Source organism: Pteropus medius, unplaced genomic scaffold, assembly GCF_902729225.1.
Source record: "Pteropus medius unplaced genomic scaffold, Ma_sr-lr_union100, whole genome shotgun sequence".
Classification (NCBI taxonomy): domain Eukaryota; kingdom Metazoa; phylum Chordata; class Mammalia; order Chiroptera; family Pteropodidae; genus Pteropus; species Pteropus medius.
This window is the reverse complement of record NW_024342473.1, coordinates 8,177,128-8,321,306: the sequence shown is the minus strand read 5'-3', so window position 1 is coordinate 8,321,306 and position 144,179 is coordinate 8,177,128. Positions and strand designations below refer to the sequence as shown.

The window sequence follows — 144,179 nt, the reverse complement described above, 5'->3', positions numbered from 1 at the left end:
CTATTTTCATAGAAGCATTATTCACAATAGCTAAAGCATGGAAGCAGCCCATGTGTCCATCAACAGATGAATAGATAATCAAAATGTGGTATATACATACAATGAAATATTATTTGGCCTTAAATAGGAAGAGAATTCTGACACATGCTACAATATGGATGAATCTTGAGGACATTATGGTAAGGGAACTAAGCCAATCATGAAAAGACAAATACTGTCTACGGCCATAACACCCTGAACACGCCCAGTCTCATCTGATCTCAGAAGCTAAGCAGGGTCAGGCTTGGTTAGTACTTGGATGGCAGACTACCTAGGAATATCAGGTGCTATAGGCATTAAGAATAAAAAAAAAAGCAAAAAGACAAATACTGTATGACTTTACTTCTATGAGGTACCTAGAATAGCCAAATTATAGAAATAGAAAATGGAATGATGGTTTCCGGGGCTGAGGGAAGAAAAGAATGGGAGTTCCTGTTTATTGTTTATGGACCTTCAGTTCTGTAAGATGAAAAGAGTTCTGTGTGTGTGTGTGTGTGTATGTGTGTGTGTGTAATGCATTGTCCAAATGTCTCAAGCTTAGAAGATAAGCTAACTTTTCCTATTTACCATAGCTACTTTTTAGGAAAATACATACTTCTTTGGAACATGGGTCTAGGACTCTACAGTTCTAATGGTCTTCAGAAAGGGGATTTCATCATTGCTTTTATGGGGAAGCAGCTAGACATGTAAAAGAGGGAAATGCGTGAAGTAATTTTCAAAATTATTTCATTGCATATAAAACAAGAATATTCAGGAACATTTAAGAAGATGTATCTTCCTAAAACTTGGAGCACAAATCAAAGTCCTATGTTTATTTGTTTCTCTTAAGTCCATTTAGATTTCAAATGTGTTCTTTCTCCAGCATTTCTAGACTTGCATGCTGGCCCATTCCTCTTTTTCTATATCAACCCTCACTCCTTCATTTACTTTTTATGCCTGCACAGAGATCTCTTTCTATGTAGGGAGAATAAAGGCCCCCAAAGATATCCATGTCCTCATTCCTGGAACCTGTGACTATGTTATGTAACATGGAAAAGGTGAATTAAGGTTGCAGATGGAATTTAAGGTCACTAATCAGTTGACCTAAAGATTGGGAGATTGTTCTGGGTTACCTGTGTAGTTACAGGGGTCCTTATAAGTTGAAGAAGGGGGCAGAGGAGAATCAAAGGAAGATGTGACAATAGAAGAGGTCAGAGTGATATGATGTGATAAGGACTCAACTCACCTTTGCTGGCTTTGAAGATGAGGGAAAAGGCCAAGAGCCAAGGAATGCTGGGAGCCCCTAGAAGCTAGAAAAGGAAAGGAAACAGTTTCTCCCTTAGAACATCCAGAAGGAATGCAGCCCTGCTGACGCTTAGAATTTAGCCCAGTGAGACCTACTTCAGACTCCTGATCTCTATAAATGTAGGATAATATTGTTTAAGTATTGTTTAAGCTATAAATTTATAGTAATGTTACAGCAGCAATAGAAAATTCATACTCTTTTTATCTCTGTCTCCTCAGGACACCCACAGCTTTCCCAGGGAACATAAACAGGCATTAGAACATAAACTTTCCTAGATACTTGAGTGATATATTGGATCATTTAATCAGTTAATGGCAGGTCTGTCAGCCAACGGCAGAGGAAACCCTCAATAATGGTGATAGTGCTTATTTCTCTTCACATAGATGGTAGCCAGTTCACCGGTGGCGTGGTGGCTCTACAGTGTCAATAAGAACCTGGATCCTTCCTGCTCACCTCTGAAGTATAGCCTAGAGCTCTGTGGTCAACATGACTACCTTCTAGGCCAGTTACAGGAGGAAGAAGAGGCAAAGGGCATACCCCTTCCCTTCAAGGATACTTCTGCTTATATCTCATTGGTCAAAACTTAGTCATATGACTATACCTAGCTGCAAGGGAAGCTAGAGAATATATCTTCCAGCAAAATATGCCCAGCTAATATTCAGGTTTCTTGAAATCTCTGGTAAAAAGGAAAAAAAAATGTTATTACTAATGAAGAAAAGAAGGGATAATTGGAGGCAAGCTGTGGTCTCTGTGATTTGATTTAGATTTAGAGGCTAGCCAGACTCTCAAAGCTCCCTCCGACCCAGTGAGGATTTGGTAATTCTGTGATAGTCTATATTCTAGTGTGATAAATTCTAGTTTAGAAGAAATATTAACTTCATCAAACAGTGTCCAGGGCTTATAGATCATGGCTGCCTTTCAACTTTGGATGAATGGAAGAATTAGGCTACCCTAATTGATAAGTCACTACTCCATCTCTGCCTTATGAAGTTTTGTGAGGCAGTTCAATGTTTGTCTAACTTGGGGGCATATAATTTCCCTGTAGAGCTGAGATGATTGGGTCCTTAACCATGTTGATGAAATCATAGTTAGTAAAGGCTTTTTTTAAATATTATTTTGTTTGTTTTTTATATGTTCCCTTGATGTTCAAACATATGAAAGTAGAATTCAGAGATCTTTATGGCTTTAAAATCCCTTCAGTCTTCCTTCCCATTTTATTGTGTCCAACTCCTTTGAAAATAAGTTGAGGGAACGGTTAATTTATCTTCCAATTTATGCTGTAAATGTTATCGAAGCAACTTATTTTGCAGTATTCTTTATAAAATAGCACTCTATAAAGGGACTTCTTTGTTTATAGAGAGTTATACATAATTCTTTTGTCGCGAAGAACTAGATATCAAGAAATAAGAACCAAAGAAGATAATTTATAGACTTTTGCTTCTTTGATAATTAAAAATCGCTTTTTGATTCTAATAAAAATCTATGTATTGAACTTATTTTGGGTCATTCTTCCTTCCCCAGGTTTTCTATTTGTCCTCTTTCCTTTTTTAGATGGTAGCCTGATCCTACTTTATCCCTAGATAAAAATATTCCCTAAAGGTAGCAGAAGTCACGGTTTTTAATAAAATGTCTTCAGAACAAGATTCAACTAGTGTTGACTGAAGCAGTGTTTTAATGCTTCTCATTTATTGGGTCATGCACTCTAGTTAAATTGCATCTCTCAGACATTGCTTTATTATTGGATGTCAGTGACCTCCAGGGGCACCTTTACACAGACAGCCCCAAAATAGCATATGGCACCTTGACATGAAGGAAGACCTGAACAAAATGTAGGGAAAATGGACACTGAAAATAAAATAGGACACTTTTCGAGACGAGCAACGAGAATAAAGTGAGATGGTGGGTCAAGAAAGAATTAGAAGAGAAATGAAATTGTGACAGTCACTGGAAGGGAGTCGGGTCAAGGATGGAGAGGAAGTGTGGCAGAGCCAGGGGCAGAGAAACCTCTCACAGTCTGCATAGGTACAGAACAATTCCACTCTCCAAGCATTTATGTTCCATTTCCATGTTTTAAAAATTAGTAAGTCTGTTGTACTGTACTTAGAATACCACTGGTGAGCTCATTGATGTAATTAACAATTTAGACATGGCAATCCCTTCCCCTTGACGATATAGACGTATTTCTGAAGAACTGTGAGTAGAGTGGATTGTCGTGAATAAAGCTATATTTCACATAGAGTAAAGAGAAATGACTGTTTTAAACAGTGCTGGATAAATGACACTGCAAAGCTATACCTCCTCTTGCAGTCTCTCTGCCACTTAATAGGCCCAAGTGGTTATAGTTAACCAGAAAGTTGATATCTGAGCCCATCAAGGGAACATTGTAAACTTGGTGTCTTTAGTCCTGTAGGATTATATGATTTACTACTTCTGTCTTTTTTTGCCTTTACTGCTCATCCTCTTAAGGCACTTAAAGCGTTATCTGACAATGGTAGTACCCAATAAATAACAACAGTGATGATGCATTCTGTCACCCTTACTGTTTTTAATTTATTTCATAAATTAATTTTAATAACTTGCTTTATTAATTTGGCAGCACATCTTATTCTAACTGACTTATTCTAACATTCTTCATTTTTTCCCCCCTAAAAAAGCATAGAAGGGCAGAAGGTGATGGGAGTTGGAAAAACAAACCCCATGTTTTGGTCTGCCTGACAGTCAGAAGCGTGCTGGATTGGGGGTACAGAGGGCTGAATTAGCCAGGCCTGTATATACTCACACTTTTGAGATTCCCCCAGTTATGGTGAACCTGTACATTTGGCAGCTCTTGAATTCTCTGATGCATTCTTCCTCGTTTTCTTTCCTAGTGTGTCTGAAAAACCCACTGAGCACTCCAATGGCCAGCAACAACACTGCCAGCATAGCACAGGCCAGGAAGCTGGTAGAACAGCTGAAGATGGAAGCCAACATAGACAGGATAAAGGTAAGGACAACAGAACCCACACAGCTCATCTAGCATTGATTATAAGGGGCATGATTTGCAGCCATCTATCATTTACTACTCCTTCCACAGAGAGCGATGAAACCAGTGATGATGGAAGCGAAACGTAAGAATTAGGCAAAAGTTTATTTCTCTAATGTCTTTGCTTTCTCTGGATTTTTCCAGCATAAATGATAGTATAAATGAAAATTGGTTCTCCATGTAGAATTAAAAACAAAACAAAATGAACAGAAAACACACATAGGCTCATGACTGAATTCTAGCCAAGGAACTTGAGAACATAAAACAAAGCGAGCAGTCCACCAGTCAGCCCCCCGACCTTGTAAGCACCCTCTTCTCATTTGAGTTTTAATTTTTCTCTGTCCTGATTTAGATTCTAAGTTTAGGTGTCATATCTTTCATGTCTAATCCTTCTAATTTACCATTTCTGGTTATTTTTTTCTCTTCTTTATACCTTATTGGATTTTTTTCTCCAGAATATAAAAATCACAAAGAGCATCGAGGTTCAATGGAAATTAATGGTGTACTTTTTCTTTCCCTCCCTCCTCAGATCCAGCCTGACAGCTTTGCCTTAAGTGGGGCCTATCTCATACTGAACCAAGACTTTAAATCCAAACTCCTTGTCAGCAGATTTTAAATGTAAAGTTGACCCACACAGTATTATTATTAACAGACAGCTACTGCAGGGTTGGTAAAATGAACGTTTGTCAACTACCAAGACTTTACTTCTCCAGGAGACCCAAGCATTTTATGAAATGGAACTTAGAAACATATCTTATTTTACTAACATAAGATTAGAACATTCTTCCAAATGCCTTTTTTTAACCTAGAATATTTTTCCTATTCCCTCCATATCTAACTTAGGAACTTGGACAATCCAGCCTCCTAGGAGTGTGCTCCTACAGTAAGGATCAGTAAATTATGGTTCATGAGCCAGATCCAGCCCACTGACTGTTTTCGTATTAAAGTTTTATTAGAACACATTTGCAGTCATTCATTTTCATATCGTCTATGGCTACTTTCGCACAACAGTAGAGTAGTTACAACAGAAATCACATGGCCCAGAAAGCATAAAATAGTTCCTCTCTGGGTTTTTACAGAAAATTTTGCTGTCCCCTGGTCTAGAGCAATGGTTCTCAGCCCGTCTGCACATTCAGATCAACCAGAGAATTCTATAAGCAGACGAATTCCAAGACTATATCCTAGACCAATTAAATTAGAATCTCTTGGGGTATAATTCAGGTATGAGTGTATATTTTTAGTTATTTGTTAATGTCAATGTATAACCAAGGTTGAGAACCACACTCCTAGAGGAAGGGGTTAGCTCCTTTTAACTCGCATCAGATATGTGCTAGAGAGTGATCTTTCTCCATAAATAAGCTGAGAGAATATCCATGGACACTCTATCCTAAATCTCCTTTGTAAACTTTGAGTCCTAGTAATGGGCCACGAAATGTAAACAGCTTCTATTCTTGCAACAGCTTTCTTTCTTCTTCTTTATTGACAAATGAGATAAATAAAGGGTCCTCACCATCTGGCTTGCTCCTTTACCACCTTTCTCTTCTCTTGTCCCCTTGCCTCTTCTTTTTCACTCCCTTGCTGAAAATGAACAATGTGGCAGAGGGGCACAGTAACTGCTAAGAGAAGCGAGGTGGCCCAATGATTGTGGTATCAGAAGGAGTCATTCCACTCTTTTTTGGGGAGAGGGGAGGTTCTGCTCGTGGACCTTCTGGAAAAACCACTTTGCCTTTTGGTGTAGCCCAGCTAAGAAAAAAGTGTTTGTGAAGCACTATTGTGGTTGACATTTTCTGTTACTACTCAGAATCCTCAGGCCTGGCTCCTGAAGGAGGATGTAATGGTGTTGGTGATGATGACAAGCTGACTGTGGGAGGCAGATGATAGATAGAAACTTTTTCAACTGTAGGTCAGACCTTATTCATCTCTCAACTGTTAACTGCAAGGAGCTCTTAGCTCTCTGAAATCTCATCTCAATTACCCGCCATGTTGCTGCCAAAGAATAACTCCTATAAGAAAATCTCATTATGTTCCTCACTTATTGAAAATCTTTTTGTGACTGCCATTACCAGTAAAATAAAATTCAAACTCTTTTTTTTAACTTCAACTACAGTTGATATGCAATATTATATTTGTTTCGGTGTACAGCATAGTGGTTAGACATTTATATAACTTACAAAGTGATCCTCCTGATAAGTCTGGTACCCGACACCATACATAGTTACTACAGTATTATTGACTGTGTTTCCTATGCTGTACTTTATATCCCTGTGACTATTTTTATAACTGACAATTTGTACTTCTTAATCCCTTTCACCTTTTTTCACCCATCTCCCCCACTCCCCTTTCGTCTAATTTGTTCTCTGTATCTTGAGTTTGTTTTGCTTGTTCATTTATTTTGTTTTTTAGATTGCACATGTAAGTAAAATCATATGGTATTTGTCTTTTTCTGTCTGACTTATTTTACTTTGCATAACATGTTTTGCATAATATGCATCTATGTTCATCCATTCATTTTTTATGGCCGAGCATATTCCATTGTATGTATGTACTACCTCTTCTTTATCCATTTGTCTGTCGATGGACACTTAGGTTGCTTCCATATTTTAGAACTGCTGGGTCATATGGTAGTTCTATTTTTAATTTTTCGAGGAACCTCTATACTATTTTCCATAGTGGCTGCACCAATTTATAGTCCCACCAGCCATGCACCAGGGTTCCCTTTTCTTCACCTCCTCACCAACACTTGTTTGTTCATTTATTGATAATAGCCATTCTGACAGGTGTGAGGAGATATATCATCGTGGTTTTAATTTGCATTTCCCTGAAGATTAGTGGTGTTGAGAATCTTTTCATATGTCTGTTGGTACATGTATGTCCTCTTTGGAGAAGGATCTATTCAGGTCCTCTGCCCATTTTTTAATCGCATTGTTTGTGTTTTTGGTGTTAAGTTGCATGAGTTCCTTATATTTTTTGGTTGTTAACCCCTTATCAGATGCGTCTTTGGTGAATATCTTACACCATCTGACGCCATACATAGTTATTACAGTATTATTGATTATATTCCCTGTACTTTATATCCCTGTGACTAGTTTTATAACTGGCAATTTGTATTTCTTAATCCCTTTCACCTTTTGTCAATGTCTTTTAGTTTTCTGAGTACAAATCTTTTACCTCCTTGGGTAAAATTATCCCTAAGTATTTTTTTTTTTTACACAATTGCAAGTGGGATTGTTTTCTTAATTTCTCTTTCTAAAAGTTCATTATTGGTGTATGAAAATTCAACTGATTTCAAAATTTAATTTTGTATCCTGCTACTTTACTGAATTTATTTATTCTAATATGTTTTTGGTAAAATCTGTAGGGTTCTCTGTATATCATATCATGTCATCTGCAAATAATGACAGTTTTACTTCTTCCTCTCCAATTAGAGTGCCTTTTATTTTTTTTTCTTGTCTGACTGCTATGGTCAGGACTTCCGATACTATGTTGAATAAAAGTGGTAAAAGTGAATATTGTTGTCTTGTTCCTGATCTTAAGTTAAAAGCTTTCTGCTTTTCACTATTGAGTATGATGTCAGCTGTGTATTTGTCATATATGGTTTTTATTATATTGAGGTATGTTTCCTCTATTCCCATTTTGCTGAGAGTTTTTATCGTAAATAGATGTTAGATTTTGTCAAATGCATTTTCTACAGCTACTGATGTGCTCATGATTTTCACCCTTCATTTTGTTTATGTGATGTATCACATTATAAAATTCAAACTCTTTAGCAGAATATGCAAGGTACTTCTGGCCCCTGCCCATTTTTCAGCTTCATCCCCTCCCTTTTGCCCACATGCCATACCGAACCACTTCTAATTCCTTTGATGAGAATTTCAAATACCTGGAACATCCACTCTCCTCCTCTCTATTGCTTTACCAACTCCAATGAGTTTACAGTTTCTTAAAGACTTAGATCAATCATCACATCCTTTAAGAAGCTTCCCCAGACCCTCCCCCTAAGGTTGGATTTTTGCTGTTTTTTCAGTTGTTCATTTATTCATTTACCTAATAAATTTTTTATTGAGAGCTTTCTAAATTGCCAGGGCTCTTTTGGTCTCAGAGAGATAGAGATGGATAAAGATAAAGACATGATTCTTGCCCTCAAGGATCGCCTATTCTAATAAGGGATTACGAAAAAATATATATAATGAGACCTATCGGTGATACCAAAAAGATATCCGAGAAGCATAAGTACCAAATATCATTAGAAGTTAGCACTTGCCCCAATATCCTTTGTATACTACTCGTAAAGAGACCACGTACATCACTATGAAAAGAGAGACAAAGCATTGTCTAATCAACTGAGCACTGAGGAGCTGCCTTCCTAGGTGATTTTCACATTCAAATCTCTGAATCCCTCTTGACGTCATTAGAACATCAAATGTTGAACATACAGCAGCAGCCTGTATTTTAACATTTGTTCTGCACATCAGAGCCAGGCAGGCATGCTGTGGCGAAGTGTCAGATTATTTTTAGTTTAGCTGTTGGATAAAACTGTGACTGTGTTGACACAGTTGTCAGCTAGCTGGTTTAGGGCTTGGTTATCTGCCTTTAGGAGTCCCTTCAAGGCTTCTGAGCATTCAGGTTTCTCCACCTCTCTCTATGCGCTATCCTGTTAGCAGGAAGAGTCTCCTCTCTGAAGATCCCAGGCTGTGATTTTCTAGGGAGAGTAGTAACCTCTTCGAGCCATTGTTTCTGGCAGCAGTGGTTTTATGTACATCTGGCAGAGCCTACTGTGGTTGAGGCCACAAGGAACAGGGGAAAAAGGGACACAGCTGTCACTGGAGCTGTCAAGGGTCCCGTAAGTAGAGGGGAGCCTTATCCCTTATGTGGCCTCCAGAATAATTGGGGTTGCATAGAGTAGCCCCACCATAAAAGGATCTGAATAGTGTATTCATTTTTAAACCTTCTTGTTTCCTAACCCTTTGCATCACAGATCCTGGGAGATTTGGGCTAATGAACCCATTATCTATCTGTTCATAAGCCTCAGGCATGTATAAATTATAGTCCCAGCCTTTCTGTGTTTCTTTGTTAACATTTCATTGAGGGACAGAAAGTAAAGAGAAATCCAAGGAATCTAGGGGGAGGGGCAGAAGGGATTGTGGAGACTGTAACACTTAGATATATCAAACAGCAGTATACTCACACTAAGGGGAATGAAAGAAAGCTTGTGCTGACAGCACAAGTTGAGAGCACATGCATAAAAGTAAAGGACAGCAGGACTTCAGTATATCTATTTATTCATCACTCTATTAGGAGTCTTTGGGTTTCTAATAATAGAAACCTAACCCAAGCTAGCTTAAGCAGAAAAAGGGAATTGATTGTAAAAGATACAGGGTGTCTCAGACCCCAAGAACAAAAATGTAGCTGGGTAAACAGTGAAAGTCAGAATGAGAAGGCCATAAGGAACTGCGAGTGCTCTGTTACATGCCTCTGCTTCTCTTTGTGTATCTGCCTCTTTGTTTTACGGGAAAGGATATATTTCTCAGCTGCCTGTCCATGTGGCAGACATCAGATGGCTCCCAGGATCACATGTCATAGTTCCAGGTCCATGAAGAAAGAGATAGATTAATTCCATCCCTTTTAGTCTCAGTTCCATATTCCTAGAGTGGCATCTCTGTTCTAACAAGAATGAGCCATCCACAGCCAAAATCAACTTACTTTAGAATTGGACCACATTGTACAAACATAGCTTCTAGGAGTCAACACATCCATATGGATGGGAAGGGGAGAGGTATTTAAGGACGGGAGGAATCATTGTAATCTGAGAAGCTGCTGTTTGACAGAGGGTGTTGTTAACATCATGAAGAGCAAAAGGAAGCCAAGGCCAGAAGCATGGGTGAAATTATTGCTTCTTTACTAATTAGATGCTTCATAAATTGACCCCACATAAAAATGTCAAAGTTATTTCTCATTTATTCCAAATGTACCCAATAGAACTTTCCAACTGGCTTTCCTTACCATCCCAAGGACATGCTGTGCAAATTCCCACCTCTCTTGTTATTCTGGGTCCCTCACTGAGAACACCCTTCCCCCTACTTATTCTTCTCCTAATTATATAATGAATGTTTGTGCACCCCCCCAAGAAAAATTTTTTTATGCTGAAATCCTAACCCCAACATGATGGTGTTTGGAGGTATGGCCTTTGAGAGGTGATTCAATCATGAGAACGATTAGTGCTTTTATAAAAGAGATCCCAAGAAGATGCCTTGCCCTTTCTCTCATGTAAGGACACAGTGATAAGATGGCAATATAAGAACCATGAAGCAGGCCCTCTGCCAGGACCTTAATCTTCAACTTTCTCACTTCTGGAGCTGTGAGAAATGAATGCTGTTGTTTATAAGCCATCCAGTCCATGGTATCTTGTTATAACAGCCTGAGTAGACTAAGACACTGTCCAAATCTTACTCCTCTATTAGTGGTCAGCTAAAACCCCCACTTGTCCCAAGAATCTTTTCTTTTCCATGCTGACCATATACACTAATCAATTTACTAATTAATTGTACCCTCATTAGATAATTTTTTTCAGCTAAACTATATAATCCTCAGAGACAAAGACCACGTCCTCCACTTCTTTGCATCCTTCATGGTGCTAAGGTGTATGGGCCTTCAGAAAATACTTCTTTTTACTGGATAACTTCAAGTTCATGTACTAAGAGTATCATGTTATAGGACATAAGGAACTGTATTCTACATGACATTTCCAAATATATTTATGGTTTGGGAAATTCTAAGAAGGTGATTGGCCAAATTTAATTGGAAATAGGAGAAAAATTAACGAAATGTACAAAAAAAGGCAAAATTAATCATTTTAAGGATAAGTAAAATGTATCATGTCATGCAAATAGCCAGCGTTTATAGTATATTTTCTTTTTAAAACAGTTCAACATAAAAGAGCAGACTGATTTTCATAACTGACAAATATGTATAAATTATCAAAGCAAATATGAACATTTTAATGATTAAATCATCTTTCTGACAATTGACTCATGATAGATTGAAATTGAACTTCACAGACAACTGTACTGAAAAATGGGCCGGTTAGACGTCATACTTGGTACTAGAGAAGGGACATACATCCTAGGTTTGGGACTTTTCAAGGATTTTCCCAGCATTTAATTGAAAGTTTTAATATTCCTTCTCTGTAAATTCTTGTGTCCAATTTATTAAACGGAATGAGATGCAAACCTTCTTACAGGCCAACTGAGAATAAAATTGGCATAGTGTATCAAAGGACTTATAGGGGAAAGGGCTATGTTTAAAGATGGCCAGTTCTAATTTATTTGATTTGCTGAAAATGAAGCAAAACATTTAAAATTTAATTCAGGTGTACATTAATAATTGAGCATAAAACTTCATTTTCATGAGTCGATATAATTTTTAAAAACTTGGTAGATATTTGTTAAGCACCAAGTACGTGCTTAGCCTTATGCATTGTACCTCAGAACTAGAGAAGTAGTACTGTAAAGCCTTGATAATTTGAAATCTCTGGGAAATGAATTTTTCTGAATAGCCTCATTTTCAGGCCAGACAATGTCTCCCTTCTTAAAACTTTAACTATTTTGGATGACAATTCTCAATGTCTTTCTTCTTTTATTAAACAGAGTAGATTAAATATAAGGTACTTTTCTTGATGGTTGTTTTGAAAATTAATTAATTATTCTATTTCCTTTTTAGAAATATCCTATCAATATATACCATCAGTTTAATATCACCTTGGAGGAGAGGGAAAGGAAAGCCTACTTTGAATATTAGCACATTATTTTATAAATAAAAATAGTAGATATTTATCTATACATTTACAGTTTCTCTAGTATCACAATCAGTGTTTGATCCTGGGTGCTTTTCACAATCACAGTGGAAAGATCCGTTAGACTCACCTTTGGCCAGCAGCAGTGATGTGGGGCCACATGGTGACTTACTGCTCTCCATTCCCTACATTAGTAACATTGCACCCCATAGCACCTCTGGTATTTTCATATAATTCCAAGGCATAACAAAGAAAATTGAGGTTTTTCCTGTATTTTCTAAGTGCTTAAGCTCGATGTTTAAGTTTTCCCATATTTAAATGACATTAATGATTCAAAGAAAAATAAAGCTTTAAAGTAGCCAGCAGCTTTTTACCTGAGTAAAAGATCTTTCTAAACAAATGTCAGACCAATCTCTCCTAGTTTGAAAATTCTATGACCTCTTCCCAGAGGTTTAGCAGTTTCTTTTGCCTTTAACTATACTGCCAGGCCTGTGACAGGCAATGTTCAGTGTTCACTAAAACGCACTGCTTCAAGCCTCCATCCCAGTGTAATCTTTGATATCTTTCTAAGCAAGAAATTAAAGTTGTCAACCTGGATGGCTCCATTCAATGCCAGCAACTCATCTGAAGGAGTGATTGAATGGCTGATACCTTAACGCACAGGCAGCTTCCCACATGCATAGGCAATGACAACCTGTCAGTGCTTGCTTCTTTGCCTGATGGGTTGCAAATATTGTGCGACATCAATTATAGGATATGTCTCAAAAAGTAGAGTTGGGTGGAATTAGATAATTTGAGGTATCTTAAAAAAAGATATGTCTCAATTTCAGAACGTAATGAAGATGGAGCTATGTCCTTGTATACTGTTTAAATTCTTGGGTCTGTTTTATCCTTACAGACAACTGCTTCTTCACAGAGCTGTCAGGGTGCCTTCCTAGAGCAGATTCCTTTTTGTCAGAGCCTGAAATCACAGTCTGGTGGTCTTTACTGGAACCATTTAGAGTCCCCCTCCCCTTACTGCCTGGTTCTCAGTCCCACTCTGGTTTGGCGAGGCCGCTGGATAGCTGGATTTCAGCAGTCGTCAATCTTGGGAGAGTCTTGCTCTGATCAGAAGTGAACTCCTTCACTTGCACATCAGTTTCACCTCCTTAACCAAGGACATGCTCCAGCAGTTCACCACCACCACCTGCCCGTCCTGAAGCACCAGTTTTTGTTGTCTGTTTTGCCATTTCCATCAATATACAAATATGGTGTTATTTTTCCATCTTAAATAAAATGTTCATTTTTACTCTTGAATCACCTGCTTTCTCTTCCAGCAACTGACTCATTTCTGCTTTGCAGCATAACTTCTTGAAAAAGTGGTCTGTATTCATTGTCTCTAATTTCTCTTTTCCCTTTCTTTTGATACATTATTTTTACTCTGGATATAATCTCAAAGGTATAGAAGAGTTGCAGGTACAGTGCAAAGAATTTTGTTTTGCCCTGAACCGTTTGAGCATGAGTTGTCAACAAATGCCTTATCACCTCCAAATACTTTAGTGTGTATTTCCTACAAGTAGAAATATTCTATAATCATAATAACAATAATCAGAATTAAGTAATTAACATTGATACACTGCTACCTTCTAATCCTCAGACCCCATTTAAGTACTACAAATCACCCTAATAGTGTTCCTTTTAACAAAAGGAGCCAGTTCAGAAGCATGTGTTGCATGTAATTATCTTTTCAGGCACAGTTCCTTAGACTTCCTTGACTTTTATGACCTTGACACTTTTGAAGATTATATATCATTTATTTTGTAGATTGTTACCTAATTTGGATTTATCCGATATTTATTTATGATTAAATTCAAGTAACAAAACTATGGCATTATTATAGAACTGATGGGATATTTGTCTCATTGCATTCTATCGATGGCATATGATTTCAAATTGTCACTCACTGGTGATGTTAACTTTGATTACTTGATTAAGCTGGTATCTTCCAGGTTTCTTCATGTAAAGTTATTCTTTTTTCCTTTGTAGTTAATAAATATTTGGAATTTGGGGGAGGTACCTTGAGATTATTATCCCGTTCCTCATCAAACATTTTATTTTTAAAAACTGTATTTTGTTATATTGATATGGACCCATGGTTTCCTCTTTTATTCAACAGTTTATAATCTGCTACTATCGTCATTTATTTTTTATGTTTAAATTGGCACAGACTAAAAGCTGGCTACTGTGTCCTTTTGACATGCCTCCATCATTCTTTGAGTACTTCCTTAATTTTTGGCTCAAAAAGATGTTCTAGGATTCTCTTGCTATTCCCCTGCTCCAGTCCTAGAATCATCCTCTTCTCCAAAGAACATTAGATAACTTCGAGAATGGCATTTAGAAATCAAGACGTGGGTGTTAGGTGCACTCATTGCTGAAGTGTTGCTGCTCCTACTTCTTCTGAGTAGACAAAACTAGAGAACACACACACACACACTCTCACACTTTTACATCTACGTTTATTACTTTGTATATATGTGTCTATATAATGATGAGTTCAAACAGGTCCTGTCCTACACCACAGGGTTCTATCCAACTTTCTACTTTCTCTATTTATAACTCCCTTTACTGAACGAGAACCTGGATCCCCTTATCCTTATTTCATCAACTCCCCCGTAGGGAACCAAGCTCCCACTTCTCAACCTTCCCTCCGCACATCGATGCCTTCACATCCCATCTGAGTGCTCACGCTCGTCACTGGGCTGCCTCCTGCACAGATCCTCTCCTCCCCCTGCCCAAGCTCTGACACCCCACTGTGGGCCCCTGACCTAGTGTAGAAAGCTGCCTTGCTTGGTCTCACACAATGCCTTGAAGATTGAATTCTTCAGGAAGAAGGAGGAGGAGGCTTCATTTCTTCCTAAACCCATTCTAGCAAGGCTTTTATTCCAATTCCCCTGAAGCTTCTCTCATCAAGAGCATCAGTGATTCTAGATTGTTAAATCTAATGGTCAATTCTCAGTTTTTGTCTTATTTGACCTACTGGCAGCATTTGACATGGATGATGTCTCTTTATTCTTTAAAGCACTTTCTTCATGTGGCTGTCAATACTCTCCACTCTCGCGAGCTACTCCTTCTACATTTCTTTTGCTGGTTTCTCTTAGGTTCCCCAACATCTTCCATTGAAGTGTTCCAGAGCTCAGCCCTTGTTCTTCTCTTTTTTATCTAAATTTACTCTCTTGATGATCTTCATTCCCAAGGCTTTATGTACCATCTATCTATATGGCCTCAATTCCCTACTTCACAGCTCTAGTCTTGATCTCTCTCCCAAACTGCAGCATTGTATATCTCACTGATAGATATTTCAGTTTCAACCTAAAACTGAATTCCTGAAGCCTTAATCAACTGAAATGATGCCAAATTTATCTTTCCATTTGCTCAGTCCAAAAACTTAGAATTACTCTTAATTTTTCTTTTTTATTCACACTCTACCTCTAATCCATCAGAAAATCTTGGAGACTATATTCCAATGCTGTTTACCTAGAATTATATGACTTTGTACCACCTCTGCTGCTATTATGCTCTGAACCACTGTTAACTCTCATTTAGATCAGCAATATTCTCCCGAGTAGTCTCTGCTTCTACCCTTGACTCTCATAGATTCCTGTTCTCAACACAGCATTAAGAGTGCTCTTTTATAATATGTCAGTGACTCCCCATTTCCTACTGTAACCTTCATTCTTTAAGCTTTTACCCAAAGATTGATTGCCTTCTCAACTAAGCCTAACTACTGTAACCTGTTCTTCATCACCATCCCCCCAATACACACATTCTTAATCCCTTTTACTCTGCTTTACTTTTCATTTTCTTATAAAACTTACTACCTTCTAACATTATCTATAAAATTTATTATATTTTATTTTCTGTTCTCTTTATTCTCCCACTCAAATACTATAGAAGCAATTTGATTATGCCATGCCTTGGAGTAGTTCGATTCATTTTTCTTCATTTGTGAATTGTTGAATTACTTGAAACTATGGGTTTGTAGTTTTCATCAAATTTGGAAAATTTTCCACCATTATGTCTTCAAATATTTTTTGCTCTCTTCCTCTTTACCATCTCTCTCCTCTCCTTTAGAGACTTCAATTATACATATATCAGGTCACTTAAAGTTGTCTTCTAACTCATTGTGCTCTGCTCATTTGTCTATTCTCTCTCTGCTTCATTTTGGAGAGATCCTTTTGCTATCTTCAAGTATATTAATCTTTTCTTCTGCAATATCTAATCTTCTAATTCCATATAGTGTATTTTTCATCTCCAGAGATTTGATTTGGGTCTTTTTAATATCTTCCATGTCTTTTTCTTATCATATTTGTTTTCCTCTATTATATTTCCTTTTTATTATATGGACAATATTTACAATAGCTATTTTAACATTATCCTTATCTACTAATTTTATCATGTATGTCAACTCTGGGTCTTTTTCTTTGGATTAATTTTTCTCATTATGGGGAGATATTTTTTTTTTCTATTTATTTCATGCCTGGTTTTTAAAAAAAAAAATCGTAGACGTGAATTTTATCTTTTGGCATGCTGGAATTTTCCTGTATTCCTTTAAATATTGTAGTCTATTAAATATTTTAATTTTGTTCTGGGATGAAATTAAGTTACTTGGAAACATTTTGATCTATTCAAGGCTTGCTTTTTTAAACTTGACAGGTGAGTCCACAGCAGCCTTTAAGCTAGGCCTATTCGGCACCTCTACAGAAGCAGTGCCTTTCTCAGGACTCTGCTCAGACCTCAGTTATGAGGTTTTTCTACTCTGGCCAATAGAGACACAAATTATTCTGGCCTTGTGTGCTCATCAGGGATTGTTTCACTTGGTCCTTTCTGAAATTCTTTGCACAGTCTCAGGCAGTCAGTCTTCTGCCACACATGTTTTTCTCAGTTTTCAGCTCAAGTCTTGAAGGCATCCTCGGGAGGCTTCATGAGCACGTACATGTGCTCTCACTCTCCCTGCCTCTCTCTCTCTCTCTCTGTTTCTCTGTCTGTCTGTCTGTCTGTCTGTCTCTCTTCTTCTCTCTCTCTTTTAACCTCAATTCAGGGACATTCCTGAACTCTGTTTACTATTCACTACCTGTTCTTTGGCCCAGAAACCATTTTCATGCAGTGAGCTAGAGCAGTCATTAGGCTTGTCTCCATTCTCTCGGGGATCACTGTCCTATGCTGCATGTTGTGTAACATTTTAAAAACATTTGTTCGTATATTTTGTCCAATTTTTAAGTTACAGCAAGAAGGTTTAATTGATCCCTGTGACTCCATCATAGTCAGAATTGGAAGTCTACAATACTATATAAGTTCCACAGGGACAGCAATCTTTGTGACTTTTGTTCCCTAATTATTCCAAACCCCCAGAACTGTGCCTAGCATATTAGGTACTCAGTAAATATTATTTTAATGGACTATTTGTTGAATAAGATTATGTTTGAAAACTCCTTCAGCAATTATTTGAGTATTTACTCTGTGCTGGGCACTGATTACACAGTGGTGGATACAGCAGATATGGTTCCTGCTTTCATAGAGTACTTAGAGGGAAAGACAGATATCAAACAGCAAATAAACAAACAATGGTCATAATTATGAATTGTGAAAAATATTTTTCTGTGAAGAAGAGAAGGTGGTGCTCTGAAAGAGAATGATGAGGAAAGTCATTATTGGATGAAGTAGTCAGTAAAAACTTGACAAAGAGGCAGTACTTCATCTGACTCCTAAAGGGAGAGAAAGAGCTGGGCTGTCGAGGCAATGGGGATATGTTCCAGGGAATTTTATATGTGAAGCTCTGAGGCTTGGAGATGTCGCAAAATTAGAGGACCTCCTGTGTGGGGAGGGAAGAGTGCCACAACATGAAATTGGAGAAATAGGCAGGCCTGAAGCAGGCAGAACCACAGGCTGTTTTAGGATGTTTCGGTTTTCTACAAAGTACAATGGGAAGCTATTGAAAGTTTTAAATAAGGGAGTGATACGAACCAATTTATATTTTAAAAATATTTTTCTAACTGTACTGCGTAATTTGTTTCCTTTTAAATTACAAAGGAAACAAATTATATTGAAATACAGTTCATCATAATAATTTTTAGAAAAATATTCGTGATATTGTTATATGTGTACTCCTTTATTAACTTCTTATATAAAAAGCTGCTAATGCTACTATACTGTGTTGATGTGTTGTCTATATCTATAATGGAAAGAAATTCTCATTTGAGGTTAGTGAAAATAAAGATGTAATTTTTTTACAATTGAACTTCACAGACCACTCCTTGAATTCTACCCATGGGCCTTGTCTCAGTCTGTTTAAGCTGCCATCACAGAGTGCCAAGGACTATGTGGCTTATAGATAATAGAAATTTATTTCTCAGTTCTGGAAGCTGCGTCCAAGGTGCCGCCAGATTTGGTATCTGATGAGGGTCTGCTCCCTGGTTATAGAAGGCTATGTTTTCATTCCTCGCATGGTGGAAGGGACAAGGGAGCTCTTTGGGGACTCTTTTATTAGGGCACTAATCCAATTTATGGGGGCTCTGCCTTCATGACCCAATCATGTCCCAAAGGCTCTACCTCCAAATACCATCACACTGGTGATTAGGATTTCAACATATGATTTGAGGGAGACACAAACAATCAGTCTATAACCGATCCCTTGCGAATTTTAACTTAAGAAGTTATTTCAGTAATAATGAAGAAAGATGGTAGAGGTTCGAACTGACGTAGTAGTAATAGAGATGACAATAGAGGACAAATTTGAGATATCTTTAGAAGAAGAATCGACAGGACAGAAATGGGAGAGATTACCTAGAGTTATTGGGGAAATCTTTAGAAAAGAATTAGGCCTGGCAATATAAAATGTAAAAGAAGCTGTGTACAGGATGTGAGCAGGAATAATCAGAAAGCAAGATTTGCCAGGTACACTATTGCTGTGACTAATTGTAAGGAAAGGTACGGGGATGACAGCTATGGATTAGAATGGAAGAGCATTCATAAAGATTAAGTCGGGCACACTGGGACACATGACTTGGCCAATCAGGAGCTGTGAGACCTAGGATAAACACCTAATAAAGCCTCAACTTCACATATTAAAGATAAGGATAATAATAGCTTGTGACCCATGATGTTGTTGTAAGGATTAGATAAGATACTGTGTGTAAAGTGGCTATCACAGTTCTGACACATAGAAAGGGCAGATAAATATTAGCAATTATTCTAACTACTGCTAGGATTCTGACATTATTTTGGACTATTGCCCACAGGAGATTGCAATCTAATTGAGGAAGCAAGATAAAACACATAACATATTTTGAGAAGGAAATCATTCAGAATCAAGTGTTCAAATATAAGATATGACCAATTCTAAGCTATTAATTTTTCCCAGGATAGCGCTTTCTGTTTTATAAAAAGATTTTGAAAATTTCTGCCACATGTTTGTGAACATTGCAAATGAAAAACAGTGGTGTTGGATTTCTTCTTAATAAGTGAGTTTTAGATATTATTGCTGCTTACAGCTAAGTTCCTATTTGATATAATAATGATTATGACTCAAACTAGTAAAAGGCACCAAAAAAAGTAATCAACATTCTCAAAGTCTGTCCTTGGCTTTCATGTAGAGAAGCTAAGACAAGAACAGGCTGTTTCCTTTCATTCTGTCATAGTAGCATTTTATAAAGATGCACAAAGAATTTTAATCAACCTTTGGAACTAACCCTGCATTTGAGTAATTTGTATGTAGATGGCTGTGGCTTAATGGCAAAACATTGGGGTTCGAGTTCTTTTTCTGCTGCGTGCTTTGCTATATGACATTGAACAATTTGTACAATGTACTGAGCTTTAATTTTTATCTATAAAAGGAGAATAACAGTTTCTACATCAAGATTATTGTATAGATCAAAAGAGAAAACTTAAGTCAATGCCTGAAACAAAATAGGAATACAATAAAAATATTTTTATAAGCAGCGTAATGCCTATTAAAGAGTGAGACTTTATGCCAAAAACTATAACAAGAGACAAAGAAAGGTCATTTCATAATGATAAAATGGTCAATTCTTCAAGAGGGCATAACAATCATAAATATCTATGCACCCAATATCAGAGCACCTAAATGTATTAAGCAAATATTAACAGACCTGAAAGGAGAAATACATAACAATACAATAATAGTAGGGAACTTCAATACTCCACTTTCAACTATAGGTAGATCATCCAGGCAGAAAAATCAATGAGGAAACATTGAACTTAACCATACTTTAAATCAAATGAACCTAACAAACACATACAGAACATTTAATCCAACAGCAGCAAAATACACATTCTTCTCAAGTACACACGGAACACTTTCCAGGATATGTGACATGATAGGTCACAAAACAAGTCTTAGCAAATTTCAGAAGTCTGAAATCATACCAAGAATCTTTTCCAATCACAGTGGTATGAAACTAGAAATCAATAACAGGAGGAAAACTTGAAAATTCACAAGTATATGGAAATTAAACAACATACTCCTGAATAACCAGCCAGTGGATCAAGAAGAAATAAAAAGGGAAATCAAAAAATATCTTGAAACAAACCAAAAAAAAAAAGGAAATACAACGTACTGAAATTTCTGCGATGCAGCAAAAGTAGTGATAAATGCCTACATTAAGAAAAAAAAAAATCTAAAATAACCTAACTTTATACCTTAAGAAACTTTATAAAAGGACAGACTAAGTACAAAATTAGCAAAAGGAAGAAAAAAAACAAAGATCAGAGTAGAAATAAATGGAAGAGAGACCAGAAAAATAGTAGAAAAGATCAGTGAAACTAAGAGCTATTTTTTTAAAAGATAAAATTAACAAACTTTTAGCTAGATTAATAAAAAAGAAGACTCAAATAAGTAAAATTAAAAATGAAAGGAGACATTGCAACTGATACCACACAAAAAGGATCATGAGAGAATACTATGAATAATTATATGCCAGTTAATTGGATAACCCACTCTCAGGGCTGTACAGATGCAGAGTTGAAACTTACGTGACCCTGACTGTGAGCATCTCTTTCAGTTTTGTGCCCTAAGTGCCTTACTCCCTTAACCCTAGTCCTGGACCCACTTGCAACAATCCTGTGATGTCACGATCTTTGCAGATGAGGAAACAGAGGCTTATGGAGGTTGAGTATCTTGCTTCACTTTAACTCGAGCTAGTAAATGGTGGAGTTAGGATTTGAACCTGAAATCTTGAGGGCAGTTGGACACCACAGCCTGAGCTTTAATTGACTGTGCCTGAATTCATGTGTCGTCTAAAGTTTCAGTGGTTATTGTCTTTTTTTTCCAGGTATCCAAGGCAGCTGCGGACTTGATGGCCTACTGTGAAGCTCACGCCAAGGAAGATCCCCTGCTGACCCCTGTTCCGGCTTCAGAGAACCCATTTAGAGAGAAGAAGTTTTTCTGTGCCATCCTTTAAGTCTTCACGAGGAGCCTGAAGAGCCTCGGGGCTCCTGGGACACTGATGTAGAGTTTTTAGCAAAGTGGGCGTCTTTCTAGTCCACAGCATTTAAAGAGAGGGAGGAGAACCATCCTGGAAACTCCAGGCTATGCATGTTTAAAGAACTGGTCCCCTTTATGAGAATGAAAGCCGATTCACAGCCTGAGTTAAGAAATCTGATATCTGCAGAACTGCCTGGAGGAGGGGACTATGTAAAGATAAAATCGGTGTCATTTCTTTTCTGCTCTCCCTCCCCAAACTTTGTTTCTGCTTCGTATTTAAAAAATAAAATTCAATCAGCTGTACTGAGCTAAGATATGTATGAACTTCTCGGAATGACTATCGCCTTTAGAAATACCCTTTGATCAGCTGAGTTGTCCAATGTAACCTCGGTTCGGTTTAATGGCATTGATGTCTAGTCTTTGTGCCTTTGTTTTCTTTTTTATTTCTCTCTTACCCTCCTCCTACCCCTCCCTATTAGAGTAGTACAGAGATAAGGCTGGACTTGTCTGTGAGACTGAACTCCAAGGATGAGCACTCAAAATGTTTAGAGAGATGTCCCCCGTGGTTTATCCTCATGGTAATAACAAGCAAACAAAAATGCCGTTTGTCTGTGTTCTCTTATCACTATTCCTAATATTTGTACATGATAGCTTTGATTCTGCAAGTAAAAGTAAATCATGTGTTGTGACTGGTGCTTTCATATATTTGTGACAATTTTTGAGTAATATTGCATGAAAATGTCCCTATGTTACATCCATTCAGAAGTTTTATTGTTCTACTATATAAAGTTTCGGAAAAGAATGAGAGAGAAAAAAGAAGCAGGGAAGGAAAAAACTCAGTATCTTGAAAATTGAGATTACTTCAGAGCCTTAGCCAAGCCTAAAATACCTCCTAGTTATCAGTGGTATTAAAAACCTCTTCAACATGTTTTCCAGAATCCGAAGCATTTGGGTTTTATCCAGGATCCAGGGCAGCACAGGTACCACCAAGCAGGAGTGGTAAGGATTCACCATGAGCTGGGAGGTGCTTTAGTCATAGAGTTAGAACAAATTCCTTTTTTCTCTAAATCACAGAAATTCTAAATTGAAAGAATGCTTTCTGTGCTCTTCTTAAAACATGGCCCTCATTTGTTCAAGTATCAGGGAAAAGAAAACCCATAATGCCAGAGAAGACCCATTCTCAGAATCCCAGCTATTTGCCGGCCAGGAGAAGAGAGCAGGTGGGGTCCTGGCTCTTTTCAACTGAGATGGTCTTTATGTGTCATCCGTTTTTTTCAATAGAATCTTTTCTTTGTTTCTGTTCTCCATCTTGTTTGTTAGAATCTCTCAGTCTTAATTTACAGCTTTCTTGCAGCTGGAGCCCTCTCTTCCCAAGAGATGATATTGGAAGTGATTTTTTATTGCAGCTCTAGCCTCTATCAGTAATGAGAGGCCCTGGAAGCCTTTATCATTTTTTTTCTGTGCCATGCTTAGGCAAAAGAGGGCCTCTCTTAGATCTTGTTTACTTTGAAATCCCAAGACCATTTCCAAATTAATTTTATTCTCCTATCTTTCTTTCCTCCTGCTTTTTTTTTTTAAGAAAGGATGAAGAAAGAGGAAAAGATGATAAAAAGTCTTAATATCCCAAGGACAGATTTTGAAACACATTTGGTAAATACTTTCCTTATCTCTTATGGGCATGCTGGTAAAAGAATAAATGAATCCAATTAAAGCTCACACCTGGGGCAGAGGGAAGAGAATACTGAAATATTTGTGAAATCTATGAATTCACTTCTATAACCAGATACTTCTGTTCTATTTAAACCTGGGGATTTCGTTACAGTCAGTGGGACAATAATCAGGATTTACAGAGGGAAAGCTCTAGGAGAGTATTTATTAAACTACATATTATACCATTAGCTTAGTAATACTGTGGAATGAGCTAAAAACCCTGTTCATTTTTTAAATGAGCCAAAATATGAATTGAATATGTGGTCACATAAAAATAACTGTGCATAAGCAGTCTTTGGTGGTAATTAAGGTGTCTTTATAAGACCCAGATGATTCTCATAATTCACGCCATTTGTTTTTCTCAGAAGAACTCTATATTTTAACGTAAATCTAGATCTTAGGAGCAATGAAAATGGAATTAAAATTTTAAGAAGCACCATAAAACAGCTCTGGTAATTAAAAGCTAAGGAAGTTCCAAACTTAATGTAACCTTGTTTATAAAAGGAGAGAGAAGGCAGTAAATACAGAGCCCTTCTGAAATTAAAGAAAATGTTTTTTGGCTTTTGCATAATTTTTTGTCCTATAGTATGGAATTACAATACCAGAGTCTTTACATGAGTTTTGGTTTATTGATATTTTTACTTATTAAGGGGGGGAAAAAAACTTTTTTGATTACTTATGCTTCTCAAGAGCTTTAATTCTTTTAGAAATTCAACAATCATTTTCACCAGCATAATTTTATCTTAAGGGGCAACTTAATAGGAAACTTAGTTTAGTTATTCAAGGCCCTAATTTCTGTGTATAATATACTGGATAGTAATGAAATCACCATAGAATTAAACAGTAACAATAACCATTATATTTAGAAAAAAATCTCGCCTCATTTTCAATATTAACTGTTTTCTTTTTTTTTTTTCAATTTAAACCAAATACTATTTTTTTTAAATCAGAGGTTGCAAATAAGTACTTTGATCTGAGGCAAATTTTGCTAATAATATTTGAAAGAGATTGCTTACCAAGAAAAAATTTTAAACCATTTCTTCATACACTCACAAATGGAATTTTGAGAAATTGAGCGTGCTGTCTTAGAAAATTTTTGTACTTTTTTTTCCTTGCTTCTAGCTGCTCTTGGCAATGGTGAATTGTTACATATACATTAATGTTTTCCCAGCCCCAAAATTGTTGATGTTTTTCCTATATAAGATCTATGGAGTGTGTCTTTCAAAGAGAGGGAAGTACAGAAATGTTAAAGCAGAAAACCTGAATGCGATGTGCACATTTTCATCCCACATGGACCATGTATTTGTTTTAATAAATGGAATTTTCAGACTCATTTCATATGCAGTCAATTTCATTGTGAAGGCCTGTGGCCCACCTCGCCAGTGGGTTAATTTGAGAAGGGTGATAACACATAACAAGATGGATGCAGAACTAGAAATCCATTGACTTTCTCTAAGGCTTTGTTAATAGTGGTGCTCCAAGAAAGGAAAAATTCATATAAGGCTCTTTAAAAGCCTTTTTACATCTCAGGTACAGAGCTTGGGCACAGAAGAAGATGATGGGATAGAGTCCAGGGCTTTGGCAGGCTGGACCATGAAGACAGATGAGCTGCATCTACACTCTAACATGCCATGGGTATGCCACACAGTGATTTTTCCCCAAAATAAATAAATAGAACACAGAAAGTGCTGTTCCACATAACGTTTTCATGATTTAAAAGGGATACTAGAGAAGATAAATACTTAGAACTCTAGATTCAGAAGCTCCTCGGAGATATTCTTAGTCATGAAAAGCTTCTGTATGTCCTTCAGATTATGCCAGTGAGGAATAAACCCTGTTAATGAAAATGCTGCATCTCCTCGGACCTGTGCCGGTGCCCATAGCATCTTTAAACCACTGATGAAAGGGCCACTGGAGTTCATACATTTGTCCATTTACATCACTATTTCTTAGACTGTGGTCCCTGGACCACCTGCTTCAGAATCACCTGGGATACATATTGAAAAGGCAGACGCCAGGCCCTGCACTAACCCAGAATTTCTGGCAGTGGCACTCACTGCATGCTATAGTCTGAGTACTCATTTAAGAACAATTAACCCTTGAACAATGAAGGGGTTAGTGGTGCCAAACCCCTCCCATGCAGGCAAAAATCGGTATATAACTTTTGACTCCCCAAAAACTTAACTACTAATAGCTTACTGTTAATTGGAAGCCTTACGGATAATATGAACAGTCAATTAACATATTTTTTAGGTTATATGTATTATATACTGTATTCTTACAATAAAGTAAGCTAAAGAAAAAATGTTATTAAAATCATTAGGAAGAGAAAATACATTTACAGTACTATATGTATTTTTTTAAACCCACATATAAGTTGGACCTGCTCAGTTCAAACTCGTGTTTTTCAAGGGCCAACTGTACCTGAGAGGTAGATTTTCATGATGCCTATGGAAAGCCACAAAGCAATCGTAAATATGCTTGTTCTAATTCCTACTGCACAGGAAGTGGCTGCCTGCGCGTGAACATGTAAACCGTGGCTGAGAATCTAGGCAGGTCCTGGACATGAGACACCGAGGAGGAAGCTGGTGGGTTTTAGCTCTGCTCCTGTTCTGTTGAGCCCCGTGAGAGGATTGCCTCCAGCTCTGGTTCTTTAATAAGCTGGTCACATTTTAGCGCTCACAATGACATGGGAATTGGAGCTGGGTCAGCTCCAATCCACAAATTGCAAATAATTTGCCAAGGGAAATCCCTGTCCCTCCGGTTCTGCCCCAAATTTATATTTTCTTCTATTTAGAACCAGGAGACTCAGGCAGAATTTATTTTTAATGAAGGGGGTCATGGGCTCCCAGGCCTTTCCTCAGTAAGAACTCCTACTGTTTCTCATGCCCATAATAAGAAAAGCCTGGGAGTGGGGGTGCATCTCTACTCTAAGGTGACAGAAAGACTGTGCCTGGTAACTTCAGTCCATACTAGATGCAAGCAAGCAAGAGCCCATGTAGCATGAATCGGAACCATCTAGAGAATCAGAACCAAGCCCTAGAGTTCCCATGTGACCTTGGGCAAGTCTTTTAACCTCTCTGTGCTATAAAATGGGGATGAGAACACCTGATTCACTTGCCTCATTAAATTGTCAAAACCAAATGAAAGAGAGCAAGTCAAGGGGCATCCTGAAGGAAGAGGTGATAAAGAATCAATAGACACTGCTGTACAACTTTGAAAAAGAAGGGAAGACTAGATAGTTCCTGCTCACCTCTTGACTCACTTCCTTTCCACTTTACCTCCATAGCCCCTGGTTCAGACGCTCGATGCCTCATATCTGGTGTGGCCACTCTGACTCTCATCCCCTCTCACTCTAAGCCATTCCTCTTATCCCTTTGTATTCATTAATCAGGACTCATTTGGTTGCCAAGTGGCAGGAACCTAACCGAAAGTGGTTAATTACTGAAATAAGTGCTGTTTCAGGCTCAGCTGGATCCAGGTTCTCAGATAATGTCATCAGGCACCTGCTCTCTCTCTCTCTCTCTCTCTCTCTCTCCGCCCCCTCTTGGTCTTGGCTCTGCTTTCCTCTGTGCTGGTTTGATTCTCAGACAGACTCTTCCCCTGTAGCATCAGGATAGTGTCAGTGGCTCCAGATTTACATCTCACTAACTTAGCAATCAGAGAAGAAAGATAACGGCTCCAGCAAAAGTCTCTGGCTGTATCTGTGAAACACTTCCTAAGGCTCTTATTGGCTGGATCTGGTTCACATGCCCATCCATCCCTGAACTTGGGCATGGAGGTAAGCTCCTTGTGCCACGTGGGCAGAACTATGGTGCTAAGGAAACTGAAGTAAACTTGTCTCTCCCTAGAGGTGGAGAGACTGAAAGTTAAAGGCAAAAACAACTGGTGCCAACCACATCTTGCCAGAGTCACTGATGTAACCTCATGTTTCACACTCAGAAACCCAGAGTGCTCTGGCCCGTGGTGCTCTTATCAACCTATCAGATCCACACTCTGCTGCCTGGCTGTCAAAGTGCACCCTACTAGTCCTACCTTGTTTTCTAAATTCTCCTCTGATTCATTTTGCCTCTTGTGAATATAACATTTACAATCCTACTTCCACGTCTTTGCTTATGATGTAAACGCTCTGGAATGCCATTACTCAACTCCTCAAGTAAATAAATCTTGCTCATTTTCCAAGGCCTACTCTGAATTCCATGTTGTCTATGAGTGACTTTAGGGAATACTTATCTCTTTCTTTTCTCAACTCCTGTTGCTTTTGTCATTGGCCACAAACAGTTTGGTATTTGACTGAGTTTGGAATCCCTGCCTTCTTAGAGCTTGTGCTTAAATAGAGTAAAGAGACAGGTAAATTGTCAATTACTAGTTAGAGTGAGAAGCTCGAGGACACAGAAAGCTGAGGGGAGGAGGGCAGAGGTAGATTACCAACCGGAGAAGGTGATGTTGAAATTAATGGCTCATTTACATGAGAATGTTGTCTCTCACTATCAACTTCTAGGGAGTAGAGGTCACCAGTTGGACAGGCCTCTCTAAGTCTTCCTCGATCCCTAGCACAGCACTTATGATCACAGTAAGTACTTGGCAGAGATGGTTGGTGGATCAACGCCTACAGAAAAATGGGACAAGGCAGAGGCATAACTAGTAATAGCTGGTTTTGCGAGCTTGCCAAAAGAAGCTAAGAATGAAGCTGTCCCCCGCACAATGGTCAGCAGTCGACTGCACAGAAAGATGGACCATGCTACAGGGAGCTTGTGGCCTCCCCTCCCCTGGCCAGTGCCAGCTTTGTATCCTACAACCTCATTCTCTTTAGCCAGCAGCTCCTTGGCCTCAGAAATAGCATTACTCTCCAGCATGGAAGTGAGATTTGGTGGGCCCCTATGGGCCAGGGTCTGGATGAAACACACCACTGGCCACATGGCCTTAATGTTAGCCCCAGGGGAGAGTCCTTTCCACTATCCACTGAGAACACTATCTCTAATTGTCCACCACTGTGTCTCTGTGTGGTGTGGCTCTTTAACGTTAAATATAAATTAAGTAGAGTTGAATAAAATGAAAAACAGTTGCTCAGCCACACTAGCCATACTTCAAATGCCCATTAGCCACATAGAACTAGTGGCCACTGTATTGGACAGAGATAGAGACCATTCCCATCTCTGCAGGAAGTTCTATCGGATAGTCCTGCACCAGGGCATTGATTAGCAACCTTTTTCCCACCCCATACAACTGACAAAATATGCCTTCTCCTTGTGCCCAAATTTCAACGACAACAACATGTACACACACAGAGAAAATAAAAGTACTATAATAATCCATAATAATCACAATCGGCCAGAGATCATGGTAAATCATATAGGGTATGGCATAGAAGAGGCGGTCTGCGGGTTATTTATCATTCCACAGATCTACCCCTGTCTCTCACTCAAGATAATAATCATGATGATAATAATAACAGCAGCAGCAACAGTAAAGTGAACACTTATTAAGTACTTAACTGTGTGCCAGGCGCGGTACTGAACATTTTATAGATATTATTTCGGTTAACTCTCACAATAACTCTATAACATGGACAGTTCTTATCTCCTGCAGCAGGTGCTTTCTGTGCCTCGGGTCACATCTGGTGATCTACTTCTGATTTCAGCCACAGCTGCAGTGGAGTCTTCTGTCCAAGCTCACTCTTTTTCAGGGAAAATTAGTGCCCCTGGGGCAATCCTCAGCCCATGAGGGACAAATGTCTCAGGGGCCCACCCTTCACTAGGTAATTCTGGAGTGTATTTTATATGATTTCTCAGAGGGTCTCTGGCAGGTTTGGGGCTCAGTTGTCCAGAATAAGGAGCCCTGTAACACATAGTATTAATCTTTCCTCTTTCCTTGTCTTTCCCAATAAACTATCTGCATCCAAGTCCTTGACTCAGGTTCTGCTTTGTGGGAGACTAAAGCTAACTGAACCCCATTTTACAGATAAAGGATTTGATATTTAAATAGCTTGACATTTTCCCAAGTTCCCATTGCTATTAAGTAGGAGATCAAGGATATGAATCTAGATCTGTCTTGATTCCAAAGATTTAACTCTTTAGTATCTTATAGCATAAACTGGAAGGCAAGTACATAAGAAGGAGGTTAAAAGAAAATTTCTAAAGCTGTTCTTATTTATAGAACAAGCAGATTGTAACCTTCAAACGTCTGCATTGCTTCTGTGGAATGAAGAAATCAGTGAGCTCTTTCTGGTCAATACTTGCCTTTTCTTCACTGTGATCATTTAGTAACTAGAATGCTCACCTTGCACAGAAAACATCTCCTGGTATCAGGGAGCCTGTACAAGGAAAACCAAGATGGGTGATTTTAATAGAGAAGGTCTAAAATGTTATTTTCCTTCAGAATTTTTAAAGCTACTGCTCTAACAACTGCTTCCCCGTAATCTCAGAGCCCAGGGACCCTCCAAGAGTCAGAAGCAGGGTCTGAGTGGCCGTGGAGGTTTCCAGGGACTTTATTTGAGAAACGGATCAGGAAGAATCTCAGGACAAAGGCCCTTGCCAATGCAGCTTCGAGGTCTCACCCTGAGCTTCTTTGGGAAAAGATAAGAATGGTGCTCACTTCCTTCCCCCACCCGCATTCCATTTCCTGTCCCTACTCCAGTAATGTGTAGGATCTTACTCAAGCTTGTAACACAGAATCCCAGCACAGATCAACAGATGCTGCTGCACTTGCATACACACACTTATGAGGAAAAGCTTACTGTTCCAGAATGCTTACAAAAACAGTCGCTCTAAGAAAGGGGTCGGCCCGACATCCCATCATTAAAAATCACTACTCCCACCTGTAGTTTATCTTATTTTACTTTGTAACAGCAGTTCTCAAAGAGCGTTTCGGAAACTCTTAAGGGTTCCTGAGATCCTTTAGGAAGGTCTGCTAGGTCAACTACTTTCATAATACTACTAGGATGTTATTTGCCTTTCATTCTCTTACAAGTGTACAGTGGAGCTTTTAGAGGCTACATAATATGGATGTCACAACAAATTGAATGCAAATGAGCATATGAGAGTTCAGTAGTCTTCTATTAAGCCAATCATTAAAAAGATTTGCCAAAATCTAAAACAATGCCTCTCTTCCTAGTATATATTTTTTATTTTGGAAAATATAGTTAAATTTCATAAAAACGTGTTATTTATGTTAACATGTAATGGGTTTGTTATCGTTATCTTCAATGTATTTTAAAATTTATATTTTTTAAAATTAGTTTTAATTTCTAATACGGTAAACAGCAATAGATATGACCCACATAAACCAAAACCTTCATAATTTGAAGAGGTTCTCAATAATTTTAAAAGTGAAAAAGGGTCCTTAGACCATAAGGTTTGATAACTCCTGCCTTATGAACAGTTTTCTAGTTCAACCCCCTCTTTTGCAAATAAAATGTTAAGTATCATTCAAAATCTTTTAGCTGTTTAGTGACACAGTCATGAGTAGAATATAAGATGAGAGAAGATGATTCAAAAAGCCAAAACAGAAATGTTTTAGGTTGCTTGCTAAGATGCTGTTCAAATGTTTTCTAGGAAAGCATCCTGAATTCAATTTCACAGTTAAACAGTGTGTTAAAAAAATTTATTTCCACACGCAAAAAAAGATAAAATCATGACTCTCATACAGGTATAAAATAAACACATGTCAAAGATTTTATTTAACTGACTATTAATAAGGAAACCAAGCAGAGGTTACAATTGGTTCTAAGAAAAAGTAAAAATGCAAAGACATTTATAAATCAGGAATACTGGAATGAATTTGCAAATGGATGCAAAACTGGCTTCTTTCAGAAAGGAGGAGAGAAGTCAGCGGAACCTCCACTGGACAGAACGTAGTTACGTGACGAAAGCAAGAACTGTTTCACGCTACCAGTTATCTACAACTCACAGAGTTATAAAATAGCTCAGAGGCAAGGAGAGGCACAGAGCCCCTACGGAATCAGAATCAAGTATCTTGCAAGAGTGTGCTCTGCACAATGCATAGTTTTCCCTTGAAACACTGGTTTTTCCCTACAGTTGAGACCCTGTTAGGTGCCAGGCACCAAGCTAAGCAAGCAAGTCAGAAAAACAGGAACATGGTGTGTACCCTGCTCTCAAGGATCTTACAATCCGTTCCTACTACTATATGCCATAGACAGAACGTTTGTGTCCCCGCAAGTCATAGGTTTAAATCCTAATGACCAATGTGATGGTATTTAGAGGTGGAGCCTTTGGAGTTAATTAGGTCATGAGGGTGACACCTTCCTGAATAGGATGAGTGCCCTTATAGAAGAGAGCCCCGAAAAATCCTTTATCCCTTCCACCATATGAGGACACAGTGAAAAGACAGCCATTTATAGAAGCGGCCCCTCATCAGACGAGAAATCTGCTGACAACTTGATCTTAGACTTCTCGGTCTCCAGAACCATGAGAAACAAATTTCTGCTGTTTATAATTCCCCCAGTCTATGCTATTCTGTTACAGCAACCCAAGTAGACTAAGATACCACATGACTCATCAGTAAAGTTGGTGTTTACCGTTGTTCTCATACATAGATGGGGCATTTCTTAGGGTTCATCTCCATTTTCTGGGCAATAAAAGCTACCCTCTATTTAGTGCCTACTATGTTTCAGTTTCTTGACATCCTTCTTAAAGCCCCATCAAATCGATAATATTATCTCTTCATTTTACAGATGAGGAAAGAGAAGCTGGAGAAGTTAAGTCACAGACATGTCCAAGATCTCAATCAGTAAGGCTCTGTTTGCGTTCAAACCCTGATGTATCTGGTTCTACTTTCTCTCTCTCCCCTAGTTCGGTTCTGACCCAGCAGAGTCTCTCTGGCAAAATATGTATTTTGCAGTCAGTATTCACACCAGAAAGAGTATTAGTTATGTTGACCCTTGAGAATCATGTGTTTTTACTAACTCCTAAACTCAGTCTGGAATTTTCAACAGCTCTCTCTGTTCAGTGAGAGACACAGTAGGACCTCAAAAAGATGTTTCGGTTTCTTCACCTTTCTCGAGCAGGAGTTGCAAACCATAGGCTGTGGGTCGAATCCAACTGGTTTTGTATAGCCTATGAGTAAAAAATTATTTTTACATTTTTATGATTTAAAAAATCAAAAGAAGAACGACATTTTGTGACCTGTGAAGATTTTATGAAATTCAAATGTCAGGGTCCATAAATGAAGTTTCATTAGAACACAGCCACGCACACTAGTTTTGTATTTTCTGATTGATTTCAAGCTAAAAGGGCAGTGAAAAGTTGTAACAGAAACTGTATGGCCTGCAAAAGTGAATATATCTATTATTACCAGAGAATAATTATCAACTCCTGTCGTAGGGTGACTTTCTGCGTGACTGTTGAGAGTAATTTCTCAAAAACCCCAGAGTAACTAGTTTTGAAGGATTTCATCATGGCATGACCTAAATGTGGCAGGTTTCAGAATTACTTGAGGGAAATTCTGTCATTGCAGGAGTACTGGTAAGAAGGTAAAATCCCACTAGAGGCTTTAAATCCTCCTCTGAACACCTCCTTGGGAAGGTTCTCCTCTGGGTTTCCCACCGTTGGCATCTCTGTCACTCCGTGGCTGTTCTGGTTTGTATCCTGTGGAAGCTCCCCTTGCGTTTACGATTAATTACAATAATTAAACTTAAGTGGTGCCTACTGCGTGGGAAATTTTCAGTCCCTGATAGGATGGCACTTTTAAATAATTCTTTCTCAAGAGCACCCTCTGCTGGTCAGTTTTCAGAAGGGACCGTGTCGGCATGTTTATATCTCCAGGGGGGCTTTGCTGCCAGAAAGACGCCAAAGGCCGATTTTGATCTAGAGACAAGTATCATTTCTATGCCTGGTCAAGTTTGTCATAGTACATGAGCATCAACATCTGAAGATATAGAACTTCTTTGTCGAACCCGGTGAGAAAACCAAACTCCCTTTGAATGCAAACTAACAATCCCCTAATTAGGTAGGAGAGGTCTGGAGAACACAAAGCCTGGTCCGGTGCTGGCTCCCCAAACAACCTGCTGATAAAGCAAAGCTGAGTTTATTGCCTACCACCATAAGAAAGTCTGAGCGTGTCTCCACCAGGGAAGGGCAAAGTCTGATTTACCAAGACTTCGATGTTGAGAGAAGGATAAGGATTATGGTATAATCAGATAGGATTGGTGGACAGAAGTAAAATGAGGCTAGGGATGTAAACCGTAAACTGATAAATTGATGAGACTTTTCAGAAATCGTTACAATGAAACAAAGATTTGCAGCTTTGCTTTTCCAGGGTATGAGTCTCTGAACTAGTAAAGTTATGCTTTGAAGGTGAGGGTATACCATGAATATGTTAACATAGACAGTAGACTGAGGTTTGGAGATAGATGGTATTTGTTTTCAGCTTCTTAAAATGGTTATTGTGGTCTAAGGAGCCCAGTGTGGATGAGACGTGGGCATACCAGTACCCTGGTGACTCGAGACAAAATGTTGGGTCTGCTTCAGGTTTCCAGATTTGTTAGGGGTGAATGATACTGTGTTTACAACTTTCATGTTTGGATGTAGGGACTCTGTGGCTATAAGGTAGCCTGTGAAGGAAAGGAAATTATGTCACCCCAAATGTTGATGCCTCTTTAATATAAAAATTATTTTAAGCTGAGGCAATTAAAAAACGATAAATGCAGAAAACCCTCCACTTTTCTGCCTACCGTTTACTAGACAGACTCTTATCAGCCCAGAGAGTACACCAGAGGATCCTGCAAACAGACTTTGTTAAACTAACCCTTATCTTCCTACTTAGGGGAAATGAGGATTGCCTAGCCTGAGTTGGACCACTCTAACCCAGACTCCTTTGTCTTGTCAATTTTTCATAAATTTATTGTTTTTTTGTCTAAAAAGTATATAGGCAAAATGTTTCGGAAAAGATCCAAAATCAGACTGGCAAGAAACCAAGCAGCATTCGGAGAGGTGGAGAACTCAGGTTTATTACCCAGGCGGACCCAGAGGAGCTAGTGCTCTGAAGATCTGGGCCCAGAGCTCAGTAGCGACATTCCTTACGTAGACCTTTTTGGCACTGCCTGATTGGGTAATTTGAACTCAGGCCGCTACAAAGCCTTGGGGGCGTTGCTATGGTTGCAGGTAGTTACATTGAGTTATATGGGCTGGAGTTGCTATGGGTTACCCCCATTACAAAGTGCTACAAAGCCTGGGAGTTGCTAGGGGGTACAAACAGTTACATTTGTTGCTTAGACAGAACAAGCAGAGGGAAGGTGAGTCTTTAGTCAATTTCGAGTACAGCCCATGCAGTGAGCATTTTTACAGAAGCAGAACAGAGCTGATTAGCCTTTTGAATGAAAATTCCTCTTCAATACCTCGTTTTATTGTACCTTACTTTATTGAGTTTCACAAGTGTTGCATTTTTTAAAAATTGAAAGCAAGATCTTCCACCAGCAAAGATTACGATTCACTTTATTGTGACACTCACTTTACTGCAGTGGTCAGGAACTGACCCACAACATCTTCGAGGTATGCCTGCAAAAGCTTCCTGCTCTGGTCACTTATTCCAGTCTTTCTTCTCTTGTGAAGATGCCCAAGTACATGTAAAAATTCTATAAAATTTGTATGCTTTTCTCCTCTTAATCTGTCTTTGTCAGACTCAGCCAGGGATCCTAAGAGGATCAAGGAAAACTTTTTCCTCTCCTACTCCTGCCAGGAAAAGGATTGATCTCCATAGGCTGCTACAGTGCTGGCTTGACATGAGTATTTACGTTGGGACGGGAGCAAGGTGAATGAGAAACCACCCCCATCCATTCCTGCAGGAGGAGCCCTGCAGGGCCCTTATTGAAGAGCTACCAAAGGTGCACAGAGGCCGGAGCCCAGGCTTGACCGGGTGTGGGGAGAAGCTGGGGAAAGTTGCACAGAGTTGACATTAGAGCTGGGATTCAGGAGATGATGGAGACTCACCAAACTGGGAAATGAGGGGGCAGCCAGGAGGCCTCCCAGGCCTAGAGACCGGAAAGCTCCCAGCACGGTCTGGGGATGGCAAGTGGTTCTGTATGGCTGGAGTCCAGTGTGCTTTGGGAAAGCAAGTTTGGGGCCAGATGTTCGAGGGATTTGTTTGCAAAGGTGTTAAATTTTATCTTGGAGGTGATAGGGAGGCCCTGAAAAGTTTTAGCATCAAAGTGCTAAATGTGCTAATGATTTGACTTGTTATTTAGAATTCCCGCTCCAGCTGCAGAGTGGTGTGTGAATGGGTGCAAAAAAAGGGCTAACTAGCCAGGAAGCTATTGTTTCAATAGTAGACTGAGGACTTCCACTAAGAAAATGGTTTTGAGGGTGGAGTGGGGAAAAGATTCTCAATGAAATGGCGAATCACTGTGCCTTGGTGACTCACTGAAAGTGGGGATGAGGAAGAGAGGTGTTCTGGCTTGGATGATACAGTAGACATTGGTGTAATTAGCTGAGATGGGAAATGCAAGAGAAGTATGCCACCCCAAAATATGCCCCTTCTGCATAAGCTTTATTTTGAGAAACAGCAGACATAGGAGAAACTCTGAAAACAGAAGTTGCCCTTTTGTAAGGGAAATTTACATTTATAAATCTCCACTGTAAGAGTGTCCTCTCTGTACCAAGAAGAGAAGGATGACTAAATCACCAGACTCTTAATTTAAAGCACGAACTTAAATTTGCACGACAGACCTCTGACTGACCTTATTTTCCCTGGTCATCTTGCCAAGACTGGCCTTCCTTACACCATTTTTTGTTTGTTTGTTTGTTTGTTTGTTTGTTTTTGGCTGGAGATGGTATTTTAGCCTAAATTGTAAAAACTCTCCTCCTGGAGAGTTGCTGATTTTTCCCTGAGTGTCTCACGTGTATGTATGCATGACTTACATATGTTAGTAAGCTTCTATTTGTTTTTCACTTGTTAATCTGTCTTTTGAAATAGGGGCCCCAGCTGAGAATTTAGAAGAGTAGAGGAAAAAATTATTGTTCCTCTCAGCAAAGGTGATGTGTTCAGCTTTGGACAATTTGGCTGTGAGGTATAGAGAATGCAACCAGCCCAGGAAATGCAGAATTAGAGCTTTTCAGAGAGGTGAGGCGTGAGCAGACAGTTTAGGCTTCACTGGCAGCCATGAAATACAGGCGTACCTTGGAGATATTGTGGGTTCGGTTCCAGACCACTGTAATAAAGTGAGTCATCTTTTTTTCTGGTGGAGGGTCTTGCCTTCAATTGGTAAAAACTCAACACCTGTGAAGTGCAATAAAGCGAAGTGCAAGAAAAGGAGGGCACCTGTAGCTGAGATCAGCGAGCGAGAGTGGAAACAAAGATGCAGAAACTCCCTGAAGCGATACTTATGCTGCAGGATCAGAGGCTGAGCCAAGGGGGATGCCTTACAAATTCCTATGCTTCCCTTTCCAGGGACAGAGATTCTTGTCAGAGGACCAAAGAGCATCTTAGAGCATCTGTGGACATTTGGGGAACTCATGCCACCTGCTCAGTGGAGAGGGCCAAGGACAACAGAGAGGACCATGCTCAGAAAAAAAGAAGGAAAAGATTCCTCCACCTCACAGGACAGAATAGAGAGGACAGAGAAAACAATTCGTTTTCACAGCAGAGCGGATTTGACCTATTTCTTCCTCTGAATTCAATCAACTTAATACCTGAAAGAATGGGAAACAAAAGGAGCCTGAAGGAAATTGTTCCAAGAGAAGGCTGCCTCTACGAGGATCCAGCTGTGCGAGCTGCAGAAGTAGGTGTGTGCCTGTCCTGTCCCTCAAGTCTTGGTGGCTGAACAAGAACAAGTAAATGATGGTGAAGGGAGGCAGGGCTGAGCCAAGGCTCAGGAAAGGGTCTGAGCTGAATGAGAAGTCAGCTCATGGAAACCCCAAGGTTCTCTAACAGCTGTTATCAATCTTGAGCACATCACCTGGATGACTTGCTATAGATACAGACTCCTGGCCCCACCCTCAGAACCTTAGATTCAATAAGTCTGGAGTGGAGATGGAGAATGTCCATTTCTACATGTTCCCAGGTGATGCTGATGCTGCTGGTCCAGGGATCATGCTTTGAGAACCACTGGTCTATGAGAGCCCCAAAGGGTGGTGTGCATATCATCCCCCAGGGTGGTTGTAGAAAGCACACAGATGAATGTTATACATTGTGACAGTTATGTATATATTTACATGTGTATTCGAAACTACCACTTGAACATCAAATTCATGATTTTGAAAATATTCTTGTTTAGAACAAGGCTAAAGTGGGTATAAGTAAAAAGTGAATCATTTAAATAAAAATACTGAGCAAAAAAGTAATGTAGGTAAAATGTGAATATAAGAAAATCAGAAAGTGTTATGTAAGTGACTAATATTTAGTAAATATGAGCAAAAAAAAGGGATGCAGCCTTACATTTATACTTACTATGTAGTTAGGGGTCAGGATAGAAGGTCCGAATTAACAACCAGAAAAGCATGGACACTGCCCAGTCAAAACAGACACAGCCAAAAGCAGTCAGTTCTGCCGTAGAGGTGAGTAGAGCCTAATAGCATCCTATTTAGGGCAGTTAATTGGGTTCTGTTTCATAGATGAGGAAACAAAAGTTAAGAGATCAAGAGCATAGTCAAATTAGGAGCAAAGCTATAACTAGAACCTATAGAATTATAGAAACAAGAATAGCAAAATGTGCCCAGGAAACTCACATGGAAAGCTGGATATGTTCCTCTAACCTGTTAATCCTGTCCCTTTCTACTACCCTTCCAAGAAATAGAGGGGTCATTTCTGTAGATGACCCAGGCCCTCCATAGGGGTCATTGTACCGTACTTATTGGTTCAATGCATTTACATATCATAATATGAGTAGCTAATACCTGGATCATGTCACATAATAATATCATTTTTTGTGTGGTAAAAACAATATCTAGTCTCCTAGCAACTTTGAAGTTTATAACACAGTGTCATTGACTATAATCACAACATTCTGCATTAGATTTTCAAAACTGATTTACTAGTTGCAAGTTTGTACCCTTACATAACATCTCCCCAGTTCCCCTACCCACTAGCCCTGGTAACCACAATCCTACTCTTTGTTTTTATGAGTTTGGCTTTTTTAGATTCCACATATAAGTGATATCATACAGTATTTGTCTTTCTCTGTCTGACTTACCTCGCTTTTAGGGCTAAATTTGTAAAAATTCACAAGAATGAAACTAAGAACCCAAAGCCTAAAATTTTGTTCCCACCTCTGCTACTAACACTCTGTGACCAACCCAGTGGCACCCTTGCTTTTTTTTTTTTTGGTTGAAGTACTGTGTGTAGATAGCTTACTACACATATAAGGCTCTCTGTTGGTACCATGGGAAAGAAAGTCTGAGCTCAGTAGGTTTAGTAGCAGATGGGCACATGATGACGCAAGTACACAGTGATCATAACGCAATGCCAAGAGGATGATAGTCAATCTGTGCTCATGGGGGGCTCATACAACATGAAAGATACCTCCTAGCAAAGGTGGCACTTGAAAGGGCCTTGATGGATCAGGAGGTCTTTTGAGGATGAGCATGATGCAGGGAAAGGAAGAAAGGGAGGGTGGGTAGCAGTGGCACAGTATTTTTGGTAGAGGGAACAGCATAAGCAAAGGCACATAGGTAAAGAAGTCTGGGAATTGTTTTGGGTCATGCTTATAATTGTTATCGATCCACAATGAGTAAAGTACAGAAACTAAGAAAAAACATTTAAAAACATATAGAAATTTGATGGAGTAATTTTATTTCTATTCAAACTAAGAATAATAATAAATTGATCTTGTATTTGTATGTATCTTTTTTTATTTCTTTTTTTAGCGTTACATTTTTTATTGTATTTTACAGAAGCATTCATCTGTGATAGATTGGAAATTTTAAAATTCGTCCTTGATCACAAATAGTTTGAGAAGCATTAGGATGTAGGGACTGTCAAGTCTTTAGCTCCATACAGTGTAGGATATGCAGCAAAACTGAAAAAAATAAACTTGAAGTGATAGATTCAGACATATTGTAGGAAATGTGGTTTGTTGTTTTTTTTTTTTTTAAGGTGATATAAGCCTACTCGTGGGCTCAGAGAAAGCAAAGAGACAGAGAAAAGCTGGGAGGAGAATCTGAAATAAATGAAATCTTCTGATTTATGTGTTGGCTCTAATTTTTAATTTTTAACTAATTATTATAGAGCAAACAAAGCACATCTGAGAACCACATGTTGGCCACCACTTTGTAATCTTTGATGTAGGCAGATGGGGCTGAGTTACTCAGTTTCACAGGCTGTGGCAGAGGATCAATGTTGTTGTTTCATGGGTCCCAGAGGCCATGGAAATGGAGCTGCTATCACGTGGACAATGCTGGAGCAGTGAGATGTTCCTGAACAACTGAGGGCGGCATAGAACCGAGAACCTGGAGACCTGGCAGCGGGCACAAGGCAGGCACAGTAGTGACTTGTGTACCAACAACCAAAGACTGAACAGAATTAAGAATGTCCCAGGGGATGCCAGTGGGGGTCCATGAGGACACCGAGCTGATCTGCCACCTGCCACCCACGCTTTGGCATTTCAGAAGTTCCCCCAAATTTAGGTACAAGCCCTAGAAAAATAGATCAAAACTGGCTCATCATATCAAAAATCGACTGTGATTTAGTTCTACCATGTGTAGAAGGGAGATTCGAATCAGAAATTAGGTTCACATTTGTGGACCGTTATATATCACTTTCACCAGCAATGCTTGGAACAAACAGGCTGGGACCAACTTTATTTCCCAGGGGTGCTATCAAAGAGGCCCATTATCAAAAGCAGATCTGTACTTTTTTTAGAAAACCAAATTCCAAATATTTCTGGGCTGTGAGGGAAGGGTGTGCAAATGGCAGCAGCTTTAGAGACACACGCTTCACTGAGCTCTGAAGGCTAAAGCTGCCAGAAAGTCAGGCTCATTGGGGAAATAACTCAGACCCTCATTTCCAATCTAAATTGTTTATTCCTACATTGTGTCAGTGGGACCAATGAGGTCAGGTTTCAGTTTCCAGCAATGCCATCTGGGAGATGGCTGGATTACAGCTGGAAAGGTAAGGATAGGAGAGGTTGCTTCTCTTGGGCATTTGCTAACGCTGGTGTTCAGTGTTGAATATGTTGAATATTAGGTACCGGGCACTAAACCCCCAGGAGACTGCTTCTGCTCTCATTTTCCAGAGCTAAAGTAGGAATGACCAGCAAACACACAAAGAAAGAGAAACAAAGTTTCAAGCATTAATGAGTATAAAGAGCAAAATTGTTCTTCTTTCTTATTAAACCCCAAGGCATAGCACATTTACAGAATTTTCCAGGGAGGTTTGTAAAAGAGAAGGCTTATAGGGAAACTATTGTGCTTTTCCTGAGCCTAGGAGAGGAATTGGGGCCAATACCTCAACAGAAAATAGGAGAATCTATTTGAATTAAGAGTCACAATGGGAGAGCTGGGAAATGTGGGCCCTGACTGATAGCAGCTATATTTCTCTTTCTAATGGGCTCTTTCTCTAAGCCTTGGAATTTATTTTTCTATAATTGAAAAATCATCCAAATGGCTATCCAGCTCTTTCAGCAATGCCAAGTGAAAAATGGGAAGTAGGAAAGTGAATAGTGCATAGGGACTCTCAATCACCTACAGTGGTGGCTGAAAAGAGACAGGTAATTTGCAACAGCGAATCCCACTTGTATACATTGTAATATTCTAGATAGTGTGCATAGCTCTGACATTCACCATTGCTGCTCACCTAATCACTGCAGCAGCCTCCCAAGTGTCCTCCCAGCTTCTTACTCTTTACCAGTTACATTCTGTTCTGTATAAAGTAGCCAAAGGATCTTAAAACCTGAGTCACAGCTTGCCACCCCCTGTTTAAAACCTCCAGTGCCTTTCTGTTGCACCTAGAATAAAACCCAGACTTCTTGCTGTGACCTTTAAGGTCCTGTTGACCTTTTTCAAAGATAAACAAAGCTGGACAGTAAAGTGGTAAGAATGGATTTTAATCAGTAATAACTATTGCAATAGGAAAAAAAGAGTCCATTGTGAGCTGAACTAACCTGGATTTGTAGAGGTTAATGGACGTTTTTAAGGGTAAATGAAGGAGTAGGAGGGGGATAGACTAGGGCTTAGTACAGTCAGAGAAGTGAAAAGTTACAAAAGGCCAGTCAGTATAAATGTGATTACGCCAGCTGGACTGGTAGCTATCAAAGTTAGGATTCTGTCCTCTCACAGAGAATAGAGACAGGCCCTAACCTCAGATTATAATTAGAACAAACAGTAAATTTTTCTGACAGCCTTGAGTTTTCTCAAGCAGGCACTTTCAAGGGGGCTAGAGTTATCTTAGGGATGGTGCCTTGAAACTCTGTGTTTGTTCAAGTCTTTATAGACCAAAATTGAGACCTAGTTGAGAAGAGGGCTCAGAGGAGCCTGGTTAGAGTTTGGCCACAGCGAGAATCTTTGTCACCTGCTCTTCCCCTACCATCGCTTCCTCTTCACTTAACACGTACCCACCCCCACACCTTGCTCCCTGCCCTCCCACCACTCTGGTCTGCCTTCTGTTCCACCGTATCACGCTCTTCCTCCCAAAAGGCTTCTTTTTGCTCATGCTTGTTTCTGTGCCCTTTCTCTCATCTGGACATCCAGTAACAGCTTGTATTTTATGACCCACTCTAAATGTCACCTCTTCTAAGAGGCCTCCTCTGACCACCCTATCTAAAGTAGGTCCTTTTCTGTGAAGAAAGTGAAGGAATCAAGAAGTACAATTGGCAGTTACAAAATAGTCATGAGAATGTAACATAGGAAACGTAGTCAATAATATTGCAATAATATTGCAATAATGTATGGTGCTGGATGGGTACTAGACTTATCAGGGGGATCACCTCATAAGTTATATAAATGTCTAACCACTATGCTGTACACTTGAAACTAATATAATATTGACTGTCAACTGGAACTGAAAATTTTTAAAAAATAATAAAGTACGACACTTTCTGTTCTTCTCTGTCTCCTTTGCCTCGTTGCTATTGCTTTCTGTCTTCCTATTTGACTACAAACTTCATGAAGATAAAGATCAGGTCTATCTTCATCATCATTATATCTCAAGTACCTAGCATGGTACATAACAGATGATCAATAAATATCTGATGACTGTTCTCCACCCTCACCCCGGTCTGACTTCCTCCCCAACTGACCCACTGTGAATTACCTGGGACTTTGCATGTCATATGAGCACAAAATAGTTCTCTGAGACTTAGAAGCAGAATCTGTGTTCCTGTATCAAAATAGAATTTTACTTAAAATGTCCTCATATCAGAGAGCCAGGATGAGATCAGGGCGAATCTGGAGGAGTTTACGGTCACCTCCTTCTTTCCAGTTTGCAGGCTAAGCTCCAGTGCTTTGGTTTGCAGAGAGGAGAACTGGTCCTAAAGTCAAGCTTACATTTGGAGCCCACCTATGGCAGGACAATGCCTCTTATAAGATGATCAAAGGTTCCTTGAGAAACCTGACTTCCCAGCACTACGAGGATTCCTGCAGTAGCAGCCACTGCCCAATTCCCAGTATCCTGGAGAAAAACCAGTTACCAGAAATTTGAAAAAAGAGAAATGGTCAAGCCTCTGTGGATGTCTCAGCAAGTTAGCAAATCTGCCTGAGGGCTCACTGGGGTTAACAGGGAGAGGGAAGAAGAATAGGAACATCCACAGCAGATCTGTAAAGCAGATTATCCAAATTTGAATGTATGTTGGTTAATCTACAAGGTCATAATCTCTGTCTTATCGCCTGCTTTCAAGCATTCAGTGGTTGCTTTTCTACAATTTTTAAGGGAAACCTCCACAGAATTGTCACCCAAATACTGATCTCTGTTGTTCCACACCCAACTCTGCCTCTCTAAACCCTCTCCTCTCTGCTTTTTAGGACACACATATTCCTTGTACTCTTTATCCTTCCAACCACTTTTCTCGTGTAAATCACTTTTCTATGACTCTTCTTTTTACTCTCACTTGAAAATGAATACTGGCAGTTTTCCTAAGATGCAGTCATCAGCTCTCTTTTCTTTCCATGGTTTCTCGGAGAGCTTATTCTACATGTAGGTTTCAACTACAACGTTAGGCTGATGACTCCCCAGTTGACATCTCTAGTCTGGCCAATCGCTCAAGTTCATTCCTGAATCTCAAGAATGTTTACAGGTATAGAAGAGGAAATATAATTTTCCCTCTACTCTTCTGAGTTCTTGGCCGAGACTCCTGAAAGAAAAAGACAGATTAACAAGAGAAAACAGTTTATTAATGCATGCAGAGCACATCACATGGGAGAAACAAAATAGAGGCTTAGAATTCCAGGTTATATAGCATCGTCAACAAAGAATAATGCATTTGTAGAGAAATGACAGGGCAAAGCAGGTTTTTAAAAATTTCTTATTGTGGTAAAATATATATAACAAAATTTAACATCTTAACCATTTTTAAAGTGTACAGTTCAGTAGTATTAAGTATATTTACATTGTTATGCAACCATCACTAATATCCATCTCCAGAACTCTTTTCATCTTGCAAAACAAAAGTTCTATACCCATTAAACACTAACTCCCCATTCCTCTCTCCTCCTAGAGCCTGGTAACCATCATTCTACTTTCTGTTTCTATGAGTTTGATGACTAGGTTCCTCATAGAAGTGGCATCATATAGGACAAAGCAGTTTTAGTCTTCCAAGGGCCACAAATTGTGGAAAGGTAAATATATGGGAGGAAACTTAACAAAGTAAGATTTGTTTGCAGATTACACTATTAAATCTCTGGGCTAGTAAGAGGCTCTCTCCAGGAGTTATGTTCTGCCTTTAAGCAAAAAGGGGTAGTGTTTTCTGGGTTCGCCGCTTTATGCCTTCAGCTCAAAATAAGTTGACATATTCTGGTTTCCATCATAGGCTACACTTCTCATAACCTCAAACTCAGCAGGGTCCTGAACTTGATTCTTCAGCTTCCCCAGCTGGTTCATTTCTACTAGTACTCGTTTCTATGCCTATATCCGCTGTTCTTCAAATCTCTGATGTGTAACATTCCTGAGGTCACCTTTAAGCCATCATCTCCTTCTCATGTCATGTTGAGTCCCATCAACTCTGGATCATTTCCTTTAACCTTCTCCAGAATCTTCCCTCATGTTAGAACTATTGTAATTTTAAGTGACAAACCCCCAACCCAAACTAGATCGAGCACTAAAAGGAGTTTATTGGCTCACATATCTGAATAGCTGTATTTAGGCTCTCTCATAAGAGATTTTTAGGAATTGCCTTTCTTTTCCTCTTGGCTCTATTTTCTCTGTTGTTGTTTTCATTGTCAGGCAAGCTTTTCCCCTACAGTATCAGGTATGGAAAGTGACGCTTCATGCTCCGGGTATGACTAAGAAAATTCCTATTCCATTTCTACTGTTAAAATTGAGCTCTACTGATCCACTTTTTACTTTTAATGTTAAATCATGAAAATTCCAGAGCCTGACCTAAAAGAAGGCAAGAAAGGAAGGAAGGAAGGAAGGAAGGAAGGAAGGAAGGAAGGAAGGGAAGGAAGGAAGGAAGGAAGGAAGGAAAGAGAAGGAAAGAAAGTTTTCATCATTAACAAAAAGAGTCTCAGAAAGAGAGGAATGAGATGTTCTCTCTCCAGGAGGCTCCAAGGAAGAAAGAAGCCTTGAAGCTTCTCTTTGCATTTACAACTTGTTAAAAAAGATCTGATTTAGTGGAGCGTTAAATTGATAACATTCATTAGAACATGAAGCTTGCTTTTCTATGTGATATAGAGACTTTTGTTTCTATTCCTGTTACCAACTTGTTCTGTTCACTGTCCTTGGAAGAATAAGTTAAACAAAGTTATCTAATAAAATGCCGGGACTTAAAAAAATGTTGCCAATGTGAAAGTAATCTTCAAAGAGCAACTTCTGCCTCTGATTTGTTATCTTGCTTGATAAGCCAGCCTGGTAATAATGTTGAAATTGCCACCTCTGCCTTTCTGAAACCATATAGACTCTTGCAAATATTTTAGCCTTTGTGGGCCATATGGTCTCTTTTGCAGCTATTCAACTCTGTCTTTGTAGCACCAAAGGGGCCAGTAAGCAAATGGGCATGGCTGCGTTCCAATACCGCTTTATTTATGGACACTGGAATTAGAATTTCACATAATTTCCGTGTGTCATGAAATATTATTCTTTTGATTGTTCAACTATTTAAAAATATATAAACCATTCTTATCTTATTATAGAACGGAAAGAGTTCATCCACTCTGCACTAGCAGAGCCAAACACAAAACACTGAGAATTGCGGTGGAGAAAAGATGGCTATGTTGTTGATGAATGGCTGCATCCGGGAGAATGGGGAGCTAATGCTTAAAAGTCTGAACTCCCTGATGGTGTGTAGGGTATAGATTATATATGGCAAAGTCATAAGACACCGTGAGTTTGAGGTCTGGGGTCGTGCTGAGAGCTGACTGGTCAGAGGTGAGATAAGGGTAATAAATCATTTCTTCAGATCTTGAGGACAGTTCTGAGGTCTGTTCCAGCTTCCAAGGTCCAGTCTAATAGGAAAGTAGCTGGGGGGCGGCGGGGAGGGGGGCGTTCGTTGCACCTTAGGGCTCAGGAGCTGAAACATAACTGAGGTCAAGATGTTATCTTCGTCTAGCCAGAGGTCCGGACAGTGTGACAATTAGTCAGGTCTGGGCTACTTTCTTCTGCTGCCTCGGGTTTGCTGATTATCAGCAAAAGACTAGGTATGAGAGAGAGAGAGGAATATAATTTCTAGATCTATGATTTAAAACTAAATTTAATCAAATTCATAAGGACCCTCAGTTTCAATCTCCTGTTTATACTGAGTACTCTATCTAGAACTATCTTCTTCCATTTATTCATGTGGCTAACTACCTTACTTCCTTCAAATTTCAGAATTTCACCTTCTCAAGGAGACCTAACCTGACAAACTTGTTTAAAACTACAACCTGCAACATTTTCCACTGTCCCCACTCCTTATTCCCCTTACCTTGTTATAATTTTCCTGTAGGACTTATCACCTTCTAAAATACTAAATAACTTATTTACTTATATTGTTTGTCTTCCCTTGCCAGATGGCAATCTGTCTGAGGGCATGAGGTTTTGTTCACAGATGTATCAAAGTGCCTAGAAGACTGCCTAGCATGCAGATGACACTTAACTGTGTTAAATAATTAAACAAATGGATTAATGACCTATCAAACCCCTGATCAACCATTAGATTGGAACTCAGGACATTTGTTAATAAAACTTAGTTTCCCTTCTGAAAGTGCATAGAGGGCTCAGTCCTTAGAAACAAAATTGTCTGAGATTCACTTCCTGTTGGACACTTTAATCGAGATATGCCAAAGGACTCCTTAAATGTTCCAAAAAAAAAAAAAAAAAGAAAGAAAGAAAAGAAAGAAAAAAGATTTTTATATAAAAAAGAGGTTGAATGTTTAAACCTGCTATACCTTTTTTCTAAAATTAGTTTATCCCTTTCTCAAGTCTGGGGGGTCCCTTCAGCATTCTTTGTGTCTGAACTCTCTTCTAACCCTCCCCCACAATTAGGGATAGCGAGGGCTGATGACCAGAGATGGTTTCAAGTGGCTGACAACTTAGGATACTGAACTAGAAAGATGAGGTCAGGAGCAAACAGCTTAGTTTTGTTTGTTTGTTTTGCATTAAAGTGTCAATTCCAGAAAACAAATTTTAAGAGTTGCTTTTCTCCCCTTAAAAAAAAAGTATTATCTGCAATTGCATGTAAGCTTTCTTTTATTATTTTCTTTTCCTGACAGGCTCATTTTTCTTCCTATTTTTTGGCTAGTATTTCATTAATTACACAACTAGTATACACCACAATATATGAGTATACCTGCAGCTTTTATTAAATTTTGTTTGCAGCAAGACATTCTTGAAGCCTGTTTTCTTGATTCACTCTGTAAGGATCTTAATTGGAAAATATAAATTGTCTCACAGTGCCTCCCTCCTTAAAGCTGTATTCTGACCTGACAGCATGTCTTATGCTTCTCATAATTTATCACTTTCTAACTCTAGATTATATTTATTTACATATCCATTATTGCAATTATAGTTAAACTTCCTGAAAATAACTTACTCATTTGTATGCCCCACAAATTCTGAAAGTGTTTATAATCTGTTGAAATAAAATGAAACATATATAGCTGGCTTACCCTCAAGAACTTCAATAGCTCCCCATACTATGGCATGAAAGGCTCTTCTCCATCAGTCCCCTGCCTTTGTCTACAGACTCATTAGCTGTCATTCTCTCCTACCTTCTAGGCCCCATAAGCTCTAGCCCCTCTGGGCCATGCTACTGCTCACTCCTTGTCTTTGTACATCCTCTTCCCTCAAAATAAGTTATCCTTTTTAATTGCATGATGAACTCACCATCTTCAAACCATAGTTCATACTCGTTTATCTGTTTATTGTGTGTGTCCCTCACTGGCCTTTTAAATTTCACGAGAGTAGTGGCCTGGTCTGTCATGCTCACTGCTGTCTCTCCAGTGTGTGAAAGCCGATAGGGACTAGATCAAGAAGGATCTAAAATACAATAAAAAGTTTTGATATTTTCTAGAAAGCATTAAGAAGTTATGGACAGGTTTTCATTTTAGAAAATCACTATTGTTGCTGTGTGGGGGAATGAACTGGAGAAGGCAGACTGGCCCTAAGAAATCAGATAATTAGAGTAAGCAAAAGTGATGAGGGCTTGATTTGAGGTAGCATCAGTGGAGTTGGGCCAAAGTGTGGGATTTGAGAGAGGCATGAGATACAGAACAGCAGAAATCAATTATCTACTGAATGCTATGATTGAATGTGAGAGGGAGTAAAAGACGACGCCCATTTTCAGGCTTCAGAGACGCTTGTGGCTGGTGGTGACATCTGTGAGTATCATATAGTATTATAGTTGTATGTTTACCCGTACATCACTCCAACTAGTGTGAAACAGACCTTGCTAAAAGTCTTTGTATGAGCAGTGTTAGAAGAGTTAGAACTATTATATAGAAGACTTACAATAAATGAATAAAAGAGTGAATGAATGCACTGAAATACTAAAGAGTAATTCTACGATCCAGTGAGGGGTAGAACCGAGAGTAAAAATTCTACATATACTATTCCCTAAATGCTGTATCAAGAAGGCGAGGAAAACAGGAGAACGCTGCCTTCTCAGCTGCTTTCTGCCCATTGTACAAGCAGGAAGCTGACAATAAAGTTTATTTGAGCGTCGACGTGCCCCGACGTGGCCCCTCCTCCCCAGCCAAAGCCGCGATTGGTGAGAATTCGAGGGCGGCCGTCTTTCCTAGGCCACTATTGGTGGAGGCTGCCGTCATTTCGGAGCGCCCAGGCGCCTGGCCGCCCTCTCGCCGCGTCGCCGGTCCCTGAGCCGCCCGCACCTCCTCGCCTCTCCTCTCCCGGCCGAAGCCCGGGGGACCGGAGCGAGAAGCGGGGACTATGTTCCGACGCAAGCTGACGGCCCTCGACTACCACAACCCTGCCGGCTTCAACTATAAAGGTGAGGCGGGAGCCCCGAGCCAGCCGCGCGCCAGGCACCCCGCTGGCGGCCACTCTTAGCGCTCCAACTCGGGCTCACTATCCCGACCCTCCGCGGCCTTGTGTACCCCAGGGGTCCCCGGACCGCTCTCCGCTCGGCCGCCTAGCACCTCTGCTTTCCGCCGCCCCTCTCTTCCCCGGCCACTCCGGGCCGTCGGAGCCCCTCACCCAAGCCTGCCTCGGCATCGCCACTTTCTGCACTTGTGAACTCCAGACGTCCACTCTCCACCCCACCCCCAGCATATTAGAGGGAAAATACTCGCTTTTTAACTTAGCCCTTCAATTCCATGGTTTCCCGAGTAATTGGGCACTACCTTGGACACCTGCTCTGAGCTAGCTCAGAGCTGGAATCCGGGGAATATGCTGAGTAATATGAAGACCAGTTTACTGGGTGAGGGTAGGGGTAGTGGGGGGCGGTCAGAACCCATCCAGCAGTTTCAGATCAAGACCATACGTAATGAAGCTCCGGACCAACATTGTTGGAGTAAGCGATATAGTAACGGGTATAAATTATGTTGGGTGGGTCGTACAAAAGAGTTGATAGTAGATGAGCGGGGTAGTTGAACTGTAAATAGGAAGCTATTTGGAATTTTACAGCATTGAAGTTTTTAAAAGTATTAACATTGCTACCCACTGTTACTTAACTACTGTATAATTACTGCTTATTTTCTTCCAAAGTTCTTAGCGTGTGGTAGAGTAAATAAGTTTGAAAGTGATCAGGTACAGCTTGGGATACTCAGATCATTGTATATGGTTCCCAAGACTTCATAATGGTAGCTTGAATTTGAAATTCAAGCTTAAATTTTGAAACAAAATAATTTCTAAGCAGGATAAGTGTTATTATTTACCCCCATTTTGTAACACAAGAATCAAGCACAGAAAATTTATACAACTACTAGGTGTCTGGAACCAGAATTAGAATTTAGGCCAGGATATGAACAGAACATTTTAAATCTTTTTAATCCAAAGTCTGTACTTTCAAATCCTACTTCCAACAGCTCAATTAATTTATTATTTTGGAGTTTAAAAAAATTTCATAAGACTATTTGTGGCGAAAGAAGTGTTTTATCTAGTGCTTCTGATGATTTATGTGGTATTTTTGTTGCAGATGAAACAGAATTTAGAAACTTTATTGTTTGGCTTGAAGACCAGAAAATCAGACACTACAAGATTGAAGACAGAGGTAATTTAAGAAACATCCACAGCAGTGACTGGCCCAAGTTCTTTGAAAAGGTAACGAATTAGAAAGTAAATTTAAAGTACAGAGAGCTTTTCTAAAAATTATACAAAGACAAACAAGCTTACAATTACTTTTTTCTTTCAAAATAAAATAATGATCAGTATTAGAAGAGCTAGATTTCAGGATTTAACTTCCTTTTGTTTTTTAGAGTAAATTATATTCTCTCTTCCTATCAAGCTTTCAGTGTTACATAGAAATAATTTTGTCCGGGAGCACTGTGAGGTTTCATAAGTAGTGACATGTATTTTTTAAATGGCAAATGGCCCAAACAAGAAATTTTACATTAGACTAAAAACGTATCAATAATGCACTTATATTAAGATATTATTGATATGCTTGAAAACTAAGATTATGTCTTATTTATGCTTATATTGAACATATATGTGTTTCTTGTATACAATAGAAATAATCCTAAAAAGCCTTTTATGTGTATCTTAATTTTTTGGCTAGCATAATTTTTACATTGGCTTAGTTGAATTTTAATACTACTTGTGCAGAGAAAGAATTTTTTTTCTAATTAGAATAAAAAATCACATTTTACAGTAGCATTACTTAAACATTTTTATTGGTTATATTTGATAAGTAAGATATTTTCTTTTAAAAATATGAAAAAGACTAAATATTTCATTTGCTTGAGGAAAGTGATTAGTACCTTTCTCTTAAGAAGCAGAATTTTATGAATTAGGGGATTGTGTAAGTTACACACTAGCTCTATGACTATGGGAAAATTTATGAACCTTTCTATGTCTCAATGTTCTCATCAATAAATAGGGATAACAGTGATACCAGTCTCATAGGGATGGTGTGTGTTGCTAATCAGTGATATACCTATGTTATCTACCTGTTCACAAAAGAGGCGCCTGGCCCACAGCAAATGCTATATGCTTTTTTACTTCCACTTCCTCTACTGCTATTATTGCTGCTACTGGATTATTTTCCTTTGCTCTTAAAAGGTATTTTTTAAAATTTTGATAGGCTTTTTAAAATTTTGAAATATATTATTAGGATTTTATATCTGTCCATATCACATCTTATGGCCCATTCATATGTACAAAATTACCCAAAGTTCTACATGGTATTTGAAGAATATAGTAGTTCCATCTTATCTGCAGTTTTACTTTTTGAGGTTTCAGTTACCCACATTGTCAACAACTGTCCAAAAATATTAAATGGAAAATTCCAGAAACAATTCATTAGTTTTAAATTGCTCACTGTTATAAGTATCATAGTGAAATCTCATGATGTCCAGCTGCGTCCTGCCCCAGAGGTGAATCATCTCTGTCCAGCATATCTATACTGTATACACCACCTACCTGTGTATACAGTCACTTATTAGCCATCTCTGTTATCAGATCAACTGTCATAGTATCACAGTGCTTCAAGTAACCCTTACTGACAGAAGGTCAGTGGTAGCCTAAGTTTTATCACACAATGGCCACATCATTCATCTCACTTCATCTCACATCATCACAATAAGGGTGAGTATAGTATAAAATTTTGAGAAAGACCACATTCACATAACCTTTATTACAGTAGTATGTTAGTATAATTGTCCTATTAGTTGTTAATCTTACTGTACTTAATTGATAAATTTAACTCCATCATAGGTACATATAGGGAAAAAGATGTAGTGTACGTAGGGTTTGGTACTACCTGAGGTTTCAGGCACCCACTGAGGGTCTTGGAATGTATCCTCCATGGATAATGGAGTACTATATAAATATTTTTCTGATGAAGAACACCCAGAAGTGACAGTAAAGTAGGATAACGAAGATAAGTATTGCTTATAGCATATTTAGAACTTCTTATAGCTTATATTGCTTATAGCATATTTAGAACTTCTTTCAGAATTACTTTTAGATCACGAGACATCTTTTGAATATCCTCAATATTGACAATTTTTTATATTTTGAAGTTGGATTTACTTTTTAGATCATGACCAAATCTTTTGAATAAGGTTTGTTTTTTTTGTTTTTTTGTTTTTTTTAAAGCAGGGCGATAATTTTTTTGGTTAGAAAATGGATTATGGTTAAAAAGTGCCAATTAATTATCCTCAAAAGGATTTCCAAAAGAGAGTTCCAAAAGTTGTGAGTAATAGCATTGTTGCTGGGATTGAAGTATAGTACTAATTTTAGATATACAGCTTCTTACATTAAAAATGCTTGGTTACATTGTATATGTATACATTACATGGCTTACTCTCTTCAGTGGCATTTCCATATGAAAGCTAAGGTTTAGATAATAATTGGTTTATTTTTATATCCTCCTCTTTAGAGTCTTTTTAAAATTTATTTGGCCTGTGTGTATTGAGACCCGGAATCAGAAAGTTTAGATTCAGGTCCCAGTTTTAAGTTGTATAACCGTTGGCAAGTGTTAACCTCTCTAGGCCTGAATTTTCTCATCTATAAAATGGGGAAGTTGTTCTAGATCAGTGATGCCCTGCCTATAATCTGGAAATGAAAAATTTCAAAAAGCATGATAGAAATACTTAAGATGATACACTTAAATATTGCCTTCCTTTGGGTTATATAATTACATTCAAATTTTAGTAATATAAATATTATAAGAAATTCTTTGAGATCCAAGCTAGGGTATCTTTCAGCTCTACCATTTTTTGATTCTGTGACTTTTTTTTTTCCCTCACAGTATCTCAGAGATGTTAATTGTCCTTTCAAGATTCAAGATCGACAAGAAGCAATTGACTGGCTTCTTGGTTTAGCTGTTAGACTTGAATATGGAGATAATGGTATGTTTTGTGGGGAATGTGTGTTTTAAAGAGAGAAGAAAGGTGGGAAAGAAGGAGTGTTAGAATGTAGGGAACTTACCAGTTTGTGTTTCTTTGTCTTATGTTGTTTTTTACTTTTGGTTCATTTCAAGTTTTATATATCCTCATGTCCCTTTTCAGCATCTATTTAAAATCTTAACTTTTTTCATGACCATTCTCCTGTGTCTAGCACTCACCCTCCAACTCCCAAATTGTCTGGGAAAGAATTTTCTAAAACTGGAGTCTCTTTATTATCATAAGAAGTTAAAAGCACTGTCTTTCATTGGTATTTTTATTTATTTTTTTAGAATTTGGAAATGATATCTTCTGGAGAAGGCTAATTGAATGGCTTCTCACAAAGTAATGTTACTTTGGTCAGTTTGCCATCTTTCTAACTCTGCACCTTAGCCTTTCAAGTTAAATTGTTGTTAGTATCCCTGGATTGATGGTATTTCAGAATGTTGGTTGCAGTAGGTAACTTCACAGGAGACTGATAAATATGTCTAATGCCAATATACACTATAAGGTAAAAGTTTTGCAATAAACTCATGTTTCCTCTCATTAGACTATTTCTTTTGGAAAGGCCTACCAACATCTAAATGCTAGATATTATCTTAACCTGCATTCTCTGTGTTTTATGGTGTTCTCTTTTATGGGATGGTCAGTTCCAGTTCTCTTAATCATTTGCTTATGACATCTTTGACATCTTTGACTTCTCCCTTTTTCTCCCATCCTGTCCCCATCCTATCTTTTTCCTTGTCTATCATATCTTTTCTTTCCCAATTTCACTACTAACGCCCTGATTCAGTCCCTTGTCACTTTCTGCTTAGAGTATTGTAATATCTTTCATACTAGTCTCTTATTAGCATCACTCTCTATTCTCATCTGCATGGCCCATCAAGCTAACTTTTTGAAACATAAAGGTGTTTTAGAATGCTATGTGCTTTACAGTGCTATACTTTGTTTCCAGAAAATACCTCCATATCTCCAGACTCCTTAGCCTAGTATTCAAGGCCTTTGATAACTGATGTCCAACCAGTATTCACATCCTTGATATCCCAGCCAAACTAGAATAACGCTGGTTCCTATTTACATCTCTTCTTTTTTCTTCCCTCAGTTTCTTGGCTTGCGTTTTTCCTTTTGCTAATATGCCGTTTCAGTCTATCTCTACACATGTAAACCCTGCCTGTCCTTGTAAGATCCAGCACAAACGCCACCTAGCAGTAGTTTTTCCTTCTGAACTTTTATAGCTTTTACCTCTACAACTTTTGAGTCACATTACTTTCCATTTTGCTTATATGTGTTATTTTCACCACTAAATTATAAGCTTATACTCAGTTTTGTTTCCTTCATGGTACCTCTGTTAGTTTCTTATTGCTGCTGTAACAAATTACTACAAACTTAGTGATTTAAAACAACTTATCGTATAGTTTTGGAAGTCTGTCTTACTGGACTTAAAAGCCAAGTTGTTGGCAAGGCTGGTTCTTTTTGGAAGTTCTAGGTGAAGATCAATCTCTTTGTCTTGTCTACCTTCTGGAGGTTGCCTGCATTCCTTGATTCTGGCCCCTTTATCTTCAAATCTAATAGTATTGTATCTTCCAGTCTCTGTGTGACTGTTTCTGTTGTCACCTCTTTGACTATGATCCCCCTGCCACCCTCTTGCAAGGATGTTGTGATTACTTTGGGCCCACCTGGATAATGCAGGATAATCCTCCCCATTTCAAGGTCTTTAATCAACATCTACAAAGTCTCTTTTGCCATGCAAGGTAATATTCATAGGTTACAGGGATTGGGAATATGGACATCTTTTGCGGGGAAGGGTCATGATTCTGTCTGCATAGTACCTCACATACTTCCTTGCATATAATAGGCAAGCTTATCAGCTTTAATAAACATTTGGCAAATGCAGAATGAGAATGTTCACATATTCTGATATGGAGCATCAGTCAGCTTCAGACTCAAATTTCGGAAGCCTTATGGCAGAAACCTTAAGCTCTCAGACTTTTTTTTTAAACTTTGAATTTTAATTTTAAAAGAAAATACTTGGGATTTTCTTCCTTTAGAAAATAAATGTAATCATACGCCTTTGTAGCATTAGTTGATTTTTAGAACTTTTAGCAAAGTCTTTATCTATTCTGGTTTGAATTGGTAACCTCTGTTAGTTAATTTGCAACAACGTGTTCTCTAGCTTTTTGAAAGTGTTTTTCAGCTATTCCCAAATAAAATTGTAATCACATCTCAATTTACTTTCGTTTTACCTTTATTTATTCCATTTGTCCCATTTGTATAATACTTCAGCTTAGGTTCCCTAGGTACCAAGAACGGTGGGTATCTATGATCACATATCCCTACAGTTGAGTATAACTCTTAGGTACAATTATATCTCAGTAATAGCTGATATTTTTTAAAGTAATTTTTTTGATATTGAAAATTATAGTTGAATATTTGAAATTTTAACTGAATTATAGTTGAAAGGTAAATAATATCAAAAGTATATTAAAAGTTTAAATTAGAAAACAAGTTTTTATGTAATCTTAAAATTCAGAATTGCAAGAAAGGACTTTTTGGGAAAAGGGCTAAAGTAGTAATACTACCCCTATCAGTAGAAGGTGCTGTTCTTTTGTAGTTCTACATTGAAACGTTGCATTCTTACTGACTTAAGTTATTTAAAATTTTTATTATTTGATGAAACCATTGTGAATTTATATTGTGCTTTAATTTTTAAAGCCTTTTGTAGCTTGTCAGTTAAGGTGATTAAAATCTGACTTAAATTTTTTTCCTTTAACTTTAATGACATAATTTCAGATTTCCAGAAAAGTTGCAGGAATAGTACAAAGAATTTTTACATAGCCAGATTCTGCAAATATTAACATTTTAATTCATATGCCTTATCTTTCTCTATGTAAATAACAATATAATATTTTTCTAAACCATTTGATATTAACTTGTAGTTGATTCTCTTTTATCCTTAAGTACTTTAATGCACATTTCCTAAGTGTACGGGACCACAATATTATCAGAATCAGTTAACTGTGATTCAACTCTTATCTGTAATTTGTATTTTACCAATGATGTTCTTTGTAGCACACACACACAAAAGTCCTTGATCATGTGTTGCATTCAGTTTTTATGTCTCTTGAGTATCCTATAAACTGGGAAATTTTCTCAGTCTTCTTTATTTGTGCTTCATGGTACTGACATTTATTTTGTAGAATATTCCTCAATTTGGGTTTCTCTAGTGTTTCCTCATGATTAGATTCAGAGTTTGTATTTCTGTTAAGAATAACACGGAAATGATGTGTGTTAAGTGCATCATACCAGGAGGCATGTATTGTTAGCAATATTTCCGTTTACTGGTAATGTTACTTTGATCACTTGCTTAAGATTTCTCTACTCTAAAGTTACAATTTCCCCTTCTGATAAAATATGTATACTGTTAGGAGATACTTTGAAATGATGTCAGTATGCTTTTGCTCCTCAAACTTTCCCCCTAGCTTTGCATCCATTTGATGATTCTCCGATGAGTCAGTTATGATGTCGATGATGTTTACTAAAAGGTGTTTTTCTAATTCTGTCATTCTTTCTGATTTATTTGTTGGCTTTCTATCTTAAAGAGGAGCTTTCCCGTTTTTCAGATTTGTTTATTTAAATCAGTGTGGATATGTAGATTCTTATTTTACTCAATGGGTCATAATCTTTTTTTGTTGTTGTGTATTTTGATGTTTTCACTATAATAGATTTTGCCAGTGGGAGCTCCATTAGGATAACTCCTGTCAGACATAATAAATTTTAAATTTTATTTTTCCTCTTATTTTATAAGCAAATCATATAAATACTGTAGCTAAAGATGGCATTTTGGGCAATGAGTTCGGTGAATTATTAAAGTATTTTTATTTGTACAGTCTTTAAGTATTAAATATTTTTCAAGTAAAAGTTATAAATCTATCTTTGGAATCTTGAATTTCAAGTCTCCATGAAATAAGTTTAGGTTGTGATGGTATATTATTTGAAGTACTGATTTTTTTTTTTTTTTAGAAAGCAAGGTTTTGGATTCTGTATATGGCAGTCAAAAGATTTGGGAAGAGACTTTTTAGTGGGCTTGCATTTAATCTGTGTAATTTATACTTACACTCCTTCCTTTCTTCTACTCCTACCAAATTTCAGAGGAAGTTGTAAAAGCACTCTCTCCTAACGTTTAGATTGTTTGAAATGTGTTACTTTTAAAATGTTGATGTAAAAATATTTGTGTCAGGTATTCAGTAATCATTTTAGCTTAAAAAGCTATAATCACATTGTCTTTTGTGAGTTTTTTTAATAGCAAAAAATAATTTTGATCGGATGAGTTGTCTTATGCTTATAACCGGTTTGGCTCATTAAGTTTGGTAAATAAACAATATTTGTTTTACCTTAAGTTGCAGTTCTATAAATTTTATTTTTGCCTATTTTTACAGCTGAAAAATATAAGGACTTGGTACCTGATAATACTAAAAATGCTGACAAAGCAGCTAAAAATGCAGAGCCATTGATCAATTTGGATGGTAAGTACAGTGGACCCCCTTCTTCACAGTTTTGCTTTCTGTGCTTTAAGTTACCTGTGGTCAACTGCTGTCTGAAAATAGTGAATGGAAAATTCCAGAAATAATTCATTTTAAATTGCACACCATTCTCAGTAGCATGATGATGTTTTGTGCCATCCTACCTGGGCTATGAATTATCCCTTTGTTCAGCATATCCGTGTTGTCCAGGTTAGTTGCAGTATCGCAGTGCTTGTATTCAGCTAACCCTTATTTTACCTAATGGTCCCAAAATACAAGAGTGGGATGCTAGCAATTCAGATATGCCAAAGAGAGAAGGCGTAAAGTGCTTCTTTTAATTGAAAAGGTATGTGTGTATAGGGAAAAACATAGTATACAAATGATTTGGTACTGTCCCTGTTTTAGGCATCCCCTGGGGGTCTTAGGATGTGTCCCTTTTGGGACAAAGGGGATGACTATGTAAATGCATTAAAATGATTGACATTATTGGTATCTTATTTTTTATTTTATTTTTTATTTCCTAGAATGAGGTCTGGGTTTATTTGGTTTTAGTTAATTAAGAATGCTTCATGCAGTCAGCTTTTGTGTGGGTATTTTATTCTTTATGATGTTTTTTTATTGTGTTGCATTGTGCTTTCTCCTTCCTCTTGTAGTTGAATATATAAATGTTAAAATGCTGTTCTTCGAGCTTCTCATAGTAATGTAGAGATTTCCATTTGTATTTAACCATAGTTGGTGCTTGTTTGCCTTCCTGAGTATATAACATTTTTTCTAATCTAATGTGACACTCTGAGAAAGTAAAATTTTTCATTATTTTATGTCCCAGATGTCTTTTAGGAATTCTCCTTTTAAAATTATGAAAATTCTAATTACTGAGATTATAATATGTTAAATATGATATATTGTGACCTATAATTTATGAGTTATGAATTAATAAGCTGCTTGGACACTCGAGAGCTGTTACTTAGAGCTGTTCATCGAAGAGATCTATGTATTAATAGCTTTGGAAAGAAATGTTAATTAAAAGTGCTACATAAATGGACCTTGCAGAAAGTTATAGGACAAACCTAATGTGCATTTATTTAGTCATTTATTGGATTGTTCAGTTAGGCCGATTAATCAGAAAACCATTGACACCATCAGTTTACGTAGTTTGCTTTTGTCAACAGTTTAAAAAATTTGTTGTTACTGGACAATTCAAATGTTTTTTGTAAGTTTATATGTTTACATATATATCTAATTGTATGTTTGCAGAGCTGTAAGTTTCCATTTTTTATCTTTTACAGTAAATAATCCTGATTTTAAGGCTGGTGTCATGGCTTTGGCTAACCTTCTTCAGATTCAGCGTCATGATGATTACCTGGTGATGCTTAAGGTCAGCTTCATATTCTTGATTCTTGACTGAATATATTTTTTAAAAGTTCATTTTCAAAAAATTGATATTTAAATTTATGGTTGAGTGTCTAAAATGTGGAGGAACATGGGACATAAAGGAGATTTCATGATTTCATCTATTTTAGATTATCTAATAACTAATATCAAAGAGTGTTTACTGTGTGCCGACCATTGTGCTTTAAATCATTTTGCAAAGATGGTTTCATTAAATCCAACAATCCTAGAGGTAGGTGCTAATATCGTTCTTTTTAATATATATATGAAGAAATTGAGACTAAAATAATGTCCAAGATAACACGGAAGATGATAGAGCCAGGATTTTAATCTACGTACTCTTACCTTGTGGTCCATTCTTTTTCCTATATCATTAAGGTAGTGGAAAATGCCAAATCAGTAATGGTGAATTTAGTCAAAAATACATACTCCACAATCTCTTTAAGGAATGAATATTCTGTCTTCCAAGTCACCTGTCCTAGGTAGGCCACTCAGTTCAGGGAACCCAGTGGTCTGAAAGAGATCTCTTATCTTTGAGGAAAAATATACTCATACTTCATAAGATTTATGCCAAATAATTATGATAGTACAGTAGGGCTGGGGGGAGGAAAGTTGTGCTTAAGATACCAGACTTGGAAATTATTTTAGAAATAATTATTGATTTTATGAAAAATTAAAAAGCTTTGGACTATGCCTTGTGCATGTAAATTACTTTTAAACTACTTAGTAGTAAATTGATAATTTTCACTCTACCCACAAGAGATTAAGCCAGAATTTTTTCTACTTTTTGGAAGTGTATGTATTAAATGTCAGTTGTAGTAAGGAAAAGACTGTTCTGTTCCTAGATTATTATAATTCTGTATGCTGATTCTGAATGTTAACTTGGATGTTCTCAACTCAGATTGGCTGCCAGGAGACAAAAAGTTATTTTTAGTGAAATTTAGCTCTTTCAAAGGCTTGTTCCTTACTCAGGCAATTATGTAAATTACTTTGGAACATTTCTACAGTATTCATGAGAGCTTTAATCATAAACTGAGGAGAGAGACAATGTTAGCATTTGGGGGGTACTTTTCATTAGACTTTAAAGACCCAATGGGAAAAAGTAAAAGTCAGCTATAACGAAAAGCTTTATAAAATTCTAATCCTAGCTGCAGGATTATTCTTTGAGTTATTTCAAGAAGCATTCAAATAATATGTAACCATATGGAAAACATCTTCATAGGTTTGTCAAGCACAAGAATCAGTATATTAACTGGCAACCAAACTTTACATTTGCAATCACCGTTAAAGATTGGTTTAATCATCTTTTTCAATTGTAGCATTTAGATTTTTATTATTAAAAATATTTTTATAAGTTTTCGCTTATTTTTGAGTTGTAATTGTCATTTACTAATTAAAATTCCATTTAAGAAAATCTTATTTTTTGAGTTTGTGGAGGTGTGATCATGCACTTGTGTCTGCCATAATAAAATGACTTGGTGATAAAAAAAAAAAACAAGATGTTCTATGAAAGATCTAAAATCATTTTACTATAATTAAATGAAAACGAGGACAGTGTGTATGATATGCTACCATGCTACCCATGTGTCAAAGTCTGTGTGTGCATGAGTCCTGGTAAGGATACACAGGATCTGATGATGATTATCTTCTGGAGGGCAATGGCTGAGGCCTGAGTAGGAAGGAGACCTACTTTTTACCATGTATCCTTCTTTATTTAAAATATTTTTTTACCATGCACATGAACTATCTATTCAAAAAGGTTTTCAATTGTGAGCATCATTCCACATTATTAAATAGTAAAACAACTTTTATTACAATTGCAGTTTTTAAAATGTTTTAATTTACTGGGGAGTTTGTTAATGAATTAGGTAATTCTAACTTTATCAAACTGGGCATTCTTGATCTTTAGATTCAGAGAAGAAAAGGTGACAAACATGAAAACTAAAACCAGTATTTTTCGGTTTCTTAGGCAATTCGCATTTTGGTCCAGGAGCGCCTGACACAGGATGCAGTTGCTAAAGCAAATCAAACAAAAGAGGTATATATTTTTTAATATAAATTGTAAATTAATTATTAATGAAAGTTTCTTCTGCTGTTGTCATGAGTTTGAACTTTGCGTGTATCTGTATAAGGTATCTATTCTAGGTTAGAACTGCCCAGAGAAAGGATAACTTACTTCAAGGGGATTGAATTTGGTTCCTAATCACACTGTATCTAGTCATTTCTGAGTGAAAAATGAATTCATGTTTATCTCCCTTCATACCTTAGAGAAGCTACCAATAGCACATCCATAGTCTACCAATACAAACCACTGCATGTGACTAGTTGAAGTTTATTTAGAAGAATTTGCCTTTGTGAAAATTATTGGGTTATTTTGACTAATTGCTGGAAAACAGGACACACCTTCTTTAATTTTTTTTTTCTTTGACCTAAATTCCATTATCACTCTTTTGTTTCTTCAGAGAAATCTACTCTCATTTTATCTTTTCTGTTTCATAGCATAAAACATAAGTAACTTGCTTAAGGTCACCTAGTTGACAAGTGGTTGAGCTCAGGCAATCTGATTCAAGAGCCTGTGCCATTTTGTGGTGCTCTATGACATGAGCTGGTTGATCGGCCCATGTGAAGCCAGGTGTAGACTCTTTCAGCTTACAGGTGATTGATGCTGCCATCTTTCAGTCCTGCTTTGTAGGCTGAGAAAACTACACCATAACTATCTTTCCCTTAATAATTCTGGTATATTTTTGGATGAAAGGTACCAGAAATCCAAAATCTCATTGACTTTGGGGCAGTAGAAGAATCCTCAGGGATTAGCAGCAGCAGCTGCAGGTATCTAATAATGCACACTCCTGCTGTGTAGATGTTGCAGTGAATGCTTTTGGCACAGCCACCATCCTGTACTCTGGTCCTCTTTTGCTTCCTTCAGTTCCCCAATGTCATTTGTCCTCTGACCCCATCTTTAGCAAGGCTCAGCAGTGTTAAAAGGTTATTAATGCCAGGGAAGTATAGTCCCCTCTGAAAGACACTCAGTTTCTTTTAAAGTTTCTTATTGGCTTATTAATTATGTATGAATCGGGCCACTGGAAATTGAAATAAAGATCAGCTTATTTCTCCCACACTATAGAACAGACAGTAAATTGTTCTGGCATAATAAAATCATTCAGTCAGTAAAACTATGCCTTTGCCTTTGGTTTAGAAGGCAGCACAAATAAGGGAATAGCCAAATCTCTTTGCTCTTGTATATAAAGTAAAACTTAGTTTTATTTTCAGTGCTCCAAATCTTAGTTTTAGAGTCATCCCCAAAAGATACCATGCTATAATACAGTAGAGAAATTGTTAAAGTTGAGTGTTCTTATTTGTAACTGTTAAAACTAGCATTTGGGCCTTTGGGCCTGTGGTCATCAGCGGTAGCTGGTCCTTGGTGGTCTGCTGGCAGACAAAGGGAAAAATAGAGACTCTGTACCAGACTGACATAGAAAGCCACCCAGTACAGTAATAGTTTTTAGTTTTGCTCACTGAATTTTCATACCCATTTGTTTCTTCACTTATATGTGTTTATTAGCTATTTTGAAGTAGATGGAGCCTAAGTAGATTTTCCTTAATAGATTAGTCAAAAATTGAGTAGCAACAGCATTTGTAGCATTGAAAGTATAGTGACTTTTTTTTGTACTGGTAATGATTTCATATAATATAATCAGAAAGTCTAGGCTGCCTGTCCTTATTTTAATTTGATAGTTATTGTGAACTCCCTAGAGTTCATCATGGTCACCATCTTTGGTATATCTAGATGTAGGTACTGACTGGTAGGCGGAAGTTTAGATTCCATTTATTTTCTTACACTATTTCAAAGTAATTTTAAAATGAACTATTGAAAGTTAAATTATATGTAATCAGGTAAACATTATGTTCACTGAAAAAAATACGTATATTTTAGATTTGTACAATTTGCAAAGACAGTGTGCTCAAATAAACTTGCTTGAGAAAAGTAAAAGTAGTCTTACTCCATTTGCCCTGTACACTGCAGCAAAAAGCTATTATTTTATATGCCTGGTCTTAAAAAATTGAATGGGTGATGGAACTGAATGTAGTGGGAAGCTAAAGGCCATTCTTTCCTAACTGGTTAGAGTAGGAAAAAACATCAAATACAAACTTAAAGTGAAAATTCTCAGTCCCCTTGCCACTGTGGCTAAAAAGGTTAAAATAACAGAATAGATAACTGCTTTTCAGCCTCAGATGAAAAAAGAGTCTGATACTTGTTTATAGTTTTACTTTGTCCATTTTTTTTAAAGGGCTTGCCTGTTGCTTTAGACAAGCATATTCTTGGTTTTGACACAGGAGGTAAGTGCTTTTGATTAATGCAAACTATTTTTAGAGATTTGGTGAATATTTGGGGGGAATGAGTAAGTAAACTGTTTTAAATGCAAAGTTATTGATTAATGCAGTGTTTCTTATAAAACAGATGCAGTTCTTAATGAAGCTGCTCAAATTCTGCGATTGCTGCACATAGAAGAGCTCAGAGAGCTACAGACAAAAATTAATGAAGCCATAGTAGCTGTTCAGGCAATTATTGCTGATCCAAAGACAGACCACAGACTGGGGAAAGTTGGAAGATGAACATTTTAGGATGTTAGCCGCTCACCTACTTAGTACAGTTGGGAACCATGTATGCTGTGGCATGTGTTTGGGAATCAAACGTCAATTTTCAAGGAAAGGATCCCAGAAAATTGACTATGTTCTAGAGATTTATCATCATTGCTTTTTCTTTAATAAAGTTCAGGAATGTAGATTTTTTTTGACTATGTGTAATATTTATGTATAATTCATCTTTTTCCTTTGTGATTAAGGTACATGCCAACCCCCAACTTTGTTTAAGAAACAATATAGATCCTCAGAAGTCATAGGAAAACTTAAAATATTTTATTGGAGTAATCTAGAAAATTTGAGAACCGATACATCTTTGGTATTTATAAATGTAATTTCTGTGGGTAATTATATAAAGGGACTTAAAGGATCAGAAAATACAAATTGGAACAATCTAGCACCTTTTAATATAAATAGAAATGCACTGACGCAGAGGTAAAAAAAAAAAATCTTAGAACTTTTGTCGGGAAACTATAAATAAATTCATTCTTTCCCATCAGTTCTGCATAGCTTCTAACTATGTCAAGGTTTATGATCTTTAGGATTGTATTTTTTATACTGGTCACCTGTGCTTTAATTTCTTGGCCAAAAAGAACCCATAGCAAACATCAGATTTAAGGTCTTTACATATTTGGTTCTTAGTTGAATGAATTTGACCTTTTAAATATGGTATAAATGTTTATAAAAAGTTGCTTTAATAAGCAGCAATTAAACTTCTATTACCTTTTTTTTAAACTTGGCAATAACTTGATTTTAAAAATACAGTAGTAAAGATTGTGAGGTATAAACTTTTCACAAAACATACTTAGTCTTTTTGCACTGAAATTGTTCATTTTGTATGTCCAGATACTTCTTGTGTGGCCAATTCCTTTTTCACTTCACCTTTGTTTGCAGTCAATGTTCTTTAGGGTCCAGATTTTGATTGTAAACTCCCAAGTCCTTTACGATGTCATACTTACTTTCTGCCTGTGAGGAGAGGGAACAGTGTGTGAATATTTTATGAGTTACAACAGCAAGTCTTTTCAAGGGGAAATAGCTTAATAGGCTGACGTTTTTTGTGTGTGTAACACACACACAAAAAGCTAGGTAGACTGAAGGTAGTAAAAATTGGTCGCCTCCATGTTTTTTGGCCATTAATTTTTCCAGCTCAAAGTGACTCTCACTGGTGATGATGTCAGTGACTGCGGCCAGTATCTGGGCCAAGGGCAGTCAGTTACCAGATATATCCTTCTCTCCCTTGCTGATCCAAAGGAGCAGCCTGAGCACGTTCATTTACCTGTTGGGCAGTAGGGGTAGACCGCAGTTATCCCGTAGAGATGAGATCGTTGCTCTGGAAGATACTCATCAGTAAACTGGCCACTGTCTCTACTTACTGATATAACACCATCCCTGGTAACAGAAATGAATTCATGGGATTTAAGGTTGGATTGAAAAAGTTAAAATAGAGGAAAATCTCTGCCAGCCTTCTAGAATACATTTTTTAAATTCAAAGTGAGTTTTGACTCATTTAGATTCAGAAGATTTGTCTATATCAGTAGTCCTCAGACCAGCATCATCTGGGAACTTGGTAGAAATGAAAATTTTGGGATGGGACTCAGCAATATGTTTTAACAAACCCTCAGGATGATTCTGATGCTGTGCTGAAGTTTGAGAACCACTGGTCCAAATCAGCGGTTCTCAACCCTAGCTGCATGTTGTAATTGCTTGAAGATCTATTAAACTACTGATGCCTGGGCCTCTTGCCAGACCAATTAAATCAGAATAACGAAATAGGGTAAAAGTGCTTAGATATTATATATTTTTAACATTCCCCAGATAACTGGTCTGAATTATAGTATTTTTTATTTTTCCAGGTGGACAACTAATAAGTCCACAACGTCATTTTAAAAATCAGTTTAAATCATATAACTAATATTCCTCATGGTGCCACTTAAGGTAGTGTTTTATTCTCTGAAGATCAGATTTAGATTAACGTGCTTCATTTTTGGGTAATTTATTTATTACCTAATAGCTCTCCCACTTTTAAGCTACATAGGAGTAATACCATTAAATTTCTGAGTGATATAAAAGTATGATTTTAAAAGCAATAACATTTGAATGACATTATCTGCTAATGAAGAGATAATGAAATGAAAACTTCAGTAGAGAGAGCTTAACTACTAAAGTCATTCACTGACATTTGGTAAAACAAGTGGTGTGTCCTCTACAGTAGTTTGCCTTTTCAGGCTTATCTAGATTGAAGCTTACCTCCTCCAGTCTGTGTGGTAGAAGTGATCTGCATAGCTAACAATGCTGAAGGGGTAGTTGAGGTTGTTTTGAATGACATGCCGTCCAGTTCCATCAGGTAGTGCACACTCCAGTTTTTTCGTTCCTTTTAAAGCATCAAAGAGGGAAAAAATGAGATGATTTCATACCATGGGGGTAGGGGAACTCCTTGCCAAAAATAGTGGCAGGTAGATTCCTTCCTAAAGGAAGGAAAGGTAGAATAGGAAGTAGATATTTTTATTCCCATTGCAGTGACACAAATTCGAAACTAAAATTTCCTGTTCTGTTATCAGTCTTTAGCTCATCTAACAGCATTTTAGTTTTGAATAGAGGTTAAACTCGTACTTTTTTTTGAAAAAAAGATTGCATTTAAAGAAAGTTTCTCCCAAAGTAGGGCATTAGAAATGAACTTTTTTATAATTGATATAATTTCAAGTGTTAGCTCATAAATTATAGATATAACATCTGGATAGATACTTGCCCTTCGTAAGCAATGTATAATAGTCAAGGCTACCTTTAAATAAAATCCTTAAATTTTTTTAAAAGACTATTAGTTTCTAAGTAGTAATAAAAAACTAAAGTGGTAACATGGCTCATATTTTTCAATGTAAAGGAAGCCAATACTGAAAATGTTGCCGCAGCTAAAGAAGTATTTCCAAGTTTCACGTTTCTCATGGAACCCTGCTTTTTAAAAACATAACTGTTGTTTTGGACACCTGGGTTATAATAGTGACCCATGCGCATTATAGTTTCTTTTATTAGATTATAAATTCTTTAAGAATGGCCTTTTCCATATTCTTTAGTATATTAACTAGACATACAGCATCTTTTCAGTCATGCTAATGAAGTCGCACAACAGTGTTAACCTGGGTATTGGGAACCAGAGCTTATTACTGATGCAACCTATCCTGCCACATCACTTTTCAAAGAATGCCCTCAGCATAATAGCATACTGACTGTTAAAGTAACAGATATTTATAAATGTATTACAATACTGGCAAAAAAGAACAACCAGTAACCTCTTCTTCATTTACCTAAGTTTGTCAGTTCCAACAGTGGGTAATATTTCTTTTTTAATTAAAAAGCATGCCAAATGCTCATGTAGGGGAAATGGCACACAGTACGAAAATGAGTTGGACGTAGTACTAGCCCTCAAACTTAACTGCCTGATTCACACGCACAACCCCTAAAACCTATCATAAACATCATTACAAAGTGTTCTTCAAAAGTTTACACACTGAACAAAGGAGTAGATTATGTACTGTACCATTATAAGTTTAAGCCAAAAGATCTAAAAGATGGGATTTGGCTTTGTTGTAAAATCTGTTAGAGTGCTGGCACCCGCTGTAATGAAGCATCCTGTGTCTGCATTACATCAGTAGTATTACCTGCATCTGCCCAGCAGAGCAGTTTGGAGAAGGGGTCAAAGGTTAAGCCATTGGGTAGTCCGATGTCTTTATTCACCAGAATTCTTCTGTTTTCTCCATCTAAAGACGACGTTTCAATTTTGGGAGCTTCTCGGTTCCAGTCTGTCCAGTACAAGTTCCTGTGGATACGTGAAATGGAATAGAGAGAGATGTACTTTACTCAGTATGTAGAACCCAAATTTCAGAACCATCTTTGACACTTTACTCAATCAAAAACACTTTGCTGAAATTTAAAGCTGAAAGTTTTTTTTACTGATTGAAGAAGGGTTTTTTTCTGGAATTTCATTTGGTAGAGTTCCCATTAAATACGGCAAGAGTTTCTCAAGGTATAGAAATCCTCCCTGGTTCTAACAAGTACTGAAACACTGATCAAGTTATATGTTCCGGTTGCTGATCTTAGCAATTATCATGGACAGAGAACATCTACTCTTGACTTTTGCTATAATGAAAGTGAGGCCAGAGAAATGAAACATCAAGTGTGTAAGTTTTACAACCATTTAATGGTTGTAAACCTTACTGTGGTTTTAACACTGATTGCCTAATGTGTTGCCGACGGAGACCCACTTCATTCTAGTTTAAGTTACCTCAGACAGGCCTTGCTCGATCATCTGATCAAAGTAGAACAAAGTGCCTGACACCCAGATCCTCAAATACTGTTAAATTAATGCATTTGAGCTTTTATGCTCTTGTTCTGAACACCCACCCCCCACACACAGCATTTAAATCCAAGGGCTTCTACAGGTAACAAATCGGGATCTACAGGTAACAGAATTAGGGAAGCCCTGCTGACCCTCGGATTGGATCCACAGCGATAGCGCGGGGGTTCACCAGTTCTGTGTGGAAGAGAGCCTTGCGCTCAGAGCCGTCCAACTTGGCCCTCTCTATCTTATCCAGCCCACTGTCCGTCCAGTACATTGTTCTACGAAAGTGGTCAATGGCAAGTCCTTCAGGGCTTATCAGACCTGGAAATAAAACAAAGGCAGAACTAGAGCATTTGCAGGTGTGAAAGGTGAATCTGAAACAAGAGATCTATGTTTGAATAGTCAAAAAAAAAAAAAAAAGTCCTGAATTATCTGAGTTAGAGAGCCAATTAATGGAGGAACAGACAGCTTTTTCTGCAACTTCTAGTTTCTCTAGGCCAATCTACCAGCCTGATGGTGCTGGGGCCAGGCAGCATCAACTGTGATCACATCGTGAATTCTTACTGTTAGCCCTCCCATTGAGAGCCCTATTTCTCACTAGAAAGGGCTCACAGTAAGAATCACCTTCTCATCCCTTATGTATGAACATGTTTGTTTATAGAGGCTGTTATTGTATAGCTTAATAAAATGACTTGCATAGAACTTAACCTCCTCGGTTAGATGAAAATAGAAGGGAGACTTTGGCATAAAACTTGAACTTAGTAGAATCAAATGAAATGTGAAGCATATTCCGGGTGAAGCTGCTGACCTGAGTTTATGATTATCTCGGGCTCTGCTCCCAGTTCCAAACTGGCACGGCTAATCGTCCGTCCAGCGACATCTGTCCAGTACACCATCCTCTCTCGACAGTCGTAGTCAATTCCCACAACTATAGAGCCCTTTGTGGACCAAAACACAGAATTGGAAGAATTAGGACGCCTTGCATTTCCTTCAGCTGCCTTACTCATGCATGGCTGCAGTGAACAACCCTGCACTGTAGTCTTGCTGGCAGCTGAGCAGGGTGGTTAGACACGTGGGCTGTGGAGGCCGACATCTTGGCCATTTACTAGTTGTGTGACTTTGGTACTAACCTCCCTATGTCTTGATTTCCTTCTATGTAAAATGAAGATAACAGTACTTATACTATATATGGCTTCTATAAAAATTAATACCAAAAATGCTTGTGAAGTGTCCTAATTAGTAATGAGGATGCAGTAAGCCCTCATTAAACACTATTACTGTTGGCAGTAAAAACAAAACTGACTTCATGAAAACATCAGCCAGTGATTAGAGAAAAACTGTTAGTCTTAGCAAAGTAAGTACTCAATATTTTAGTGGGCAAAAAGTGACTCCTTTCAAATGTCATCAGCACATTTTGAATGAGCCTTTCTAAAATTTGCCAACATATAACAACAAAATCTACTCGCCCCTCCCCTGTGGCATGAGACTTTTTCCCTACCTGTAGTGCCATCACCCTTTCCCCTAACTCTGCCTCTCACTGCAAAGCACGTCTTTGGTTGTACTCATGAAAGAAAGTCTACAATTTGATGGGTTAAGGAGTTGGGGAATAGTGGTCACGCAGCTTCTGACAGGGGAGGTCTCTCCTCCCTTATTGCTAAATAAATGACAGTCTTTTAAAAAATGCTGAGTCTGTGGTATTTCTTTCCAAAACTCTGCATGGTACTGGCTTTATTCAGTTTCCAACCAAGACTCCTGCTTTGCGAAGGCCAGCAGATGTGCAAAGCCAACATTTAGGGGCCATCTGGCTGTCCCTGAGGCCACGCCAGCTCCCTTCTTGCCTAACAAGGCCTCCTGGGGCCGGCCTGACATGCCTCGGAGAGGAATCAGCACGAGAAACACTAATGCAGGATTTTGCTCCTGTGGAAAAGCGGGCAGTTTATACAGGGGCATCTGAAGGTCAAATACAATTTTACTTGAAAATTAAAAAGTCATCTGTCTCAAGCAAGAGTACACATCCATATGGGCTTTCATTAACCCAGGGAATCATGGGTTCCATTAACCTATATAATGCCTTCAAAGTTTCTTGGAGGAAAAAGTCCCAGTTTAAGTAAATTTCCCCAAGATGTGCTTATAACCCATAGTCCATTCTTTTTCAGTTCCACCACCACCATAACCACCCTGCCCTCATCAGAGGCAAGTTCAGAGAGGCAGTAAAGCTGCCTGACTTGGCTAGAATAGATGGTTAGCCTGAGGTAATGACAATTTTAGTTTCTACCTCTTTTAGGGAAACTTTTACAAAAGAGCGTGCTAGTGTTTGCTGAAAAAAATTAAAAACCACAAACTCAAATCTTAAAAAGGAAGAAAATAAACATCTTTTTATGAACACTGGCTGCTTCTCAAGTTTTTTGGAACCAGATAAAGAGTTCATTAACAGAAGCAAATGTAAACCTGGATGCTCTACTCTTCTTTCTCATAAATTGAGCATGTACCTGGAGTGTAGAGTTTAGAAATGGAATCAGACCATTATAAGTATCAATGCTTTTCTAGTGAATTTCCTTCTCTTTTCATTTTAGAGAAGAAATCTCTCTTCCAAAATGGAGTGTCTTGGCAATAGGGAGGCTGCTAGCTCAGGAAGTGGCGAGCGCATCTCCTAGGAAAAGCCCAGTCCACTCCTTTCCCAGTATCGCTTCCAAATCATCTCTGAAGAGTCAGAAGATGAGAAGACAGGCCCTTCAGCAGAACCAGAATGGGAGAGGAAGGGGCTGCAACAATGATATAGTCATTGATTTCCACTTGGGATTCTCAACTGACCCTGTAGCTATTCCTGTCATTTTGATTTTCAGGATCTCCAGAGATTTGAGGCATGGAGAGAGCCCTGGGGACTTGGGTTAAGAGTCACTTTTCTCCTTGAATCACCACCATACTGCCTCAATATCCTGACACCTCTGCAATTCCCTTTCCCCATCTCTGAAACCCCATAAACCAACTGGAGAAAGCAGCCTTGGTCAGATGTGACGCCCAGCAACAGCTGTGCTTTCTGTGGTGTTGGTGTCAGACCCGTGGAGACAGACTGCCGCCCAGAAACCCTTCGGGACCTCCCTCCACCTCAGCCCTTGCCAGATCTGAAAGCCCCACGCAGCTCCGCTCCCGCAGGAGAAATCTACTTTACATGCAGTGACAGCAGGGTCTTGGCAGCGTCCTTCTGAAGCCTGGTACCATTGAGGGGCAAGTGGCCGATTTGCTGGCCCTGGGCATAGAGCAGGAAGGTGCCGACGGAAGGAGGGGTCACATCAGGCCTGGGCATGGGCCGGACTGTGGGTGGAGCAACCGTGGGTATACCTGCCATGGGAAAGAGGAGGTTGTGAGGAGGAAAGGGGAAAGGAAACAAGGCGGGGTTGGGGGTGGGGTTGGGGGTAGAGAAGACAAGTTACTTTCCCACACACCAGAGCATCCAAAAACATCAAAAGTTCTTTAGACAGATGTGCTCCAGATGTTCCTTAAATTATAATTTCTAGGGTTTTTTTTTCCCAAGGATCAATTATGTAAATCGCTGCCAATTATTAGGGAGAAAGAGAACAACACATTTCCCTCAGACCAAAGCAGGTTTTTTGTTTTTTTATTTTTTATGTGAAAAAAACCAGACCCAGTAATTGTATCGGCTTCTCTGGGGCCCCAGGGTGACATATGTCCCCTTTCACCCTGGGCTGGGGGGAGGGGAGTAACTATATGCTAAACTGAGTTCCAGATGTTCTAATTACAAAAACTGCTAATGACAAAACCAAACAGTAAATCCAAACTGGGATCTTGGGTGGACCAGATTGTAAATCACCACGGAAGAGTAGTGACTTCTTTCATTGGACCTGTTGATCCCTTGTTTGCCCACCTTCACACACAGCTGGCAGCCTCCCTACAGAGAGACCTCAGGTGCAGCTCCAGTGAGTGAGGGCTTTCCCTCAGTGCTTACATGCAGGGGTGGTGCCTGGCTGGGAGCGGGTGCCCTGCACCTCTCTGCCATCTTTGTCCACACACCAGCAGAAGTCACTCTTCCCATGGCACTGCAGGGGGGTGAAGTGGCCCAGGTCATCGCACTGGGGCACATACTGATCATCCCTGGGCGTGCCACCATAGTGCTCCAGCAGGTTTTCCCTCCAGCGCTCACAGACGGTCCGGGGCCTCTGAGTGGGCTCTGAGCAAATGAGACAAAAAAAAGCCTTTGATTATGAGCCAAGGACAGAATGCAGCACAAGATCCCCACGCCTGGCCTCCTGGCCTTCCTCCTCCTAGTGTCCATTAACGAGGCCTCAGCCAAGCCTCTGAACGCTGGACCAGAGCAGTAAAGTATTCTAAGAAGTTCTCCATAGGAATCAGGAGAAGGGGGTCATCTTGATATTCCTGTCTTCCCAGGCTAGAGGATTTGCCATCAAGGCCCCTCCACCCCCCAAATCAGGAAAGAACAAGAGGAGTTAAGAGCTGTGCAGGGCTCACTCAGCCTAGGAGGGGGTTGAGCTCACTCAGGACAGAAGATCCCCATGTAGACTACTTTGCCTGGGCCCAGGGCCTCTGTTAACAGAACACTCGTGGGGGCTCAGTGGCCTACATGATGCTTAAAGCCAATATTTTTCTTTCCCACTTGCTTCAGATTCCAGGACCTGCATCTTGAGAGAGTTATCTTGAGACTGGCTAGTGTGTATCTTAGAAAGTATTACTGAATGCCCTACTTATGTGTCTGGCCCTCAGTGTCTGTCTGGTGGAAAACTATATTGAAAGTGTAACTTACAGTCATTGGTGTATGTGAGCAGAGCAGAGATGGTGGGAAACAGCTTGATACTATTTGACATTCCAGTTCCTAGACGTCTTTGGCCACCTTGCTCTTGGGTCATCTCAAAGCTGAACACTTTTCTGTAGGCTCCAGCTTCCGCCCATGTTGCTGTCTCCTTTCTCCAGCATCCTCCCCCTTTCTCCCTTCCCTCCCAGCTCACCACCATGCTTGAACTCCTGTTAGTGTCTGTTGCAGAGCAGTTTCTCTACCTGTAGTTCACTCCCAGACTGTTTCCATGGGGCTACTGAGTTTCTGTCCCAAACAGTTCTGTCAGAGAGGACTCTGCTATAGCTGCTTAAATAACTTGTACAGCCGTCTATGGTAAGGTTACCTAAAGGAACTTAAATAGAAAGTGCTGCTTTGTTATTTCCTGCAACTCAAAGCCTATGGTCTGTAGAATCACACAGCCAAGTACCCACCTGATTACCACCATTTGGAAGTATAACAGAAATCTCAGGAGAACCAACCCCCATCAAAACTGCTCTGCCCTAGACTTTTCCTAATTTGTAAACTGCGCCTCCATGTTTCCATTGCTCAGGTCCAATGTGTCACCCTTGACACATCTCTTATTCTCCATAGGTAAAGAAATGTCAGCTGTACCTTTAAAATACATCCAGAATATTTTTACTTCTCACCACATCCACCCTTGTCACCCTGGTCAAAGCCCCATCATTGCGTTGGCCAGCATGGTGCAATCTAATGACAGCCATTGACCTGGAGCTTCCCAGACTTAAACTCTGGACCTCAGGGGATGAACAGAGTTTTATTCGTTGTGCCAAGATCACTACAAGAGACTTATTAATAGTTTCCCTGCTTCCACTCTTTACTCCAACCCCCTAGTGTAAACTGAACCAACAGTCAGAAAGAGTCCTTTTAAAACCAATTCATTTCATGTCATTCCTTTAGTCGAAACCTCCAATGGCTTCAAAGGACAAAGCTGAAAACATTACAGTTGGGCTTCAGCATCTATAGTTCCTTTAGGAAAGCAGCAAGATGGTGAATAAAATCCTCAGCTCAAACTCAACTAAAGACTCATCAGGTTTGGAGGAAGTGGATGCCTTTCAGGTTGTCTCCTTAGCTCGTGACCCATGGGAAGCAAAGCTTTTTAAGACCTCATGGAGAAGGAAAGACTGACTTTCTCACCCAGATGTGTCTCAAACCAGAGGGAAATGCCACTCCCTGAACACCCGCCATCCATCACAAGGCAGGATTCCCTGGAGAAATTCCCAACACTACCCCAGGTTAACACTCCAAACTCAGAGTATCCATTCCTGGTTACGGGGCCACCCAGTACGGCACATCTCTATGTTTGGAGTGAGGACACACAGGACAGTCAGCTTCTGGGAAGGGGACACCTCACATCACTCACACGTGGGCATCCCTCTCATTCCTTACTACTTGAAGCTACTTCTGAATCCAACCATGGATTTATTTCTCTCTGTTTCTGGTTGGCAAGATTTTAAATATTTTGAAATCTTGGGCAGAGAGTGTTTCCCGTTTAAGCTGACCCCATTATGCAGATGAGACTAGTCAGAAATGGCAGCCAAGGCCAAACCAGTGCCAAGAGGGAAGTCTGGGCAATGGGAAAGAGTCTGCACAAAAGAATGTGTCCCTCTTTTAGTCGTTAACTTCTCATTCTCTTGGCTCCCTTTTGAGTCTTTGTTCTTAAAACATGCTTGTCTCGATAAATTTAATAGAATTCTGAATTTAATAGAATTCCTTTAAGGTACTTCCTAACTATCTGATTTCTTCAAATCCCAGCTGGAGTTAAAACCAAGGCTTTTTAAAGAGTAGGCATGAGTGAAACAAGATTTTTCTGTAATTTTTTTTTTTTTTGACCTGCAAAATCTTTTCCTAAAAATAGGGAGAGAGGAACTAGGAATATCACTGTGGAAACAGGTATATGTCTAGATCAAACATTACCAATTTTTACATATATGAGTCTTAGAATCACTAATGTCTTGGCCATAACAACGTTATTAAAAAAACCAAAACTGGTGGCAATTCTCCAGCTCTTCATACTCATACATTAAAGGCCAAGACTAGTATTTATAGAACCCTTTTTAATAGTCAAAATGGATCTTTGAATAGCAAGCTCATGGATATAGGAACATTTTTTGGCTAAAACAGTATCAAACTAATCCTACGTTTCTCATAATAAAGTTCTGTATTAAAAAAAAAAAAAAAAGTTCTTCCCACATCCGAATAGTTCAGTGAGGAGCAGAAACCTGCCTTGGCAACCTGGGGTTGGCATGAGCTGCGGAGCACCTGATAACCACGCTCCATCAGATGGCCTGTGCTCAGATGATGAAAGACATGCTTATCAACACCATCTCAAATCACACAGGCTAACAGGTTCCTGCAACTCTTTTGAAGGTGGCTGGGGCAAGAGTGATTCCCTGTGGAATCACATGGCCTGACTAGCAGGGGCTGCGTTATTAACGTAGAGCAAACTAGCAGGATCCAGCCACAAGTGACATACTTATTTTTCCTATCGATATTAAAACAGCCTTCAGATTGTTCCCTGCAATTCAGAAGGCAGAATCGAGTGATATAAAGTTATAAGGGAAGGTGGTTTTCCTTTCAGACAAAAGCCTGGTCTAGCAAGATCCTCTTGCTCTAACATCTCCTCTAAGCTGCCATAACAGATCTTGGGCAGTGGCCTCAGCCTGACCTACAAATTCAAGCTCAACTTCTAGTCTTGTTCTAGATGAGGGTTAGGAGACTGGTGTCCAATCTGGAACAGTAATCGCATATGTCACGTGTATATGCCTCCATGTCCCTGTAATGCCAATGTGCATATAGGTGTGCACATATCATTCAAGTGTCCCTAGGAGGAAGCAGGATGGTGATCACAAAAGGATGGTGATCGGCTCTGAGACTGCATGGTCTGGGCAGTGGTTATAATCTACCCCACGATCAGCACCATTCTGCTTCTCAAGCCCCAGGCCTACCCCGGTACAAGGTTTCTTTTCTGATTGGCTTACCTGGTGGCCCGCAGTGAGGTGGAGTGGAGCCGGGTGGAGTCCGGGTACCAGGGACTTCATGACCATTAGAGTCCACGCACCAGCAGAAGCCAGTGCTGCCATGACACTGCAGTGGCAGGAAGTGGCCCTGCTCATCGCACTGGGGGATGTGGATCCGGGAGCCGGGATATGCATGCTGAGCCTGGGCACTGTGCTGCTGGTGTTCACAAAGTTTCAGTCCTGAGGAGGAGTCTTCCAAGGGACAGAGGAGGTACAAAGGAGGAATAAAAGGCATTGTAACCCATCCACTTTTACCAGCCATCCTCAAAGTCTCCTGCCTGAGGATTTTTCTTCTATAATTAGAAGATAGCATAACATGGGAAAAATAGAAAAGCACTGGGATTGTGGAATTCGGGATTCTTATTTTAGCTCTGCCACTATCTCCTGATATCTCCTTAGTTCTCGCAGTCCGCTCTGTACGTCCCTAGCTGACTATACTGTAAAACAGCTCCTCCCCTCAGCCTTCAGGCTCCTATTGCTGTCCAAACATCCTAAGAGACTTTGGAGAAAACAAAGCTCTGTTCTTCCCCTGAGGTCCAGAGTTTAAGTCCGAGAAGCTCCAGGACAATGGCTGTCACTAGACTGCACCGTGCTGGCCAGGTTTTCTTAGAGAGGTCACATGGGACCTTACTCCCAGCTCACTAGTGCATATGACTCCTGATTAGTAAACTTAATCTCAATACTTCATCTAAATCACACTTATCAAGGCAAAGCAGATACTAGGGCAGTTAACCAGAACTGCTACTAGGTAGGGCAATGGTTGGGTCATATTCCAGGCCTCCTGGAATGCTAATAGATAGTGAACTGTCAGTAAACCAGGCAGCTGGAGGTAACTGAGGAAAAAATCCAGGGCCTGGAAGATCCACCAACTAAGGCCTCAGACCTGGATAAATCTAGAGTGGGCTGAAGTGCTGTTGAAAAATAGCACTGAAGGAGCTGGGAGTCCTCTGTGCCTAATCTGGCCTCCCAAACCTTACCAGGGGTGCACTGAAGTCCGTCCCCATGATAGCCAGGTTGGCAGCGGCAAGAGAAAGAGCCAGGGGTATTGTAGCAGGTAGCCGAGGGGTGACATCTGTTTTCTGCACATTCATCAACATCTGCACAGGTCAGATGAGAGAGAGAAGGGAGGGAAAAAAGGAAAGGACGTCATGACTTCACTGCACTTAACCTGTCCTCCCACATGGCCTCAGCACACGTGGATCAGTGATGAGCGAGCAACTTCAGAAGAGCTTTGGGCATGAGCAGAAACATGCTGACTCCTGAAGGCAAGCTTAACAGAATAAGTCTAGGGACATATGAGTTAACCCATTAGACTAAGAATATTCAGTGGAGAAATCAAATGTGAGGTCACTCAGAAAAATATATCCTGCAGTATATTTCTAGAGCATCTTTCGTCTACAGTGAATTCCAGGAAGTTATTGCCTTTGAACTAATCTTTCGACTACAAATCACTTCCGTTGAGTAGTGCTACAATAAATATATGTAACAATAGTTTTTTCCCTTCTTTGTTGGCAGCATCTCCCTGCGCACTGATTTACAGATGCAGGGGAGCCCAGTGAGGCCCCCAGATACTTTTTCAGCTAAGTTAGAAGCACACATTCAGTCTTGCCTCGACAGAGTCCTACCATCTAGAATGCCCAATTAATCAAAAATTTTCTTTACTTTCCACTTTTAGAATAAAAAAAGTGTAAGAAAAATATTAGCGGAGGTTTTGAAATAACACATTAAAAAATCTAAATTTCTCAGGCTTATAAGTACAAATAATTCTGGACCCCACACTCCAGTACCATGAGGATTAATTTTCATATATCTCAAAACTATAAGATCCTGAAACTTCAAACAAAAGGCAACTTATATTCCTTTTATTTTATGTTCTGACATCAGTACATTGCTGATAATAGCAAGGCACCCCCTTCCACCCACACACCAAAGAAAACAACAAAAAAAGAAAACCACCTCTGAGAGTCTAACTGTTAAAACCCAGGCCCAGTGGTTGAGATAAGCTATCTTCAGAGACAGGAAGTCTTCCACAGTAAGAGGAGGATAAGGGTGTAGGTCTGATCAGGACTCCACTGAAAATAAAATAGTCACATCCGTAATAACATCCAAAAATTATTTTCAAAATGTGTGAATAGGAAAAAACGTGGGATGAGATGATCAGTGTGAAACCTAGAAAACAGGAGTCCCAGAAGACGTGAAATGCAACAGTTCAGTACAGCCCATGGTGGGGACACATCGGACCTGGGAAGCCAGACTTACAGCCCTGAATTTGATGTGAATCGGCTGAGACAGAGGTGGCTCCTTACCCAGCCTCCTGTGACCGAGATGGAATCTCTTCTAGGGTTATCAGTGTCACCCTGGCTGTCACATCACTCTCACTGAGCCACTCTCTCATGACTAAGGGGCTTTCCCAAGTACCAGTTAAGTGGACACACTGGACATTCAACACAGACCTGTTCACAGGAAAGGAATCTCTTACATTGTAATTAGCAAATTAACATCTCGCTTATCCTCAGGCTTAGGGGAGGTTAGTCAACATAAATCAGTTCCCTGAAGCCCCCAAAATCCTGAATGCTAGACACAACCAAGTTTAAAGCCACCCAGAAAAGCTCTGCCCAGAAGAGCAGTTGGCCTCCATGGTCACCTTCCTTTCACCTACAAAAATAGAAATGTAGTTATAAATTCATCTGCAAGGTTAGACGCAAACAAGGTTTTCTGATTAGCTCTCCTCAGTTAACCCAAAATAAACCAGATGAAAACAATTACAACAAAAACTTTATTTCCAATCTAATGAATATGAGTTCTATATTGTTGTATTTGATTATCCTTGACGTTGGCACTGTCTTTTCTAAAGCACAATTCAGATGCACAGTTAGGCAAAGCTGGTGACCACCTAGTTCCTTGGGCCTGGAAGAGGCTGTAAAGCTGGCTATTTAACCAAAGCTGTGAAAATCAACATCTAGCCAAATGCAGGAAATCAAAGCTATTCATAATACATATGCTAAAAGTACTTTTCATGGTCACCGGAACCCAGGCAATGACAGGAAGCAGGAATTCCTGAGACACAGGGCCTATTTCTAGAACCCAAGCATGGATCAGTTTCTTGTGATTATTTTTCAACTAAGTGAGAGGGGATGCCCCAGAGCTACCAAGTTACTTATGTTCTTCAAATCTCTGGCCTAGAATTCTGATCAGACCTGAAAGAGCAGCCGTCCTCCCCAGGCACTAAAGTCATGGGGAGATGGTAACTGCTGTAAATGACCACCAAAGAGAAATTCCCTGGAGAACAAAAGCATCACCAGTGAGATACCCCTCCCCAAAAAGCCGAAGACGGTTCAGGCTCCCTGAAACGTGGTCCCTGACACCCTAGAGGACCTCTCGCCGTAACATAAACCGAGCCCAGTCAGCCCCTGCAGGGCCTGCGCTCAAAGCAGGCCACAGCCCGCTACAGGAGCGCAAACATGGAGCGGTTTGGGGGAAAACTGGAGCTTCTGTGTGGAGAAGAGGAGCTCTTCTCTATATCTCAGGATGTCAGGTGTCGGGAGAGAAAGAGTGGAAAGACTTTCACCCCTTGCAAGGGGAAGAGCTTTCCTCCTATCATTTGGGGAGGGGGCTGCATTTATGCCTAACGATCACTGTCAGGGGTCTTTAGGGACCGTTAGGACCCTGAGGTCTAGACAACAGTGTTCGAGAGATAGCGAAGCTCCTTTACCATTCAGATAATGAAGGATAATTCTCCATTCTATCATCTACTAAGCTGGTAAAAACCCTGTTTGGAAAATGTGTTAAAAATCCTCCATTTTGAGTTCGTATTTTGGTGCTTCAACATCCTTATGGCCCTAATTCTGAGCCTACACCCAAAACCAGCTGAAATTCCTTCAAAACAACCACTGGACTCTAGCTTCTCCTTCCCCCTAACGCCCCTCCTCCCCTCCCTGGTTTGCTTTCAAACCACACAGTGAAGTTTCCTGGTGCCAATTAACCTCTGTCCCTCTCAAGACCCCAGCAAAGGCTTTGGCCCATAAGTTCTCACTCCCCACCCATTCAGTCAAGCAGCCTTTTGCTGTTTGTGGCCCTGTGTGGCTCTGCATAACACACCTTTGCTCTGGGACTTATGAACATAATAAACTTCCTCTTAAGCCTTGTTCTCTTCTCCTCCTGTGGCTGTACCAGATTTACCATGCCTTACCCAACATCACATTCTTGGAACAGAAAACCTGAGAGAATAATGCCAGTAGCTTCCCTCGTATCGCTTCTGAGCAGCGATGGCTCTGGGTAATGGGCCATCTGGAATCCAGTTCAACTCATGCTTGCTCCTCCCTGGAAAGGTCCCAACTCTAGACAATCCAGTTTTATACCTGGTAAAGCTGCCAAAGATCCATAAAGACAAACATGCCTGATAAATATCCAGTTTATACCAACACAGGGCTGAAATCAATTCAAATTGAGAGAAGCTAAGAATGATTTAATTCTACTTGGATAAAGTAATTCCTGCTAGTGATTCAGTCTAGATTGAGAACTTGAAGTCAAATGTAACTTCTCCAGGGACCTGGTTTTTAACAGACTGGCTGGAGAAAAACCCACACACCCTTTTATTGCTAATTTGATGGAATTAAAAAAAAAAAAAGTTGGCTTCAAGAATGAACACTTTTCACAAAACAGAGCCTTTCTCTCTATTTTTCTCTAGTTTTTTATCTATGGTCACTGGGACACATGCATAGTGTAGCATGCCTTTAAATATGCACATGCGTGCTCACACATACATTCTTATCCTTCAAGTCACCTTCATGATTAGCCCAACCTGGCTTACACATGGCATAGGTCATTAGGAAAATGACCATTCTCTACCACAACATAATCTGAAAGGTTGGAAGGCAACCACATGGTAACTAACTATGGGAGGCAGGCTCTAAGATGTCACCAAAGATCCCTACCCCCTAGTATTCACAGTCTTGTGTCATCTCCTTTCCTTGAGTAACTTGCTTCTAACCAACACATGAAAACAAAATTGCGAGGATGTCATTTTTGCAATTATAACTTCCATCTTGCTAGCAGCCTTGCTGCCACTGGCTTTGATGAATAAATTATCTTGTTGGTCACCTCCAAGCAACAGCTAGCAAAAACCCAAGGCTCTGAATCCAACAGTCCTCAAGGAACTGAATCCTGCCAATAACCATGTGAGGCTCTTTCCCCAGTTAGTACTTCGGATGAGACCCAAGCCTGCCAGACCCCTTGACTGCAGCCTTATGAGGGTCCTAAAGCAGAAGACCCACCTGAGTCATTCCCAGGCCCCTGCTCTATAGGTAACAAATGTGTACTGTTCTAAGCTGCCACATTTTGGGGTGGTCTATTATGCAGCAATAGAAAACTAATACACAGGGAAGCAAATGATGGCTTTGCCATATTTTTAAGTTTGTGGGTTCTAGAGCGAATTCTAAAAGCAGAGAACCAGAGAGGTAACTAAAGTCTTAAGAACAGACTAGAAGTTAAAAGAAGGGAAAGAGAATGATTCTAGATGGGATTAGGGCAAGAAGCATCTAACCTCAATTAACACTCTGATGATTAACACTCATCACACCTAGGCTACAATTAATTTCAACTTCTTTGCTTTAAACTAAAGACCTAAGGGGATTAAATACTTTATAAGCACCATTTCTGGTGACCTGAGCAACAGATCTTTAAATATGAAATTCTACTGACAATTTTTTTCTCTATGCATTCCCATTTTTTAGAACCAGTAGTGTATTAAATCAAACTGAATAATAAGTTCCACAGGGTGAAAAAGTGTTATTCCCACTGTGAGACTTAACAGAAACAAGGAGTCTATACTCCTCGCCCTGATCCCCCAGACCTGTAGAGGGTACCCCCATCTGTAAAGAGTGTATCGATTATAGATGGAGCTCTTTGGCTGGTCAAGTATGACCTGTGGATTACAAATCTACCTCTTTCTAATTTGAAAAACATTTGAGCTGTCTAAAGCTGCAGGTGTTTTTGTTTGTTGGTTTGTTGTTCGTTTGTTTTGGGGGGGAGGGTGACCAGGGCTGAACTGAGCCACAACTTTGAGTCATTTCAATATGTTGTGTTTTCAAGAAAACCATAAGCAGAGCTTCCGTATAGAAGTGGAAACTTTATTAAATAGCAAGGTTCAGACAATACCAAACAGCCAGCCACATGTGGAAAGGAGTGGAGGGCTGAGCTGCCCTGACACATTGGTCTGTCAATAGCATATGGCTTCAGTCTGCTGGTCCAGCCAGCCTGTCCTGCTGGAACCAAAGGGAGAAAGAATGGGAAAAGGGTGAGAATCAAACCTCTAATGAGGAAGGAGAAGGCCAGGCTATTTAGGTCTGTTATGGCGCTCCCAGGACTTACAAGGCTTAGCAAATCAACTCAGTGGGCCCAGGCGTACAGTGGCGGGTGGAGCAGCCATTTGAGCAACAGGGAAAAGTGTGCCTTTTTAGGTTTATGTTCCCAAGACAGACCCTTTCCCATTCCAAACCCTTTTCTCACCATTCTCACATTTCCAGTGTTTCATTTTACCATAATTTGTGTGTATTACTGATGGACAGACAGCATGAAATTGAGTTGCAATTCAATCACATGCCACTGGGTGCATTGTGAAAACCTTTAGTGGATTATGTAGATTTACACTGAATAATCACTAAAGTACTACTAACCCTAGTTTCATGAACATTTATACTCAGAGCGTTAGGCCTAGATTAATGTGTAACAACCTCACACATTATTTCTAAATTATATTTGAACAGTTACTCCTGCATTCTGGTTTAATGATTTTATAAAATATTGTATGAAGTCTTAAAAGTAGTTAGATTTCTGGAAGAAAAGTTTTGAGTACCTAGGTATGCCTTAATATCCTTTTATATCTGTAAAGTTCCTCTGTGGATCTCTATCGCTCTCCACAAAGACAGAAGAGAGGGGAAAAAAATAGAGAAGAAGAATTATATGTATATTTAGACATTGCTTAAAATATCAGTCCAAGCAGGGGAAGAGCAACTAAAAATTAAGCACGATTGGAAGTGTTGAATTAAGCCATTATTAACCAAAGAGACTGAAAGATGGAAACATCCTAACAGAATACATGACTTTCCCTAAGTTCCTCCAGCCTATACCAGGTTCCAAGGAACATAAGGTTACAAGCTGACAGACTCCCCAGTGCTCCAAGCATGTCTCCACCAAGGACAACCATATATGCTTAACGATCCAGTCCAAGGGAAATCACCCTGGGCCCCTCTTTCTGATTCAAAGGATGCCTTTTCTCTTTCCCTTTTGGCAATCCCAAGGCTATGTGAGTCAAAGGAAGGGAGAGAGAATTCCTGAGACGCCCTGGCTATGTGGGGATGGGCATCCAGGTGACTGTCCATAGTTGCTGAGGCTGACCCGCAGGTACTTACCGGTACACTGGTGTCCGTTGCCAGCATAACCAGGCAGGCAGGTACAGCTGAATGTGCTGCCTCCGTGGTGAATGCACCGGGCCTGGTCAGCAGGAGCACAGGTATGGCTGCCATCCTCACAGGGGTTGGGAGGTGGGGCAATCACTAAAAAGACAAGGCAAGGATGTCTAAGAGTTTAGGTCTGCAAATGGGTGAGCCTTGCTCTTTCACAGTGTGATCTGCACACCAACAGCATTGGGATATCTGGAGGTTTACATATAAAGAATGCAGGTCCTCAGGCCCCAGCCCAGAGCCAGAGAATCAGAATCTGAATTTTAACAAGATCACTATCAAGATGCTTTGTATGCAAACCATCTGGGTGGGTGGTTAAAACACTAGGGATGAAGATCACTCATCAAAACAGTCCTTGACTCAAGTTTATAACTCCCAGAACAAATGTTACACACACACACACACACACACACACACACAGAGTCTCTACAATCACTGCTACTTTTTCATTCCATTGGATTAAAAGTGTAGATATCATCTAGCTCTACCAATGGGATGAATTTGGAATTCTAGTTCTTTTAGTTCCACTTTTAGGTCCAAAGTTGTTTTTTTTTTTTTTGAACCCTAGAGAGGGTATATTTATTATAGATGGAGCTCTTTGGCTGGTCAAGTGGGACAAGCATCATTGAATTACAAGTCCACTTCATTCTAATTTGAGAAATATTTGACCTCTATCTGGTGCTGTCGGTATTTATTAAAGGGGTTCATATTCTCATTACATGATTGAGCCAAATACCAAGACAGGTAGGAATCTCAACTGAGGTGAACATCCTTCAATAACTCAACACCAAAAATATCTACTTACAGAAAAAGAAAACAATAACAACAACAAAAACAAACAGAAAAACAGGTCTGAACTGAGCCATAGTTTTGGGCTATTTCAATGTAAATTCTCTGTTTTCTAGAAAACCTTAGAGCAGAATTTCTGTACAAAAGTGGAAACATTAATGAATCAAAGAGCTAGGTTCAGCATCCTTTTGGCCAAAAAGAGGAATGATTTTGGCACTCACAGGTGCAAGTGTGCTGGTCATCTGCAAACTGGTAACCACTCCGGCATTCACACCTGTAGCTTCCCTGTAAGTTGATACACACAGAGTTGGGGCCACAGTGATGGAAGCCGGTTGCACATTCATTTACATCTAGGAAGAAATAAGAACAAAAAAGCTCTGTTTAAATCAAGGATCTCACTAGTGAAAGGTCTGAAACTTGGTGTTTTCTCACTATTATGAGGCTTCAATGGGACTAACAGGAGTTGAAATGTAAGATTTCTAAGTACCAGATATGGAAGCATGTTGCATATCACAAATAATACATATTTATTTCAAGTCATTCAAGTATAAGCCACAGGGAGACATATTTTGAATATTCCGAGAATTCTTTAAAGATTTAAAAAATACTGAATATTTAGAAGAGAAGAACTATAACAATTTTTTTAATGTAAAGAAATTTCTACTACTGCTGTTTGGGATATAACAGGGAAAAGAAACAATTCCTGAAATCTAAAGATAACTAGAAAACATATTTGTTAGTAAATGGAAGAAATAGTTATTTCAGGCTTAAACTTACAAAACTTAAGAACTCAAAATATCCAGGAATTGCAGCAGATGTCCTTTTACAGTCCCAGTCCCAAATACCCAACTCCAAACTGCCCTCTCAAACCTAACCAGAATACGCTTCAGTTTTTAAATCACTGTCTTTAGATTAACAGCTGCTAAACTCATTGCTCAATGGAGATCACTAAGAAGACGGACACTTATCTGTTATAAACAAAGTGCTAGAGGACTGCATGAAAGAACACAGAGCACATGGCTCTTACCCACACAACTCCGTCCATCTCCATGGTACCCAGGTGAGCACTCACAGGTGTAGTCTACACCTGTCCCTGGATGGCACCGAGCTCTCATGTCACACGTGTGGCTCCTGTCATAGCAAGGATTCACTGGGGCGGAGTCTGAGTTTTCTGTGTGGGTAGAGAGGAAATAAAAAGCAAAAACACAATCTAGCTGTTGTTAAGAGAATGGCACGGAGGAGATCAAAGAGTCCTTGGAACTGACTGTATATTTGTCTGTGTTTGGGGGCCCACCTGGCAACCTCAATAAATTATTAACATCCAAAGCGAAAGTGGATTATACGCATTGAAGTTTTTAATTCCAGAATGGCTTCCTCTAGCGTCCTCTACAGACAACTAACCTTTTCTTGCTTATGCTGGGTGTGTGTCCAGAGAATAAAAATATCCAACACATGGCATCCTCTTACTTAAAAATGCTTTCGGTTTATCAAGTGATTTCTCAGAATAATTCTATGAGGTGAGCTGTCATTCCCTGGGAAGGACATGTCACCTCTGTGGTCTTCCCCCAAATCCTGGCCTCCACTTAACCATGAGCAAACACCAGATAACCCAAGCTCTGTAAGGAACCTGACCCCATTATCGATCATTTTCACAGATAAAAAAAAGTGAGAGACATTGGAAAAATTGCTCAAGCTCACAAAGTCAGGAAATGGTACAGCAAGGACTCATACCCCAAATTTCTACCTCTCTATTGGGCAATATCTCACTAAAATTCACTATAAGTCAAAATTCAACTAATGAAAATATCTTGGTTTTTTTTTTAATGATTTATAAGACCAAATAAATATGAATGATTTTTGCAGTATTTACTTTTAAGACTTAACCTTGCCATGGACCCATCCATCCACTAGGTAGTGATGACTGTTAACATCTAAAATCTTCCCTAAGGAACATTATTCCTAGTTAAAGCGTAATAGTAACGCTTATTGAGCATTACATGCCAGGCACTGTTCTAAACCCTTTATATGTCATTCCATTAAATCCTCAGGATGCCACTGTGAGGAAGGTATCATCTTCATTTTTACTGCCAAGTAACCTATCCAAGGCGCACAGTCAAAAGAGGTGGCTGGAGCTGGGATAAAAAGCCAGGAGCCTGGCTCCAGAGACCATGTGTTCCATTACCTTCCTACAACCACAACCAAATGAACTTCATAAAGTTATCTAGTCTAAGCCTAGGGCACAGAGATGGTGGTGTTGGAAAGAGTCCCAGATACCCAGACAGAATGAATCCATTAACCGTGGGCATTTCTCTGATTCTTCAGGTATAAAATGAAAATGGCACATATGTCTGCTAGAACGACTGAAGAAAATATATTAAGACGACCCAACACAATGTTTGTGAAAGGCGATTCTCCCGCAGACAGGCCTACCCAGTTCCCAGTCACTGCATTCCTTTTCCCTCCTCACATAACGGTTTTAGCTTTGTCTCAGTCCCTAGAATTAATTTTGATTTCATATTCGAAAGATTTCAAGAGCCCAACACAAACTTCCCAGGCTCTACATCAAGCCATCTCTGCTGCCAATGGGGCTCCATCTAAGTCATGATAACTTGGGCTTCTGCCTTGGACGTCTGTGCCGAATTCCCTGTTGTGACAGCCAGCTCAGTACACTCCAAGTCCTGCCTCGCTTGTCACAGCTCCCTCACTTCCCCAGAAACCAGCATCTTGGCATCTGTAGACAGACTTTGGCAGTTCTACCCACTTTAACTTCCAAGTACCACCTCCTCCTGGATTCCCTCTCATTTTATTCTATCTCACCCACATCTCCCTACCCCCTTACTTCACATGGGGTAACTCCTAGTCTGGACCCCAGTGCTTACTGCTGTCACCTGCCTCATAGACAAGACTTTCTCCCAGTCCTTCAGGAGTGCTTGCCTCACTGCGCACATCAGGGTTCTTTCAGTTCTGCTATAAACTAGGATGCCTTGGCTGATTCCCTTGCTTTCTGGTAAGCTCCTACCATCTGCTTTATAAGAAATACCACAGTGTGTTCCTGCAGTGAAATATTCTCGGTATTGATTCCCATATTATGGTTTGGAAAAAAAAAAGGAGAGCCATGGGTTTATCCTTGGTTCACCTCGATAACATGGCTGGAGTAACAGCATCTTTGCTGAGAGAAGAGGGTCAACAAATGGCTCCGGCACTTTCAAACCTGATGAACGTAAGCAAGTCGGCATAAGCCTAGCCCCACAAATCACGCAGATATCCTTGGATGCCCCTCATCCCTCCTCTGGATCTCCTGGCAGAGGGGACAGAAGCACAGCAATGGGGTTGGGGTTGCGGGGTAGTACAGACCAAATTCCTGAGTCAGTACCCAGCATGTGCTACGGTTAAGAACAAGGTCACGTCCTTACTGAAGGCCCAGTGTTAGACAAGAACCTGATTCTCCATGATGATGTCTCCATTTTAGGAGAAGATTCTGTACAAAATGCCTGGCCTACCCGGACAAAGGCAGAAGTGAGCTTCGAAATGTTTTAATTTGTAAATACTAATGCTTAGCCTTCTTGTTCAGTATTTTCCAGCACTGAATTTTCACTGTGGCACATTCCAGCAAAGATTAGTGAGTATATATGGATACAAAAGCTTACCACCCTTCTAGGCATAAAATTGGAAAAAAAAAAAAAAGCAGTACAAAAATTGACTTGCAAACTTGGACAGGATACATTGGCCCATCTGAAATTGAGGGGAAAATGTCTATAATTACATGACACCGATTTAAAATATACTTCACTGACAGGACCAGTCACAATTTGCAGAGCCCAGTGCAAAATGAAAATGTAAAGCCTCTTGGTTCAAAAATCATTAAGAGTTTCAAGACAACAGCAGAGCATTAAACCAAGCAAGCATTAGAGCCCTTCTGAGCATGGGGCTCTATTCACTGAATTCAGTTTCCAAAACCATTATTTTAGAAGTACATTTCTAAAACCATTTGGCTCTTCATTCTCTATGGCATGTTAGCTTTTTTTCCTATTATAGTAAGTAAAGAATAGCGGTATCCTTCTTAAGACATTTTCTCTTTCACCCTCACCCTTTTAAATAGCTTGACTCTTTGACAGAAGATCTGGAACTAATTTACTCATTTAATCAAGAGGGGAAGAGTGGTTTTCCTTAAAGGAACAGTCTGTTCAGCTTCAGTGAGGGGCCCTCTGCCCAAAGTGTCCTCAGCTGGCCAGAAGTGGGAGCAAGGGCAGGAGGCATTCCTGAGTCCTGTTCTAGGACCCCGTAAAAGACAGCCAACCCACACTGAGGCCTGGGGAGGGTGGCTGGGTAGTGGGCAGGGCCAAGGCTCAGACTGCTCAGTAGGAAGAAACATCAGCACTCCTGATTCCTGGGAAAGCAGGAGCTCCCACATCAGGTGGGGCAGCTGTGCTGTTTCACAAGCATTCCAACCAGATAATCGCTCCCTCTGGAAAAAGTGAGAGATTCTTAAGTTACTGCTATGCACTGAGAGGGGGAGAAAGAAAAAGAGGTTTTCTTTTTCTTTTCTCCTGCTCAGAGAGAATGAACAGTACTGCTGTTTTCTATAGGAATGGACAACACACAGTGCAGATATAGTTTTTAAAAAAGACACACTCCTTTTAAAATTTGGTCTAAATTATGAGGCAGCCCCAAGGCCAGCAGTGTTTTATGTAGACGACCAGTGCCAGGAGGAGTTAAGAGTGGGCCCTGGAGCCGGTGCCCAGGTTTGAGTCCCAGCTCACTGCTTTCTAGATGTGAGCAAGAAAATTACTTCAAGTCTATGCCTTGGTCTCTGTCAAATGGCGTAATAAACCCAACACTGGGGAGAGGTTGCTGTGGGGATTAAACGAGTTAATTCATAAAGATGCTTAAAACTGTGCTTGGCACCAAGTATACCATTCTTTGCTATTATTATTACTGTTAGTATCAGACTTGGGCTAGAAAGGAAAGTCATATAAAATTCTAAAGGCAAATTAATAACTTGATACCTGCCAGTTTATTACTCTCATTTAGTATGTCTCTAGGGAAAACACACCCAGAGATCTGTCTTTTCCCTAAATGATTCCAGAATCAGAATGAGACTCTGTGGCTTGGGAGGCTCTTCCACTAATTGCTCTTTTTACAGATCAGACGCCTACACCCAGTAAAGGGCTGAACTAGACATTTGAAGATGAAGAATGTTTTTCCCAGTTGTTTTTCTTTAAATATCTCCTTGAGAAATAGGCAACAACAATCTTTTCCTAAAATCAACTGATACCTCCATGCTATTAATTCACTGCCTTACAATCCCATCTTTGGACACTCACTCAATGCCTATGCCCCAAACCAAGTTTCCTAAAACTAAACCAACCACTCACTGAAAAAAGCAAACTTTGATTCTCATTTCAAGTCACTTCTGCATCCTAGAAGAGTCTAGTTCTCTTACCTTAATCTCCTGTTATCATATTGCTGAAGTGACACTTGCATGTTGAGCCCGAAGAGGCTTAAGGAGCTCTCCTCTCCAGTGATAAATCATAGAATCGCCCATAAGTTACGGAATCACCTCTCTGAGGCACTGATTCAGGGCTCAACAGTCTCAATATGGAGCTGAATGAGGGAGACAGTCTCTCTCTCTCCTCACGTGCCTACTGCGTTCTAAAGGAAAACACTCCCTATAGGTTTTCATAATGAAAATGTCCCCTTGATCTGACAATCATTTCCTATCTGTAGAGTTCCCTGACTTCACAGGCTCATCCTCTGGCTTGCCTAACATTTTTTTTTTTTAATTAATAGACTTTTTGAGAAGTTTTAAGTTTACAAAAAATTGAGCAGAAAGTACAATTTCCATAGCCGCCCCCCCACTTGCAGTTTTCTCTTATTAACATCTTATATTAGTGTGTTATATTTGCTATAACTGATAAACCAATATTGATATATTATTATTAACTAAAGTCCACAGTTTACATTAGGGCTTAATCTGTGTTGTACAGTTCTACAGGTTTTGACAAACATAATGACATGTAGCCACCATTATAGCATCATACAGAATAGTTTCACTGCCCCAAACACCCCGCCCTGTGCTCCACCTATTCATCCCTCTTCTCCTTCCCCTATACATCTGTCAAACACTGATCTTTTTACTGCCTCTATAGTTTTACCTTTTCTAGGTCATCTACTTAGAATCACATAGTATGTAGCCTTTTCAGACTGAATTCACTTAGTAATATGCACTCAAGTTTCCTCACATCCTCTGATGCCTTGATTGGCCTATCGAGCATTATAACTGCATTTTTATCAAGCTACACAGGTGAGGCTAATGCTGACTGAAGTATGAGAACCATTGGTTTAGAGTTTTGTTTTTTCCCTCTACTGCTATTTTTAATTGAGATATAACTCACATACCATACAACTCACTCAACTAAAGTACACGTTCCATGCAAATGGAAATTCAAAAAAAAAAAGAAACAAAAATACACAATTAAATGGCTTTTGTATATCCACAGAGTGTGCAACTACCACCACAATCAATTTTAGAATATTTTAATTCCCCTCCTCAAAAAAAAATCCTTGTACCCTTTAGTTATCAACTCCCTATCCTCTCTATTCTCCCAGTCCTAGGCAACCAATAATCTACTCTCTCTCTGTGGATTTGCCTATTTTGGTCATTTCATATAAATGGAATCATACAATATGTCTTCTTTTTACCTTCAAAGTTCATTCATATTGTAACATGTATCAGTACATCACTTTATGTTTAATAATAGTCCACTGTATGGATATATGACATTTTAGAAATCCATCTATCAACTGATGAACACTTTGGTTGTTTCCACCTTCACGTTATTATGAATAATGCTGCTAGTCATGTACAAGTTTTTGTGGGGACATAATTTTCATTTCTCTTGAGTATACAGCCAGAAGTCCAACTGATCAATCGAATCGTAATTTTGTGTTTAATTTTTTGAGAAACTGCTTGACTGTGTTCCACATTTTACATTCACACCAGCAATGTATGGGGGTTTCAGTTTCTCCACGTCCTTTCTAACAATTATCTGTTTTTAAATTATATCCATCTATATCCATGTAAATCCACCGTGGATTTGATTTTACATTTTCCTGATGACTAATGATGTTGAGCACCTTTTGGTGTGTGTTTGTACTCACTGGACATTTGCATATCTTCTTCAGAGAACTATCTATCCAAAAATGTTTGCCTTTTACTTTGCTTATTTATCTTTTTATTATTGAACTGTAAGAGTTCTTCATATAGTCTACATATAAGTCCCTTACTAAGTACATATTTGCAAATATTTCTCTTTTTTGATCGTGTCCTCTAAAGCACCAAAGTTTTAAATTTTGTTGACATTCAATTTATCTGTTTTCCTTTGTTGCTTGTGCTTTTAGTATCGTTATCTAAGAAGCCATTGCCAAACTCAAGGTCACAAAAATTCCCTATGGTTTTTTTTCTAAAATTTTAGCTCTTACATTAAGGTCTCTGACCCATTTTGAGTAAATTTTTGTATGTGCTGTGAGATAGAGGTCCAACTTCATTCTTTTAAATGTGGATAACCAGTTGTCCCAGAAACATTTTTTCAAAAAGATTAGTCTTTCTCATCAAATTGTTTTGGTGCCCTTGTCAAAAATCAATTGACAGTGAACGTGAGTGTTTATTTCTGGATTCTCACTTATCTGTATGCCAGTCTATCTCCATGCCAGGACCACAGTATCTTGATTATTCTAAGTTTTGAAATCAAGAATTATGAGTTTTCCAACTTTATTCTTTTTCAAGATTGGCTCTTCTTGGTTCCTAAAATTTCCATGTGAATTTTAGGATCAACTTGTCAAAATTCTGCAAAAAGCCCAGCTGACAGGATTGTGTTGAATCTATAGATGAATTTAGGAAGTGCTGCAATTTTTACAATATTAAGTTTTTTGATTCATGAACATGGAATGTTTTCCCATTTATTTCTTTTTAAGTTTTTTTTTTCAAAAATGTAAAGGTTTCAATGCAAAAGTATTGCACTTATTTTTAAAAATTCCTAAATATTTTTTGAAACAGAATTATTTTCTTAATTTCCTTTTCAGTTTGCTCATTGTTACTATGTAAAAATACAATTAATTTTTCATATTGATCTTGTATCTTGCAACCTTGCTGAAATTATTTTAATCATTTTTTAATAAATTCTTTAAATTTTCTACATATAAGAACCTGTCATATGAAAATATAGATAGATAACTTTACTTCTTCCTTTCCAATGCCTTTTATTTCATTTTCTTGCCCTGGCTAGAACTTACGACATGGCGTTGAATAGAAGAGCAAGCATGACATCCTTGCCTTTTTCCCGATCTCAGAGGGAAAGCATCCAGTCTTTCCTCATTAAGTATAATGTTAACTGTGGGTTTTTCGTACATGCAGTTCTGTTTTGTTTTGTTTTAGGCACTGGCTTTTTGTCCTACCATGATTTGATGAAATCCTTCTTATCCTTTACGTTTTAGCTAAAATGTCATTTCTTTGGGGATACCCTTCCTGAACCTCCAGACTAGGTTCACAGTACCTGCTTATCACAATTATAACAAATACTTGTCAGCATCATTCTCCCTAGTAACTTGCCCCACCTTGTTCACAGTTGTATACCAATGGTATATTTTCATACACTAACACAGATGGGCGCACATGATTATTGCTACAAATTAGCCTCATGTACTATGCTTTATTCATAAATTTGGCGAGTATTCTGTTCTAAAAGTTCCATTTCTGCCTCTGTCTCCATCTCAAGGACAGGACCTGACTTTATTTATTCTTATATCCAGCACATAACACAGAGCCTGGCACTCAGTAACCCTTAGTAACTTCTGTGAATCATTCTGAGGCTACTCAAAAAGGAAAGAAGAAAGAAGGTTAGATGTAATTTTTGCCCAAGAACAATAACAGAAATTTTTACCTTCAACAGGGCCGATTTGATTGGTCACAGCAAATCTAAGCACTCTTTCTTCATCACTATACAAGGCAAAGACACGGTCCACATCGAGCTGCTGGGTGGTAGGAATGCCCAGGTGTTTGGGGACATGCCTGCACTCCTGGTAAGTGATGTTCTGGTGGATGCGGTAGGACAATGTTTGGTTGATGGCACCAAATGTGAGAGAGTAGTCTCTAAAGCTTGTGGAGGTCACAGCTGCAAGACACACATACAGTAACTGGTAAATTGAAAAAGTATTAAATACAGAGATTTTAATGTGCAGTGGGTTTTTCTGCATAGTTAGTTTTTCATCTAATTCCTGGAACATGTTCCCTTGGGAAGCTCCTGGGTTTACATGAAAATCCTGCAAGCCAAAGACCTGAGTTGATGCCAAGTTAACAGGCTGAGAGAGAGGAGGGCCAATCACTGCTTGTTATCATATGCAAAGAGTAAATGCTACTATGCACCAGCCACACTGAGTGTTCTATATGCGCCACCTTATTATTCCTCACAACAGCCTGTAAGGTGGGCTCTGCATTTGTGTGTGCAGAGCCTTACAGAGGTGGAGAAGTCATCTAAGATGCAGGGCTGGTACGTGGTAGAGCTGGAACTAGAACTCAAGTTGGCCTGACTCTACATCCCAAGCTTTTAACAAGCCTATCCTCTAGACCACACAGGGGTGATGACTTCTAACATCATGCACTTGAGTAAGTCTGAAGGTTTCCGGGGAGTCTGGGGTGCAGGCCAGTTATCTGGCCATTGGCTATTCTGTACGTGGTCCAGGTCTCTGCTGCTCATTCGCTTCCTACATCCTTGCCTGGCTTCCAGCTCTCACACTGTAGGGGAAGCAAGGGCCAAGGAAAGGCACTACTCGAAGCAAACCGCTGTGCTGCAGGACAGCACCTGTGTTTGAGCCAGTATCCTGCATGCAGGTGGTGTTTTACAGAACACATCACTTTACACATGCCAACCATGGAAGGCAGACAGAGAAGGTGTTGTTATTCTCATTCTAAAGATGAGACAACAGGCTTTCAGATGAGTGATTTTTTTCTGACAGATTTTAAATGGCAAATCCAAGATATGAATTTCTGTCTTCTGACTCTAAATCTAGCATTAGTTTCACACTTTGTAATATCTATTTCTGTGATTTTAAAACAGGATAAAATAAGGTTATAGGACAAGTATAGATTCTAATAATCAATATTTGACATGGCCCAGAGAGGATAGTTAAAAACTGTGTACAATTCTAGGATCCCTACCCCTCCCCAAAGACAAGGTTGATATTGATTACATCATCATCTTATTATTATTATTATTTAAAAGCACTGGGTAGGAATATTGAGATTCTTGTCATAGCAGCTGGCACTCTGCTCATTCACACTATATATTTTATAACAAAAATAATAAAAACTATATTGAGCTCATTTTATGTGCCACACACTAATCTAAGGATATTCCATGTAGTAACTCATTTAATCCTCTAAACTATCTGAGAGACACATATTATTCCCATTTTACAGATGTGAAGACGTTACATACCTGAGTCTGCATAGTGGTAAAGCTCCTTGTAGGGAGCGATGTGGGCTGTGAAACTTGCTGGGATGTAAGGCACCTGGCCTTGAATGTTGGTCTTAATGCTCAGATAGTTCTCTGGGTCAAGCCCCTCAGCAGTTTGAGTGATTCGAACCCTCTCCTCTCCTGGGTAGAAAGTAACTTCCATGTCATGGATAAATGTAGCACCTGGCAGGGGAAAAAAATCAGAACAGGGATGAAAAGAGGTCTTGCATATCCCAGTAAGAATTACCAGTGCATGCGTCCACCTCCCAATTTCTACTGCTACTGGGGATGGTGCCTAAGGAGATGATCTAACATCTGAGACTAAGTACTCATAGCTGTTGATTAGTACTAAGTACTAACATCAGTTCCTCACATTTTCTATTAAAGAGCATGGTTTCATCCTGCCACATCTCATACCACTTCTCTCTGTAGGACCTTGTTTTCTGTAAGAAATAAACTCCTGGGAACATCCTTGACCTTTTTCTTTCCAGGATTGCCAGACTTAGCAAAAACAAACAAACAAAAACCCAGGACACCCAGTTACATTTCAATTTCAGATAAATAATGAATGTATTTTTAGTATAAATATGTCCCATACAATATTTGGGGCATGCTTACACTAAATTATTCAAATTGTTCATTGTTAATCTGAAATTCAAGTATAACTGGGTACACTGTATGTATCTACTTTTGACTCAAAGTTTTATTCGAACCTTGATTGAGAGCAAGATCTACAAATAGCTGTTGAGCTCTACAGCTGGAGGTGGGGGAAGAACTTTTCTCTTAGCACTTTCTGTGCAATAAAGATAAATCCACTAGGAAATAAGCTTTTTCAGGTGGAAAGATGAAAAGCCAAAAAGTATCCTCTGTACTCTTATCTATCAAAGGGTAGTCCTTAGACCAGCATTAGCACCTCCAGGAGCTTGCTAGGAAATCAGAACCACAGACCCCACCCCAGGACTTCTGAATCAGAATCTGCGCTTTCACAGGTGCCCCAGGGGATTTGCGTGCAGGTTAGAGACTGAGAAGCACTGCTTTATACTATTATAGATCGGAGTCATGAGGGTAGAAGAAGAGGGAAGGCATCCCCTTCCACATGAAGTAAAAACATCTCCAGCTGCTCTATTATTACCATTTGTGCATCCCTATTTGACAGATTTGTGCATAACAGCTCAACTCACACACAAGCTTCAACAAATTGGGGAGAGAAGACAAGTGCCCCAAATGTAATCATCTTATTTTTCAGGACACCTTGGAGAACATTTAGAAGAAATCACTGTCGTTTAAAGTAGTCCTATGAGGCCAAACCATCCCCAACAACCTCCAAACATAAAACCACACATCTGTGGCTCTGGAACACTGAAGAAGCAAATCCTTTCATTGAATAAAAACCCACCTAAGCAATGGTGACTATCAGTCCTCTTAAAAGCCCTACTCACCTGTGAGGCTGAAGCCGTTCTCCCAGCCTGGTTTCTCTAAAGCAAAGAGCCAGCCAAACAGGCCTCCAATAGGTGTGAGGGGGAGAAGGGCCTGGGCCGCGGGCTGTGGGATATGGCTGATGGCCGTGTAGGCTCTGCCATCATTGCTCACGATGTAAGCATGCAAGTCCACATCAGTGAAGTGCACGGGCGTGTGACCCACACGGAGGTGGCCACTTACTTTCCCATTGATTCGATGAGGTGCCCCTGAAAAACAGCAAATTTAGTCAACCTTGACCATTGTCCAGGCTGAGGATGGGCCCATAGATAAAATCATTCCAGTGACAACTCCCAAAATGCAACCTTCAGCCATTTTCACCGTTCCCTAACCAACCAATTATCCATCTAAGTATACCTGCCTTCGATCTCTTTTCTCCCATCCTCTCTCTCCCATCTACTTTGACTCTAATGAGATGGCGAAAAGAGGAAACATTTTTGGTTAATCCTCAAAATGGGAAATCAGCCCAAATGTGTTCATTCCGCGAACATTTATTGAGCACCTGCAAGTTGCTAGCTCTTTGATTCAAGCAGTGGAGAGGCAAGGTTCATAAGCAGAGCTCACAGTGGCAGCTAGAAACAAGCAAGCAGCAGAAATACACACGGAGCAGCCCTCATCCCCAATCAAGCCAGCACTCCTCACCTGCGGGCAGACAATGCTTCCCATTTCCGTAAAACCTGGACTGGCAGTGGCAGCAAAAGCCGGTGGCGTAGTCAGTGCAGAAGGCGTGCCGGGAGCACTGTCTGTGATTGTGCTCACAGGTCTCCTTGTTGGAAGCATTATACATGAAGACTGGAAAGTAAAACAAACTTGCATTAAAAGGACTAAGTGATTCCAGCATCGTCGTTGGACACTGCTCCGTAAAATCAGTTTAGATTATAATAAACAAATGGGTTTTGATGTTTAAGAGACAGAAATAACATTCAACCCAGGGGAGTTAACTTGCTTTGTCTTCTGGCAAGAAGAATTGCTGACTGCTCCCATCTGGTCTCATTGGGAAGTTAGTGAACTAGGAAGAGCTGTGCCCCATGAAAGCTAACCAGTTAGAATGTACTAGGCTGAACTGTACTAAACTGTCATTTTGTGGGTCAAAAATGGTCAAAGATCAGCAATTTTAAATGGTTCAACCTGATAGTAATGACCCCTGAGAGGAAGACAAAAGAGAAACAAATGTCATTTTATGTCTAACCATTATTCTTTTCAGTGACCCTGAACTTAAAAGAGAATAGCCTATAGCTTTTCTTATTACCTAGAAAAAATTTTTTTTTCTGAGAAGATGGGCCTTAAAGAACACACACACACAACCCTTAAGTATAAACACAATGCTCCAGTAGCAGTTCCTTCCATCTTCCACTTATGCTCCCATCAAAAAAAAAAAAGAAAAAGAAAAAGAAAGAGGACCATTTGTGCTACCAAGAAACAAAAAAAAAATAGAGCAGATGCCATCATCCATGAAATAAATGGCCAACCAAGGTGGGGAAGATGTGGCTGGGGGTGGGCAGGGATGGACAAGAGAGGGCTTTCTCCCCCGCAGTGGGACTGGTGCCAATCCCAAACATGGCCACCAGGAGGAGGCAAACGGGCTGTGCACACCTCTGCCTCAGCACGCCCAGGAGCTGGAGTTGGGTAGAGACTTCAGGAGCTCGTTGACAAGCAGGGATGGCACAGAACTTAAGACTCTGAGGCTGCTATGAGGAGCCAGCTCCAGAGGCAAACAGATACCCTACTCTTGGGGAAAACTAGGTGATAGTTGTGTTTCAGATTTAGGTCTGAAAAGGAGGAAATGAGAGGGGAAGGGTGATCTCGAAAGATCAATATTTACCCAGTATTCCGGGAGAGAATAGAAATAAAGAAACCAGTGGGGAAAGACAGCACCATATATGCAACAATATAGCCTTCATAAAGACTTGTATCAGTGAGGAAAAAAAATAATAAAGTTAACACTGAAATAGAGCTTAATATATGCTAGATACTATTCTATGAACTTTACCTTTTTTAATTTCCATAAGAGCAAAGGATTGTTTTTATCCTTGTTTTGCAGATAAACAAGCTAAGGCACAGATTAAGTCACACAGGCAGTAGGTGACAGACTTGGGATTTGAACCCAGGAAGTCTGGCTCCAGATTCTTCACAGCCGCACTCTATTACCCCTCCAGTGGAACCCAAGTACATACATCATGACAGCTAGGTTAAGAATCTGCTCAGGTGTCTGGGGTTAATCAGCAGAGATTTCAGTAAGAAAGCTTTGAGTCATTTTTTATACATCAGGCTTAATGGTAAATATAGCAGAGATTATCCAGATTTCCAGCACGCTGGAAAAAAGCACAGGTAAGAAGTGAGAGTAGCAGCAGTAGCATTAACTTTTGGACATAACCTGACAGCTGTTTACAGGTTCTAGAGAAAGAAGCAAGCTGACGGGTTAGCAGGACAGATGATCTTGACTCAAGTGGAATATCTGACTGGGAACATAGTGAGAATGAAGTCGGTGACTCAAGCTTTGGTACAGGGTCTTGATGAGAAATTCCAGTTTAATGAAAATAGAAAGTGAGGCATAACCCTCAACATTTGGGGAAAACAAACAAACAAACAAAAAAACCAGAAAAGTGACACAAAACTCAAGGCAGAGAAAACCAGAATATTAAAATGTATTATAAGAGGCTGCTGTGTAGAAAGCTATATATCTCTGTCTATCATTGGTTTAAGAAAGGGGAAAACGCCAGTTTGAGTTAAAAGAAATGAATATAACTTTCATGTGTCAAAATCTCAGGTTTTTCCAGCTCAAAGTCACAACTTAACGAAGTAGCACCTGGAAGGATTGCATACTCATGAGTGTGCTCACGGCCTGGCTGCCAACAAAACTCTCCCTCCAGAACACAGGGGAACAGAGTGACAGAGGGTCCCAGGCTCTAGGACTCGAATGCAACCATGGTTAAGGTGGCTCTGTGGAAACCGCGGAAATGTCCTTTGTCTCAGTTTCCTCATCTTTAAAATCAGAATGACACCTGCTTCTCACACTTCATTGTCAGAAATCACGTTATTTCTTAACATACTTCTGGGCACCAAGGTAAAAAAGCAATCTGAAGCAAGTTTAAGGGGTAGTCGTTTTCAGGAAATTTAGGTAAAAATAAAACCAAACTCTAACACTGTTCTGCCCTAAATTAAGAAAATCATGGGTTTGTACTATATTCCCTCTATTTGTTATTTCATGACGACTTGTTCTCCGGCCCAATTCCCATTCTAAAAGTGGTTTATGAAGCAGGGAGAGATGGATGGAGCTGGACTACAGATATAGAGAATTAGGTTAATTTAACTAAAACACTAGGTCTAGGCATGGCTTTCATATGCATAAAAAGAGAGGCACAGCAACGCAGCCAGCAACTTACAAATGCAACTGTGGAAAAGTCTAAGCTGATTGGCATGCAGACTGCATTTTTCTAACAAAAAAATAATGATTAGGCTCCCATGAAAGGCTATGACACTGAAACTATAATTATGATGAATTAAATTAGTTATTGGTAAGCTGGCCTGGGCATCTTTTTGAGAGAGAGAGAGAGAGAGAGTGTATGTGTGTGTTATGTGGAATATTGCATTCTCAGGATGGAATTTACTGAGCCAAGAATACCAGCTCAGCCTTCCAGCCCCAGGACAGCCACAGTACGGCAAGAAGATGGGTCCACTCCTAAACAGGGGGAACATAAGGCTCTTTTAGAGCTCCTTTTCCATGCCTGCTTTCCCTCATAGATGTGCACACTTAACACTTAGTGCCGGCTTGTTAGGTGAATAGTAAATGCCTGTTGCAATTTTCTTTCACTCATTAAATAATTCAACAAATATTTATTGAGCACTCACTATGAGCCTGGCACTGGTCTAGGAATTAGGTCTATAGCAGGAAACACATGCAAAAATTCCTGTCCTAAAGCTCACATTCTCCTATGCAGCAGTCAATAGACAGGTAAATTATTTAATATGGAGGATGGTGTCAAGAGCTGTGCAGAAACTTAAATCAAGGAAGGACAAGAGGGCTGAAGGGGAAACGTGATTTTGTTTCTTTAAACTCGGTCAGAGAAGGCCTTGGGAAGCTGCCGGAGGGTTTTGAGCAGGAGAGTGACATGATCAGACTTCTGGTACCTCAGGAATGAGCCTGTGCCTTGGTAATAGGACATGCTGGTGAGAAGGGACCAGGCCTGGAATATTTTGAAGGTGGAGTTGACAGGGTCTGCTGATGGATTGCATGGTGGGGAGATAAAAAGAGAGGGAGGGAGAAGAGGAGGGAGGGGAAGGGTAGAGAGTGAGAGTCAAGAGACAGTGGCGGCAGAGAGGAGAGAGAGGAGAGGGAGTAGTCCACAGGGAAGGTTACACGTTGGTGTGGGAAACTGGAAGGGTGGAGCTGCCACTTACTAAGAGCGAGACTGTGGAAGAGCAGGTTTGTGGAAGGTCAGTTCTAGCAACAGCTTCTAGGGAGCAGGAAAGTTCCACCCAGTTCCAACAGGGACTTGTATCCTCAACAGGGTGCTATTCAACCATTCAAAGGGAGCCTGCATTTCTCCTCATGGATTCAGGGAACCACTGCATCAGAATCACCTGGGATACCTATTAAAAATGCAGATTACCGTAGCAGGCTTAGACCTACCAATTCAGACTCCATAGGTCGATCCCAGGAATCTGAGCCTCAGCCATTCCCTAGGTGATTCTCACGCCTGTCATCTCACTAATGACAATGCTCATTTTCAAACTTACTTGCAAACTTTCCATTTCTCAACTAGAGAATGTCCATTCATGTAGTTAATGGATGTCATCTGACCAATTAGCAGCTCCTGGGGCAGTGGGATTTCAGACAATGCTCTCACATGCATTCCCTGCCAATTGAGAAGCGGATCTCAGTGCTTATGTCTCACTTAGGCCTAGATCCACAAGCAAGCAACGTGAAGATTCTTCAGTGGAGGTAGCCCAGAAGCCAGGTGCCTTCCCTGATGAAAGGGAGAGCTGGACCAAGAAATGAGATCCCACATGCAGCTATCTATCCAGAGTAAGAAAAGCTAGTGTTCTGGCCATGAGAATTGCAGGTAGACTGAAAGATGCCGAACTACTTGAAGGTACAGAATCAGTGTCTGGATCCCAGCTGGATAAGGTGCATAGTGAGCATCTCCAAAAACAATGTGGCATTTTTTTCTTTTTCAGTGGTCATTTACATGCCTCTTTATATCACAGTTTTGGAAGTATTGTCACACACTTCTTCCCATTCTGTAAGAAGATATTATCTCCATTTTACAGATAAGAAAACTGAGGTCCACAGAGATTATATGATCTTCTGGCTCTAAATCCTACACTCTTTCCATTACACTAGCAGTATTCAAGTGTGGTGGGCTTCAGAATCACCAGGGGGGCCTGGTTTAAAAGTGCAGATTCTGGTTCAGGAGATGGAGGCTGGGTGTGGAAATCACCATTGTAAACAAGGGCCCCAAGTAAATTAGATGCAAGTGGACTGAGCCCACACTCTGAGAAATAGTTTTATTCCATGGCTTCCTTTCTCCTGAATTTACCCAAAGGAGCAGGCTGTCTTCCAGACCCTCTGGGGACCTGCTCTCTGCCAGGGAGCTCCTGTCGTAGAGAGTCAGAATTACAGGGACAAGTCTGCAGGCATGTCAGGACGCAGCGGGAGGGCAGAGGCAGGCCGGGTTTGAAGGAGCTCAGTTTGCAGCAGCTTTGTTAACTGAGGTTAGACAGTTGCTCAAGGAATCTTATTATGGGGATTTTAAATTCTTGTTTATTTCGTTTCCATGTAATGCTTTTTACTCTTCTCGTATCCTTACTAGAAAGAAAAATCGAGTGGGAATATATAAGAGAAAAAAAAGCAAAGGCACTGCCAAAGTACTTCACACTTGTCCTAATCGGGAGTTTTCACAAAAATGGAAAACATCCCTTCTGCACTTGCTCCGATCCATCCTTTAGTCTTCCATTTTTCCAGAAACACTTAAGCACTTGTCTTCAGCCCTGGGCCTGCCTTCCTTCACTCAGCTCTGGCCCAGCCACATGGTAGGTGGGCAGGGCCCCTGGCATGGACCGAGTTCACTGTGCGAACATAAGGGGCATGGAGGGCTTTCTTCATGGGGCTGCCCCAGCGGCTGAAGTGGCTTTGACTCTCAACTTCTACTGCTACCTCAAGAAAAAGAACCCACATTTCCACTGCAGGACAGATTTTTCTAAGTTTCCCCACCTCCCAGAATGATAGGCTAGTAAGAAAAATCACATCCAACTTCATGATGAAAAACAGTGGTAAGCTTTTTCCTCCAGTTTTCATGTTTGTTTATTTTTGATGTATGTGTGTGCTACGTAGTGATGCTGGTTGGGCAAACAGTTATTAGGACTCTGGTTGGGGGGCGGGGTCTACATCCACTGTCATTACACTCGCAGGCTCTCCTGTGCTACAGGTACGCAAGGCTCTCCTGTTCACAGACCCACAGCAACCTGGAGGTGCACCCAGAGAGCGGCTTTCCTGCCTGGAAGGCTGGATTGAGCAGCAGAGCTGCAATTCACTCCAGGGTACAGCTGCATGAGCAGCACATTCCTGCAGCCTTTCTGAAGGCCAAAAGTAGAGTCAGACTAGAAGCCACAGGGAAATCCTGCTCACAACTGGTGGCTCCCAGTATGACTGCCATTTAATGGGGAACAAAAGGGTTCCCACAATGGAGCATGAGTGCCTCAGGTTCCCAAAAGCCCGGTAGCTCTCCCCCTTTCTAACTCTTCCTGCAAACTAAGGTCAGATTGAGTTCCTCACAGCACCACCCCAGCGGGTTTAAGAATTTCTAAGACACCTGTAAGTCAACAAGTAGTCCCCGTCCTGGTGGGCTGTAGCCCTCCCTGGCAGCTCGTCTCCCATATCTACCCCCTCAACTCACCACATGGTCTCCTTCTCCATTTCTACCTCTGTGCCTCCATTTTTGTTGCCTCTTTGTCCAGAATTGTTCCCCACTTTCTCCCTCTCTAAACTCAGACTCTGACCTTGAGGCCCGACTCAAGCCCCTCGTCCTCCACAATGACTTCCCTGACTTGGTACAGGCGATTTGCCCTTCGCTCTGTTACCTGACAGCTTGTTTCCTTCCTGTCTTGGTCTGCCTCTTACTCAGACAAGTCGCTTAGCATTTCCAGGCTTCGGTTTCCTCCTCTATAAAATGGGAAGAATAATAGTATCTACCTCACAGGGCAATTCTGAGGACTAACCATGATAGCGCAATCAGTAGCAAAGCTCCCTGTTAGAGTCCCCGTGGGCACGTGATAAATGCCAGTGAAAACTCCCACTAATGCTTTGGTCAGATATGGCACATGGTGGGTATTCAGGTAACTTTTTGATTAGACAACAAGCTCCTGGAGCTCCCTAGAGAGACAGGACACCTCAGACAGAGGATGCTTGCACACCCGTTTTATTGCTGGTTCTGAGGTCTATGAAAACAGAACAAAGCAAATAACAGAATTGAAGCCAGAACTAGAGTGTGATTGGGACATTCTTTCTTGGTATAGACATAATCGGAAAAGAATCTAGATTTCTTAACAAAAAGAAAAGTCTATAAAAAGAGTCCCCAAGGGAAAAAATTTTTAAAAAGAAGGGAGAAATATTTTGGGAGCCTTTAAATCTTAATTTATTGTTTTAGAAAGATGACTATTATGAAGCTTAAAGGAGAAACTAAAATTCATTGGACAAGATGCTTCCTGTGACTAATTTTAATGCTCACTGGTACTTAATGAGGGTCTACATTTCCTCTATTTTGGAGCCAAGGAAAATGATGGCCAACCAGAGCATATTGTGTTACACCAAACCACATAGCAGAGCTGGAAATCAAGCTCAATCCACCTAACACCAAGATCCACACTCCCCTACTCCAGCAGTAGGAAAGGCCAGGCCTAACGGGTCAAGGCTGAGCAGTTAGTAGGCAATGTTCTGTGTCTCTGCCATCCTACCCACCAGCTTTCCCTGGGGGAGTCCACATCGGCCTAACAGACCTCTAAAGTGCCAACATTCATTTGGAAAAAAAAAAAAAAATTTTTCACTGACTGGAAAAAAAGTATCTAACTACTGTATGGTTCTATATTTCACACAGTCTTCATGAAGCCTGAGTTGAAAATAGAGGCTCACCTATTTTCCCTCTCTGCTTTCAAGTTTTAAAGTTTTCCCTCTCTGCTGTCTCACATGGTGGTTACTGATTTTTTTTTTTCTCCAAGGTTCAAAAACTTCTAGTTAGATTTTTTTTTTTCTAAATGTCTCAGTGTATTAACCAGCTTTTTCATACACATGCTGCCATTTCCAAGATGTCAGTAGCAGACGCCATTCAGCAGCTGATAAATATCACAGTTCATAACCCAGGAGCGCTATGGCTACCCACTCTGTTCTCTACAGCCAGTTCCCTAAACCTCCTCCAGCTACCCCAACCTCTCACAGCTCAAAGCAGGGGGAGCAGCCCCTTCCTCTTCACTCTTTAATAAATCACTCCAGGGGTCTGGCTTTTAATATTCCAACCTCTTCCCAAGGCAGAAAATAAAAAAAAAAATGAAAACACCATTTAGGAATATATCTTCACCTTGAAATTCCTTTGCTAAAAATCTTTGACACTTGGCTTTAAATTTTCTTCAGATATACAGAACTTATACTGAAAAGTCAGGAGACTGTCAGAAGGGTCCGAAGGTTCCAAAGCCTTCCAATAAAATTCACATCTTCAGCTTGACAGAAGCGTGGCCCTTAAGCAAGAATTAAGGCACAACTACTTAACGAGCCCGTTCTTTATTTTCTACCCATCCTCCACCCCATTCCCACTGCTATACATTTCCTATAATTAGTAATAGCAGTCGCAATTTATTAAGAACTGACTAGTGCAGACACTAGTCTAAAAACATCATTATCTCATTTAACCCTCTCAACAAATTTAGGAGAAATTAGAGGCTTGGGGTTATATAAGCTGCCTCATGTCACCCAGCAAGGAGCGTGGCGGCCAGGATTTAAACCTAAATCGAATACCAGCGCTTTCAGTGCAATCATTACACAGTACCACTTTAGTCACACAATAGCGTCTTCCCTTCTGAAATAAGCACTTCTTCAAGCAATGTTGATACCAGAATAAAAGAACCCGAAAGGCCCTCTTTGCTAGGTCAACGTGATTTTACCACAAAAGGGATGGGAAACAGAAAAGGTGAAAAAAAAGGAGGTCCTGAAGAATGCCTTCACCTCTGACCTCTTTCCTCCTATTAGAGGCCAGATGAGCAGTCTCTGGAACTAATGGAATGAATCTGTGGACAGTTTCCCATTCATGTGTTGACATCTCTGACCAGGAAGAAAGAGCTGACATGACAAGTCTCAGCTAGGAAGAGAAGGCGACATGGGCTCTGTGTCTGTATTAATTAACCACCGCCTCCTCTCAGCATTTCTCTCCTGGCTCCTCACCCTGGTCAGTGAGTCATGAAATGAGGACAAGGCTCCTGGGAGGTGAAAACCACAGCTGCACAGCCATGAACCAGAAATGACATGACACAGGTGGCTAGCAATTTTCTTTCCCCATGGGTCTCTTCTCCCACACACCACCAAGTAGCTTTAACCAAGGGGAGCACAAGGGTTGCCCCATAACAGAGTAAGAATCTAGAATGTTCATCTGAGCCAGCACGACTAGCCACTTAAAACTAACACCATCCGTCCTCCATGACTGTAATGTGTATGAAGCCTCAGAACATTTTACCTTTGCTGAACTTTCAAACTGAAATACTTCATTACACTTGAGAGCGTAGCTGGCACGAGCAACCCAGTTCTTCCACATTCGCTTCATGAGGCCCATTTTTTAAAAACATTATTAATGGTCAAGGGATTCCAAACAGAATTTGCCTGCCAAGATGTATTTGGCAAAGGAAAGATACTCTATCTCCTGAAACACATTTAAAAAATCAGTTCCAATCTTCTTTTTGCTAAACTTTCCACGTACTCACTTGAGAGAAAAATCATGGCTCTATGTAAAACCAGCATTTTTTAAATGGAATCTTAGCACACTGTTTTCCAACCCACTTACCCTCGGTGTTGGAACGGATATCGTCTTCCACCCCGACCACGTGTCTCCCGTGACCCAGTGGCGGAGTGTGACCTGGCGCAGGGTAATTGTGCAGAACCACCTCTCCTTCGGAATGGGCTGGAGGAACATCCCTTTCTGAAGGCAGTGTCCCTCCATTTGGGTAGGGCCGGATGCTTCTATTTTCTGGATGGGGAGGTGGGGTTTTCTGGGACAGATCCAGTGAATCTCTCTCTGTCTTTGATAGAGCCAGGCCTCTGGCCCCTGGCTGTTCAAAAGACTCCACTTGGCCTCTTACATCTGGGGTATCTGTCTCCCCCACAGGCCTCCCCTCTTTGGTTTGAGGGTCCAAGGTGGCAGATTCTGTTTCAGGGTAGAATGGCCTATTGCTACGTGTTAGATGTGGCAAAGGGGAGGCCAGGTTGGAATTTGAAGGAGAGAAGCCAACTCCTAAAGGCCTTGAGTCAGCTTTTGAGTGGGAGGAAACACTGATATGCCCGTGGCCATTCAACACCTCCTCTGGTTCACTTGGTGGGTATTCAACTTCCTCCTCATTGTCATCGTAATAATCCAAATTGTCCTCAGTGTCATGGCTTTCCAGCGCTGCAGCAGGGCTGAAGGAGTGTTCCAGGGGAGCTGACGCGCGGGCTGTGGAAAGGTCTCCTCTGACTGTTGCTGGCCTGACATTGTCCAATGGGGTGGAGCTGCCAATGTGAAAAGCCCACACTCCAGGAATCCCCAGGTTGCTGTGTCTGAATAGAAAGGAACACTGCATTGTAACAAAAATGTCCATTCACTGACCTTCCTACAAAGGTAAGCAATTTATTTTAAAACTGAAAGGCTATTAAGATCAGATTAACTGGTGTAGAAAACCAAATAAAATGAGGCTTCCATGGTAACTAAAAGGATTATACCAGAATTTTGATGTAAACTACCTCTTACTTAACATTCAGTTTCACAGGCTGTATCTCACAGAATGCTAGACCATCAAGTTACAATCTGCTCTACAATCCACATGGTTTATCTAAAATATAGCTGTTTGAAAACAAATAGGGAATGCGAGACTATTTTATCCTTCCTCTACTCAACACAATCAAGAAAATGTATGCTTAAAAACTTTTGCTGAACATTTAAATGATAATGACTACTACATGCTTTTGAGAGTTAGTTATGTGTCAAGTGCTTAATGTTCTTCAATACAATCTGCAAGGTAGGGGCAGTGACCATGCCCCATTTTAAGTGAGAAAATAGGTTTCGAGAAGCTAACTAATCTTCTTAAAGTCCCACAACTAATACTTGACAGAACTTGGACTTAAATCCAGCACTGACACCAAAGCTCATGCTCCATATTTGGGATTTAAATTATTATGAAATAATAATTATTTTATATATTATATCAGAAAACCAATGCACTATAATTGATCAGCATCTGAATTATCATAACTCTACAGAATGTTAAAAGACATTTCACAGTTTAGTCACATGGATTAATCAATTAACTAATTCACAGTGAACAGAGAGTCAATATTAAAAAATTAAAGAAATATAAGTGTGCCAGTCTAGAAAGTGTTGAGCAAATACAGAACAAAGTTAAAGGGGAAAATAAGAAAGTAGTTTCATCAAAACGCCACAGGTTATAGGTGAGAGGTGTTCAGAAATATCTGGAACCCAAGAGCTCACTTGTTTTCTGCACTAGAAAAGAACATAGACTTTATTCAGTCTCCCAAATTATTTTAGAGCCAATGATACATTCTGAAAAGAACAACTATATATAAGATTTCTAAAAATGAGAAAAACTGGAACAAACAAGGGTCTGGCCAGTTTGAGTACACCAGTTTGTGTATTCCTCTGGTCTATGTACCAAAATACCTGGCTCAAAGATGCTCATGCTATGGGATTTCCTCAAAAGTCGGTCGCTGAGGAATATGAGTCATGACTAATAAGTCAGAAATAGGTAAGATATTCACTGAATCATATAAGGACAAGAGACCTTCACTTATTCGGGTAGATACTTCTACCAAATCGTATTCATATGGCTTTCTATAGTAATAATACATTTCAATATTTCAATATAATTCCGAGAATGTCTCCCCACCCCCCTCAAATTCTCCGTGTGTGTGTGTGTGTGTGTGTGTGTGTGTGTGTGTGTGTGTGTGTTATTTGTGGTTGTGGTTGCTGCCGCTGCTGTTATAATTAACTTCGGGTAACAGGAATATAGAAAGCAAAACTGTGATCCTTTGTGCAATATGCTATGTATACTTGGTAAATTCTGAGAATTAGTGTTGGCGTTTCTTGGCAAGCAAATAAGGAACACGAAAGCAGATAAGAAAGAATCCTAAAGATTTGAGGATACTGAGTTTATTATCGCATCAGAGGTGTTGCAGCTGTGAAATTTCTTCTTGATGTTAGAAATAGAAAACTATAAAAGCTTCAAAGAGTAGGAAAATACAAATTATAGCAGATAAAAGATAAATAAAATAACCTTCTAATTAAATGTAAATCCTTATCCTGGCTTTTGTCATTGTGTCTGAAGGGAAAGCAACCAATTTGAGTTTATTCTAAAATCCAAGGTCATTTGGAAAGCTTAGTGATAAAAAGAACTTAATTTATTTCCTAGAAAGGAAAACAAGACTACAAAATGGATGACAGTGTCTTCCTCCCTGGATCGTCAGGAAGATTAAGTTGGAAAATTACATCGAATGTCTAGCACAGGGCACTGCACATAACTACTTAGTAACTACTATCTTTCAGGAGATAGAAAAGTATAATCTCAAAAATGCAAATGTGTGCATTCATATTTAAGTTTTCAGAAGAGTTATGAAACATACTATGAATTATATAATTTATGACCTTTGAACTTATAATGATGAAACAAGTTTGAGAAAGACAAAAATTCTACTGACTAGGAAATTAATTTTATTCTTTAGAGATGTACACTGAAGTATTTAGGAGTGAATGGTATGATGTGTGTGACTTACTTTAAAATATTTAAGCAACAAAATGATGAATATGGCAAAACATCAACAACTTATAAATATAAATGATGAGCATTTGAGTATTCATTTAGCTATTCTCTCAACATTTCTGTATATTTTTGAAAATTTAAATAATGAAAAGTAAAATAGAAGATTGAATTGAAGAACATTTCTATAATCTGGAAGTAGAGAAGGCCTTTATAAGAGTAAAACCAAGACCTGAAATCATAAAGGAAAATACCAATAACTTTGACAACCCTCAACTCACGACTTCTAGATCATAAGCAACTTTAAAGATGAACAACTAGATTAAAATATTAATATCTTTACTATATTTTTTCTTATTTATAAGAGTTCTTTGTAAACACCCTAATAGAAAATAGCAAAGGACATGGACAGACACATCACACAAAAAAAGATAAATGGCTATTAAACATATGAAAAGGTATTCAGTTTTACTAGTAATCAAATAAATTAGAGTGACAATACAAACATGTTATACCTATCAGATACATAAATATTAGAAATAATAGGAGTTTATTGATAGCAGACACCATCAATCACAGCCATATATTATTGGTGAGGATGTGAGTTGGTGCAATGTTTCTGAAGGGCAATTTGTTAATATATGTCAAAATGTTCAACTTCTCAACTATTTTATTTTTAAGAGAAAAGAGAATCTGAGCAATATGTTTCATGGTGTTTACTACAACAGTATTTATAAAAACCAGAAACAAGTTAAATGTTCAAGAAGTTACTGTCTTAATGATATAGTAAAATATGATGCCATGTTTTATGGCCTTAAACAGATATTGTACTGAACGAGGCCTATAAGACACTGATAAGTGGGAAAATGCCACATGCATAGCAAAAGAACCATTTTGGTTTTAAAATTTTTTACATATACCTAAAATTCTGGAAGGACTATTAACATTGGTTATCACTTGAAGTAGTGATACTGAGTAATTTTTACTTTTATTTCACATTATTCTGCATTGTTGGTACTTTATTTTATTTTTTATACTAAGCATGGGTTACACTTAAAGAAATAATCCCTCTGCTAGTAATTTTGGCCCCATAACTATTCTGCTCTTGTTAAGCAACTCAGTGGTTTCTGGGAAGCATCAAAGATAAAAATGAGAGAAGGCATGGAGGGAGGTAAATGAAAGTGTACGTGTGCGTGTGTTTCTGTGTGTGTGTGTGTGTGCATATGCACGTGCATGCTTGTGTGTGTGTGTGTGTATGTGTGTGCTTAAGAGCCTTTATGGGTGTGGTGGGAGAGCACAACTGCTTTTTTGAGCCCCACCACCTCCTGCGCCCCCTGTAGATGTTAGCACTTACTCTAATGCTCTGGAATTATTGATCTATTTGTCTGTCTGCTCTACTAGAATGCAAGTGGCTAGTGTGCAGGGCCTACATCTTAGACAGCTTTGTCTTTCAAGTGCTTGGCTCCCTGTGAGTTCTCCATAATTTATGAGGAGCAGAGACTCTGTGGACTTCAGAGTAGAAGAGGCAGGTACAACCGGGGAAAGAAAGCAAGGAGCTAAGTTTTCTTCAGAGTCCAGAATAAAAGACAGCTTAGGTGGAGACCTAAAGATGCCCAATGTGAGTCATAAGAATGGGAAAGAAGACCAGGGTTCAGCATAAAATCAGTAGTTCAGAATTCCAGACTCAAATATTGGTTTTGCCACTTAACTGAGATTATAGGCAACTTAACTTCCCTAAGCTCATTTGTCAAATTGAGAAAAGTGTAGAATTTACCTCCTAGGATTCTTATGAGTTTTAATTAAGACAGCTTCTGGAAAGCATTGTGCAGGATGTCTGGCAAATTGTAAGCTCTCAATAAATGTCAGCTCTGAGTAACCATATTTGGTTGTAGGGCCCGCTCTCTGGTAGCTGAGCAGAGCAGATGGCATGCAAATGTGCGAGGTGTTATGTAATGAAATAATGCAATGAAACTGAGAGGCAGTGAAGGCAGGCTAAGTAGCCAATGTGTTCTGTCTGGCTTCTAGATCAGTATTCAGAAATTCAGAAAGAAATAAGAGCAAAGATATTTTTAAAGTCCTTAAATTAATAAATATCAATAGGTGCCGACCCACATAGTAGCATGCTGTGGACCAACAAAAAGTGAAAGGGCCTATTATTGCACTAGCAGATGGGACTGAGCAATGTGACCAGCCCTGGCACCTCGTGAAAAACCAAGCAGTGTGATTTCAGATGATGTAGCCAGAGAGAAATCCTGAGACTTCTAAAAATCTACCAATCTGTTTCCCAAATCGCATTACTCTTGATTTAACTTTTAACATGTATCTGTCTAAAAGACTAAATCACAACATCTCTTGTGAAATAATTAACCTGGAAAAAACTCAATCTGGGCATTTATATTACTGGATATTCTTATGTGGTTCCAAGAGCAATGTTTTCCATAGCAAGCCTCGGTGACTCTACAGAGAGTGAGAGGGAGAGGGGAGGGTGAGGGAGAGAGAGAGAGAGGAAGTGGAGTTCTGTTTCAGGTATCTATAGCCAATAGATCAAGAAAAATAAAGGACCTTTTATATTTTGGTGAACTTGCTCCTCTCAGGGTCAAGTCTAGTCCTGGTTTTGACTTGATGCCTTGCTTAAAAACCACTAAGGTATGATTTAATGGTCTTATGGCCACTCAAGTTTGGGTAGCTCCTAAGGGTTCTTACATTCCAACAGGAAAGGGCCTAAGCCCTATGGTACTTACTGGTAGAGATTTTTCACAGACTGCTCAGTGCTAGTCAAGCTGAAATACGGTCCCTCTCTCCTCAGGTCATCGGCCTCCCCTCGGCAGAAGCCTACCCGGGCAGGAAGCTCTAGCTGGACATTGTAGGATTCTTTGGGGCGGGTTCCAAAGAACTGAAGACCATTAGCAGGATAAAGAAAGAGGGCGTAGGTATCAGATTCATCAGATGCCAAAACTGCCTGAAAAGTATTCAGCTGTAAAAAAAAAAGAGAAAGGAAATATTCTTAATAAAACAAACAACAACAGTAAAAAACCCAGAATGCAAGCAAAGCATCATAAAGTACAAAGGGTTTTCTCCCTTCTTAGGATTTCTCCAAATTGTTTTTATACATAATATCTTTAAAACTTTCTCTTCAAGTTACAATAGAATTTTGTAAGCTATATTATTATCATAATCTTTTATGAATTTAGATTAATAGTTGAAATATACATAGGTAAAAAATATGGGTTAAAAAAATAATATCTTTTAAGGCTTCAAACTTCTCTCATCCAAACCTCTTTTGGAGCTGAGAGCAAGTAGCGAACTTAACTTGTATACTCCCACCACCACTGCCCTAGATTGCTGCCCTGGGCACTCATCTAGATCATTCATTCATTCATCTACTTATTGAATGCCTGTCATGGGCAGGCACAATGTTAGGCCCTGGGTGATCAAAAGTCTTCCTACTGTTCTCACAGCCTTGCTCTTTTTTCTTTTCTACCTATCTTTTCACACCAACACCTGAATTATCCTACTGTCATTTCATAGGTAAGGAAATAGAGATACATGGGCTAACGGATCTGCCTCAGGTCAGTAGCTAGTTTGGGGTGGCAGGACAGCAAGCGCAAGTCCATATCCAGCACCACTAGGCCATCCTAACTATTCCTTAGCATGCCATTCAAGGTGATGTGTAACCTTCCCCTAACTCTCTATGTAGATTCAGATCTGCTGCGTCTCCATCAGACTATTTCTATTCCCCAGTTGTCCCATGTATTCTGATGTTTTTGTACTTTTGCTCATGTTTCCCTTTACCTGGAAACCCTCTGAACCTTCTATTGCTGCCCCTCTGGGGTGTTTTGTGATTCCCTGTAAATTTATTTTTGTCCTCTGACCCTGGTAACACCCTGGGTGTTTCTAGTTAGCATTTATCTCATTTTGCCTGGTTAGCTGTTATGTGTCTGTAAACTCGGTTCATTAGTTCAAATGACCAAGGGCCTACTAAGTACCAGACGTTATGTTTGGTGCTGAAGGTGCGAAGGAGCAAAGGATGGGGACTCTGCCTCAGAGCTTAGGAGAGGGAGATAGCCACGCCTGCAATTCTAGGAGAGTTATTGAAGGAGGGATTAGAGGCCATGGAGGAGGAGGGCATATGCCCAAGACCTCCAGGTTAGGGTGGGAGGCATCTCAGGAGGAGCCAGCGCTGCCCTGAATGAGCTGAATTAGCCACAAACTCACTACCCAGGTCCTTATAGAACCACTCTTTAAAGTTCAACTTACTCTCATATTTTCAAAAAGACATTTTTTGCCTTTATTTACATCTAGCTATCTCTCCCATTTCCCCCAATGAGAACACCTCTTTCACTAAATCCCACTCTTTTTATAACTGGGGAGGTATTTATAAATACCACTCTTTCATAAATAATGCGACTCTTAGAAAAATTACGTATTGGTAGGTAGTGTTGTTTACCCATTTTCTTAGACAGACAAAATTAAGCACAGAGAAGAACATCACATTTTACTGAATAAAACAGCAAACATGAGGACCATGCCCTCATTTTGTTCTGTCCTGGGTCCTTCCCTAAATGGTGCTCAAGCCTTCTCCTAATGTGAATTCTACCTTTCAATGTTAATTTCAAAGTACAGGTTTGAGGTTTTGCTTATAGGACAAAGACTCAGGTGTTAAAATGCTTTTCGAGAAAAAAAAATGATACATAACCTTTCTTTTAGCTCTCTAACATAGAAAAGGTCACCTTGCTTAGCTTTGCTCTTTGCTTTTCTTTCTTTAAGTTCACAAACTTAAAGTTAAGGGGGGATGGGGGATGGTATATTTGTTATTGTTGTAGTTGACTCATCAATAAAGCTTGACTTTTCCAAAAACAAAAGGCAAGGGATATTTTCTTGACTTTCTCAAAGCTGGGAAGGCAGAATTTCTGCCAAATGTAAACAAAGGCTGTTCTGCCTCATGTCTATATAAAATATATACTACATCATTGATTAATGTTGATTCAATAACTTCAGAGTTTTACTTTAGTCAGAATAAATAAAGTTCCACTAAGGAAAGAAAAGTACTCAAGAAAGGAGAAAGAGTCTGTTTCAAAAAGCTAAGCTTTCTCTGGGCATCAACTGCCTACAATAAACGTGAGCTAGGAATAAATCCTGGTTCTAAGTTTAGAGAAATTCTGTGAGATAAGGAGGGCCTATAGATTGTGAAGGAATTAAAGGCGATGGGGGAGGAGGGGAGGAAAAAAGTAAACAGCTGTGAAGGGGAGAATCTGGCTTTTACTGTGGGATTTGAGTATTTAGCACTTAATTTTATTCATTCTTTCAGTCAGTCAGTCAATAAACTTATTTCAATGAAAACTTATTCACTATCTTTTACAAGACATCGCTGAGACAAGTACTTATTACAGGTGGCAAGCATTTAATGTACTTGTCTCCACTGAGATCAACAAATAGAAGAAAAATTTTAACTTTGGCTGTTTAAAAACCATCCACACACCAAGTGATCACTTCTAAAGTTCTCAGTCCCACGAAATTCTACATCTAACTGCTGAAGAGCACCCTTCTCGAAGTCCTGAAGGGCTTGCCCCTCCTCCCAAAGCTCTCCTTGACTGGCTTCCAGACCGGAAATGTCTTCACATTCCTAGAGACCCCATATGCCTAGTCTCTGAAGGGAAACCCTCAGATGGGCTGCCAAACCCCACAAAGGGGTCACTGGTTCCCAAGTCCTCCAGGATCCCAGAGAGGAGAGAGAGCCTCCATGAAGGAGGAGCAGCACAAAAAGGATCAGGGCCAGTGACTGCTAAGCTTCAAGGTTTCCACCATCCTGTTATCAGAAAGAAAAGCCAGAACTCTCAGCAGAAGGAGTCTGACTCTCTTTTCCAGGTATAGAACAGTGCCATTCATTGACCTGACACTCAGCAGAGCCAAGCTGATGGGTACAAAACATGCTCATCTATGAGTTTCTAAATTTTGCAATTTAGTTAATTAATTTCAGCCACCTGACAAAAGAAAATAAAATCAGAACAATACCATCCCTGTCCCAAAGGGATTTGCCTATAGTGGCTTACAAAAATTATAATAAAAATTTATCAGTAGGGTGACTCTTAAAAGGGTCACACATTTCTCTTTTCTGTCTTGCCTGGGGTCACATGCTCTCTACAATTGTAGTATCACTGACTTCTCGCCTCCAGTGTCTCGTGTCAATACTAACCTCCATTCCTTAGTATAGTTCTCCATTTCCTATTACCTGTATGACACTGTCACATGCATGATTTTCCCTCATTCATTTTCTGCCCTAAATCCTACACATTCTGCCGCAAATTCAAAGATAAATGTTCAGTGCTATCACATCCCTAACATTATATCCTTCCTGACACTTAGTCGTTAGAAAAATTTCAAACAATTTCTTTAACCAATATCGTTATGTCTCTATTCTCTATGTCTTCACAGCTATGTCTCAGACTCAGGTTAAACTCTTTTAGATGAACTGCAGACCTCCCGTCTTCTGGACATCAGCTCCGACAAAGTTCTGCTACTTCTCATTCTCTCTGTGGGTCCAACGCCTTCCGTCAGTGACTAGCATCCTTTGAAATGAGTCAGTAGGCCTCAGATCCCCTCATTAAGGTCTCCAATGGACAACCTTCTGCTCATCTTACAATATCACCCTACAGCTCCTTTCATCCATTTTTTCAGCCTCAGCAATCTCGGCCTTCTCCCAGAACACGTGCTAGCTCAGAATAATCTCTCCTGCTACCTCCTTCTCAAGATTCATTCTTTCAGCTCTTTCGGCCAAACTTAAAATCGAGGTAAACAAAACATTCCCCATACCACACAGATTTGTGTAACCTAATTCTCTATAACCCTATTCCTCAAAAAACAACAAAATAATACTCTTGCCCACCCTCAAAAAGACAGAAAGAAAGGAAGGAAGGAAGGAAGGAAGGAAGGGAAAGAAAGAAAGAGAGAGAGAGAGAGAGAGAGAGAGAGAGAGAGAGAGAGAGAGAGAGAGAGAAAAGAAAGAGAGAGAGAGAGTAGAGAGGAAAAGAAAAGAAAAGAAAAGAAAAGAAAAGAAAGAAAGAAAGAAAGAAAGAAAGAAAGAAAGAAAGAAAGAAAGAAAGAAAGAAACAGCTAAAGTAAACACTAGTCCTCTTTAAGTTTCTTGTCAATAAGTTCTTTGAAGGTCAATATCGTGACTTCTTTGCTCTGTGAAGTACCTCTTACAGTTCAAGGAATCCCAGATTAACTAAATTGATAAACACTATTTGTTCACATTATTTTAGATGCAATTACAACTTGACATTCCTGAAATATCAGCTACAACATCCTGTCACACCCATCATGACTATCTATGGAGAGAAAGGGCAACAACTGAAATTTTTTTAAATGGTGAAGATGCCATTCCTCTGATATCTCCAAGTTTCCAGTAACTTTGCAACGTAAGATTAGTGTGCCCAGTTTTAAGAAAGTCATGTAGAACTCACACAGTCCTTTAAGCAAAGTAGATTACTGTTTGCCAAAATCTACCTCCAAAGAACTATTAAAACAAGAACTCAAGTCACAGGGCTCTTTAAAGTAGTATGAAGAACCTTTAGTGTGGTAATTGAAAAAACATCCTCTTTCCAAACAGAATCCTCATCTCCTTTCTAAATGAAACAAATTCTGAAGCCAAGCGAGGATATGGCAATGTCTAAAGATTGATTTTAATTAGAAAAGTAAAAGAGAGAAGAAATCTACAAATCTTCCTGTACTCTCCACCCAGAAAAGCTCAGATGGAAATTGCAATTCAGAAAACCTTGCATTTAAAGAGTCCTCGTGTAAAGGACTTGCATTACAGAATCCTTATAAGACAGAAATGATAGAACCAGAACCTGGTCCCTTCAAGCCAATGAAGGAAACACAGACTGGCTGAGCATCTATGCCAACTAGGCATAAGAGACTACAGTGGCTACTTTAAAAATGTCACCTTAGTTAATTCTCATGACAATCCTGTAAGTTAGGCATTGCTACTCCATTTTACAGGTTAGGAAACTAAGATTGAGGCTGAGTCATTGCTTCTAAAATCACTGGAAAACCATTCACGAACACTTTTTCTTTCGAAATGTTTTTATCTTTATTGTTATTGTCTTCACAACCAAATGAAAGCTGGGTAACAGAAGCATTATTCACATGCTACAGATGAAATTGAGAAAAATAATTTAAAAAGTCACCTTGTCTGTACTGTAATTTTAGGTTTCAGAAAAGCCCTGACAAAATTAGAACTTAACGCTATCACATTTCATCACCCCAGAGCTTCTGTGCAACTGCTCATCTTTTCTATTCATCTCGTTCAACTCAACTTCGTCTTTTCTCTGTTGAGTAAGTCAGACAGACACAGCTGATTCTCTCCAAAGCACTGGAAATGCTAATTTATAAGCAATAAGGCATCAATAGTGTCCTTGGCAGCAGATTTCATTCCCAGTTCATTCTTCCTTTGAATGACATGTGGTTCCAAGGACCTTTCTGATACTAAGATCACATCAAGACAATAAAACTCCACCCTTATTTATTGGAAGTCTTTGGAAAAGGTACAACTATTGTGTCTACCTTCATCATTTGTGCCAAGGAAATGGGTCTTGCATGAAAAGTCTGGGTAAAAGTAACAACAAAAAGAAAAACCTAAGAATCCAGAAATCTGTACTTTAAACCTGGCTTTGCCTCACTAAGAGCAAAATTCTGAACAATAGCATTAACTTCTATTTGCCATTATCTGTGAAATGCAAACAGTACGTCTTGTACTTATCTTGCAAGATTGTTGTGGAAAGACAGTATGCTAAAATGTTGTTATCAGAATTAACAAGATATCTTGAATAAACAACCTATATAAGTATCTAAGTAGTTAATCTTTCTTTTGTGCCATTACCTCCTCCCTGCAGTCAGAAAGAGCTCTCTTAACAAAAAATATCAATCCCCTGCATAAAATCCTTCAAAGGATGCCCACTGCCAAAGAACAAAATCCAAACTCCCAGCATCACGTGATCTGTCCCCGTCCCATGGCCTTTCCAGCTTCCTGTCCCACTACCCTTTCTCTTCAGTAATAATGTACCATATGTGATGCCCCAAACACATTCAACTTTACAGCACATGGGTGGTATGTCATATGGTATTTCTTCTATTGGAAATTTTCTACTCTGTTCAACTCAGATTCAAAGCTACTTCCTCACTGAAACCTTCCCAGATCAAGTCCCTTAACCAGGGAAGTGTAGAGTTAGTCTCCATAAGTAAAGATGCTACTACACAGTATCATAGTGAACAATAATCAATGTCCCTACTAAACTATGAGATCTTTGGGAGCAAAGAGTATGTCCTTTCATGGTGTCTATATGTCCTGACTGACATAGAGTAAGTGTGCAAAAAAAGCTTGTTGGATGAATAAATCTCAACTATGTTTAAATGTAAATTACTCTCACACACATATATGAATATGCCACATATAAGATATATGTTTAGAAAAAAGACTGGAAGAAAATACAAAAGTATTAGCAGCGGTGACCTCTGGCTAGTGAAATTATAAATAATGTTTACTTTATTTTCTAAATTTTTTATTATAGGTATGTTATACTTAATTTGAAGTGTTTTTTTCTAAACCTAAAAGCAAGAATGAATGAATGAATGAATGCAACATAATGGTGGGAGCCTCACCTTATTCAGCTTTCTGAAACGCTCCACCTAACCCAATGCTCTGCACAAAAGAGGTATTCAATATATGTGTTTGCATTGAATGTATTCTGTTGAATTGAATAATTAAAATGTCAAACCATGTATTTAAAAAAATTAATAAATAAAATAGATGTTGCCTGACAAAAACTAAATGGTATAAATTCAAACAGTTTTTATTTCTAGATCTTCTTTGCTTAGTACAGCCTTTGGGAAATATTTCTCTTACAAAATACAAAACAAAAATGGCCACCATCTTGAACTACTCAGTGAGCGAGGGCAAGCTACTTGATCTCTCAGGAGAGAGATGTGCAATCTTTGGATAAGAAACACTGATGAGTTAAAATAGAAATAAATTTTAAGAGTTTCAACCCTTGGAGTATGGCACTTTAGATTCAGGTCAATTTCATAGGAGGAAGCCCTTACCTTCTCCAGGAATGAGGCAGCTCACCATTTGCCAAACCACCCTGGCCCCTACCTGATGTCCATCTGGAGTACTTTAAACATTGCTGCCAAGCCTAAAGACTTGGAGCCTGGGTTATTTTACTTTCTCAGGTAGAGACTGTAAAACAAATCAAAGACAGTCTCCTTCAAATTAGGGGGTACATCAACTGGTACCTGGAGGGCAAGTTGGCAAAAGCTATCAAAAACCTTACAAAAAGCACGTGATCTCTGGTCCACCAATTTTACATCCTGGAATGTCAGCTAAGGACGTGCACAAAGATTTAGCTAAAAAAAAAAAAGATTCACAAATTTATAATGATGAAAAATTGGAAATAACTTAATGACCACTGGGCACACTTATAAATCCACTGGATGGAACATAATGCAGACATTATAAAGCAAGTTACAGAAATAGACTAACTGACATTGAAACATATTCATGATATACTATTAGTAGGAGGAAAAGTAAGCTAAAAACAGTATGTGCAGTGTGAACTCATCGTTGTTAGTAGACAGTGACAAATACAGATATTGATAGGGAAAAAACCTCTGAAATACACTGGAAAATGTTAACAGTGATTATCTTTGAGCGGTAGGAAAATGAGTGGTTGTTCTTTTTTAAATTGCCTGTATTTGTTTATGTTTTTCTTTCAATGAACATATAATTAGAAATAATTCTTGAATATTTAGAGGTGATTCTAAAAATAAACAACCAAATAGTAAACTGCCTTGTGTTCTGAGGGCCTTCCGAATCCGCAGGGGAGCCCTCTTACCCCGGGCATTTTTCCTTGCTAGAAATGACCACCTTTCAGATCCTCAGTGGAAGGTTCAGAGACTTCATTTCCAAGCCACTTCAGCCCGGGTGCCACCAAACGATACATCAGGATCAGCGCGAAGAGCAGATTCAAAAAATATTCCAAGCCTGGGTTCCAGCCTAGAATTCAAGCCCATCCCTCAACTGGCTCAGCGGCCAAGCATCTCTTGTCACTTACCTCTCCCAAGGGCCGCGTTCCACGCGTGGCCTCCTGGTATGCGCCCACCTGTTCCCACGTGGCCACGAAGGCGTGGGTAGGGGTGAAGTGCGCTGCCGTGTGCGGAAAGCCTGCGCGCACGTAGCGGGCCGCCAGGCCCAGCACCTCCCGAGACGTGTCCTCGCGGTACAGGACCCGGCCCCTGCCCTGGCTGGTGTCGATGTCGGCTAGAAAGGGAGCAATGGCCGGGAAGTCCGTGGGGAAACCATCGTCCACATACTGGGTCTCCCTGGGGAAGTCCTGGGTGGAGATGATGCCATTGGTGCCCACCTGGGAGAGGAGGGGAACAAAAGGTGACAGTCGCTTACTCCGCAGGAAGCCCAAGGGCGGCCACCATAGGTCCAGACTTGCGCGCCCACCCTGCTCCTCATGGAGGGAAGGGAACCGCCCTGGGCATGAAATGCTCCCGCTTCCCCATCGGCTGGGAGTACGACTCCCGCCTGGTTCAGGGACACCAGCACAACTTCAGCCGGCGTCCAACCCGCCACTCCTTCCTACCCTACAGCGTGATGTAATAGGTCCAGGAGCCCTAAAACTCGCTTGCGTATCTTCTCACTTCCCGCACAACCCTGGAGAAAACCTCCAGGTCCGAAGAGGGGGCACCCCAGCTTTTCAGACATGCACAATCTTCTCGCTGTCCTAACTGGAACATCCCCTGGCCTCCCTAGCACCTTCTTCTCTGACTGAGACACTTATATGGCCGCAAACAGTTCTTGCTCTCTCCCTCGAGGCAAGGAAAAGCAGCGGGTTCTGGCAGCAGCACTGCTGCAAAGCCAGGTCCCACCCCCAGGGTCGCTCCGGGACAGCGGGGCGTGCGGGCTATTTACTCCCATCCGAGGACAGGGGTTTGGTGAGAGCCACACTACACCTAGGAAAAAGCTGCGAGAAATCTGCCGAACTCCCGCACCCAGAGGAGGCCGAACTTACGTAGAGGTAGCTGAACTGGGCTTCGTAAAAGCGCAGGGGACTCGCCAGCTTCACCGCGGCTGAGCTTTCGTCGTCGCCTTCCTGCAGCAGCTGGTCCCCTCGCGACTGCCCGTAGGGGAAGAGCTCGCCTGGATGGAGCGCCGTGGCTCTGGACAGCACCAGCAGCAGCAGCAGTAGTAACGGCGGCGGCGGCGACGACAGCGCCGGCCATCTAGCCGCCCGGTCCCCCCGCATGCTCGCTCGGCCCCTGGGCTGCCCCGCCGCGCAGCGTGTCCCGGCCTGGCCCGCCAGTCCACTAGCGGCGCCGCGCCAGCCTCTAACCTGGATCCCCGCGGGCGCCCGGGTGGGGCGGGCCTCCGGGCCCTCCCAGCGCGCTGACTGGCTGCAGCCCTCGGCCGGGGACCAATCACCGGCTCTGAGAAAGTTCGACAGCGGCTGCCACATCTGGTTCTCGTTAAAAGTTTTCTAAGGCAGCGGTCAGGGAAGCGGCCCGGCTTTTACCCCTGGCGAGGTAAAAGCCCCCGGCCAGGCTGCCCGAAGCTGCTCCGTCTCTTCCGCCTCCGCTCCCCGAGACCTCCCGGGGTCACTCCCGCTCTCCTGTCTGGGCTGCCCCGCGAGCCCTCCCCGCCCCCCGGGACCAAATGGCCCTCGAGGCCCGAAGACAGCGCTGCGGGGGCCAGGCTGGCAGGGCGAGGGTGTTACGATTTGCGCCCTGCTCTGGGATCCTGGGAACCCCTTGTCCTCCAGGCCGGGCCCTCGAGCCCAGAAGCAAAGGGACATTGTCGCAGTCGCACCCTCCTCGACCGCTTTGCTCCACCCAGAGAAGCCCTGCCGAGAAGTGCGTCTTTGTACGAAGCCAGGGGGGCTGACTCGTACGTTCCGTTCCCCTCCAGGATGACTGGGCCACCCTGCCGAAATGCTCACCAGTCCGGGTCGACAGCGCTGTTTACCTTCCCCGGGGAAAACCGCACCCAGGAAGAACATGAAAAACGACTGTTCGTGATCAGCTCCTTTAGGGATGTGGGGTGAGGTATCCCATTTGGGCCCTACGCAGACATGGGCGAGGCGCCAGAGTGGGGAAGACCTGGGGTCTCTCACCCACTGCCTACAGGCTTCGGAGCAGCCCTTGCCAGTGGTCATGGAGGTGCAACTTGAGCTGCTTCGCAGGACTGGAAACCGCACAAACCAGCTATGCGGGTGTGGGGGAACCCCATCCACCGTAATCATTCCCTCTGAGAAGCATCAAGAGCCAAACGAGATTTTATTACCACTTTTATTATCAAGAGCTTGAAGTTTCCCAGATAGTCTGTTTTCTCTCTCCAGCCCCACATGGGGTCCTTGGAAGCAAAGGTATTTAAAAAGAAGGAAAAAAGCAAACTTTTGGAATTGCCTTAGGGACGCTCAAAAGATAGATTTCTTTTTGTGGATATTTATTCCAGTTGCACAAATCCTCTTGAGCCCATTGGGCCAAGCCCTAAAAACGTTGAAGATATCAGACTGTGAGACTCACAGAATCAACATAAAATGGAAAATTGGCCCAAAGCAGTTTGCTTCCTCAGACTGTGGAGAGTTGTATATTTTTGGTGTTACAAAATGTGTATCTGCTTGCATATATATGTTCTCGTTTCTTCAGGGGATATATATTTTCATTGTATTGAGGAAATGAAGGCTCAAAGACATGAGGTGGCTTGACTTGCCCATGGTCACCTAAAGTTACTCCTTAATATGAAATCTTTCACTGGCTCTCTAGCTTTTCGAACTCTCTCAGTGGAACATAATAATAATAGCTAACATTTATTTAGTGGTAATAAGCTATAGGCTAGTGGGTCAGGCAGACCCTAAGATGGCCCCAGTGATCCTCATTTTCTGGTGTTCATCGCCTTGTATAAGCCCCTCCCCTGGAGCATGAGCTGGCCTAGTGACTTCTAACCCATACAATTTGGCAGTAGTGATGAGAAGTCACTTCATGATTAGGCTACATCTGTCTTGCTAACAGACTCTCACTGGCTTCAATGAAGGAAGCTATTATGTTGCATAAGCCAACATGGCAAGGAATTCAGGCAGCCAATAGCCAGTAAGGCACTGATTTTGCCAACGACCATGTAAATGAGCTTAGAAGTAGATCCTTCCCCAGTCATGTCTCGAGATGACACTTTAGCTCTGGCTGACACTTTGATTGCAACCTTATGGGAGACTCTGAAGCAGAGGACCCCACTAAGCAGGGCACAGATTCCAGACCCACAGAAACTGCAAGAATTTAATAAATGCGTATTGTTTCAAACTTATGATTTGGGATAACTTATTATGCAGCAATAGCTAAGTGCTACAGCTAGACACTATGCTAAGATAACTAAAACTTAAAGTGGTTAAAAAAAAATGTCACTTATTGTTATATGGCTGGTAAGTACCAGAGCTGAGATCTGAATTCAGTTCTGTATGATTTCTAAACCTCTGCTCTTAAGCACTATTTCATATTGCCTTTTGCAAGGTAGCTCTAGCCTCTCTAATTTTAACTTTGGCCACAGCCACACTTTCAGCTGAGACTTTAGTTCTCAATCAACCTCTTGTGTTATGGTTTGGAACATCTTCACACACATGAGGATGCTTTTCTTAATCAATCTATGATGCTTTTCTTAATCAATCTCATGTAGCCAACACTCACTCATCCTTCAAGACTTGAATCAAAATCGTTCCCCATCAGAAACCACTGTCCGATTTAGAAGCCCCTTCTTCTTGTTCCATGTGCCCTGTGCTGGCCATTATCATATCTTCAATCACACATATCTCTATAATCCTTGATCATCATATGTCCCCCTCACTACCACCACCACCACCACCACATTTTGGGGGCAGGGACTTTGTCTTATTCGTGGCCTGCCACAATGCTTGCTGAGCTCATTGGAAGAAGCTTAAACAAATGTTTGTTGAATGAGTGAAGGCAAGCCCACCAGCCTGAGGCTGGGATCCATGTCTGCTGGCTTAGTAAAATATTCTTTCCCCTATACCACCTTTCCCCCAACCTGACCTGAATTTTCTAATCCTCTTTACTAGACTGCCTAGCAACTCACCTACCAATGCTGTCCAGTTTTTGTCATTCTTTCACTCATTCATCCATTCAATCACTATTTCCTGCAAGTTTACCATGACAAACATAACTGTAAGAAATAACAGAGTACAAGATGTGACCCCTGACCTTAAGGAACTCATAATCCAGGAAAACAAAGTTTAAATATATCAAAAAAAGAAGCAGTGCTGCAATATAGCATAGATTTAGCAGCAAAACAGGCTTAAAAAAAAAAAAAAAGGCCTTTGAACCAAGAGGATGTTACAAGTTTTGAACCTGATGCTGAGTACAAAGAGGTAGATCCAATAGGAAAGAGGCTGAAATGAGCAGTCCTGACTCCCTGACTGTATAAAGTGGCCAAATTCTCCTTAAAATATGAGTCTTGGATATCTGTGCTTGAGCAGACATTCCTTTGAGCTCTTATTCTAATATTATTTTTAAAACACTCTGGCACCAAAAGAGTGGTTTCTCCTTTAAAATGTCACTTTGTGTCTTGGGGAAAAGAAAAAATTTGTCATAGCTATTTCACTGGTCAAAGTAAATACTGAAGAAATACTTGTCTTGTATCCACAGTTCCAGAGCAGAATTTCCATGACCGGCCAGACTGGCTAAAGAGGCAGAGGCCCCTTTCAGGCTGGAGGTTAGAGAGGACTTTTTCTGTAGAATTTTTTAGCCCTCTTGGATTGGATCTTCACAGATCTGAGCACTGCTTGAGAGGTAAGATTATTTAGATGCAGAATTTTTATTCCAAACCAAGGATGGTTCCAGACGCCTTGCCAGTGGACCTCAGCAAGACTCTTCACAACTGTATTCTTTGTGTGGTTATATTTCTGTAATAAATATCAAGACTTCCAGAATGATGATAGTTCTTGTTATTTTAATCAAAAACATGAAAATACATTTGCTCCACAGTGTGACAAATAGATGTTGGTATTCAAGAGCAAGTTCTCCGTATAGCACTAACTGGTGTGTGTCCATGTTTGTATTGGAGATGTGCTTGGCAGGAAGTGTCCTGGTTCTTGTTGCACACAGTAATTCTTTGAATACATTTACTATCCTTTAAGTGGTAGGTGTGTGAGCATGCAGATAAAATAGTTGTACCAATTAGCACATCTCCATAGACTCAGGCTAAACTGAAGATAGGTTAGGTGGATGAAAAATCACGTACTTCTCAGAAATTCTCTAATTGTGTTGCAAGCTCTAAGCCTTCACTTGAGTTTTTTAATTTATATCCAACTCCCTACTGAACATCCCTTTGGGATGACACCACAAATCCACATCCAGAAGAACTAGATCCACTACTCAGAATTTTGAGTTTTCAGTTTCATTTAATGGCAACAAGATCCTCTACTTCTTTATTGCTAACCTAGTTAACTCTTATTCCCAACCTTCTACCTTGCACAAATCTGCTTTAGAGGAAAGATGATTGCTTTCTCAGCTTCTTTTGCAGCTAGAGATGGCCATCTCTAAAATAGTCCTCACCTAACCGCCATTAGTCTGCTGAAAAGCTGGTGGTTTCTGGGAGCGCTTTGACATTGGTGATTAAAGGGAATCATTGCATCTTTCCCTATCTTTGCTACCTTAAACATGGATATGATGCTTTGAGCTCGGACAGCCATCTTCTGACAGTGAGATGACAACTGTGAGAACAAAAGCATGGCAAAGCAAAATAAAAAAAAACCAGAAAGGAGATGAGTGTCTGAGCCACTAAGTAATAGCCCACCTCCAGACTTCTTGTCATGTGAGAAAACAAACCCCTATTGGCTTAAGCCACTATTACATGCAACAGTACCAAATCCTAACTGATACTTTACTAAATCCTTTCTCAACACGTATCGAACACAAATGTGACCATTGCGTGTTCCTGTCTAGGACCCTTTGGTGGATCTCCTTCACCTTTAGGGTGAAATTTAATCTGCTCAGCAGGGCTTTGAAGGCCTTTGTGGCTTGGCCTCTGTCTGTCATCTCCTGTCCTTTCCTTTTCACACCTTTAGCAGCACTGAACTGTTCATAGTTCCCCATTTGTACATAAGTAGCTTGACGCCAGTGTTCCTCTGTTTCTGCTGTTCTTTGCCTGGAATGCCCTGCCCATCTCCTAATGATGTCTCCTTCTCTTCAGTATTCAGTCCAGACAGCACATCACATTGGCAGCCTCCTTGAGTTCCAGCAGAGAACTTCCCCTCTGAACAGCTATACTACCTGGGCACACCCCTGTCTTAGCTCCTCGCCAAAAATACTGACATGATCTATATCTGTGTGTCCCTTCAACTGGCTGAAAGGGTGAGTTTCTATGTAATGGCACACCTTTGTTTCCTTTTTCCTTATCTACTCAGTATCTCTGTTTCAGATTGTTTTTACCGCAAGCCCAAGCATAGGAAGACAAGCCTTGATAGTTCCACACGGTCACTAGAATGTGAACCAACCCTTGAGGGCAGAACCATGTATTTTTCATTCTAAATTTCATGGGTCTAGCATAATACCTGGTACAGCCTTCTGGGCTAATAAACCATTGCTGATTTGAATTGGGGAAAGTATTGTAAAGGAATCTTCATAGCTCCTGTACTTTTTCCTGAATAATCAATTCCTCGATTCTTCACATATTTGTTGTATTCTGGATTGTTGCTGGAAAAATAGAAATTAAAAGGCATGGCTTTTTTGTTTGTAGACAAAATGCTTTCCTGCTAATTTTATTTGAAGGAGTTATTGCTAATGGTATTATTGTCCTCTAGAAAGAATGATGTGGAAAGGCCAGTCTCTCTCTCTCTCTCTTCTATCTACTCCAGCAAGCACAGGCTGAACCACAAAAGTTAGTACTTACTTATATAACATCAGTATCCATCTTTGTCACAGACTTCTCTCTCCACCCAGACTCTAAGTTTTTCAAAGGTTCTACTTTTCACTTTCCTTAAGACTCATACAGCTATCTAACACAATGCTGAGTAAATAAAGGCTGGTTAACTTCTAATGAACTGAGTAACTGCCCAAGAATGACCTCAGTGTGTGCTGTCTCCATTGGGTAGTGGCTGTGGCTGTGTTTCCAAAGGCTGTTGTCCTTGGCTTCATTGGTGCTTTTTTCCTAGACATCCTGTACTCCTTACCAAATTGAGTCACCTGGTTTCTGTTGCATGTGACCTATTGGCCACTGTCACTTCCTCTGGAAGTTAGGGCATGAGTCAGAACAATGCTAATAAAGCCAAAAATAATAATAGCAAGACTTAATTGAACCTTTATAATGTACCAGGTTCTAGTTAAGAACTGTATATGCATTTATTTCATTAATCCATTGAACATATCCAGGTTATAGATAAAGAAACTGAGCTGAGAGAGATAAAGCAACTTGATCAGGAACCCAGACAATCTGACTCCAGGACCCAAGCTTTAACCTCCTAAGACTGTAGATCTCATTCCTTAGTGTGTCAGTCAAATTGCTCAGTAACATGGTCATAGATTGTACCTCTAATTCCGCAAGTCTGATAAAGGTAATTAGTTCTAATAGTCCCTATCATTTATAAAGTGTATTATCTTTATTGAGCACCATTTCATGCATGCTTAGAGAATTATAAATATCTAAACTTGGTAGAGAAAACATGACGCTTAAGACATTTGCAACCTAGATTTGGAGATAATAGCTATAATTTACTGAGCATTTATTATGCAATAGACACTGTAATATATTATTTGCAATCTCTGCAACAGCACTACAAGATAAGGAAAATGAGATTCCGAGAATTTAACTGACATGCTCAGGCTATAACAGCTGAGCTAGGATCTGATGGCCCTAAGGGACACATCAAACATTAACAGAATTATACTTTGTGCGTCTGGTGACAGGAACCTGGTCTATAAGCCCTCCAGAATGACCATGAGCACCAAAATGAGCCAGAAATCCTGCAAGTATGAACATCAGAAATAACAACAAATAAATGAAGAAAAGACAGAAATGTGAAGGCTTCAAAATCTCCTCAGTCTTTGATTCTATTAATATATTGATATCCCTAAGCAGTAGAATATCCATATCAGACAATACTCATGTTTGTTCATATTGTAATACTACAACCACTATTATCATTGATAAGAACAAGCTCTCAAATTCTATATGATATAAAGTGGGCTATGGGGCTATGTCCCATGGCTGTCTTTTTTTTCCTTACCAGGGACATGTAACCTGATAAAGATACTCCATGAACTGGCTAGTTTACATTTCCACTGCCAAAGTAAAGAGGAAAAGGAACCCCCTCCTCCACACTGATGGCATGGTTTTATTAGCAAAAAGCTGGAGCAGATCTCAAAAACAGCTCCATCTCCAAAAAATACCTTATTGAGTTAAAATTTAATTTCGTGCTCTCAAATTTTATAGGTCTTTATAAGAAAGGCAACTTGATATACATTTCAGTATATTTTCATAAAACTATATTCAAAGATATTGTCCATTTTAATGAGTTTTCTCATATAATGTCACGAGAAAAATGCCTCCTATACTTTGGGACCAGGAATAAGTGTCTCCCAATCCGGGTGTCTCTTTAATTGAACATTGAGAAACTGTACAACTCCAGATAGATCACTTGGTTCCAGCCACAGAACCCAAGAGTTAAATCCAGAGCTTATTTCATCTTTGAAAAGCATTTTAGATATCACTTCTTCAAATTCATATGCTGAACACCAAATGTGTCATTTTTCACACCAACCCAGCCCTCCTCCTGCCTTCCATTGCTGTCAATTATACCACCACTTCCCCAGACACTCAAGCTGGAAGCCTCAGTCACCTCTATTTGACCTCCCACTTTCCCATCTCATTGACATTCAATTACTGGACAAATGCCATAGACCATAAATTCACAGAGATCAAGATTTTGTCTATTTTACTCACTGATGTGTTTCTACCCCCTAGTGTAATACCGGACACACGGTAAATGTTCAATAAGTATTTATTGAACAAGTAAAGTTCAAAAGATTTAATTCCTTTTCTCCTGCTCCTTTAGTCTTTTGGCTCCTTCCCATCCTCCCTGCCATCGCTCAAGTACAGACTCTTACCACTTTCCTTGTCATTAAATAACACTCTAATCTGTCCTGACTTCAGTCCATATGTTCCAGTCTATCAGAGTTCAAAGGCTGCTAAGTAAGCTTTCTACAGTATCTAAATATGTCCCTTCCTTGCTCAAAGGTGCCCTTGACTTTGCATTCAAGATGAGTGTTTGATATTATTCTTAAGTCTGCTTCCAATAATAACTCTGTGGTATGAGTAAAGAGAAGTAGGATCAGAAGCCAGACCATGGCAGCTGTGAAGAAAGACACCAATTAGAACTAAGGACAGAAGCAGGATGGAGACAAACAGTCTCTGTGCCTTTCAGGTTGTGGGAATGAAAAAGGTTATGTACATGAAAGCAGGTTAAAATGGTAAAGCACCACAGACAGGCACATTTTGTTTGTCAGTAATAGGTGTTCATGAAGATAACCCTGAGTCATCGACAACAACAACAAAAAGTATGAAGTATTTCAGCATGTCACAGAAATGAATATCTCATTTTAGAAAAACTTCTCTCATAGGTTTTCTTCATAATCTTACTAGCTCATAATAATCTTTACATTTGCAGAGGAGTTAGTGGTTTACGGTGCAGGATTTCCCATGCATTATCTCATATAGCTCATTCCAACATCCCTGGGAGATAAGCATTAGTATCCTCATGGGGAGACCAAAGCTCAGAGAGGGTGGGTGATGTGCCCAAAGTCCCCCAGCTGGTAAGTGGCAGTGTGTGCTTAATGTAATTTGCACTGTGGGATTTGTTTGTGAGTACATTTTTTTTATCTCTGTATTATCTTGAACTAAAACCCTAGACTTTGGATGACAAGTCTGGTGCCTTAGTCACTCCACCACAGCTGTCCCTTCCCTCCATCACCATCCATTGTTCTGTGCAGCTCTGGAGCATATCATTCACTCTATACTATATGTGGTAGGAGCAGCAGTAGGAGGAATAGTAATATATAATATCCAACAAATGTTTCATGATCATGCATTATTTTATATAATCCTCACAGCAACTCTTCGAGGTGAATAATATTATTATTTCTTTTTACATTTCATGAACTGAGGCCCAGAGAAAGAAATTCAGCTAATGATACATAGCTACCAAGTAGTGAGGCTAAAATTTGAAAATGGCAGGCTGACTCAAAAACCTGAGTATTTAATATTATTATGCCATACACTCTCGAACTTTAGAAACATTTCCATATTTCAAAATTGTCCTCCTTTAATAGTATTATTGTCCCCTTGCCACTTCTTTAATTTTCATTCTGTATATTGATTGAGCAGTATACTGATAAAAACAGGGGAGTTTAATGATTCGAGAAGAATCCTGAGCATTATGCATCCTCGAGCTCATTATTGATTTAATCTAGTTGGGTTTCATACATTTCCTCCCCACTTTATTTCATAGACTCGTGGCCTTTTAAAACTGGAAGCAGCCTGAGAAATTTTGTAATCTAATCCTCTGGTTTTAGTGTGACAAATCCTGACTCAGAAAGATTCAGTTGCACATTCAAGCGTCAGAGCATCAGTAGGAACAGAATCCAGTCTCCAAGTTTCTAGGTGAGTGATCATGGAGCCAAAGTTCCAGACTTTTCCAAATCACATCATGTCAGGGATACATGGAGATGATTAGAAGAAGCGCCCTCTCTCAGATCTTTTCAAAGCACTAGTGATGTTCTCTTTCCTGAGCTTTCTGGCTGTCATCTCTTCAAAGACAAAGGATATAGAAAGTGTTTAATAGACCCTTGTGCATTTGACTTAGATGTGGCAGCATTAACTTGGTAGTTTGGGTTGAAAAGACCTCTTTTCAGCCCCTACTGGAAATATCTGGTAGCCACAGTAAACAGAATAAGAGGTAGAATCAAATAAGCAGGGTGCTAGCTCCCAGATGCTGAAGGGAAGGTCAGCAGGGGTTGCACCGGGAAGGTGTTCTGCTACAAGAAGAGAAGTAAAATGATAGGCAATTGGGGGAACTTTCTTCAGTTTAAAATCTCGTGTATGCCATCATGTGAAGTGGTGACTTCCTTAAGGACATCTGGTACACCATAACCATTATTTAGGGTTCTACTTTAAATGCTTGTTTACACAGGACAAACTGTGTCAGCCTCTTCTACTTACAAACCCAGATTTGTCAAGCCTGACTCAATAATCACCCATGTGATTGGGTAGGCCTCATTTCTAGGCTGAGCTAGAAAATGGACATGACCAAGAAAAGCTCAGTCTTCTCGCCTCCCACTAGCATATTTTGCTATGTTGTTTTCTCTTCCTCCTCCTTCTTTTTCCTCTTTTTTTTTTTTCTTATTGCCCCTCCATAAGACAAGCTAACTGCTAAAGAGATTATTTTCATGCTGCCCACCTAAGCATTACATTTTACCTTCAGAGCCCAAGCAGATATGTATAGTTAGAGTCTACAAAGCTGTCAGAAGAGTGTAGACCTTGCTTGCTCTGGCCTTCAAGGCCCTTCTTTACTCATGGTTTAATAAAAGGAAGAGGAGCATAGGAATTTAAAACAACTATGATCAAATAATCTTTTGCATCTGATTAATTGATGAATAAGGAAAGGCATCCTTCAGGTGTGAAGGGGGAGTTGCCTGGTATAAAAGCCTTGATGGACATCATCCACAATCTGTATAGTTCACTCAGAAGTAACTGAGTATTGACCTATGCTTCATGCAGTTTGCACTTATATAGTGAGTTTGCAAGCTATGGCTCTGAACTCCCAATCTTTCGTCAAGTAGCTAGGTTATCACAATTAATTTACACTTGGCAACCAGTTCTGTCAATTCAAAAGCAGTTTCTTTCTCTTAATATAGGATAAATCGATACTTATAGAGAGATTTTATTTTAATAAAACATTAATTAGATCTTTTTTCCAATAATACTTTTAAAAGTTATTTCAAAATTTATATACCATAAAATTTACTTTTTTGGGGTATAGTTCTACACATTTTGACAAATGCTTGGAGTCGTATAATCACCACCAGTCAAGATACGGAAGAGTTCCATCACCCTAAAACATTGCCTAGTGCTCCCACTTTCTTCACCCTACCCCTAACCCCCAGATACTACTTACTAATCTGTTCTCCAACCCTATAGTTGCCCCTTTTCCAGAATGTCATATAAACAGTGATGGGTCGGACTTCTTTCACTTTGCATAATGCATCTGAGATTTATCTATGTTGTTAAATGCATCAATAGTTTGTTCTTTTTACTGCCAAGTGGTAGTTCGTGTTATGGCTGTACCACAGTATATTTAGCCACTCACCAGTTGAAGAGCATTGAGCTGATTCCAGATGTTGATGATTATAAATAAGGCAGATATGAACATTCGTGTACAGGTAGGTGTCTGTGAAAATAAATTTTTCTTTCTCTTGTCCTAGGAGTGGAATTGCTGGGTCATATGCTAAATGTATGTTTAACTTTCTGAGACACTGCCAAGCTCTTTTCCCTAGTGGCTGTACCATTTTACATTCCCAACAACAATGTATAAATAATCTGGGTTTTCTGCATCCTCTCCAGCATTTGATGTGGTTTCAATTTATATTTCTCTAATTATTAATGATGTTGAACATTTTTCATATGCTTATTTACCATCTATGTATATAGATTTTTAAAATAGTCTTTATCTGATTTCAAATGTGATACATGCTTGTTATAAAAAAATTAAAATGTTATAGAAATATGTTATATGGAATACAAAACTTATCTTTAATAATTTTACTTTCTACTTATAGTTACTGTTAATAGCTTAGTGTATGTTCCTCCATATATTTCCCATGTATATGTCTATATACATGTTTATATATAGTATTTATATAAGTGCAAAAAATAGTGGCATTTTATACATACTATCCCAAAACTTGCTTTTATCACTTAACAATAATCTTAGATAGCTTTCCACACCATGTGGTTTATTCAATTATCTATTGTATTATATTTTTAATAAAACAGAAAATTTGTTTTTTAGGCATAAAAATTACATTTTGGGAATTCCATGTTTCAACATAATAGCAATTGTATTACTAGTATATCTGAGTAAAATAGTACAAACTCTGATGAAATTATACATTGCACATTTCCCAGCTTTGAACTGAGAAGAATTATGTTGCAGCAATCAGGACTATTTTAGAAAAAAATGTGACCAGTAGAATTATGTGGAAATATCAAACGAGGTCCAGTTAATTTCATGTTTATGTCTTAAGAAACTTGGCATGCTGGTAGCTGCTGTATCATAAGGAATAGCAAGACTACAAAGACATTTAATACACTGTATTATGGAAAAACCAGATTTTCCCATTATATATACAAACTGAATCTGTACGTACTATTAATTATTTCATTTCAAGACAATTCCTTTCTGCATCATCACTCACATTAACTTATAATATTTTCATGGGAGTTAAATTACTATCAGTGTCCTTTCACCGATGATCTCAAGAGAATAGATATGTTGTCAAGGGAATGTAAATGACTCATTTCTTGTGACTTAACCTTAAACACCTATGCTTGCTTAAATTTAGGGAAATAAATGGAAAATGCTGACATATGGTCATTCTTAAATAAAAAATTCTTTTGGACTTGTTGGTCACAAATAGGCATATTTGATCCTAGAAGGCTACACAGAAGTAGGAAAGAAAAAGGAAATATCAGAGACCTTAGTGGGTATTTCCTCTCTCTCTTTCTTAAGAGTATTTAATCTTTTGGTTTTCTAAGCAAATCTCTTGCAGCTGCTTAGTTCTCTGTTCGTGCCAAGGACCCTTTGTTTATACTAACTGCACCCAAAGAATTCTTCTTACACAAGTTGTACTACTTAAGCTCTTTTGCAAGTCTCAGACTTTATCAGATCCATGAGGAGACAGCCGTACTTTCCTTTCTCAACATTCCTTCTGGTCAAAGGAGAATGTAGAGGATTTAATTCCTTAAGCATCATCTTAATACTGCTTGTAATTTGCATGTATGAGAAAATTTTCATAAGTCTGTGGCTAGATACACCTACCATTTCTATGCAAAGTGAGTTTAGAGAGACAGCCCTAAGAAAGGATCTAGGATAAGTTTAGTCCATCTGGATTCAGGTGGTTTTCTATCCTAACCTTAAAATCAGCAAGAACCAAAAAGTCTAAGAAAGCAAATAAAACAACTGGACCAAAGTCCCCTGGAGGAGACCAGTTCCAAATATTCATTCATAAGTTCACGACTTTTTAACTTTTTAGTTCCATAGAAAATACTTATTTTGGACATATTTTTAAAGCCCTTGAAAATTAAAAAGTTAGGTATCAATTTTTTATCATCAAACCCCAAATTATACAGTAATTGAGCTAATTCTCAACTTTTAACATTTCAAGGCTATAAACAAAAATAAGTTTTTCTTCAGCTATGTCTGTTCAATCCCAAAAGTTAATATTATGTAAACATGTAGATCATAAATGTCATTCAATTAAATAGTCTCAGTCGACTCACCATTTTAGAGATGAGAGAGTTGAAGCTAAGAATGGTCAAGGAACAGGTTCAAGGTCATTTAGCTATCCACTAGCTGAGGGTCCACTCAATCCAGACCCTTCAATTTCTCCCCATTCTCTTCACTGTACCACAGTTGCTTTTTCCAGATTATCCAGATTTTAAAAATGAGAATCACAGCTAATCATTCTGATGTTTTTTATTATCCAGATACAAGAGACTGATACCTCTCCTTTTTATTCCCCCCCGACATTATATAGATAAAACTTCATCTATGTCCAGTCTTACTTGGCTAACATTACTTCTCTCTGGTGTCTTATTTCCCAGTTCCTCTGAAAAGTTCATCATCTACAAAATTCACAGATTCAGGTCTCACCTTACTATATAGCCACATCTCACTCACTTGCGAGCTGTGTGATTTTCACCAAATGATGTAAACTCTCTGAGCCTCTCATTCCTCATTTTGTGAAATAAGGAAAACAAAAGCAGTTTCCTCAAAATGGCTGTATAGAAAATCAGTTGAGAAAATGCATGTGAAGCCTTTAGGTTGTGCCCGGCTAGGTCAAGTACTCAGTAGCAGGGTTCCAAGAAGGACCCCTACAAGAATAAGTGTAGTGGAATACAGGATAGAAAGACTGTGGACCTTGCTACTAAATAGTGGGTGACCAAGTTTGCTCCAGGCCCCCGAATGTATTTAATGGCACCATAATATATATCAGGTAAGCTGTGATGTGCTGGAGGTGGCTGATATAACCAAGACTGGATTTTGTGTATATCTTCCCAACTCCATTTTCAGTGAAATCAAGTTGGTAGCTTGAAATCAGCCATAATGGAAATATTGACACTACAGGAAATTGGCAAAAACTATAAAATAGGACTCCCCTCCCTCATCAGAGAGCTGGTTATTGAACATTCACCAGCTACCACTGTAGAGACAAGACTTTGAGGTCAAACAAATTCAAGTTTGGATGTGAACCTAAACTCTGACACTTACTAGTATACCCTAGAAGCTTGAGTCTCAGGTCCCTCACCTTTAAGATGGAAATAACAGTACATAATTTAAAGACTGTTGAAAAGATTAAGTGAGATAAGGTATATAAAACACTTAGAATAGGACCTAACATCAAATAATTGCTGAGGGTGGTTGTTGCTGTTATTGTAAAAAGTCTGGAGTACTTTAAAACTCAGCTAGATCCTATATATTTCACTTATTTTGCATGATACTTAATAAAGACATGAATGTGATTTTAGAGTGAACTTGTCAGCCTAGGTTAGGAAAGAATTTGTTTCATGGAAAAATTTCTATTTATGTTCTTTTATTGTTTCTGTTTCAGAAATATTTAAACAAATTTGAACATCTAAACAAAGATGGTTTTAAAGCCAAAAATCTAAGTGCTCTGAGTCTCCTCTGAGCATTTTTCAACAATGTTGGGCCCAAAACCAGAACACATTACAATCTTTATGAACCTACCCCACTCTGCCTCCACAGCAGGCCTCCCCCAGAGAAAAGAATTTGGTACAACGCCAAAAAGAGAATCTTCCTTTTAGAATATCTTAGGCTTTCATCTCTTTTGTTAAAAAAAAAAAAGAAGAAGAAGAAGAAGAAGAAGACAAGGAAGAAGAAGTAGCTTAAAAACTTGGCAGGTAACAGGCTTCAAAATATCCAAATGCACAGAGCCTAGAGAAAGAAATGTTCAAAATATAAAAATCTGTATTTTGGAGGCATGTGGATAAAGCACGTGGGCCTGAGGTCTCGTTTGCCATACTGTGAGAATAGCCCAGAGAACCACAGGGCTGGATTCCCTGTTCCCTCCCAAGACTTGCCTTTAGTTCTCTCATCATTAAGGGAGTAGCTGCTCACCCTCCTGTTGATGCCCTTCACAGAGGCCCGTTGCAGTGGCTCGGGGAGTTCCAGTTGGGAGTTGGATGAAGGACCATCTAGTCATTTTCACTCTGTTGCCAGGGTATGCAAGGGTGGAGCAGGAAAAGGAGAGCACAGACATGACTTAAGGGCACTGGTGGAACCCCAGAAGCCACACCCTATAGGCTGGCGAAGGAAGGATGTGTAAAAATGGCTCCTTGCAAGCTCCAGTGTTCTGAGGAAGTTCTGTCACTTCCTCTTTATCTCCACCATCCACCTTCTCCTTTTTCTGGAGGGACTGCCAGGAGCACATGATGCATTTATGCACCCTATAGCAGGGTAAAATCAAGATTTTATATGGATAGCAGCCTCTTGATTCTTATACAGAATTTTCCTGGCACGACTGTACTATGAGCTGTACCACCACTGCCCCACTATTGTGTAATCTGAAAGACGAGCAGGACCTTAGAATTGCAGATTCTTCCACTGACAGGACTTCAAGAGGTAAAATCCTTTTTCTGGGGTTGCACAGCTCATTAACTGCCTGTGGGTCTAGAGCTCAGATTTTTTTACTTCCTTCCAAGTGCAATTTTTTCAGTCCACACAGTGACTGCAACTTTTCACCTCCAAGACCTTAAACTTCAAGTCTCCTTCTCTGAACTGACTTTCAGAATTCTACTTCTTCAGGCTAACCTTGAACCAAATTCCCACACAGTGTTATCCCTCCCATTCCACTTTCTATGAATACCGACCTCCTTCTGAATTCACTCTCTGTGCAGAGGCTGGACCCCAGGGTCTGGCTCCAGGTCTCCCAGTATAATCAGCCTTGTCTGGATCTCTCAAGCTCTTGACTTCCCACTCACAATCTCAGGCTGCCAGGCCTGGCTGGGTTCATATGACCTTAGCTGGGTCCTAATTGCAACTGAGAATCCTCTTTGTGCCCTCATTCAACATTCACCACCGAGGCTGGGGTAGGCCGTTCGCCTAGTCCTCTTCACAGTTCTCTTTCCCTACCCCCACACTTCTCTGAAAGCCTGGAGAACTTCTGAATCACAGCGTATTAAGAACAAGTGGATTCATTAAAGATTATGTCATTCAATGCTCTCAATCTACAAAAAAGGAATCAAGATCACCCGATGTTCAGAAATAATAAATATTTAAGGTACTTGGTCTATACCTTACCTTCAGGCAGGTAAAATGTCATGTCCCTGTTAGAGATGAGACACTAGAGATTCAGAGAATAATGTGATTTGTTCAACATCATAGAGCCAGCCAGGCAGGTTTTAAAACAATGCCCTCTTCCTCTTGACTCCCTACTTTCAAACTGCTTTCTAACCATATATCCACTTTGCCACTTTAAAATATCTCTGTCACTTTTACTCAACAAGTGTCAACTGAGCATCTACTATAGTCAGCATAAAGGAAGTTCAAGAGCTAAAAAGATGAACAGAACACACTTATCCTCTTAAATCTACATCTCTTTCTAGAAGAACTCAGAGTTTAGTCTATCCTATTTTAAATAAGGCAGTTTTCTCATCCTCTCAAATTATATTTTTTATTTATTAAAGATACTAAATACATGTATTAAATAAATGTTTCCTCTAAACTCTCAATTTTCATCATTATTAATTATGAGCCTGGGCATCTCAATCCCATACTTTATACAAGGAACAGGTAGATTTTTAGGTCTAGCTTTTCTGCTGGCTTAACCTGAGTTCCCCAGCAATCAGAGCCTGAAGCTGCTTTATGTGTTGCTATTTTCTTAGGAAATGCAATCTCAGGTAGCAGGCATGAGAGATAAGGAGAGCGAAACAGGGAAGGAAGGAGAGCCAATACGAGGATACTTCATAGAGTTTTCTGCCATTAAATTCAGCTGATGCCTTTATATTATTGGCACTGTCCTTTAAAAAGCCATGCTATAAACTGTGTCTGAGGCAGAGATAAAGGAAAATTTTCTCCACCAGCTCTCTTCTTCTATTGGTCAAAAGCTTGCCCAATGGAGCATTACTGCCTTCTGCGCTTTCAGAAGTGCATGTGTGAATACGAATAGGGATCCGTCCCACACCAGGGAATTTATGGGGCTGGAATCAAGAGGACTACGGCATGTAGAGAAGGTGAGGCCCTGACAGGGTGTGCCTGCACAAAGTTTGTCTGAGCCCACACCAGTGCTGATTGCCACAGAGGGGCTGGAATAAGACCAGGTGAGGCCTGATGCAGGTTTCTGATGCAACATCTGTCCTACTCTCTGTTTCCTTATAATAATAGGAATGACAAAAGTTGTTTGTAGTTGTTATTGACCTTTCTCTGGCCTACGGGTCTATGGTCATGAGCTTGAAAGGACTAAGCTGAATGAGCTCGATACTGAGCTTCTAGGTGATCATACTCATATGAAACCTATATCTTAATAGCTCTTGAGGGTCAGGGTTAATAGGACTGATCTTCTAATTTATCAGATAACCATTTACAGCACTGCAAAATAGGGATGTCCTATGCTTCCTTCTTTTGAACTTTAATTTTAATGCCTGCTATTAAGAACTGAAACACATATTCTCTATACAAAGGATAAGATTTTCTGCAATGTACTAGGAGTGGTCTTTGTAACCTCTTAGACTTGCTAATAATTTTTTGCTAGAAAGCATGGCTTAAGAATGAATCTTAGACTGCTCAAGATGGTGAAGTAGGTAAATGCTGTCCTTGTCTCCTCCCATGATCACATCAAAATTACAATTAACTTATAGAAAAAATCACCCGTGAGAATGAGCTGAACAGAATTTCTATAACTAAAGATATAAAAAAGAAGCCATGTCAAGACTGGTAGGAAGGGCGGAGATGCAACACAAGCTGGTCCTATACTCACCTGTGGTGATTAAGAATCAGGAGGGACATCTCCCTACAGAGGCCCCTGCTGAAAAGCAAGGGGTCTCAACCCACACTGGGCTCCCTGGCCCGGAGCACCAGTGCTGGGAAGAAGAATCCTCACAATATCTAGCCACAAAGATCAGCAGGATCTCAGTTCCCATAAGATGAAGAGCTGCTGGAGAGCAAGGCATTCTCTTAAAGGGCCCAAGCACAGACTCACTTGCTGACAAACACTCATTGTAAACTCCAAGAGACAGCACCAGGGACATATGGGGAGGAACTAAATTGTCAGGCTTCAGGACAAAGGCTGAAAGAGTAGCTTTCTCAGAACTAAAGTGCTGGTAAATGTCACTGTTTCTTAGTTGAACCTTCCTCCTACTGCACCTTCAGGTGCAGGCAGGCACAAAATCTGAGTTAATCTGGATAACACTGTTCTCACCCCACCCTAGTCGGGTGAGACCCTGCCCCACCCACCTCATGCACCACTTGAACCTCTTTCAGGTGCCATTCCTCATAAGCCACTGGCTCTACCTGCACTGTGGACTTTCCTAAAATCTCTCAAAGGTCCACAAACCCCAAACAAGCAGCAGCTGGCCTTGGCATATCCTGTACCTCTTGCTAAGTGACCTCATGCCTGACAGTGGTTACGCAGTTGGCCTCAGTTCACAGCATAACCACTATCAGGTGCTTCCAAGCCCAGCACAGGCAGCTACCAACCACAGATCACTTTGCAGCTCCTACCAGGTGGTCTCGGGCCATACACAGGCAGTGGCTGAACTTGGCCTACACTGGAGCCCCGCTCAAGAGGCCCCAGAACCAATATACCTGGTGGCTGACTTCAGGCCACACCAGAGCACCACCTAATTAACACCACAAATGACACACCCAAAGAGTGGACTCAGCAGGTTCCAGAGCCTCACTAAAGTGAATCCTGCTCTGTGGGGTCAGCACCTGCACAATAGCTCATTAGCTATAGTAATGGCAAGTCCTCACAACCAGTCAGCCGGAGGGTCAATCTCACCCACTGACATGCCAATAGCAATCAAGGCTCAACTACACCAGAAGAACACATACAACCCACATAAAGAACACCCCTGGAGCACCTGGCTCAGGTGACTAGAGAGACTGTGCCACTAGGCCCCATAGGACACCTACTATATAAGGCCACTCTACCAAGACTGGGAGACAGCAGATCTACCTAATACATACAAACAAACACAGAGAGGCAGCCAAAATGAGGAGACAAAGAAACATGTCCTAAATTAAAGAATGGGATGAAACTCCAGAAAAAAACAATCTGAACAAAATGAGGCAAACTATCTACCAGATACAAAGTTCAAAATACTGGTTATAAGGATGCTCAATGAACTCAAGAGAAGAATAGATGATCTCAGTGAGAACTTCAACAAAGTGATAGGACACATTAAAAAGGAGATAGAAAACATAAAAAAAAGAACCAGTCAAAAATAAAGAGTACAATAATTAAAATGAAGAATACATTAGATGAAATCAACAACAGATCAGATGAAGCAGAGGGCTGAATCAGTGATTTGGAATACAAGGTAGCTGAAAATACCCAATTAAAATGAGAATAGTTTAAGGGACCTCTGGGACAACATCAAATGTAACAATATTTATATCATAAAGGTAGCAGAAGGGGAAGAGAGAAAGCAAGGAATTAAAAACTTATTTGAAGAAATAATGACTGAGAACTTCCCTAACCTGGTGAGAAAAATAGACATACAAGCCCAGGAAGTGCAGATTCTCAAACAAGATGAACCCAAAGAGGCCCACACCAAAACACATCATAATTGAAATGCCAAAGGTTAAAGACAGAGAGAATCTTAAAACCAGCAAGAGAAAAGCAGTTAGTTACATACAAGGGAGCTCCCACAGGACTGTCAGCTGATTTCTCAACAGAAACTTTGCAGGCCAGAAAGGACTGGCATGAAACATTCAAAGCAATGAAAAGCAAGGACTTACAACCAAGATTACTCTACCCAGCAAGGCTATCATTTAGAATCGAAGGAGAGATAAAATGCTTCCCAGACACGAAAAAACTGAAGGAGTTTATTACCACCAAACCAGTATTATGGGAAATGTTAAAGGGACTTCTTTAAGAAGAACAAGAAAAAAATTTTAAAATATGAATAAGAAAATATTGCAAAGAAAAAAAATTCTCACCAATAAAGGCAAACACACATTAAATCTAGAACAAAGGTTAAAAGGCAAAAGTAGGAAGTTCATGTGTAATTATAACAATAAATTAAGGGATACACACAAACACACACACAAAGGAAGTAAAAAATAATCACAAAAACATAAACATGATGGGGGTGAGTAGAAATGGTAGTGATCTTAGTGTGTATTTGAATTTAAGCAACCACCAAGTTAAAATCGACTGCTATAAACATAGCTTGGTATATATGAAGGACATGGTAACCACAGACTAAAAGTCTACAGAAGATATGCCAGAGATAAAGAGAAAAGCATCCAAACACAGCACTATGGAAAACACCAACATGCAAGAGAAGAGAACAAGAGAATGAGAAAGAAACAGAGAACTACAAAGCCAATCAGAAAACAATTAATAAAATGGCAAGAACTACATGCCTATCAATAATTACTTTAAATGTAAATGAATTAAATGCTCTAATTAAAGACAAAAGGATAAAAAAAAGTGGTATATATGTATAATAGAATATTACTCGGCCATAAAAAAATGAAATCTTAACATTTGTGACAACATGGATGGACCTAGAGGATGTTATGCTCAGTGAAATAAGTCAGACAGAGAAAGACAAATACATGATTTCACTCATATGTGGAATCTAAAAAACAAAATAAATGAATAAACAAAATAGAAACAAACTGACAGATACAGAGAACAAACTGATGGTTACCAGATTGGAGAAGTATTGCGGGGCTGGGTGAAAAATGTGAAGGGTTTAAGAGGTACAAATTGGCAGTTACAAAACAGCCACATGTTAAAAATAATTATATTTTTAACATATAATTATTATTATATGTTATATTTAACATATAATAATAATTATATGTTAAAAATAACATATAATTATTACAATATTATTGACTATATTCCCTACTGTACTGTACAGTGTGGTGCCAGGTGGGTACTAGACTTATCAGGGGGATCTCTTCATAAGTTATATAAATGTCTAACCACTATGCTATGCACCTAAGACTAATATAAAGTAATATCAAATGTCAACTGTAATTAAAAATAAAAATAATTAAAATAAAGAAGGAATCAATAAAAATAATTAACTTTGGCATATGTTTCCAATATTTAATCAGATTATATCCATAATTCTACATGACAGATGTGATTCTTCTCCCTTCTTCCTTGTTAGCAGAATCCTGACTTTGTTTCAGTAGCCACCTCTCCTCCAATGGCTCAGTGTTAGGTCTTGATTTGTCTAAGTCTGTCGAGATGGTCTCATTCAGCTTGCTAGTAATTCATCTGCATGTGGATACATGCTACCATTCTGACCAGTGATATATGTAAGGGAGACATTACACCTGATCTTACAAAGGTAAACAATGATGAAGAATGACTTTATTGCCACGGGATGTTGTTGAATAAGAATAGGATGCTTAGAGCTTCTGCAGCCATCTTGTGATAGGAGGACAGCCAACCTGAAGATGAAGCTGATACCCTAGAGAGGCACAGTAGAAAGCTAGAAAGACCCTCAATTCTTGATAATGTCTCTTAGTCACTAAACTAACCAACTCTGGAGCTGCCCAACCTGTGCACTTTTTCTATGAGATAATAAATCCTTTGTTGTTTGAGCCAGTTGAGTCAGTGTCTCTGTTACTTGCATCTGAAAGTGTCCTGAATACAGCAAGTCAAATTAAGTGGTTTACCTGGGGATACAACTTACATTTAATTTATATGGGAGAACAAGTCAGAAAGATATAATGCTTAAAATCAAAAGTTCTATGGAAATTTTATTTAGATTTTTCTATGACTTTTGTGGGATATTAATATTTTCTTTAAAATTTTTTCAATCTAACATGATCTGTTCTATGCCACAGAACTCCGGAGTCCTGGAGTTCTTGATTGCTGACCTATAAATTAGAATAGATCCAGAATTGTTTCCTGAGGATAACTTTGGTTCCGCCACGTGGTGGTACGAAGCCAACTATCCTGGTCAGCCTCCTTAATTTCAGTAAGAGGATCATTATTTTATTCTCAGATCTATTGATTGCCAAAGCATTTGGATCTGGTTTTAATTAGGAACCCAGAATATCTCCACTCCAAGTTTTTGCTAAATATTACAACTTCCAATTCTCTGTGGTCCAGGAGTTACACAAAGTTTAGTTACAAGAATGGAGCTTGCCAAAATGCATATAATCCATCATTCTACTGAATATTAGAAAACTTGCCCTTGGCTCAAGCGGGCTGTCCAGAAGCCATGACTATACCGTTATGCCTCTTTTCCTCTCTCAAATCACCCCGTCAGCCATAACATTACATTTGAAGTTATATTTTCAACTGAAGATTGTTAAAGAAACAACCACCCAAATTCTGTATTATACATAACCCTACTGAAGTAATGGCCCAGAATCTCCGTGGAGTCCTAGTCAAAGAAACAGAGTCCACAACCAAAATGAAATTTCAACATAATGCTAATTCTTAACTTGTGTTTCTTAAACACAGCAAAGGCAATACATTGTTCACAGCAATATTTCTTAAAATCTCATCTATAAGTTCATTATCTTGATTGTGGTTGTAATTTCATGGCTGTCTACATATATCAAAACTTATCAAATAGTGCACTTTAAATATATGCAATTTATTGCATGTTAATTCTATCTTGATAAAGTTGTAAAAAGTAAAAAAGCTATCAGAAAAAGTGCCACCTATGTTCCACTATCATATCTTTCAGTTTCTACAGAATATCTCAACTCCTAAATCTCTAGGAAAATTCCTGACTTGTCCTATTCGGCCT

At 39.7% G+C, this 144,179-nt stretch overlaps 3 protein-coding genes and 1 pseudogene across 5 annotated transcripts in view; 3 read left to right on the top strand and 1 right to left on the bottom strand.

Annotated features, from left to right (window-relative positions):
- GNG2 (G protein subunit gamma 2) overlaps window positions 1-24,656 on the top strand; it is a 103,378-nt gene extending 78,722 nt beyond the window's left edge. For all 3 annotated transcript variants that reach the window (XM_039865128.1, XM_039865126.1, XM_039865127.1), the window contains 2 exons: window positions 4,192-4,307; window positions 21,462-24,656. In XM_039865128.1, the coding sequence (XP_039721062.1) occupies window positions 4,221-4,307; window positions 21,462-21,590 (216 nt within the window). In that variant the 5' untranslated portion in view covers window positions 4,192-4,220 and the 3' untranslated portion in view covers window positions 21,591-24,656. The remainder of the gene's footprint in view (window positions 1-4,191; window positions 4,308-21,461) is intronic.
- Window positions 217-335, top strand: LOC120604725 (uncharacterized; annotated as a pseudogene).
- Window positions 24,657-48,624: 23,968 nt separating the features above from the next.
- Window positions 48,625-63,600, top strand: RTRAF (RNA transcription, translation and transport factor). Its single transcript, XM_039865125.1, has 8 exons — window positions 48,625-48,845; window positions 49,992-50,116; window positions 52,770-52,869; window positions 57,339-57,425; window positions 58,709-58,797; window positions 60,781-60,849; window positions 63,101-63,149; window positions 63,271-63,600. Exons 1-8 carry the CDS (start codon window positions 48,785-48,787, stop codon window positions 63,423-63,425), a joined length of 735 nt encoding a protein of 244 aa, XP_039721059.1. The 5' UTR covers window positions 48,625-48,784; the 3' UTR covers window positions 63,426-63,600.
- Window positions 63,601-63,706: 106 nt separating this feature from the next.
- Window positions 63,707-121,401, bottom strand: NID2 (nidogen 2). The gene is made up of 21 exons (XM_039865124.1): window positions 120,943-121,401; window positions 119,977-120,285; window positions 111,607-111,839; window positions 105,907-106,655; window positions 96,509-96,658; window positions 95,830-96,075; window positions 94,373-94,573; window positions 92,819-93,049; window positions 84,907-85,050; window positions 84,101-84,229; window positions 83,040-83,183; window positions 76,608-76,727; window positions 75,592-75,822; window positions 71,750-71,971; window positions 70,955-71,124; window positions 68,594-68,723; window positions 67,935-68,106; window positions 67,106-67,263; window positions 65,700-65,823; window positions 64,729-64,841; window positions 63,707-64,418 (listed from the first exon to the last, which is right to left on the bottom strand). Exons 1-21 carry the CDS (start codon window positions 121,384-121,386, stop codon window positions 64,408-64,410), a joined length of 4,431 nt encoding a protein of 1,476 aa, XP_039721058.1. The 5' UTR covers window positions 121,387-121,401; the 3' UTR covers window positions 63,707-64,407.
- Window positions 121,402-144,179: the final 22,778 nt, after the last annotated feature.

What these genes read in the sequence shown, in the direction of transcription:
- NID2 (XM_039865124.1), bottom strand. Translation starts at nt 121,386, where the DNA reads ATGTGGCAGCCGCTGTCGAACTTTCTCAGAGCCGGTGATTGGTCCCCG. An exon ending in GAACGGCTTCAGCCTCACAG is followed by an intron (nt 94,574 to 95,829) that starts GTGAGTAGGGCT and finishes TTCCCCTGCCAG; the next exon opens with GTGCTACATTTATCCATGAC. An exon ending in TTACCACTATGCAGACTCAG is followed by an intron (nt 93,050 to 94,372) that starts GTATGTAACGTC and finishes TGTGTCTTGCAG; the next exon opens with CTGTGACCTCCACAAGCTTT.
- RTRAF (XM_039865125.1), top strand. Translation starts at nt 48,785, where the DNA reads ATGTTCCGACGCAAGCTGACGGCCCTCGACTACCACAACCCTGCCGGC. An exon ending in GCCATTGATCAATTTGGATG is followed by an intron (nt 57,426 to 58,708) that starts GTAAGTACAGTG and finishes TATCTTTTACAG; the next exon opens with TAAATAATCCTGATTTTAAG. An exon ending in ATTACCTGGTGATGCTTAAG is followed by an intron (nt 58,798 to 60,780) that starts GTCAGCTTCATA and finishes TCGGTTTCTTAG; the next exon opens with GCAATTCGCATTTTGGTCCA.